General features: G+C 39.9%; 1 protein-coding gene across 4 annotated transcripts; it reads right to left on the bottom strand.

Moving 5' to 3' along the window:
• Nucleotides 1–34,399: 34,399 nt before the first annotated feature.
• Nucleotides 34,400–110,905, bottom strand: PCGF5 (polycomb group ring finger 5). 4 transcript variants are annotated; one of them, XM_049809624.1, is made up of 11 exons: nt 110,835–110,905; nt 99,547–99,662; nt 73,152–73,452; nt 60,985–61,081; nt 56,372–56,427; nt 56,198–56,257; nt 52,196–52,344; nt 50,756–50,854; nt 49,030–49,119; nt 47,031–47,090; nt 34,400–44,712 (listed from the first exon to the last, which is right to left on the bottom strand). In XM_049809624.1, the coding sequence occupies exons 3-11, from the start codon at nt 73,261–73,263 to the stop codon at nt 44,665–44,667; spliced, it is 771 nt and encodes a 256-aa protein (XP_049665581.1). In that variant the 5' UTR covers nt 73,264–73,452; nt 99,547–99,662; nt 110,835–110,905; the 3' UTR covers nt 34,400–44,664. The 4 variants fall into 4 exon arrangements, with proteins under 4 accessions (XP_049665581.1, XP_049665584.1, XP_049665583.1 ...); XM_049809627.1 differs by lacking the exon at nt 47,031–47,090; XM_049809626.1 differs by lacking the exon at nt 99,547–99,662 and having other exon boundaries at nt 110,835–110,888.
• Between the last annotated feature and the right edge of the window lie 33,274 nt (nt 110,906–144,179).

The following is a 144,179-nucleotide window of genomic DNA, read 5'->3' as shown; positions in this document are numbered from 1 at the left end:
AGTTCTGGTGTTGAAAGCAGCTGTCCACCCTTCCCCACCCTCCAGCTACCTGCTGTCATCCCACCAGTCCCCTGCCCTGGTGTTCGCAGGAGGAGCGTTTTGTGTGGTTACATGGAGAGCTGGTTGTGCTTAAACCAGGGAAAAACCAAGAAAGGTTGGTAAATCATTCATGAAAAGATGGGGAGGGTCAGCAGCAGGGCCTGGGCTCAGCGGCGGCTCAGTGCAGTGCCTGCAGGTCAGGCACCAGCTCCAAGGCTGGAACTCACCGCACTGATCTAGGTGCTGTACAGGAAAGGGGGACTGAATCAGCCCCTGCGGGAGACTCAAACACAGCACCCCTGGGATTCAGAGCCCAAATTCACTGCCGGTGCCCGGCTGATACAGCCCACAAGGGGAATGTGCATGTAGGTTATATTTTGCAAGAACCGCCCAAAAAAGGTACAGTGAATATTTTTTGCTTGTGGTGTGATTTGATACATGACATACCACAGCAACCTTCCAGGGCAAAGAATGCGATCCTAGTATGTATCTGATATAATTAAGGATGTATGACTTAAGTACCAGCTCATGGCAGCGGTCTGAAGTGATAGCATTGGACTGAGATACAACATTGTGGTTTTACTTCCCATCTAGGGAATTGCAATATGTGCTAAAAATACTGCTGGGCTCATGGAAATGCAGAGTGTTATCGCATGCAGAGGGGGAGGTGGAATGTCACTCCCAGGAGAAGTCACCACAGAAGTGGGAGAATGTAGCATTGAACATTTTAAGGTAAACATTTCTGTGTTGCCAGCAAGATAAGCTGGGACTGGATTGACATTCTTTATCCCTCTCTCCCCTCTGTCCCTTGCAGGATGAGAAATGATCTGTTTAGAAGTGAGTCATAGGTAAATAAAACATATATAGGTGAGCATACTGAAGATATTGTTTTCCTCCTTGTGTTTTGTCATGGGAAGACACATTTATTTTTTAGCTGTATTTAAAGTCGCTCGTCTCTAGGGAAACATGGGAGGGGATGCTTGACACACAAGGGCTCCTCTCCAAACCCACTCTGTGCCCTGGCTCTGCTATCCCAACTCTGGGTGGCACACAATGACTATCATTTAAGAGAGCAGCCAGAAAAGAAGAGTTGTTCTGACAACCTTTACAGAAAAAGTACCTATGACCCTGTTTGAAATTGTGGTTACAGTCAGCGGTGTCTGCTGAATTATTTAAATTGATACCTTCAGGTTCTACAATCACATAATCAGAAGAGAGGGAGCAGAGAAATTTATACACAGAGTTACTTCTGAAGGACAATAAGGTAATAAACAAAATGTTCTGGATAAATAACAAATTAACCAAAGTGATTAGATTTCAGCCTTAGAGAACTGTAGAGCCAACTCCTGCCCATTTTACCCATCTGAGTAGATTCATTAACAACAATCTGCTTCTTAGTAAATTGCTAGTTATAAAAAAAAACAATTAAACTTGTTCGTTTGCTTCTCTATTGTTATGCATTTTAATAATTCTAGTCATAACCTTTAAAACTTGTGCTTTTATACTCCCATGTTGCAAAATACTCTTCACATTACAGTTAAACCATTCAATCTCCTTCTTCTGTTTGAGTGTCACTAAAGCATCCACAGAGGAGGGAGAGGAAAAGTAAATACATCCAGAACAGGTGCACGAGCAGGATGATGCAACTGTCTGCTCACTCTGCCCACAGGAGCAATGCGGCACCTCGGGGCCATGCGTGTGGATCTAGAAAGTGGGACTGAGTGAATTCCATGCCAAAGTGTTGACAACATCTGATATGCACAAGAGGGATGCTGCGCGCACAGAACTGCACGTCTTGCTGAACATAATACCATGCAAACAGCAGTGGGGTTAGATTAGCACACAGTAATCATTTATTTGCTATAAAAACAGATATGCCTTATAATTGCATCTAAAAGGTGTGCTCCCAAAATTAACAATCCAAAACCTGTATGAAGAGAAAGGTTTTGTAACTTTAACAATTAATTTGGAAAAGTTACTCTCCATTTTCTTATACCGTAAGTACCAATTTTAGTAAAGTACCGAGTAACATCTATGAATTTTTTTTTGAAATATTTTTTATGTTGTCACATTTTTATGTTTATAATGACTCTGTGCTACAAGGCTATGCATATATTGGCTTAGAGCAGCGAATTTTCTTTACAAGAGTTGTTTGTGTATTTTTTTTCTTTTATACTATTCATGAAGTACTTAAGGTTATTCAGGAGAATAGCTAGCTAAAAAATCATGATCTTTAATATGCACGTGTACTATACTTATTCTGGGAAAACAAGTTGGCAGAATTTTGTATGAAGTTGTGGGTAACATCTCTTTCCTGAGCGACAGTACATTTAGGAAGTGGCTGGCAGTTTTTTATTCTTCCCATGAGAAGTGACACTCCAGAAGACTCCCTTTGTGCCTGTTCTTCTCAGGAGCTTTACAGAGAGGCTGACTGGCTCAGCAAAGCAACAGCTCTGGAGGGAGAGGTTTCACTTTACTACCCCTATGAAAGGAGAAAAGTGAGGTAAAATGATATTAATTTGGATTTTTATCCACACTTGGAAGAGTCATACTTGAGAAACTAGCAGAGTTGTGTACAGGCATTATTCATCCCTGTTTCTGGAGCCCATAAACCTGTTGTGCTGAATGTTGTACAGAACTGGAATAAAAAGGCAGGCCCAAAGAAAGCTGGCAATCTGTGTGTGGTACAATGGGCGATAAATGGGTGCTAATGGATGGAAATAAGGAAATAATTCTGTCACAGGCTGCTCAGTGATCTGATGAATGGGTAGGCAGGGAAGGTGAGAGGGCGTAAAAACTTCCTGTTTCTAGGAAGCAAAAGGACTGTTTCCAAATAGAAGAACTTTGCTTGGCATCTCTTTACAGTGTAGTTGGAGATTGCTCTTGACACTGATGGGTATTTAGTGAGGCGGAAGTATTTAATCTTATACTTCATGCATGTTTGATGAACTGTTGTGGAACCTTCTTGGACGGCCACAAACTTGCGATTTCTGGATGAAGGAGGGACGCCTAAACCTCAGGTGTCTGTCCTAAGGCTGAATCTGGTCCCACCAGAGTTCACCATTGTACACTGGGGTGGTGCTCTGCAGCCAGAAATCCAGCACCTCTGGCTCTGGTGTAGGCTTATCAAGAGAATAAGCCAGAGACCAGGCTGCTGCCAGTGTCCAAGGGTGATGGCAAATGCATCCCAAGCAGAAGAAAGTCTCTCCAGTCTTTGTATTGCAGCAAGGATAACGCAGTCCCAATCCAAACTGGAGCTCTGCAATATGAGTAAGAATATTAATGGTAACAGACTGCTGTGCAACTGAAAACACAGGTCAAGGACACAAGACGTCCTTGCCTCAGTAGTTTTCCATTTGCTCGTGATGCAAATGTCTCCAATGACTATCTGACTGTTCTCTTGGCTTGTTCTAGTCTTGTGGGCGAAGCATTAACTGTGATGAACTCCGGGTTCATGTGAGCTCAGCTCACGTGGTAAGTCAGACTCCCAGCCTGTGAGAGTAACTCCACCGATGGCACTTCCTTAAGTAGAGTTGTAGCGCTGTGCCCTTTATTCTCTGCTGTATAAACTTGGGCCCATTTAGTCTAGAGGAATTCTGCTTAAAATTGGTTGGCATAGTGGAGTTTCTGCTGAAAGATGGTTGAAAAGGGAGAGAAGTGAGCGATAGGAAGTGAAGCTAAATTATACGTGGTGTGAACCTTGTTTTCCTTTTCAAAGTAAAACTAAATGTATGCGATCTAATTTAAAATGACAAGATGCTTTTGAAATATATATAAAATGTTTCATTTCAGTACGAAGAAATGCTGAAAAACTTTTTTGCTACCAAGCAGACATGTGGATGACATTGGCTGGCAGCCTGTTACAGCACAAGTAGTACAAAGGGAATTTTTTTCAAACATTGCCACAGTACATGTTGTTTTTTTTCAGTTGCTACTATAAAGTCAGTCAACTGAGAAGAATTTCTCATGTTTTGGGTGGTAATAAATCTTCCAGAACAGTGCTAACCAACACCTCGGGCAGTTTTGCTGGTTCATATTACTCTATATCCCACAATACAAATTGCTGAAATGGGAGAAGGGGCTTAGGTACACATTTCAAACATTTCCTTCCTAGTTTTGGTCAGCATCATATGACTACATGGGAGAAATAGCAAGGGATTCATCAATAATATAAGCAGTAAGCTACATCTCAGGTTTTAAGTTAAAAAAGAAAACAAAACCAAAACAACTCTTCCTTCCCTGCTCCCCCTCCTTATTCCCATCTAACTGTTCAACAGACTTTGTGAGAAGTCTTGGAACAATTTCCCTTTTCAACACTTCTAATTTAAATGACTTACTAGAAATGAATATTTCATGGCATATCAGGACTCTGTTCTTCAAAGCTTCGTCTCTTTAGTGCTAATTATTTCAACAAGACCTATACTAAAGGCAAATCCTGTCACTTCTCTATATCGTCTGCATTAACACTATAAAACTAGCTTCATATGACAGTTAAAGTTCTTGTTTCTGGTATTTCCTCATTTTCACTTTTAGTGTCTCCCACATAATGAAGTGACACAGTTTGAAGTGACACAGGGTTTGGAAACCCTGCAGTTAACCAGATATGGCCTCATTAGTGAAAAAAAACCCAAGACTGCTAAAATTTAATCCTTACTTCCCTTTCTCTTCAAGCCAAAGCCACCTTCAATTTCTATACTGGAAATTCCCATAGCAGTATCCATAGACAAAGTAAAGTTTAACCCTCCAGGTTGGTTTGAAATAGTATGTATTGCCACAGCAAGGAAGGAAGGCCTGCTTGGACACCTGCATGTTTGGAGTTAAGAAACGTAGAGAGTTTCCACTAGACCTCACTTCTCTTGTTGTAGTGAAAAAACCCCAAACCAATCAACTTTTCACCTGTATTCCTTTCACAATCTGATGGGTCCAGAGGTAATAAAATAACCCCCCAAACCCAACACTTTTTTCATTTGATCAAATGGAAAGACATGCAGTACAAAGCTGGAAATCTTTTCCATATACCTTGGCCAAGGTCAAGACAATCCTGTGTACAACCTGTTGCTGGGGCATCAGCGTTTCAGACACACTTTCAGAGGCTCTTGCCATAGTTCCTTCATGCACTGCGGACACTGAGGAAAACACGTGTAGGGCAAAGTCCAGGCTCTTCATCTCACCCTTTGAAGTTCTCTCTTGTTCCTTTACTCATACTCAACCTTCAGCAGCACATCTCTCATTAGCTGCAATTAGGAAGTCTTTGTCCTGGCTTCTGCCTGACTCTTGAAGTCTAGCTGAGCATCCAGGTGGACCCTCACATTGAGACAAAAGCTGCTGGGAATGGCCTACAAGAGAACAGCACGGGGGCTCACGGTGGCATTCTGACTGCCACTTGCTGGTATAATCCTCCAGGTGAGAGCATTAAGGGCTGATGGCTGCTGCATCACCAGAGCAGCATAAAGTAAAGCCAGTGCAGCCAAAGAGCAGTGAACGGTATGAGCAACAGTGGCAATAATTTCTCCAGACTACAATTTGTGACACTGAGCAGCCCAAACCTGGGGAAACACCTCAAAGGAGGAAAGAGCCGGAGTTTCAGACTTCCACTTTCATCCTCCAACCTCTGAGCTGAATGACTGTCCTGGTTTCAGGTGGGATGGAGTTAATTTTCTTTCTAGTAGCTGGTATAGTGTTATGTTTTGCATTTAGTATGAGAATAATGCTGATAACACACTGATGTTTTTAGTGGTTGCTAAGTAGTATTTAGACTAAAACTCAAGGGTTGTTCAGCTTCTCATGCCCAGCCAGCAAGAAGGCTGGAGGGGCACAAGAATTTGGGAGGGGACACAGCCAGGGCAGCTGACCCAAACTGGCCAAAGGGGTATTCCATACCATGTGATGTCATGTCCAGTATATAAGCTGGGGGGAGTTGCCCTGGGGGCCTGATTGCTGCTCAGATCTGGGCAACGGTCAGTAAGTGAGGAGCAATTGCATTGTGCATCACTTGCTTTGTATATGCCAATTCTTTTATTATTACTATTATTATTATTGTCCTTTTATTATTATCATTATTATTCTCTTCCTTTCTGTTCTATTAAACTGTCTTTATCTCAACCCATGAGTTTTACTTTTTCCCCCAATTCTGTCCCCCATCCCACTGGGGGGGGCAGATGGAGTGAGGGAGCAGCTGTGTGGTGCTTAGTTGCTGGCTGGGGTTAAACCACGACAATGACCTAGATCAATATTGACTTTCTAAAATTGGTATTCAGAAGAACCACACTTCAGCTTTTCCCTCAATATCTACATATGGCCTTTACTCATCCACACTAAGTTTTCTGACGGAGAACTAGAAGGCTTTGCATACCCTTACCTGTTCCCACAGCCAGTCTCCCAGGTGCCTGGCATCCTTAGTCACAGTAATCAAACATGAAACTGACAATTCAATTCCAGTTTTATGAAGTGCAGATTTCTGTAAGGGTGGACTTATCACAAAACAACCTGTTATTTATTATCAGGCTCTATAGCTTTTGTCAAGTTTATTAGTTTTAGATGTGGATCTTAACTAACTCCCATTCCTTGACTATTATAAGAGTGACTTTGGCCTCTTAAACACTTAATAAACATGATGAAACAGTAAACTAGCTGGAATGAAAAGAAATGTTGTGGGATTAGCTCTGCATATGAACTGAGCTCTTACTGCATTATTTAGCAAACACAAGGATAAATGCTTGTAAGGTGGTTCTTTTGAAATAGCAAAACAAGTAGGATGATCTGGGGAGACATGATGAGAGTAGGATTAAGTCTTATAAAGAAAAAATCCCTCATGACATTGTAGCTGAAAAAAACCAAGGAGTAATATTTTCCATTTGTCCATACAAGCTATTGCAACCATTTCTGCAGCAAAGCTGAAATGGTATGTGCAGATAGCCATTGGGGTGCAAACTTAATGTTTGTATGTATGAAGCATCCTGGCATGAACAGATGATCTTCAAATGCAAACGATTGCTTCCCTATTTTGCATCACAAAACATTTGCAGTAGTCCTACAGCATTTGACAGCACTGTTTATGATCAAGGGCCAGATTGTAAAATCTGTGTTAACAGCTATTTAGCTTTTACCCTAGCCCTTCCCAAATTTTCCTCTGTTTTATCCCACTTCTGTTGGCCTTGTGACCATATAAACTATATGAACAATTGTGCTTCTGTCAGACTAGTCACCCTGTTGGAACTGCCAGAATCTGGCTCATAAATTGCAGTTCGACAGCTGCTGCCAGACATAACAAGGACATCCACTGATGTCAGTGAAGCTATTTGTGAAACAAGGCGCTGCTCAAAGGGAATAAGGGTATCTCACAGTTAATCTGCTTGCTAGGAATGTGGAAGTTAGGGGAGCAACAACAGGCAGAAATACTAAAAAGTCTTTCTGTATGGTTAAATACTTATTTTGGGATTGTGAAATACAGGAAAATAGGGAACATAAATATATTAATTCAATAAAGGCTATATCAGTGAAAACGATTCTTCACATGAAGGCTGAAGCACAACAATGAAAAAGTATATATACACCAGCAGAAAATCCATCACTATGTACCTCCTTCTGTTAATACAATCATAGTTTAGGCTAAGCCCATCGTAAAACTTAAATGAACTGGAAAAGAGAACATTCTGTTTTGCAATTGTTAAAAACAATTGAATATGATGTTAAATTCACCATTGGTTTTGGCAGCAAGTCCTTGCTCCTTCAAACTCCTATGTACGCACTTTCTACTCTTTTGTAACAGGGACTTTTAAAAGTCATTAATTTGGCTTAGTTTGCATGGGAATGATGCAATCTGGACAATGTGGAGAGCAGTGTTTGAAACACATCATTTCAAGGTTGTGCTGGGTGACAGCAGCACTTCGATCTGTCAAACGCATGAAATGTGTGCTCGCTTTGGGAAAGACTGGAAAAAATGAGGAAAATAAGGCGATATTGGTCACTCAGGTGCAGCTACAAAGTCTTACCTAGCATGTGGCCAAGTTTTTGGGCAGGCAAAGAGTATACCAGTGTTGTACATCAACAGAAACCCCAGGATAGGTCTGGTACTGGACAGAAATAATTCTCACTTCACCTGCAGTGCTTAGCAAACAGATTTGTTTCACTAAGTTTTCTTTAATCAGATTCTGAACTAAAATAATTCTAGCTTCAGTGAAACTGAAATAAGGAATATTCTAAAAGCATGAATAACTGATAAGACATGAATAAAATTACTTCCATGTGCATGTGATTATTATAAATGTGACTTCTCTTTTAAACAAAGAGTACTGTAAACAAATACACGATCCAGTTTATTAACTGAAATTGGCTGGATTACAGTTTGAAAATAAGACACACATGTTGGCAATTGCTATACTTCACTATAGTTAGGCCTTTAAAAAGCATACTTCATGTGTTTTTTTCCTGTAGAAATTGTAGCCTTTTTAGCTTCCCTTACTATAAGATTTTGAGAAGTATCTTTCCAAGATGTATAAACAAGCCTGACTTTTGAATCTGTATTCAGACACGAGAGGGCAGATCCAGACTCTGTCAGTTTTGTGGGCTAGTGTAGAAGTTAGAAAAGTCTTCCAGCCAGACGGGGGTACTGCAGAGGGTGACTAGGTATAAATGTTTCAGTGGTTAGCGTGCTTGCCTATAGCCCGTGCTGCTCAGGATACAAGACCAGGAGATGCATGACCTGGTTCAACTAGAAGAGCTGTGTCAGCGGTCTGTTTTATTAGGGCTATTTTATCTTGCAGGATGGTTGTTCTCATCTCCTGCCCTGTAAAATGGTGACGAAACAGACCTTCCCCGCTTCCCATAGATGTTATTAGGGGAACTTAAACTGCCAGGTACTAGTTGCCAAAGAAAGGTAGATGATTGGTTTTTTTGTTGTGGGTTTTGTAGGTTTTTTTAGTAGCTTTGAGAGAAAAAGCTTCTCTGCTTGGTATAAATAAAGAGAGAAACCTTCTGAACAGCAACCTGGCATGCAAGGCACTCGTGGGATGCCTGGGTCAAGTCCTTGTTCCCTGTCAGGCAGAGCCCCTGTTTCACCCTGGGTCTGCTGCCTTGCTGGTGCATAAGCCTTAAGCACTAGGCTGCTGGCCATTCCGTAGCAAGTCTCGCTCGGAGTGAGAGCCTTCTCTTTCTGACACGCAGTGAAAACGTAATTTTAAAAGTTAACACATCTTGAGAGAGCTCTGTGCTGGTTAGAGCAGAGGGGGCAAGTTAGATCCCATGGAAAGGAACAGCGATACGGATCTGAAGCAGAGCACCATATTCAGCCTAAACAAATTATTTTTGTTGCACAGTTTGGACAGATGGCTAGCAAAAACAGCCAGAGGCAATGCAACGATAATATTCATGTGATGTCCCTCTTCCCCATATTAAGGAAATGCATGTTAATCCTGGCATTAATCCAATACTGGGCTATGAAATTAGAAGGACATAGGCAGCAAGTAGGAACATGTCTGCAGAGATCATTAAAGATGATTATTCACTCTCACAATACAAGGACTTTGTGGAGCAGATGTAGAAAAAACAGGAGGAAACCCAGGCCCTGAATCTCTGCTTCAAGCCTGATTTCCAACATACCCAAGCAATGATGACAAAGTGTTTTGCAGCTATTACTGGAGCAATAATTTTCAGTGCTGTGAGTCCCATCCTGGCACAGCTAATATGCAGGCTGGAGAAAGACAGGCCTTACCTCTCTGTTCCTGTCACGCAGCCTAGAAAACCAATGAAGTATCACAATAGATATGAACAACAGCACAAATGAACCTCCTTATCTAACTGACTCCAGTACTGGTGGCTCACAAGTTGAATGAGTTAGGAAGACATGAAGTTAAAATGTCAAGTTTAAAAGCTAAAGGAACTAACTCTGGCCTCAGCTAAGATTCTTAACGCAGCAGCTCCAGAAGTAGATGTGTGCCACAGTTCAAGCGGTATTTACTTCAACCAAAATTTACCACATTTACAGTATGAAGGATTCCCCCAGTGAAGGAGCTATGTCAGTCTTGTCCCTCCTTCCGGCACAGCAGAGACAAAGATGGCCAGGTGATGGGTTAGCTTAGTATACTGCACTTCAGGCTTCAACAGGGGTGTAGCAAGACATCACTTTCCAAGCAAAGCCCGGGATAAAATTACATCAGATGCCATACCAGTCTTCAGCTGCCCTGAGCAGGCCAGTAAACATAGGAAAACTTTTTCCCCTGTCTTATGTTACAGCTTTCCCCGAGAAAACCTCAGATTGTTTTGGGGTTTGGTGCTGATTCTAATGTCACTTTTTTTTGCAACATGAAATAATTTGTCATTTGCAAAAGGAACAGAGTTAAAATTGAGAACTTAATAAATCTTACCAGAAAAAAATCTGTTCGAATTACACGAGACAGAAATATGTTCTGAAAACTCTCTAAAGGGTCTTAAAAATGCAGCAGGGGGAGAGAGATGCCATCCACTTAGTTCTCTAGTCCTACCTACCATCATGTCTACACTAAATAGCAAAATGCTCAGTTTAGGAGGGGTCAGAAAACATGGGGGGAAAATTGAGTGAAGGACCCGGCACAGCCGGTATTCTCACCTCTCCCTGTGTTTCATTTCATTCTACAAAGCCAAAGATTGTTTTCTTGTCTTTATAAAATGAAAGGAAGCCCTGCCCTCTTTTGTTAGAAAGCGTTGATCTTTTTATACCAGCTATCTGCTCAGACAAGCAGAAAATTTCAGATAAATCCTTATAACAGGCGCTTTTTTTACTGTAAGGCCAAATAAATGGTTGAGGTATTTATTTCTTGGAAGAATAATAGATGAGTTTCTGCTCTGCCTCTGCGTTTGTGGCCGTTAATCAGTGACAGCAATTAAAAATTATTGCCTTGTAAATTGTTTCCATTACCAGCCTAGCTCATGTGTTGGATGGAGGCAAAGGTGAGCAGGGCCGTGGCGGTCAGTGGATTTCTCAGGTTGGCAGCCAACACTAGCACTATTGCTGTTATGCCTTTCTTCCTGTGACGGACGTGCCCTGGAGCAGAGCTCCATCAGCCTTTGCAGCACGAGTGGTGGCATGCAGCTCATATCACAGCAGCTCCAAAGGGCTGACATGATTGTCTCTACTTTCACGTGTCCCCATCTTTAATGCATGTTAGGCTAAGCCACAAGCCGGCTAATGGATTTATCAACCACTTGCAGAGGATTAGATGGACACCACTTGACTAAGGTTTCACAGCAAGCCCGGACAGCTCATGGTGGTGGTGGCTCTAGCCTGTGGGGAGCTGAACGGCAGGGTCCCATGGCCCCAGCAAAGATCAGACTGCATTTATGCACCCAGCCTTTACAAAACAGCCATCAGTTACTGTTCAGACACAGGGGACTTACTTAGATGGGTTTTGGCAGCTGGATCCAGTGCCTGTATGCATTACAGTCTGGATGGGATCTGGGGAACCAAACTGTTACAAGTCAGCGATGGAGACCTGGGGAACTGCTCCCGAGATAGAGACCCTCCATCACAGCAAACCCCATGCCAAGAATTGCAGCAATGCAAGGAGAGAAACATTCATCTTACTACCTACAAGGTGTTAGTTCTGTGGGTCATACAGTAAGAGAGGTATTATTAATAGCGAGTTTGGCCCTTGTTCTCGGACATAAAATTTGCAAAGCTATGAAGCCAGGTGTCCAATACTGTAGAAATCACTTCAGAGATGAATACCACCAAAACAGTTTTTAACTAGCCATTCTGAAGGTGTTTCCAAATTTGAAAGCCTTTGTTTAGGGAAATCTGCTAAGTTGCCAGGTGACAATAAGGTTACCTAAAATAGAATTTACAGAATTTGGATGCTTAGTACAAAAATGAACAGAGAGGATCACAAATCTATCTTATGTTAAATACCTCACTTTATTATTCAGGGACCCTTAGATTTTAATTTTCATATTTTCTAATGCTTGACTTCCTTTGCAGTAGGAATTATACTACTGTCAGTTGGTCAACTCTAGCAGCCATTACTTTCATTAAAATGAATGGAAGCAAGATTAGATGCAAACCTATTTACAGCAAAGGCAACCAACCAACCAATGAAAAAACCCAAACCCTGTAACTTATAAAACACTTTCTCTGATGCAGCTTGTGCACAGCTCCATAAGAACCATGAGGGAATATATTAAATCCTTTGCAAGGCTGAAGAAGGCAAGTACCAGGTGGAAGACACTTTATAGTGGATCTACTCTGACTCTAAGTCATTCAAACTTCAGCAACTGTTTGAGATGTGTTCAGGTTCTCTGACTATACTCTGTTCTTTTCAGACCAAACATGGACATTCCCAAACTGAAACAGTTTTCCAACGAACACTGCAGAGGATTCAAAAAGAAAAATGTCCTTTCTTCCTTACACAGTTAAGGGAAAACTCACAATGAGGAACAGAAACCCAACACTCTGCTTTATGCAGAAATTCCAAGAAAAGAGGAGTGGTGGACCAAGTATAATGAACAGCCAAGGAATGGTCTTTAAGAAGGATGAAATGTTAGACTGTTTTCAAGCTTATCTTAAGCAGATATCATTGTAAAAAGAGCTATAAGGAACTTTTGTTAGTGTTAGAAATTTAACTGGAAGTAGAATTCTGTCACAGTAATGAAGCTGCTATTGCAAGTATTTTACAGTGGAGAAATAAGCTTTTAGTAGCCCATAAAAACATACATATTTAAAGAAATGGTGCATTACCCAGGTCAGCATTATGTTTCACCTCTGATTTCCCTTTTTTCCCACACCCTCTGCACAGTTCCTTCTTGCTGAAGGCTACAATCCTTGAGAGAGGAGGTAGTGAGGCTCTGCACAAGTGTAATAGTCTAAACCTGTCTTTTTTCTGCAGATTGAGACTTAAGAATTTAATGATTTACAAGACAACACCTCTGCTTGAGGCGTCCTTTCAGCTTTTATTAATTAAAAGTACATGTCTTTCATACAAAGTGGAATCTCCGTGAGGTGGGAGGCACTGCATTCTTGAGTATATTTAACAGAGAACAACATAATCGATGCAATTTAGGGCTCTTCTATACTGCTCATCTCTTTGGCGGCATAAATTTAGAAAGTGTTAAAAGGTCTAATGCCTATAAAACTTAAGCATGTTACAGCAAGCCAAAAAAAAAAAAAAAAAAGGAGATTATGCATTATCTCAGGAATCTGTCTAAGGAAGTTATGGGTGTAACTAACTGCAGCGCTCTTTGGCTTTGGTGAAATTCTAGAGCAGGAAGTATTGTGGGACATCCCTGGGGGAACTTACAGAAACAGAAGCTACAAAGTGAGGGAAACATCTAGATAAGAGAATTGATATAAATCCTTAGGAGAAATGATTCTTCTATTGGACTGAGAGTCTAGAAGAGGAATATCTTCTTTCTGGAATTAACAGTTTATTGCAGAAAAAGAAATGAAGTGCTATAGCAATGATGGGCTCCCCCAGAGCAGTTACTGGGACCTCTCACTCGGAGAAGCAGCGAGAGGAATTTTTTTTTATTCTGCCATTTTGTTAGTTATGGCTGTAACAGCAATTTAGGCAACAGAAAGAATTTCTAAACTACTTGGGGAAGTTGTCAGTGGTTTGTGATTGACTATCAATTTGTGATTGACTAGTATTTTGTGATTCATACAAAATGAGTGGGACTCAACACAGTAGGACTCCAAATCTTGCCCTCCTCACCACTGACCCCAGAGCTGCTCCTAAGGTGGTGCTGTGAAAGCCTGCACTTACTACTGGAAAGAGCCAGCACTGGCAAACATGGTTTCAGAAAATGTTCAAAGTAGTCATGGGGCCTTGTGTCTGACTTCTTTTTCTGAAAGCAGAAGTTACCTGGCTAAGTCTATTCTGGAACAATAGAGTCAGTTGTTTTCTGAGTATTCAGAAAGTCCTTCTTTGTTTGCAAATTTAGACCAGAGAACAAGAAAAAGTAATTTGTCAGCTTCAGCAAAACTATATATTTGAAGCTGGAGGCAAATATCAGGATCCTTCTTGCTTGAACGTTATGGGCCAGACTACATCAAGTGGTGGAAATCAGAGTAAAGTTCAACAATGCTATTTTGCTATTTCCCAGTAACTGAACATCTGACGCTGGGCTGAGCTGCCTCATGGTCAGACTCCAGCACTTGCACCCAGGCAAGGCTTCTGCTCCGCAGACATGCAAAAGGGCACGAGTGACTAGCTGCCCTGCAGACAGACATTTTAAGTGTAGCTTCATCATCTGCAAGCGGAGACCAACACCTTCAAGTGCATAAAGCACCAGGCTCTGCTCAATTTTGCAAAAAGTCATGTTTATCATGTTAAGTTTCTCTAGGGACGAGGGAGACTAGAATTAGTCTCCTTGAAGCTGTTTCTTCTGCTTCTGCAGCTTTTTCAAGTATAGAATTTGTTGGTGTAAAAAACCAGACATGTGCCTAATGCCAAAATTCCAGCACCCCATGTTTTATATCCATGTTCACTTCACAGCGCCATTCAAGCCCCAGAGCTGACTGGTCCAAGTAGTCTTAATAATAATTCCTTAATAATATTACAGCAGCTCCTCAGGAAGTTCCCACATGAAAAATCCACTGCTGGCAGATTGAGGAGGGAAGAGGTTCAGGTAGAAATTCTCCCTCCTGCATACACATCTTTAGGATTTTATGGGGACCTAAACATGTGAAGAATATAGCTTTCACCCACAGATGGCGATGAACACAATCTACGCCTTCCCAAAGATAGAAAACTACATATTTAGACTCAAAGCAATGCCAACATACAGCTTAAGGAAAGGGGCTCTAGCTTATGTCAAAACAGTATTATCAATTTGGCATGAAAGAAGTGAGAGTCATTGTAACATCTAACCATTCATCAGGCTCCTGTGCAACCCAGGAAAGCGCAGACTCTGAGAATAAAACTGCCTCATCCTAATAAGGCAGAGCTGTCTGCTAGCGACATAGTCTGGATGCCTTCTATATGAACTAATGCAAACCATCGGGAGAGCTGCTTCTGTGCGGCTGAGGAGCCATATCATCTTTCCATCAATAACAAACTATGATCATCTTTGCAGGATTATTCATGCCCAGTTGCACGCAAATGCTTTGCTCGTATGCGTGCTGCATGAAAATCTCATGTTACAAGAAAAGCCACTTACTGATGTCCTGGCTTACCCTCTGCATCTCCTTCAGTAAGAATGTGCAGTGAAAAAAAACCCCCAGTCATTGTGCCTGAATAGTAAACATTTCTTCTGCACAGAGAATATAAAATTATAGCAAATATTTTATTTATTTTTGACTCTGTAATAAAATGATACTGCTTTTTATTTGACTTGTCAGGACCCTTCTTTGTTTAGATTTAACTTGATATGACTGAATCCTTTAGAAATAATAGATGTGCTTTGGAACAGAAGACAACAGCTTAGAAGAAGGGCATCTATCCAAACACCCATGCTTCTGCCTATTGCTGAGTGGAGGTGGCAGGGTGTCTGCAGACATAGGAGCTGCTGCTCACTTATTTTGAAGAAATGTCTTTATTTCTTGATATATTTATAACATTCATATCCCCTACTTTAATGCGTTTCAGGGAGAGCCAGATCTCCCTACTGACGTCAAGAGAAGCAGCTGAAAACAGGCCAATAACAATTTTTGGGTTTTAAAGCAGGCTTTGTGGCTGTGCAGGAAGGAGGAGATTTCTTGTTACAAGCACAAATAAGAAAAAAAGTCATTTACAAAGAAGAAAGTAAGTAAATCATGTCAAAATTATTCATGTTTTGCTGTAGCTCCTATATTTTGTTGCCAAAAAATGATCCTTCCTGCAGCAAGATTTCCATCTGAATTATTAGGAGATTTGCTTGATTAAGGGCTGCAAGATGTGGCTTTTGTGCCAAAACTTCATTTTGGTCTATCGGCATTGTGGGTTTTTCTCACTCTATCAGACATACCCAGTATATTAAAATGAAAATGAGCACTCAGCTACATCTACTACATCTTACTGTTTTCTCTCAATAATTATAAACATCTATCCAAAACTCGGTGACATTTTGTACTTTTGCAAAGAAGCTATATTAAAGCAAGCGGTGACATTTTCCTACCACCTGCAACAATCAAGTATGGCTCTACTGGCCTCCTAATCCCCCTCCATACCCTCCTCCCAGATTTCCTCCTGGAACAGGGTATTAGTGTCTTGAAAGAGAGCAAGGAATTGTGGTGAGGGTAGGACAACATGCTGTGGTGCTCTCGAGTGAATAAACAGTGCAACTGAAAAGATTTTCTTTAAACGGAGGTGTTTATCTCTGAGCAGAAGAAAGCATGAGCTTATTCAATTCACATTTTTATGAGGTGGTCTGATTTTTGTTTATCATCATTGGGGCTTCCTAAAGTTTGGTTACAATTGATTCTCAGCGTGGAGGAGATGCTCTCATTTGCTCATCAATTATTCAGGAAATGAAGGTAGCCCAACATTCACACGCAGAAAGGAGCCTCCACCACAAACCTGCCAGTTACTGTAAGCAGCTCCTTTGACAGCAAACTTCTGCAAATGCACAAGATACACAAGAGATACATCAGACCAAGCATAAATACACCTCTATAGTTAATAAAGCAGAAAAGAAGTTGAAATTTTGAAAGGTACTTTCAAAAACCCTTCTAATGAATGTATATACACAGAGCCAAGGAAAATTATGATGGATCTCTTTGACATGCCATCTCCTACAGATATGCCTTTTCTCTACCAACAAACCACACCTGTCAAACTCTACCTGCAACAGGAAAGAAGCTGGGTTTGACTAGGGGCCTGCAATTTACTTACAAGGCCTCCTATTTCACTCGTAATTCTTTAATAGTTTCAAGTTGGTAGTCACATGGTTTCAACAGTGGGCAACTTCCCTGCATGAGTTATGGTTTCTGGTTCAAATTTCCACATTTGAGTAGATGGAAAGACCTAGTTATTTGAACTTACAGATCTTGGAACAGTCCATCTCCGTTGGAGCAACAGAGAGGAGGATTGCAGTACACTCAGCAAAGAAACCAAAAGGTGAGCAAGCACAGGCCACTGGTGTGGCAGAGTGCCACCGAAGCATTGTCAAGGTGCCCTGCCAAGTCCTTGTAGGTATAGTCTGTGTAGAAACCCATCTGAAATTTTTCACAAAACAGTTTCCACATGACTGACATCTACAGGTCAAAACAAAAAGTTCATTATTTCACCTCTCTGTCCCAAGCAGACAGGACAAGAACAAATGCTGACACGTAAGTGTTTCACACAAGACAGAAATTGTCATTTGTGGCCACCTCTGCATTTTTCTTCTTTGGATAAAGGATTTCATTCCTCTACACCAGAATCTGTCAGCACACAGCAAACAATAATGATGTATCTAAGTGTAGTTACTCAGCACTATGTACCTGAGCACCTACAGCTGACCAGGCTATTCATTTAGTAAGCCAAATTTGGAGCCTCATTCTGCTTACCCTGAAGAAATGCTCCATCATCATTGCACTGCTTATGCTCTTGTTCTGCCATCCACAGAAAGCCTGGTGACTCAGAAGTGCCCACTCTTGGGGGAAAGAAAGTGAAAGACACTGGAAAAGAGAAGTGTGAGGAAAGAAACCTCCTTAAAGCCAGGAAAGGTCTTTTTCTTTTTTTTTTTTTTAAACTTATTTTGAAGTGGGCTGGCCATAGAGGAAAACTTCTTTCCTCTTCCTCCATGTTGCTTGAGTTCTCTAAGCACACTCTGAGTCCAGACTGTGACTGGGAGGGCGCTCACACATCTTTAACATCAGTTGTAATGCAGGTTTACTAGACTGAACTCCTTCATTCTGGCTGAGAAATAGTTCCGTCATTTCACTGCTTTCTTTACTCCCTTAAGTTTCTCTCTGCTCTCTCCATGTCACTGCGATGAGAGAACGGTGAGTCCAGTCCCAAGTAATCATTCCGAGTATGTATTTCAACATTGTTGTCATTAATTAACTTGTCAGATAGCAATCCAGGAGCAGTTGGATATATAGGTCCCTCAGGCGTGCTGCATATTTTATCTTTGCCGTATCACTAATTAGAACCATAGTTGTGATTAGAATGCTGAGATTCACATTTTTACACCTCGCTCTTTCCTTGCCAATCCTAACTTTCATTTCAGCCTCCTCTCTCTGGCTCCAGTGGGAAAAAAAACAGACATCAGTGGCGGGAACGCCTGCCAATGCAGCAGGAGTGAGCCAATGCTGATCCCTCTTCCAGTAACATGTCCTGGCTGAGCATGTCCAGACTTAAAAGTCATCACAGCTAAACTTACACATCCTCAAAAAGCAGTTAGTATCACTAAGTACTAAAATGAACAGCACTGTCATCAGAAGGTGCTTGAACAGACAACTTTTAGATTAATGGAGAAATTGGAAGCAGGTTTTAAACAAGCTTTTCGTTATACTGGAGGGCATTTCTTATTCTTAGTTGCACTAATACCTAACCCCTTGAAATGCTCTTCCTTTCAGAGACCTGTTAGGGTCCTTGCAATGAGGGAATTCAGACCAACAGACCTGGGGGGGGGAGGGGGGGGGGGGAAGAGAGAGACAAAAAGGGATACAAGGCAACGTCAAAAAGGACCTATTCAGGACTCAAGTACCTGATCCCAGACTCTCTTTGCTGGGTTGTCTCCTAGCACTGGAGAAAACTCTATTTTACAGACACCTACTTTTTCCACTTCACAATGCCCAGGTGCCCTGACTTGCATGACTCTATACATCCAGAACTGTCTCGGCTCAGACAATGTAGAGGAATTCAGCATCCAGCTCTGCTTCAACCTGCTCTACACCCAGAGGCTGAGCTTTAGCTCAGCCAGGTGGCAGGAGTCACTCAGTCATGGTGCACCTTCATCCTCCATGAGTCAACAAGCTCATCCCACCAGCTGAAGCCATGACACTGTTCAGGGAAGCACTCATCATGCTCAGGGCACTACAGTGCAAGCAGGGAGTTCTGGTTACTCTCTCTGCTGCCAGAAATGCTTGCATATACTACTGCTCAAGTGCCAAACACAACTCGACTTGGGGGCAGGAACCACAGCTCACAACTTCCCTCTTCCTCATGAGTGCCCTAAGCATTAGCCTACAGTCCTGCAGCTTTTTTGTTTCTTTGTATTCATGCTTTCTCTCCTTTTAATTAATTTTGGTTTGGTGGCACAGGTTCAAAAGGAGAGGGGAAGGGTGTTCTTCCAGGACATGTGGATTTGAATTTTCTCATTTGAGAAGGGAACCAAATGTAAATCCCCTGCTTTCTCTGCAAGGGCTGTAACCACCCATTGCTATGGGAAAGGTGCACATCTGACACTCCCAGCAAGCCATACCTCACTCCTTGAAGGAATGGACCTTGCAAATGTCCCCAAGGCAGAGCCAGGACCAGGCTCCTGCAGGAAGGCTTCTCCCTGAAGCTTGAAGCCCGTAGTAGGACATTTCACTCAGGTAATTAATTACCCAGGCAACTTCTCGATGAGCATAGACTTTACGTGACCCTTTGCTCAGGCTTTCTGACTGCTGATCTAAAATGTTAGGAAAAAAAAAATATCAGTGATTTTGTCTAAAACCAGGTATGATAATAATGATGCTTTCTGGATTGAGCCAATATATACAAACACTACACTGACCTTACAGTTTGGGTGAAATGGTCTTACTCCTGATTTAGTCACTTTTTTTGGCTGAAAAGTGCTTTTCCTCTGTAACTTTTTTTCAAGCAATGTTAGTATTAGGTCTGGGTTACTTAGAGCTAGTCAAACTGCAAAAATGTTGTCTCAGGGCATGATCTTTCTGAAAAAATGCCAACAGATATTCACAAGCTGGGCTTAGATCACATGCTGCTTTTTGTAGGCTACTGCGAAGGTATCAAATGATGACCACTTCAGGCATCTATATCAAAGGCCTAGGAACTGGAAAGACTGTGAGGCCTGCCAGTCCTTTAAGCCCTACTGTCTTGTGTGCAAAAGATCAAAAGCAACTGAAATAACAGTTATCATGTTACATCATGTTGATTCAGTACACAAATATACACGTTTTCACTTCAGCTTTTCCTCTGCTTTGAGGTAAGTGCAATTAAAAAAAAAAAAATCTGAAATTAAATTGATTATGTCCAAAAGCCAAGCCTGTTATGTTTTACTACTTTTCAGTTAATTTACACTGGGATTTTTAGAAGTTCAACACACCACCACTGTCCTATAAGAATACTTCATAGTATGGCAAGATACGTGGCCTTATTTTTCTTCTTGGCCCAAAGTGAATAATTCAGCATTGCTTGTTTCATAGTCTGAGTCATAAATGTTGAAACTGATTACACAGAGGCATTGGAGTAGTCTCTCGTTTTGCTTGCTTAAAGATCCACTGAAATTCATTGAGACATTTACAATTCCCATGAAACTCGGGCTTCTAACTCGGAGCTTTTTATTTTTTCCCCACCCACTGTCAGGATAGCAACTCTGAGGATGCAATACATGTTCAGAAATTGCAAGGATGCTGAAAAGCCCAGCTATTGTCTGAGAAGGGAATATGTGATGAATGTGGCTTAAGCTGGCTTTCTTCTAGCAGTGAACAGGTATTACAAGTACACAGGCATATGCCAATTCTCAGTACTGTGTAGCCACAGTGGCAGTCCCTGTTCCTCTGTATTTAATGAAGTTTCTGTGTGCTGAATTTCTCTAACACCCCTTCTGGTAGCAGAAGAATGCAGTTAGATCCTCCCAAAACTTTCTGCTTCAGGATATGCACCACCCCCTCCCCTTAGCTCACTTCTCTGTCATCTGCTCCGCAGTGTCCTCAGTCCCACATTTTAATGGCTTACCGCCAAATTAATCTATTTGTCAATAATTGCACTTGTTTAAAAAAAATAAAATATTGCTGGTCTTCCTACCAGAAGTAAGCCCAAATACACCAGAGTGCAGGATGAAAGACATTAAAGTGTTGTTTGGGTTTGGTTTTTTTTAGAGGTGGGATTTTTCATCTTGCCTGTGGAACCAGTTGTAGTCAACAAGTCATTTGTGCCCCTGTTGAAGTCCATACAGAGCTGGAGTAAATCTACTACAGGAAATGCCGTGAGCCCAGTGTTGTTTGATACTGTTCTTCATACAGGCGTAACCTCTACACCAAATCCAATGCCAAAGCAGATTAACGTTTGCCATTTTGGAACAGAGATCAGAACTGATACTTGTCTGACTTCCCTAATACGCCCCCAGTGGAGGAGCTAGCTAATATACAGCTAGTATCTAACAGAAAGGGTACAGCTCAAGGTAGCGTGGCTAGCATAAAAAGGGCACTGGTGACACCTACTTCAAATTCTGAATACGTTGCCGGTGGAAAAAATTCAGTGGAAGACTTTAGGAATTTCTAAACCTGTGTTATGTTACATACAGTAGTGCAGATCTGCATCCATCTGTAAGTACTGTGTAAACTTTTTATGCAATGCTTAATCATTTTCTCTTCTGCAAGCTGATGGGTACTGAAATGGGGGCGCTGGGGCTGATCTAAGGAGCTGATGGAAGAACCTCAGCAGCCCACTCATTAGACCTCCTACATGACGACCAGGACTGGGCAGGATTTTCTGCACAGCATGTTCCTCTTCCCCAACTTCACAAGGCGAATTAGAGTACATCCAATTAAGACATAGAGGAAGCTTCAGCTAGACGGAAATAACCTAATTGGTATTTCACTGGGACACGAGGGTGATACATCCATCTTTATTAAAGCTAACAGAACAAGGATAACAGTGGTCTGCAGTCTGGGGCCAGAACACAACCTTACTGTAAATAGAGGTTTGAGTATTATTCTTAGAAGGACCATCTTTTAGAGAGTTGCCAGAACCCTCACTGCCCAGAGCTAATACCCCCTGACACATAGGGAGTCATACTTTTTAAAAAGTTTTGTCTTCGTGACAACACCATCCCACGCACAGCCCGTTATAGTTTGCTGTGTTGCAGCTTGCTTTGTGCACACATCACACCTTGCACTCCTCCCTTTGTTGGTCATATTTGCAGCACTATATTTCAATACTGCTCTGATCAGCTGATTTCCTGTAATAACCTTTGTAATTCACATCTTTGAAAAATTATACAGCAAAATCACTCCAGAGATAAGAGTTTTCAGGTGGGCTGGAAAACAGTCCTTGTCACAGATGAGACTCAGGAGTTTTTCATTTGCTTTAATGCAGTATGCTTTTTTCCTGGCATCAGCGGGGAAAGAAAACAACGTTGGTATCAGACGATGATAAATCAAAGTAATTTAAAAAGACTGTATTCCACTGGCTCCCGATTGCACAACAGTTTCATGGAGAGGAGCACGGGTATGAGGCAAAGCAGCGCCTTCCAAGATTGAAGAGGAGGGCACGTGCCGTCACCAGGGTCCCTCCTGGCGCTGCGTACTTGCTCTGCAAAGCCCGAGACACACGGAGGGCTTGCTGTGCGGGCTGCGTGCCTTTTCAGAAGAGGAGTATTACTGATGTCGGAGATGTCTATACCGCCCAGTAAGGTGGGGAGGGATTTGCAGTGATAACAAGTAACACCGTTGTAAACCTTTTATACCCCCCCAGCCCAAGGCCTCAAAGCATTTCCCAGCGGTTGGTGTAGCCTCAGGGGTTCCCCGGGACGCAGCAGTCCTGAGCGCAGCAGTCCCCACAGTGGTCCCAAAGTGGCTGCTCAATCCCACAGCATCTGATTGCGAACACCTCCCTGGTGCTGAGCTGTTTCGGTTTTAGCTCTGGCAGGGAACGTTTCTGTTGCATCAGCACAGAGCTATTCCGTTCCACAGGCAGCCTCCCCGTCTAACGCACGAGTTTTTAAAGCTTACTTCATAATACCAGATTTCATATTGTTTCATCTACCATTTTCCACCCCAGGGCGAAGGACAAAAGCAACGATGTACGCAGCTTTGCATTTCTGATCAGATCGCTGCCAGTCTCCTCTCCCCTCTCCCAAGGTTTCTAAATAACACGCATTACTACTTCCCTAGCAGACACTCCAAGCCCACATTGACACAAAGCCAGGCGAGGCTGTGACATCTCTTCAGGAACACAGGAGAAAATGAGACCCAAGACACCCACAAAAGTGGTAGAAGGTAGAAACTATTTCAGTCTGCTCCTGGGTTTAAAGAGCCAGCTGCCAGGACAAAAGACTATGGAAAATGTCCTCTACAAAGACTCACAGTAAATGAGAAAGGTCAGTGGTGACAAAGCTGCTAAAGAGATGGTAACTGTAGCTAATTAGATGGGCTGCTGCCTAACTGTCTGAAACCCAAGGATTTGTCTGCGAGATATTTTATTTTAACTTTTTGGGGCCTCGCCAGCCTTGTGTATTAATGCTGATGTAGTTCATACAACACAAAAATGTTTCTTTTCCCTTTCTTTTATTATTCATGTCTTAAACACATCATTGTGTTCTCCATTAGGTCTTTTCTCCAGAAAAAGTAGGTGAAGCTATGTAAAGGATAGAGCTGCAAAATCTTACATACCCAGCGTAAGCGGATGCTTGTGAACTTAAAAATATTTTGCAGGTGGACAATTTTTTCAATGCAAATTTTTTTTATTAGGAAAACATTTTAGCATTTGAAATGGCCAGTTGCAATATTTTCCTAATTGATTTTTCAGTTCAAAATTAAACAAAATTCCTGTTAGGGTCATTTTAGCTTGGCATCTCCAAGTCAGCAACTCTCCCCCCTTCTTAGCATGTCTCTGTTCTTTCCCTGCTGGAGATAAGCTGGGGGATTTGCATGCTATTTTCTCACTGGCTCATTTTCCAAATATGGCCATTTAACAAGTAGTATTTCTGCAGGCAGCCATCCCCTTCAGATCCTTCATAAAGGAAATTAGTCAATCAATAAAGTTAACTTTTGCTCCCCCCTGAAGCAGCCACCCACCCCAGCAGATGTTCAGAAACAGACTAAAAGCCAGAAACCTACTCAGATCCAAACATCTCTTGCCAATGTTCTCCTGCAGCTAAGGTTGAAATGGATACTTTATCTATACTAGGAAGAGAGCAAGACCATGTTCTGCTGCTTTAATTAGCTAACTGAAAGATTAATAAAGAGCAGTGATGAGCTCTGGTCCATTCCCACTTAGCTTACAGTCAACCCACTTCCACTATAAATACTGTTTTCATGTTGAAACAAATTCAAAGGGGACATTACCCCTAACTAGGTGTCCCCTGTGTACAGCACAAACCGGTGCGGTTCTGAAACTGGCCCAGTAGGACAGAGAAACTAGTCTCACTGCCTTGTTCCATCCCAGGAGGAGGTCCACACTGGAAAGGGAGCAAAGGCTTACCTGGAGATCCTGTGGAAATCCTGTAGCTGCGTTACTTCAGGTAACGTATGGATGCCACTGGGGACACCCTCAAAACTTCTTGAGTAGGGTGTGGTTTTGCAAACCTGCAGCCTGTGGCAAGCAACGCACAACAGCATTAATCACAGGAGGAAAATATACAACAATCTTTTTACATCTCTTCTGTTTGCAATAAGAAAAATGAGGTTCGATATTGCATATACCACAAAAAGGATCTTGGGATCTAATCTAATCTGCTTTACATAAACATGGTGTTCATGGAGCAAGTCCAGACTTAAACTGAGAAAGCTTAGAATTAGGTTCTCCTCCAGATGGGTCTTACCTTGTCCAGATGCTTGCCACATGCAATCTCCCTGATCCTAATGTGTTGGCAAAGGCAACACAGAAGCTGGCCCCAGTTTGAATTTCCTTGGGTGTCACACTTGGGTAGAAGGGGCATTGGCACCCTTAAGCAGGATTTAGTGAGTGCATTAACTGGCCTTAGATAAAGTTTGGAAGAAGACAGAAAAAGGAAGGTTTAAATTTAATGTTCAAGAAAAAAAAGAAAAACTACAGTTGATCTCAAGCACAATATCAAGAAAGGTTGTTAACAACTGAAGCAGATCTCCACGGAGGCAGGAGGCACAGGGAAAAAAAAAGAAGAAAAAACACTTAGTTATGGAGAAGGGGATTTCATGGGTGAAATGAACATCATGAAATGACTTGGAAATGTAATGCCAATGCAGAACATCCATCCTTGCAGTACATAGAGCGTAATGTAAGAGAGGTGTGAAGGAACTGGGACCATTGATTGTAAGCCTATGATATGCAGCTAAAACCAAGGGAAAAACACTGTGAATAATGATAGCAGGAAACAGAATGAAAGGAGAAACTTATCCATCTACCTACTATCTATTTACCAGGATAAAAACAAAATAACGTGTTCTTAACCAAGTACAGCTAACCAGGGCACTTGTGGACTAGATCTGCTCACACGCCTAGAACAGCTCTCCTGTCTCTGCAACACCAGAAGTCTTACTGCCCTAGGCACTGCAGGGAACTATTTATGTTACAGGTGTCACCATTTAAGAGACAAAATTAGCCCATCTCCAAGGGGTTTATCTCCTGGGCGTCTTCTGAGCTGAAAGGCAGAGGGGAGCAAATCAACTTGCCCTGTGAGTCAGGGCAGAGGCCGGCTGGGGGATGCTGCGGCTGCCCTGGGAAACCCCCTGTGGGTTCGTGCCACCTCACGCCGGTGGGACGGGAATTTTCCAGAGTAGGGCCTACCCAGGGAGGATGACCCGTGCTTTGGTGTTGTTGAGGGCTAAGAGAGCTTTGAATTCAGACATTAGCAACTGCACATACACGTGACTGCTGGTTTAGCAGCAATTTCCATCCTGCTGACACACCCACTCAGGGGAGCGGGTTGCAAAGAAATTAACCATTGTAATATCAGGTAGAGCTGCTGCTATTAAAAGGACAAAGATGTTTTAATGACAAACAGAGGGAAGTCTTCTGAGAGAGCTGATAAGTCAGCACCTGATTTGACTGATAGGAGATCCAACCTGAAAGGATGGAAACTGGTAACACAATGCAGCTGGCTTCTTGGATGGGACTTCTGGTGCTAAGAGCAAACAGAATAGTCACCTTTGCTGGTAAAATCAACAGCAAAAGCTCACGGCTTCCCAAGACTATTGGCTGCTTGAACTGAATTGGTAACAAAAGATGGTGAGCAAAATCCTTCAGCGATTTAAATAAATATCTGTGACATATATCACGTATAATGAACTTAAAACATAGAGGTCCAGCACATTATTACCAACGGCTCCTGAATATAAATAACTCTTTCTTCTGCTAATTGCAGGGCAGGAGAGTATCAGGTCAATTTACCTTAGTTTTTCTTCTATTTTCTAACATAAATGCTATCAGAAGAGCCCAGCTCCAGCTGCATTACCTGTTGAAAATAATAGATCCTGAAGGTTAAGGATGTTTTTAGAAATCTTTACCACATAAGAGAGCTAGAGCTGCAAACTGGTGTTTGGTGTGTCATCCTGCCTGGCTACGAAGTCACTCTATTTAATTAATACCAGGCTCCTAAAGGTCAGGGCTGATGACAGACTGCATGCAGAGGGAGTTTCCAAATCTTAAGATAACTCTCTACACCTCCTCCCCAGCTATCACAGCTGATCTACAGCAGCTGTCTCCTGCATTTAAGCTCAGTTTTTGCCTAACCAGTGTAAAGGTATTACTTACAGTTCAAAATCCTGACTTGGACATATCTGAACTCAGGGAGCAGCTGTTCTGGACTGATCATTAACAGCAGTAAATTCTATGCTAACAGCTTAGGGCTCAACTATTGTCTTTGTACTGGAAAAAGGCCAGATATTAATGAACACAGAGAACATCTATAAAAACATTAACAAGCTCTTTTTTTTTTTTTTTTTCCAAATTCTGCTTTCCTTGGCTTCTACTTTGATGTACAATTCAGTGAGTTATTTTTTAAATTTTGTGTAGTTTTTTCTATTTAATAAGACGCTTTACAATCACAGACCCCTCTTGCTTTGCTGCTGTCACATTTGCAGTCTCTCCATGCCACTGAAGGTGTCTCAGTGCTAAGTGAGGAGCTTTGCTTTCTGGTCTTCCAGTATTAGGTTTTACCATTAAATTTACAAAAAAAAAAAAAAAAAAAAAAAAAAAAGCCGGGGGCTTTTGGGAAACTGTCAAAAAGTAGTTTTTTCTTAGAATGCAAAGCACAAACTTTCCATATGCATTCCACACTTGACAAAAGTACTGGGTGTGGGTGAAAGCTAAACAAGCCTTGATCCACATGATTCTGGAGAGCCAGAGAGGAACTTTTGCTCCCATTCTTTGGGACAGATGCTTCTGTTATCCCTATGTCCTGCTCTGGAACCTAGGCCTTCCATACATTCATATTGCTCTGCTGATAGCAATCAGCTCTGTGCTGTGTTGCTGCTCCTCGTTGTTACTCAGAATCCCTTCAGCATCTGGGTATTGTGGGCTTGCTCATGTATTTGTGGAAGTCAGGGAAAATCTTCTTGCTGCTTCTCGTTATGAATTTTGTAGAATCACAACTGGAGCATCTAAAGTGCTGCTTGGAACAGATCTATGACATTCTGAGCACTCTCAATGCAACCTTCACGGGTCATCACTCACCAAAGCTGGATTTCTCCTCCTTTTCAAAATATTACTGATGCATGAAGAGATACAGATTCAGTTCAGCTTCAGCTCCTCAAATTAGAAATGCTTATGTGCCTTGTGGTCTGTTGCATTAGAGGTGCTTGCACCTGTAGGCTTTTAGAGATGTGTATAATTGATCCTGTGCTGAAGTGGAAGAAAACACATTTGACTCCCAGTAAATGGAAACAATGGTCAGCCTCTCTGTGGACTACATTTAGATAAGTCCTCTTAGCAGCAGGCTACAACCCACTATGCTTTCGCTCTTGGGACATGGTATCTTTTCTTAGAAGCTATTAATAGTATGAAGCACTATCTAGCGCTTCTTTCTCACAGAAATGTTTTATTTATATTCACAACCGTGCATTCGTTACCACATTATTTTCCACCACTACCACTCCTAAACAAATATTCTTATTCCAGTGGTTGCTTGTGGGCAAACAAAAGCAGACCAGACAATATAGCTGCTTCACAACAGGTGGCTTTCCTTTCCCATGACCTGTGCTCCCAAAGTATTTAGCAACCAGAAACCTGTGAATCCACAGGCTGGGTCTTGCACCGGGTTTCACAGCCTCAGTCTCAGGCCGATGGCCACACCAAGAAGCCTCATATCTTCTGCCACAGCTGGGACACTTTTTTTCTGCCTGTAATTCTATGGTAAGGCTGTAGGATGCCCTTCTACTGTTTTCCAAGTTCTTTAATAGCTCTTAATGTTGGACTGCAAACTGTAGCTGGAACTAAGTCTGAGCTACCTAGTAGTAAAATGTGAGGACCTTTAGGAAACATAGTCATACCTGCTGGTCACCTCTTTTAACTTGAGGCATGGCTTGGCAGCAGTTAAGAAGATAAGTGATATTAAAAATGTGTTTATTGGTGAAACGTAATACACTTTGAAATGCATTTTTTTATATATACCCCATGGGCAAACATCTTGTATACAGTGAAGCATGGTGTAAAGGTAGCCTGGCTAGCAATGAACTGAGCTTGTACCTGGGCTCAAACCTCACAGCCACTGCCTATCTGCTGCCAGATTCCACACTCATTGTGCAGAGCTGCTAATAGCTTGAACAGAGCTGCACCAATGCAGCTACAGTACTTGTACTCAACTGGTTGCCTCATTGCTGCTCTGTAGGGTGGCTGCCTGGTGTTCCCTTCTGTTGGCACGCTGAGCAATTTCCTCCACATGGCGCTATCTGCGATGCTACATCTTTGGAAATTCTTGGCCGCACCTGCTGTTGTGCAATTGAGAGAGCTGAGAACTACGAGAGCTGAAGACTGAATTTCTTACAGGCTATTCAATTTTGGTTTTAGGCAGTCTCCTCCTGTGACTAGCAGTAAATGACACCAGAATAAAGAAAATTAGTACACAGCCCTCTTCCTTGGAAAGACAAGTAGTCTCTCCTACCACATCCATCCCCGGCTCAAAATCGAGCAGATATTATGAGGATGTGGTGGGTTGACCCTGGCTGAATGCCAGGTGCCCACCAAAGCCGTTCTATCAGTCCCTCTCCTCAGCTGGACAAGGGAGAGAAATATGACAAAGGGCTCATGGGTCGAGATAAGGACAGGAGAGGTCACTCACCAATTACCGTCATGGGCAAAACAGACTCAGCTTGGGGAAAATTAACTCAATTTATTACCAATCAACCAGAGTAGGGTAATGAGAAATAAACCCAAATCTCAGAACACCTTCCCTCCACCCCTCCCTTCTTTCCAGGAACAACTTTACTCCCAGATTCTCTACCTAACCCCCAGAAGCGCAGGGGGATGGGGAATGGGGTTTACGGTCAGTTCATCACATGTTGTCTCTGCTGCTTCCTCCTCCTCAGGAGCAGGACTCCTCACACTCTTCCCCTGCTCCAGCGTGGGGTCCCACCCACGGGAGACAGTCCTCCACGAACTTCTCCAACGTGGATCCTTCCCACGGGCTGCAGTTCTTCACTAACTGCTCCAGCACAGGTCCCTTCCACGGTGTGCCGTCCTTCAGGAGCACACTGCTCCAGCGCGGGTCTCCCACGGGGTCACAAGTCCTGCCAGAAAACCTGCTCCAATGTGGGCTCCTCTCCACAGATCCGCAGGTCCTGCCAGGAGACTGCTCCAGCGCGGGGTTCCCGCGGGGTCACAGCCTCCTTCGGGAACCCACCTGCTCTGGCATGGGGTCCTCCACGGGCTGCAGGTGCAGATCTGCTCCCCCGTGGACCTCCCTGGACTGCAGGGGGACAGCCTGCCTCACCAGGGTCTTCCCCACGGGCTGCTGGGGAATCTCTGCTCTGGCGCCTGGAGCATCTCCTCCGCCTCCTTCTTCACTGACCTTGGTGTCTGCAGGCTTGTTTCTTTTAAATGTTCTCACTCCTCTCTCCGGCTGTCATTTCCATCTGTCCCAACTTTTTTTCCTTCTTAAAAATGTTATCACAGAGGTGCTACCACTATTGCTGATGGGCTTGGGCTTGGGCTTGGCTGGCGGCGGGTCCGTCTTAATGCCGGCTGGTATGGGCTCTCTCTCGAACACAGGGGAAGCTTCCAGCAGCTTCTCACAAAAGCCACCCCTGTGACCCCCCCCCATTACCAAAACCTTGCCACACAAAACCACTACGGAGGAACTTAAAAAAATTTAGCTTCTCTTCAGCTTCTTTAACCAGTGATTATTGTAGTTTCCCCATGTTGGGAAATGAGCCTATATTAAGGCTCATAATCATAAAGCATTTTACTCCATGTTTCCTGATGAAAGAATTTTTTTTGCTCCTGAGAATTTGCTTGCCATAGAATAGGTCTTGGCCAGGACCTACAGGCAGAAAAAAGTGTTTCGAGGCTGAATGCAGATAGTAAGCAGCTCACCACGTGCAGTCACTGAAAGGGTTTTTCTGGGCAGTTTTCTCCAAAGTCAGGGTACAGACCTGAATAGATTTAGGTGTGAATTCTGATTTCACATTACTGTTATGTTGAAAATGTATCTTGCAGTTGCAGCTGAATTACTTTCTTGTGCTAAGTTGCTCTATTCTACTTTCACCTATGGCCACGTTGCCAAGGCAAAGTCACTCCTGCATGTATATGTTTTAAATACATAACCTACAAAGCACTTGGGATTCCTTTGACATGGTCGGCATCTATTTTCCAGGTGATTTTCTTATTTTAGATAAAATCAGTAAAACAAATGGAGAACATGCTACCAGTTCATATTTCCACAACAGCATCATTAAAAGTCTATGTACACATGTTGCAAATTACACACATGAATACTCTTTAAGCACACGCCTTTTTATAGGATCAAGCATCTACACAACATGTCTTTGGTTTCATGCTGTTATCATGCTGCAGCATAATTCCTTGTGATTTTCATACCAAGTATAGAAAATTAAATTATAGCAGCCTTTGGTTGAAAACAAGAACAGTGCAGATTTTATTCTTCACAGTATAACTTGTCTAAGTAAGCTATAGCATTATTTATTTATTTATTTATTTATTCTTGTATTAACACAAATTTCCACTAGCCTGTCACAGTGACTAAACATTTTTGATTTTATATGTCTGTGAATAAATAAAAAAAAGTCAAATTAGATGGGTAATGCTCTGAACACGTACATTCATCCTCTCAAAGTATTAGCCAGAGAGCTCTTCAAAATAGCAATTATTCAAAAATTGAAAAACAATTTACATATTGCTTACCTCAAGCAGAGTAGCAATGTTCTTTCATTTATTTATAAGGTACTCTGGAAGCACCTTTTCACTCTAAGAAGAGAGATTCTGGCAATCAGCAGGACATGAAAAGAGGGGTAGGTTGACTGCTGCAAGTTACAGACCTGTTTACCAGTACAGATCCATGCCTTTTTTTCCCTCTTGTTCCAGGGATTTTTATTACCAGAGAACAACAATCTGAGCTAAACATTTGCAGAAAGAGAAAGGGTCTAGAAGAAGTCCATGAAATTGCTGTTTAACATTATAATGCAATCAACACTGGAGATGAAGAAAGAATACATCTAGAAGTGCAGGTGCTATTCTGGATGCTGTTTGCTTCCAAGGGGTACCCATTGGGAGTACATCCCTTTCCCTTTCCTTTTTAATGGATTCAAATGCATTCCAGAACTTAGAGAAAATGAAAAAATGAATGCTGTCCAGATAGCCAATTCTGGATGCTGTTCCATAGAAAATCTGTGGAACTATTTAATATGTGCAGAATAAAAATCTAAGATCACAGTGCTATATAGTAGGTTTTATGATAAATAGTAGGAAATCCATTATTTTCAGCTGCACTAGCACTTCTTAGATGTACACTAGAGTAAGTGCCATTTTTTGCAATGGTAAAATTCTTTTACGTCAAGGCTCATGATGGTCAAATTGTTCACACGAACCATATTCAAGTTATTGTGATGCATCTTGTGACTCCTGTGGAATTAGGCAAGTAGCCCCTTTATGTCACAAGTAAATAATTTATTTCTTAACATAAGTCATGCATTATCTGTCTCAGAGGAGACCATTAGATCTGCTGTTCAAAGCCATTTTTCTGCTGGGAGTTCTTAATGAGTAATAAGGTGGTTTACAAATTCAACATCATAAACCAGCAAAGCACAGGAGCAGCAGCGAACTTCCTGAACCCACTTTTTAAGGTCTTCAGAAATCTTGATGTCGGGTGCAGCCCAAGGACAAGATGAGTGCAGAGAGTAGTCTCTTTACGTCTGCATCACTTTTATAGGGAGGAGCAGGGGAATAAAACACCTTTTAGAAAGTAGCCAAGACAAAATCATACTGCTTTGAGAAAGACATGGACAGGAAAATTGCAGGAAGAATACTGGCTAGTAACAAGCTCTGCCAGTTCCACAGATGTACTAGGACATTAAAATCTGTAGAGGCTACTGGCAGCAGGACTGGAAGTCTGCAGGGGCACTGACACATACATGTTGTGCATCTGCAATCACCAAAGGAAGACATTAAATCCAAGGAATTTAAAGTGTCTCCAAAACCCGTATTAAGCACAGCTTTTCTTAAGAATAGGTTCATTATTGTAATTATTTTCCATATCTATAAATGCACTTACTGTAGTTGTTTGTGTACTGCAGGAAAGGACAGAACTTCACCTATAAATAGTTTAGAAAAGATGGACAGAGTGTTTCTGAATATAAGAATGTTTTCTCTTCCTGCGTTAGTTTAATGGGATAGATGCCAATGCTTTTATGAATTATGAATGCAGCAGTCTTCTTTCCAAATGAAGATGTTGGAAGTCTGCCACTGGAACGAGGTGCTCATATTACATACTGCCAGCAAATTTCTGTTTCTTTAATGAAAACTAGATTACTAAATCACTTTTCTTTTGAAAAACATTTCTCTTGCCTATAATGATGTTACATAGCATATTCTCCTCTAGAAAAAAAGAGAAAAAAATAATCAGGATAGAAAGCAACTTGATCCACAGTTCTAAAAGGGAAATTTGTATGCTCTGCCCCTGATGTATATAGCTGTTTGTATACCACCTACCTTCCTCCTTCAATAAAACATAATCCGGGTTTATGACTGATCAGGCATTTATTACTAGTCCTATGCGTGGTTTTTCCCTACAATGATTCTCTTTTTAGCTACCTGAAACAAAGTAATTCTTTAGATTAATCACCAATATTTTTAATGGCAATCTTCCTTGAGGAAACACTGCTCCCTACTTACGAGCAGAATTTTGCAATTAAATACAATTAAACTTCTGCTTCACAAAGAATGTAGTAGCATTGTGTAGAGGCATTATGTAAAGTTTGGGGTTTTTTTTCCACTGAGTGACGCTAAGTCTCAAGAACACTTTTAGAAGAAGGGAAAGTGTTAGTCTTTGATCTTTGACAAATCTGGAGGTCAAATATTCAACATGAAAAAGGTTCAAAGAAAGTCAGTGAGGCTGCACTGCTTCTGTTGCACAGGTTACACAGCAACCAACGGTGCCACAACTGCTCTTTGCCTGTGTGTCAGCACACTGCAATGTTACTAACAAATCCCATGGAAAATGTGTTTCATTTAATCATCTCTACGTATGGCAATATGCTATATATACCTTCACGTTTTGTGTTCACAAGCAGTTATTATCTTCTTCTGCTAACATCTGGAAGGATTTTACAAAAGGATGCAAAATGCTATTTGTCTCACATCATTTTAGTTAAATCAGCAATCCTTTTTATCATTTACAAATGCAAACCACATCTCAGATCTCATGTGGTGGTATTGCAGGTTTCACAGTAGCATCTCAGATAAAAGGTGTGAGTTTTCTTGAGTAACAGCTCTCCCTTCATTGTTTTTCTTTGCAGTAACTCAGTATATAGTATGAAGACTGTTAGTTCACACCAAGGGCTCATTTATAAGGATATCCTCTAGCTTCCAATTTGCATGCACGTTTATTTTATGTTACCTTAGAGTTAAAAAACCCTAACAACATAATAAAGGGTAATTAGAAGGAAAGTGCACAGACAAATAAATACTACTGAAACCATATTAACTCAAGAAAACATAAAAAAGGGAGAGAACAAAAAGGAAAAATTAAATCTGATATTATAAAAAGGAATGAAACTAGGTTTAAAAAAAACCTGTGGCAGAAGCTCTATGGGACTGTTAAGCAGTGAAACGTACTTTTTAAAAAAAGCCTCAGACGCACCGTCACACTGTGTAACCCACCTGGCTGTATTTTACAAATGGGGTGCCAAATCCAGTCAACTTTAGTGTTAGGCAGGCTGTGCACCCATAAAATTAATGGTAGCACTCTGTATGACATTAATGAGAACAGAATTAGGCCACATAAATAGCTTCCGATTTTTCTGTAAGGCAAAATACTACTGCATTCCATTTTCTACTCTGCATTTTTGTGGGTTGATAGCATGCTTGCATGATTAAGATATAGAGCTAGTAAATGTTTTAATTCAAATATTATTACAAACTAGAGAGAAGTCAGATAAAACCAGAGATTTTTTTATTGCACAAAATAAATTATATAGAAACAATGCAACAAAACAACTCGTATTGTAGGCTGCACAACAGATGTTACAACATGAATATATTTATTGCTTTGAGAAAGGAGCAATTCAGTGCTAGTAAGCAGATTAGTTATACTTCTTGCTCATCTAGATTTTTCATAAAATTAATCCAACTGGGCTAGAGGCATCTTGCAGCATACAGGTCAGACCAAATTGTCATTTGTTATCAGCCGTTGTAAAGGTGCTGTGAACATTGTTGACATTAGCATGAAGCACTCAATTTAACGTCACCAGTACTGAGCCATACAGGTAGTTACATAATTGGAAATATCATTACATATCAGCTATATTTATACACAAGATTCTAAAAGGTCCATTTACAGGGTTTGCATGAGCTGTTGTTCTAAAATAAATCTTGCTTACATATGTAGATGCAGCTTTGAACGCGCACGCTTCACTCTACACACCAAGAGGCAGGACCATGGGGTTTTGCCAACCCCCCCTCTAGTACCAACACTTCCCTTACCTAATTACTCACTAGTGCTAACTCAGTTAGAGGGGTCTCATTTTCTTCCAGGGCCACACTCAGCTTCTAAGGATTTTAGCACAGATTAAAAAAACCCATTCCTTTGGTAGAACGGGGTGAAATTTACAGTGCTTTTTTAAATACTTCGCAACACAACATATTTGGTTCTTCAAAAGCAACAAGACTGCAATACTGGTATTGCACTCATAGCTCAAATGGATTTAAGCTTTTAAAAAGCTACTTTGTGGACCCTGAGATGTTAACCCCCAATTAATTCATACTGAAATTAGTTCTTAACAAAAATTAATACAAACAATATTCAAACAATAAACCACATCAAAACCCAATCACTTGCAGATCTTTGTGAAGCACGCGTGTTAACGAGACAGTGCCATTACAAGTGTTCATGGCCTGAGTGAAATTTTCTCCCAATTTGACAATTATGCAAGTATTTACTCAGCTGAGTTTATATCACTGAACTTTAATGCTAGTGTACACACTCTATGTTGCAAAACTTACTTACTTATGGGAAGGTTAATACAATAAGATTAAATTTAAACAGTAGTAGCCACCTATGAAAGGAAATTCAGTGAGGAAGTGGGAACTCCGGGTCATTTCAAGTTGTAGCTACAAGGATAATTAAAGAAAGTAGTTTCACTGAGGTCAAGCTGAAGAGCTTAACTCAGCATCAGGCCCACAGAGTATACACCTGCAGAATCCCACTGAAATAAGTAAATAGATTTTACAAATAAATGTGGTTGCCACTCTTTGTTGTACTTCAATAAAATTCTTTGCTTTACTGTTTGTCTTTTTTCCTGAAACTGTGTTAATCCACTATGTTGAATCAAAATACAGTTAAGACTGAGGTTTCAAATAGCCACAAAATATTACAAGAAATGAGTTATTCTGAATTTAACAAATACTACTTGTACAAATGCTCAGAAACTTTAGTGATATAATCATGTTCTATGCATGTACCTAGCGGTACTTTCCTTTGGAGGAAAGTAAGTATTAAACTTGACTAATCTGGCATACTTTTTCATCTGGGAAAATGTTTTTTAAATACTGCACGTAAACCTTTGACACCATTTTGTAAAAATGTTTATACGTATAAACATTTATAGGTATAAACATTAGGTATAAGATACAACTGAATAACTAAACATACCCTAAAACATCCGTTAAACATCCATTAAAACAAAAACATCACAAAAAATTGTTAGTATTTTTTGGAATTATTATGAAGTAGAAATGTTATAAGGCAGGATGAAGCTAATATCAAAGATGAAAAACAGCACCACCAGGCTATGTTTTGCAATCAGATTTCTGATCAGACAGAAAATGTATTATCATAGTCAGATACAATTGATTAAGGTAAGAAATGCATTTAGCCCAGCTGTACTAACTATACAGCTTCACACAGAATAAACATTCCATAAATCAACAGAAAATGCATTTGAGCAAAAAGAATAAAAATATGTAAGTGATCCTCTAAGCAGCATTTTGTTTTCTTTTTTTTTCCAAAACATTAACATAGATAGATATTGGACTGATTAAATATCTACAAGTGCTTTTCCTTTACAAAAATACATATATTCTTAATAGTAGGATAGACTGTCATTAACAATGACCTGTGTTTTTTTCACTTCAATTTGAATGATTTATAAGCTAAATTTTACAACCACAAAAAGGTTTATTTGTAATATGATGTTATCACTTTTGACAAAAAGCTTAAAACATTTTATATTTTAAAACAAATTAGCAACATAATGTCACAATATGTTCTATGAGCTCCTAAGTACTGTGAGGGCTGTTATATTAAAAACTGGTAACTACGGATCAAATGCAAGGAAGCATTAGAACATTATTACTGCTCACCATAGGCTCCTTTCTTATCATAACTTGGATCACAGCTTATATAAGGACACTTAGGCCCCCATCCCAAAAAAAATCCATTGAGAGTAACTCTATATCATCTATTCAGTAGCCTGGAACATCTGACAATTCAGGCTTTGCATTAATTTTAAAAAACACAAAATATTTTCTTTTCGATAGTTAAGTCTGCAATAAGGGAAAAAATGATGCATTGCTTCATGTTTATTCTAAGAAGCTTGTATTTGAGGAAAAAAAATAGGATCAGTAAGTTTTTAGAATGAAATGTTTCAGTCAGCTAAATATTTAAATCGTCTTAGTACTTTCCAGGTTAGTTAATCACTATCCTGGAAAAGGAAATCAAGATATTTGGATTTCTTTGTTCTTTCTGTTTTATACTGCACAAGTAAAATAATTGACTTCTTGCTAATCAATGGTCTCATGTCAAGGATAGCACTGCCTTTTACTAAAAAAATATCTATAAAAATCTGTAAAACATACCTAATATCTTCTCATTATCCTCCAAGTTTGTCCTTTTGACCCTCCAAAATATCACTGAACTACAACTAGAAAACCCCAAAGTAGCTTGGTGAATATTTTGTGCTTTGGAAGGTTTACAGGATTGACAGCACGCTGAAGTTTTTTATTAGTTCACAGGCCAGGTATAGCAGACACATCAGTAATGCAAGCCTTTGTGCTTTTCATTGGGAACACGAGCTATGACTCAAAGAGCTACTCTAGGTCTGTTAACTCAACCTTTATGCTACTCCTGTTGTTCTTTTCCTTTTCTATTTTGTTTTGGAAACTGCTGGGTGTGCCTAACCCTTTAGCTTGGTGACACAGACAGCTACGACCAGTTAAGTTCTGCTTGACTGATTCCAGGTGTAACTCTTGACCACTGCACTCCAGAAAAGTGTCAATGCCTTATTCCAAGGCAGTTTCTGGGTGGCTTTACCTTTGGTATTAAATAGGTCCCTTAAAACTATTAGGCAATCAGATTATCCATAAAAATAGTTTATTTTAAAAACCTTTTTTTATGAACAAACTAAATATCTGACAACAAAGAGTAATTTTAAATCAATTAGTATATGGTATTTTTCAGTAAAAAGGGAGCATCTTTCATTTTACCGCATCAAAATTCATGAGAAAACAGCAACAATGTCTACTTACTTAATATAATACAAAACAGAATTTTAGGAGTAGAATAGCCTCATAAAATATGTGCCTTGCACTTTGATAATAAACATCTTTATTACAACTTCATTTGTAATACAAACCTCAGTATGTTAACTAGCAGCACAAACATTTTACTGTTGCAGCAATTTTGTATATTGTATAGCAACCTACTCTCAACTCATACTTTGCTTTCCACTCACTATCATAAGGAAAAAGGAAAATGCACAGTAACTACTTCTGTTCACCTCATCCTGCCAACTGTCACATTATTAACCTTGTCAGAAGCATTTGCTAAAAATACACATAAAAGTTACTTCAAAGAAAAGTGCGCCTAATGGTTCAGATAAACATGCAAAGTCAAACTAATGCCTCTCTTTGGTTAAAATTAATGTAAGGACAAAACCTTCCACTTGTAGACACCTTTCATTCCAGAATGTCTCCTCCATCCCAAGCCTCTGCAAGTACAAAAGGCAGCCCCAACATTTCCACTTGTCTGTAGAGCTCCTCTGTCTCGCTGCCACACTCCAGAACTGTATGGATCTAAATTGCTTACTAGAGAATGAAACAACGTCCTTACTCAACTGTAGTAGCAAGCTGCCTGAATTCAGACAAGGAATTATGGCATACACCTGGGATGGAAGAATCTGTCAGGAATTCATTAATTAATCAATCTCCTGTTCTGGCATCTGATGTTTTAATCTGATCTACAGACAGTGTAGATAGTAGTTTAAAAAAAAAATTCAACAGGTAGATCTGCTTGTGAAGAAGAATAGATTACCATTGTAAGATCATCTTTTGGAGGACATTCCTACAGAAGGATGTTTCAGCCGAGGTCTGAAGGCCAGACCACCCGTATGTGATAAAACTAGTGGTAAATGAGCAGTTGGAAGCTTTTCACATTTCATTTAGGGTGAATCAACCCCCATGTGTCTCAGAATTCATCCTGGAACACAGTCCAGTAGACTGCAATCCTTCCTCAAACAAGTGTCTTTAGCTGAACATCTTGTGGAAGCATTACCTTGTTCAAACGGGCTATAAAGGATTCAAAATTTAGAACTGTGAAAACTTTGCTGAAATCCATGAAAGCTGCCTGACAAATGAAACCTATGAGCAGATTCCTCGTGTGCCATAACTCCTCAATGTTTCTACTTGTTGGGCACGAAATGGGGTGGGGTATGGGAATGGGCAAAAGATGTGTAAAAACCTAGAGTTAATTACAGGCCAGAGGGTGCCTGAATAGACATTTAAACTGAGATAAATAATAAAATAACATAGCATGAAGTAAAACGAGACGGAAATATCCTGCATGCTATATGCATTTTTGATGGAAGCAAACAGATGCCTTCAACCTGTCTAGGTTAAGTGAAAAAACTGGACCAAGCCCTTGATTAAAGCGCCTCTGTTGACATATTTGCTGTGGATAGGCATGTAAGTCTTAACTGCCTTTGGTCTTTTCCAGGATAAAAATTAGTTTGAACAGTCCATGTAATTGACCAGTATTTTATGTAGCCCCTCTATAAACAGGGCTCAGTCTGTTTATTTTGAGACTTAAGACTGGCTTTGAGCAACTGTCTGTTCTCTAGTGTTTCTACCAGACATAGTATCTGGCTGAGCTGGATGTTATTCCTTTTGTCCCAAGTCCCCCCAAGAATATTTTTCCTGGGGAGTGAATGCCTCTTGGTGTCTTCAGTGATACGAAAATGTAAAAAAAACACAAATGGAACAATACAACTCAGTGATTGGTTCAATTAAAGGACTAAACCCTGGCCTATTGTGCTATTTTAGAAAACAGCAGAGAAGGAAAAATTGTTTACTTCTCTCACAAAGTCATGTGCAACAATTACACATGGGAGAGATGAGATGGAACTCTGGACCACTACTTTGTCTGCAGCAGAGAACAAGAGCCCAGCTTATATCTAAGGGGAATGTGATCAATCTCTTTTCTCCTGTAGATATACTGGAACTGTTTTTGATAACTGCAGAAGAGAAAAGTCAGGTCAAATTGTTGGAACCTATGGAGAAAAAAAGACCAAGATCCCGAATTCAAGGGTTCCTCATGCAGAAAATGAAATAATTTCAATATAAAAGCGATTCTTTTCATATAGTTTCTGAGATAGTTTTTTTCAATTTTAAATTATCTAACAGAACACATTTCTTTTTCTCCTTGCTTCCCATGAAAGAAATTTTCTCAATACAGCATGTTTATGAAATATTCTTGCTGAAAATATTAAGACCATAGATAAAATACAGAAGCAAATACTACCCTGCCAAATGCAAATAAAGGGCTTAAAAGGTATTCTGTATTAACAATCAGGCACTTTGCTTTATGTAACATTTTCAAAATAATACTTTTTATAAATTTGTTTTGCATAATAACTGCAAGCTAGCTGAGTATGCACAATATACTTAGAGCATTGCATACTCCTAGGACCCAAATCCCAGAAGCTTTCATGTGAACAGTACCTACTATAGTGATGAGTCACTTAATTACTGTAGCAATCTTATTTGGTATTTCACCCCAATAAAAATATGTTTATAGGACTAGGCCCTTAGCTGTGAGCAGTGTAGTAATGCATAATGGAAGATACATTTCTTCATTAATCATCCAATTCCATATTGTTTGAGATATTATAGGATCTTGTTTGTAAATTCCAGCTATACAGTTTGTTACAAGAGAGATGCAGCATACAGCTATGCTCAGCAAAAAGTTGCTTGTGACTCTCATTAATGAGTTACCCCAGAGTTAAAAGCAGATAGAAGTTTTTCACTTTTAGGGGAAAAAAAGCCCCCACCAAACATGCTAAATAAGAGACAGGAAGGTTAGGTAGTAGTATGGAATTTTTTTAGGTCTTATTCCTGCACAGCTAGGTACTGCTGATACAGAAAGCCATAGAAATCCAGTGGCAGCAACACTCATTTTATATTCCTTTTCTTTACAAACATGCAGTGGTGACACTTTGTCATGGAAATGCTCAGAAAGTGTGACTGTATACAGTCATCTGCTCTAGGATGGCATATGGTGCAGTTTTAATGGAATGCTTAAGTACTCATTTCACTTTACCCTATCTTTGGCACACAGGAATCTGTACACGCATTCTCATATTCTTAGGCTGTTCAGATATTCTTAATTGGCACAAACGAATTAAATATGCATATCTGTAGACACATGGCACATACGTACTATACAGGAGAGATATTTCCTGTGAAGAAGGCAATGCCCGTGTTATACAAGCTGCCCAGTTAAGATATGTACTTCACTGGCAGTTCGCTGCTACAAAAACTATTAAACTACAACAGCACTCGGGCACCGTGCCATTGAATCAGAAATGCATAAAGAGTAGGTAGATCATATGCATTTAATGCCATGATTCTCAGCTGGGAACATTAAATCATATCTGTCAGTATTTTCCACGCTTCAAATGAAGATTTGCCTTCTGTAATCTCGCTTTAAGTTGCATCAAGAAAATACCATGAATTAAACCAATGTCCAATTCTGAACAAGAGGATTCATGGTTCTCTGAAGTGTGAATACAGAAAGTCATTAAACAGTGTGCTGGATTTGGCTGGGGTAGAGTTAATTTTCTTCATAGTAGCTAGCACAGGGCTATGTCTTGGATTTGTGCTGACAACAGTGTTGGTAACGCAGGGATATTTCAGTTACTGCTGAGCAGCGCTTACCCAGAGCCAAGGGCTTTTCTGCTCCTCACCCCACCCCACCAGCGAGGAGGCTGGGGGGCACAAGGAGTTGGGAGGGGACACAGCTGGGACAGCTGACCCCAACTGACCAGAGGGATATTCCAGACCATATATGACACCATGCTCAGCAATATAAAGCTGGGGGAAGAAGGAATGGGGGATGTTGAGAGTGATGGCATTTGTCTCCCCAAGTAACCGTTACGCACGATGGAGCCCTGCTGTCCTGGAGATGGCTGAACACCTGCCTGCCCATTGGAAACAGTGAATGAGTTCCTTGTTTTGCTTTGCTTGCGTGCACAGCTTTTGCTTTACTTACTAAACTGTCTTTACCTCAACCCACAAGTTATCTCACTTTTACCCTTCTGATTCTCTCCCCCATCCCACCAGGGGGGAGTGAGCGAGCAGCTGTGTGGGGCTGAGCTGCCGGCTGGGGTTAAACCACAACAAACAGTCAAATCTTCTATTAGTTGCCATTCAGAAGCCAATACAAAGTAGTCCTGTTTCAGCGTTCCTGTTACATGGATGCAAACTTCTGTGTAAGATAACTTTAAATGGATTTAAAACAATGTGCCCTTTTCCTTTTAAAACAAATCTGTTCAAATTTGTCAAAACAGCAAGCACAACTGTTGAGAAAAAAATTGTCCCCTGAACCAAGCAAAAATTATGCTTAAGTGTACTACCATTAGTTTTGTGATAAACTGAAACAGGTGTTTTATGTCAAGTTAATCTACAGTGAAAATTCTGGTATAAAAACACGTGAAATATATAAAAACTGTAAGGTGTCATTTGTATGTGCATGTAAATATTTACAAATAATACCCTATTCCTACTGTACAAAATGACTGTATATACTAAAGAGAAGAATGATTTGCAATTAGAATGCATGCTGTGCTCTTTCAAGCTGCTCCATGAGAAGGACCTCCATATACGCAAAGAATCTATCTTTCCCTAGAGACTCTGCAGAGGAGAAGGGCCCTCCCTACATGGAGTATCTTCGTGTTTCTGTCAAGTAGCACATCATAGACTGGGTGGGCAAAACGACGACCGCTTCCTGCAGCCAGCATGTGCACCCCTTCCCATCTACAGTGCGGGCAAACCAGCACCTAGATCAGTCAGCACACTATGCCTGCAGACAGGAGCAGCAGCTTCCTAAACATTTTGCTTCCCCAGGTTCACTGGCATCTGCACAATATGTGCAACCTGGACCTGCAATGGCAGGTTTCCTAAACAGACTGCTACCGACAGCATCTTTATTTCTGCATGTCATACGGGCTTTGGAGTGCAATGGTAGAATTCAACCCAACTATATAAGGATTCCTCAAGTCATCAGTGTTAGAACTCCTACTAACATTAATGGGGCCAGATTTAATCCACAACATGCTTATTTCTCCTACGGAAACACACTAGTGTACATGAACGTAAATTTACAAAGGAGTTACAGCCTTGCATCTATCTTTTACACTTGATCCCAAGACAGAATTTTCACTTTGTCTTATCTAAGAATGATTAGTTCACTCTATAGTAGCTTCTGAAGAATTGATTTGGTTCCTTTTTGCTGTGTGCAAAAAGCATAAGAAAGTAAAGTTATCTACAATACTAGCAGGCATGTATTAAGTAGAAATTACATAAAGGTACTGAACTGCAAGTATCTCTAACAGAACTTGAAGTGAAAAACTCAACTGACTTTTAAGCAGAACAAAGACAATGGAAGACTACAGAAAACATATGCATTACTAGGCTCCCTGCAACATTACCAGAAACCCTAATAAACATTCTATACTAGAACCATTACGCTTGCAATACCTAAGGCAACAATCACTTTTTATCCAGTACTACCAGGTCTTAGGGAAAAAAAAAAAGACCTGAACAATTATTTTGGTCAGACTGCTTATCTTCAGTATTGCATTACCTCTAATTTTATGGAAATAGTTTTATGATGTGGCTTTAACTAATGAAAATTTCTGTAATGAATTCTAAACTCCAGATAGTCACAAGAGATATATAATGTAATTAAAGCTACGCATTACTTTTTTCTTAGCCTATTATATACCTCCAACCAATCTTAAAAGGAAATGCTTACTATGAAAGGCAGTAATTATGTAGAATTTTGCCTTGGTTGTAATCTTATAGCAAAATTTATTTGTTCCATAGACATTTACATTATTTTTAACTTCATTTTTATGGAAACTTTATTAGAAGAAATGTAATCTGACCAGAAGCCGTTTTCCAAAAATAGCTAGTATCCCAAATGCCAATCTTCAGGGAAACCATAGAAAAGTGCAATCACAAAGGCTGCGATGCTTTTAAGCAATATTAGCAGAATCTATTTAGAAGATTTAAAATTACTGTTTTGAATTACCATATTCTACATCTCTTGTTAAGGGTACTTAATCTTCATTCACTGCAAAAGGACTGTTGCACACTCATGAGTGAGCTATACCTGGACCCATGAGAAACTTATCAAGAAAAAGTTAGTGGCCCTATCACCACTTTTCTAAATATATTTTCTATACAAAATATTTTCAAGGTATAATCCTTAGTTATTTGTACAGTACTCTATGATTTAAACAACAATAGTCAGTAAAATAGTAAGTGTGTGAAACTGCAACACCACATGGAATGAGCACTCTGCCATTTTGCTAGTGTAATCAATATTGGGACCAGAAAAATTTTCTAACACGCAAGCAAAATTATCCCATAGTTTTTGAATCTTGACTGTACACTTCATGATTTTGGCTATGATTTGCAGCACACTCGTAAGATACACGAATATCTTATGCACATTTCAGTAGCAGAATGGCACTTGGCTTGCTCTAATCGAAACAACAAAGATGCAACTGACAATTTTAAGAAAGACAATGTCCTTATTTGCATGCTGAAAATCTGGTTGTGTCCCCCTAATCCAGGCACATCCATTCATTGTGCAATCTGTCGATGGGTAAACAAATAGTGCAGGATTCATCTCAGTGGGATCTGGCCCTTTGGTCTAACCGAAGTCAATTCTAGGTCGATACTGAAGTACCATAGGGTAAGACTAAAAACAAAGGCAAGAGAAAAACAACAACAAAAACAGACAAGAAAACATGAAGACATAATTCATAAAAAATACAAAGAAAATGCAATTAAAGATTGCCTTAAGAATAGCCAGAACTTATCCCTAAGACACATGTATATGACAATCAGTTTTATTTATGTGAAATAACTTTATATATTTCAACAATTAAATCCATACCTGTACTTCAAATCTATATTTAATCTCCAAGTCAGTTAGTTGTAGTTATTTGTCATTAATATAAAATTCCTGTATCTGCTTTTATATATTTCATGATTTATGTTTTACAACATAGATACTTGGAGTGCTCAAAAAATTCCACTTATTTCTCTATTGCTGTGTTTTAGAAAAAGCAATCTTGAAATTTTATACTTTCTAAACCAAAGTCTATTTACAGTTCATGTACTTTGGTTTTTATATATACACAGGTTCCATAGCAATACTAGTAGTCAGCACTAGTTAATGGGAGCCAGGCTACTCTGGTATTAAAAATTGAAAAAAAAAAAAAAAAAAAAAAAAAAAATCACATCAAATTGCTGTCAGCTGATTTTCTGAGAGATGAGGGCTAACTTCTCCCCCAAATCCAAATGCCTCAACTTCAGATCTAGTGATACATTTTTATTAGTTTTTTAATAGTTTATTCAGCAATTCAACTGCTTAGATCCCTGAATTGGACAGAAGTGTTGTAGAATGGGAAGCAAGAGTGGCTAGGTTTCCAGAAGGTGCTATGGAATACCTGGATGTTCATTGCTGGAAATGCTGTTTTACTAAATGTCTTATTTTTTCAGTCTGTCAGCATTTCATTTAAGCCTGATGTTTTCCTCTTAACTTCATTAGGATACTGGACATTTTCTATAGCATAAAACCCAGGAAAATCTTATTGTCTCAGGAGCTGTATGGGCTTAACTACCTCCCTGCCACAGGGCAGAGGAACATAGCTAATTTAAGGTTTTTTACTGTAAATTTGGAAATAAAAAGAACTATTACATAAGCTATAATTAAAACCAGAAATATTTTACTGCATCCTTCGAATGCAATACAGATGAACTTCAGTGACCAAAAAAGAAACATATCACTGCAGAGACCTACACAGGTTAATAAAATGATCACCAGAACTAAATGTGGTCATACTTGCTGGGGATTTACAAACTGGAGTGCAGAGAAATCACAACATAAATCCAGAGGTATTCCACAGTAGCAGGAGCATTTAGGAGAGAAGACAAGGAGCACCATGTGCAGTCTGCATGTGCAATTAACAAACGTATTTGTAGTATCATAAATTACTTGGTCTGTGATTTTTTTGCGTAGGATATGACTCCCATATTAATTAAATGCTATTTCACATGTTTTTCACTTTGATTATATAAAATTTCTCTAAAGGTACTCAAGTCTAATCGGAAGTGCACGCAGGCAGACAGAGCAGTCACCTCACTGAAATTGCCACGTAAACCAGTGAGGCTCAGTGTTTTTGCAAACAAAATTACAGAGCAACTGTACAAATCAAATGCATTATGCTGGAACAATTCTAATTATTGAAGTACGCATGACTGCAGTAGGTCACTCCCATCCATAGTGGGGAGTGACCCTCCCGGCCCTCTATCATTAACTTTAATTTTTTGCTCAAGCAAAAATATTATTTCAAACTTCCAAAGTAACTTTTAGATCTTAATTCAAATGAAAATTCTCAATGAGGAAACTGAAATATTGTTTCATATAGGTATGAACTAGATTGATCGATGAAATTTAGAAATCAAATTCATTTTGCAGATTCTGGAGGTTTTGATTTGTTCTATTCTAGAGATAGGGCATTGCTCCATTTCTAATTTTAAAAGATATGAAAGGAATACAGTATTAGAAATACCTAACATTTCTTTAGTCCATTAAAAAGAACACATGAATTGCCGTAAGGAATTGAAACCAACGTGGTCTCTCTTGATTCACACTCTTCAGTTTTGATCCCTTGTCAGTGACTGCCCAATGCTACTAATTAGAAGGATGAGATAGGAAGAGGTAGATAATCCTTCCAGACTGATGCAGCTATCAGCCTACAGAATGGTATCTCTCTAACAAAAAGATAAATGGCCTAATGTAAAGTAAAAGAAACCCCTAAACCTTTTGAATGGATTCTATTTATTCATTCAATAAAGCTTTCTCTGAAGGAATGAAAATGCTCAGGCCTTGCTCATAGAGTTTTAGCACTTTGTAGTGAGGAATTATAAAAACTCCACAACTTGGATAACAATTGAAGTGCTGACAGGACCTTAATGACTGTAGTATGTACAGTTGTGAGTGCCTCTTACCTGATAAAAAGTGCCATCCTGTGAGCAGACTTGCGAAGATGAGCAGTTCTGACACCGAAACTGCGAAGGAGATGATTTTCTGATCAGATAAGAGGCATCCACAGCTGGACATATACATTTACCATTTAATATTTTTTTTTTAATTTTCAAATGTAAAGCTTAAAATTAATTTACTTATTTAAAACAGGAAAGACTTCTCCAACAAATAAATGGATATTTTCCCTTTACTAGTCTACCTCTTGTAAGGTCCACAGGTGTGCCAGTAAAAGCTCCTGGTGAATAGTACCAAAGATGGAGGTAACAGATTTACTTGATCTTCATCCAAAAGAAGAGGTTGTTAATTAATTACCATCACAACTTATAACAAGACCCAACACAGCTAGGAAAACAAAATCATAGAAGCCCAGATATTACTGGATTTATTATCAACAGAATGTAATTTTTACAGGTTTTAATTTGTCATCTCTGACTTCAGGGGAGTGATTTAAAACTACACAAGGGAAAAGTTGAACACATACCTGACTATATTATGTGTATGTAAACACAACTTACAAATTTAATCAAGAGTTCTCAGCTCCTATGTTCACTTAATGTTAAAACCTGTAGTTCTGAGATTTTTGAAAAATTTTAACAAGTACAAATAATGTCTTTTTTGTCAAGATGATAGTTACTGTTGTTTCCAAACAAATGCAAGTGCCAAAAGTCCATTTGTGGGCAGGGGCTGCAGGATTAAAAGTCATGAAAGAATTCCATTATCACTAAAGTTGTTTCCTTCAACACTTCCTAATAGTACAACCAATGCTAACAAAAATATAAGATGGCAAGCCAAACAAACACCCACTGGTTTCAAGGCAGTATTGGAAAAAATACTACTTAAAGCTGCCTTATTGGTGCAATATTGGGGTTTCAGCAATCACCAAATTTCAGTGCAGTATGACTTTCAAATTTAATGAAAACTTGCCTATATACATTAAACCCTCTAATTCCTATCAAACTCTATCCCTCCCCTTTCCCCTTCAGATTAAGGTAAAACTTTAAGAGACTTGTGAATTGTTAACTCCACAGTGTGCTTAATCATCTGTCTTCTCTGTGCCCCAGTGCTCTTTATTCTGAGTACTAGGAAGCTTAAAAAAAAAAAAAAGAGTACAGAAAGTTTGGAATTTTCTACAGATCAGTACATTAACATATGTTAAGTGCTTAACCTTAGCTGCACTCCAATATAGCCTCCACTGGTAGTGATAGACAACAATTCTGCACATACTACAAAGCAATAGAGAGTGAAGGACAATCAACAGCTACACACGAACGAATGTACAAAATAAAGAGAAGAAATGGGGATATGACTTCTAACAATAAAAATTAAATAAACAAGGCAATATAATAGCTACTAAATCAAACTGAATATCAGACCTGAAAAAAATGTCTTTCTTTTAATAAGTTAAATATTGCAATTCTAAATTATACATATGCAGCAAGGAAAACCCATTTAGCTGTGTTATCTGGATATTAGTGTTATACAGCGTATCTAAAAAAAAATGGGTGTAGTATTAACAGAAACAGTAATAAAACAATTAGATTTCACCAATAATTTTTCAGTATCACTTTCAGTTTACTGACTGAATAAAACAGATTCTTAATAAAGAACCGCTGGATGCAGATTCCCAACTATTGCAAATCAAAAGGTCACTAAAAGCAAATTTGCAGAAAAAGAACAAGTGTTTGGTTTTTCAGATACTGAACTTAAAACTCAGAGCAGAATTTGCATGTAAACTTTGTATACCTGCTATTTTTAAGTTTCAGAATCTACACAATGTATGTGCTGCAGGGTTTCACTCATACGGTTTAACATAGGAAATCCAGAAAACATGCAAAATGCATTTTTAAATAAGGGTTTCTTGAAGGGCCACAGAATATATTTTGGACCAAGCTGTGAAAGCATGTGTACTCTCTCCAATAAATATATCAAAACATCCTTTATTAATAATATAACAGCATTTACGTTTTCGCCTCTTAGTCTCCATCTTGTCATATAGATGAATTCCATAGTATGATCCTTCCCCATGATTTCTCCATTGCATAGTACATCCAGCTTAAAATACAACAGAACAAACAGTAAGACAAAGGGATGCAAAATTTTAATGTCTAAATGAACTCCTATGTGAATCTCTGAGAGTTAATCCCTCAACCCCTATCATTATACAATAAATCCATCAGACATGTAACTCAAACCTGAATAAATACAACATGCTGACAATATGCTATTTTGTACACTAATATTCCACTTTATTTTTTCACTTTTGTGATTTCAATTAAGGTGTGGACAGAAGAAAGTCTGCTACACTAGGTAGGAAATCACTAGTAGACAAACACTCCCTGTATTTATCAACACTACACAGTATTGTAGTATTGTGCTATACAAGAGAAAGCCTCGTGCTGTATTTTGAAGGCCTTCTTGCTATGTCAACGCTCTTTCAAGCCCAAAGATACAAACCAGAAGTACTGTAATTCTAATTTTTAAAAAATAAATTATAACTTAAAAAGTTTAAAAGTAACCATAAATTACAAGGAAAATGCACTTCTGAGTATACAAACACGATTTTTCATTGACTGAAGGCAAAGGAAAAAGAAAAGTAATGATCTTACTGTGAAAAATGACTAGTTTAAACTGTATTGTAGCATCTTACTTCTACGCTCCACTGAAAATGTTTGACAATTCTTTCATTACTATAGTCATAATGCTTTTCTGTTTTTTAGAGGAAAAGAATGTCAAAATTTTGAAGTAAGCAGATACTATGTAACACAAGCCATTAAGGTGCCTGAGACAGATTAAATTAACATAATTAACAAAACCAAATGACATCAGAATGGCTGGTCAGCATGTCACGATACTGAGACAAACTCCTGTGTATAGCTCTGCAATAACCTAACTCAGCCCTACCTCCAACCAAAGCTGGGATGCTGCCATTTGTGCTAGAGGCAGGCTGCAGTTCATGGAGTCATTGACTCCTGCAAGAGGACTGGCTGAAGAAATAGTCTGTGCTGAGGTCAAAATTCCTGTATCCCTGGGAAGAGGGGAAGCAGAGGCAGGAGTCTCACACTTCCCAGCTCCACCCTGCATCACAACTTCTACCATGTTAGCAAATCCCCCCCAGGGAACAGTCTTGGCCAAGCTCAAATCAGTCATGCAGCAAAGACCCTCTCTCCATCAAATTCCACCTATTTACAGAGAAGGTGCAAAAAAAGTATATGCATTTTGAAAGATTCAGATGGTATTGCTCCTCATTTCTTCATAATTACTGGATAGTTTCTTACATTTAAAGAAAATGAAAATGCAGAGTAATTTGGTGTATGTCTAGTTGAGCTCTCCTTTTCCCCAGTAGCTACTAGCCCACAAACATATTAAGTGACTTTTTTACTAGCCACATGGAAAGTGAAAGCATTTGTTTTTTACATAAAAATACAAAAAACTAATGTATCTGTTCCTTCACAGGTAAGCAAGAAACTGAAGTTACTAGAATTGTATGAAGTCTTTGATTAGCAACTTTAGTCAATGTGATAAAATGATCACTTCTCATTTAAGGGCAGAAAATATAACTTGGAATATTGAACAGTACTTAGTGATTGGGCTAAAAAAATATTCCTCAAGTTCAAATGTGATTAAATTTCATAAAAACCTAACACTTTGCATGGAAATAAAAACACAAGCATCGTTCTTTCAAATGTACCTCATAAGAACTTGGAAGTTTTAATTTTAAGCTGAGAAACTTTTTGATAGTTCCCACAGTCACTCGAGTAGAACAGCGGATAAATTTCTTCATTAAACCCTAAAGCAACAGCAACAAAACAGAAAAAGCATGTTAGAAATTTTGGAGCATTTAAGCAATCTTTAGTGCAAGAACAGCTGTAATTGATATTTTTTTCAACCAGTAACTAATTTTACTGCACTCTCTTTTAATTCATAATGGCACCATAGGTTCATTTTTGTTCACTCTTTTTGCAAAATTTACAAGATGACAAATTCATTTGACCCATCTCTGGCTCTAAAGAAATTTCCAAAAGATACAGAAGGGAGGAAAGAAAAAAAACAACCAAACCAAACACCAAAACCACCAAAAGCCCCAGAAGAACTTAAATAATCTAAGTCTCTGCGTTAGTAACACTGGGGGTCAAACAGATGTTACGTTCCTTAGAACTTCTTAGAATTTCTTCAGTCCTTGAGAGAAAAAGGAAGTAAACCCATCCTCAAATAATCTAGGGAAATAGAGGGAAGCTACAAACCTGAGATGTGATCTATTATCACAGATTCTGTGATCCAGAACCTAATAGTTTTGATTCAACAGGAAAGCTGGAAACCTGGGACTCCTACATGGTGATGGAGATACAGATTTCTTACTGTATATAGCATAAACAGACAGTGATAGCACATACAAACGTTTTCTTGCTGAATCAAAACCTTTTTACTGTAAGAACTTCCAAAATCACACACGTAACATCGTGCACAGAAAATATTTAATATTTCTGAATTCTTGTCTTTGTAATTTAATAAAGCATTAAAATCTAAGTGGATTTCTAAACACTTTCTTCTAGACTCAATGCCATTAGATAATCCTCCCTTCAGGAATAGAAACCAAATATCCCTAATTCTTAAAACAGCAGTTAGCAGGTATTACTCTACACTTTTTACAGATGAAAGTGACCTGCGGAAGGCCACAGACAACACATCAGTGACAGAATCAGGTTTACAGCTCAGAAGATCTGGATCCCAGTCATTCAGTGCACAACATATCTGGAAAGCAGCTTCGTGCTGGCATGATAAGACAGCAGTCCTGAAAGTGTGAGGCAGCTCATTACAGCTAGCTTTTTAAGTACCTCTGTGGTGTGCCGTAAACTGTTGTGTACCATCAAGGCCGTAGACTACAAAACTATAGTCCATTAAAAAAAAATAAAAAAATCCACTGTCATGAGTGGATTTCTGTATGGAACTGTATTTTCTACAAAATTCCAAGATGCATCGAAATGCCTCAAACAAAAGGATTAAATAGGCATGGAAGTGGAGACAGGTCACCGCATTAAAGTTAATTGTTAATGGTTATAAAATTATTTGGTCCCTGTAAAATGCTGTTCTGCCAACAATAACAACAGCACAGACTATCTTTACTACTCACTTTGACTACATTATCTCCTGACTGCCCATTGTTGCGCAAACAGTCGAGGCAAATAGCAATCTGTGGGTCACTCCTGTGATAGTCTTTATCTTCTTCATTTTCATCACACTCCTCATCTACTTTGGGTTTATCAGCTTTTGGGCTTTCATCTGTAAAATATGAAGATCATATTATTTAAGCATAAAATAATTAGAAGTCACAGTAGCAACAATCACATTTAAAGTAATACTTCATTTTCAAGAGCATAATTTTCTTCAAATTAACTTTATACAATTTTAACTCAGTGCATTCTTAAATTGATCAATTTACAAATCTCTGAAAACAAAGTTTTACTATTGAAATTTTAATGTAATATGCAAACAACAGATTTATATGTGACAGAAAATAATTAGTCTGATGGACCACTAATGGTTATGGCTGTCTACTTCTGTTTGTGTCCAGTGATCAAAACCCTGCAACTGTGCATCCATCAAAATCACTCAACAACATAAACCGACATAAACTACTCTGTGGTGAGGCAGTTCACTGCCAAAAAATACTGCTTTTAAATAAACAGTTGAATAACTAATCCCAACACTTGTATATCAAAGTAACATGGGCAATCAATATTAACTGTCTGCTGCAATAACCCAGTGGAGGCAAGTTCCTGAAACATTATCATGAAATAAACTAAGGGAAGATAAAACTTAAATTTCATCCACTTTTGATCTAGTCTAAGTAATGTCATTGTAAAAACTTCAGGTGTCTCTCTCCAGAAGAATTTTATAACTAAATAGCTATACAGTTACTTACTCACCTTTAAAAACAAAAAATACAAGAAAAGAGGAATGGTCCCCATATTCTTTGGCAGAGTGCACTTATCCTATATAAACACATGTACCATGTTATCTCTCTTCACTGATGCTGTTACATGTTCTATTGATTCCTGGTTTAAAAATTTAACTCTTCGGAAAACGTACCACCTCCTACAGTTTTCAAAGGTTTAGCATAGTTGAACACTGGAATGCTAAGACTAGCAAGTACATCTAGATAAGGCCACAATGTATGTAAATAATAACCATACAATGAACCATAAAATGGAGTAATTTTTACAGATTTGGAATACAGTAAACAATAACTTTATTATATATGTTTGGTTTTTTTTCTGTATCCCCAGATACAGGCTGCTCTCTGTTGGAATAAAACATTACCACAAGGAAATTGAATAAGCTACATTCGTATTTCCTGAAAAACTTTCAGATCACATTTTGCTGTTTTCCTACACTTACCACAAACTTTTGAAATAATTTATAAGAGTTAAGATGGGAAGACAGAATGAAAACTTCAAGAAATATCAAGCTATGCCTAAGTTTCTAGACACAATAATTAGTTCATTTTGTTCAGTTTACATATTCAAGATGAGTTTTAAGCTATACTCATTACTTTTCTGTCTTACAATTTTGAAGTATTTTATAACTATAAAAGGTATGTCCACAAGTCCCTACTAGCTGTTGACACATTTAGTTGAATGTCCATCATACATACATTTTGTTCCTATCATCTTGCTATGGACAGAATTTACAGTATCAAACTACAGATTATTTTTTTTTCTTTTTGTAATCAAGCAGGTGCAGTCTACCTGTCACAAGCATTTGTCTGAGGAGTCTGCCTACAATTCACAGATTCTTCGGCAATGCAAACACATCACAACTTTCAACCATTATCACTGCTGAGTAATGGAGGAAGATTTAGTTATGCAGTTTGGAAAGTCTTGAAAAGCAAACGAACTACAGAAGTAGGGAAATTAGCAAATTTCCAATCATAAAATCATTCCAGAAACAGGTACACACACAAAAAACATCGCATCTTTCAAGGTGTTCTGATAGAAATTCAAATGTTCCTCCATGTAAATGGCACCAGATTGTCTACTAAAAAATCCTTGTAGATATTAGAATTAATGAAGTTTGTACAGGCAGACTCCAGAAATCAATGTGATGGTTAATTAGAGGCATGTTATTAAAGTTCAATATGATAGAATATAAAAAAGAAAAAAAAAAGAAAAAGAAAAAAGAATTTTTAATCTCACCAAAATGGACACGGTGTTCTCCAGGTCAAAAGCACCAAGCCAAGAACAGAAGACAGGAAAATCAAACCAACTACCCCACCCACCTCCACACCTCTTTCCTTAAGGTGTAAATTGGTGATTTTTTTTTTTATTTATCATCTTTCTTGCAAACCTTGGAAATTGTCTACCTCCTGTGCTTTTCTCAGATAGTTAACATAAACCTGATTGCCAGGGAGTGAGTCAATGTAAAGCTGTTTGCCCTCTGCCTTTTCCAGTTCAGACTGGAGAGGATCAATAAAGATTTTTTTCTCTTTAACACAGCATGTTTCCTATCATCATCCACCAATTCTCTCTAGTAGCCACTCTTCTAGAGGAGTCACCCATGCCTGAGATATGCTTTGTTGTTTGGGTTTCTTTTTTTTTTCTTCTGCTGTGTGAAAATTTTAAGTCCTGGGATTTTTTTACAGATCTTAGATGCTACGGTTGGGAACTGTGTTGTGACCTGTGGTACAGGACATAAAACTGAAGGACTCTTTTAAACTAGATGGACTATGTGATGGCAGGGCATGGCACTGACAACTGAAACAGTCCCTTTTACTGAAATAATTCTCACCAAATAATTTATTCTCAGGCAAGATTCTAAATGCTTATTTATGGCAGAAAGTAGTTTAAATGCTCATAATTTGTCTCAATGAGTTGCCATAACTTTCAAATCGTTTGTAGATCCAAATTTCCATAGCCCAAGGATACAGTCACCAACAGAGCTGGATACATCTGTAGCTACTTAAAAGTATATTTTGAGAGTTAGAGCATTCCTCCAATTCACAAAACAATCCAATCACTCGTTACACTTAGTAACTGATCTCCATTAGGTTTAATAGTAAATTATGGGAGGAAGGTAAGAACCAGAAGAATAAATTGGTTAAAAGTAAGTCACATTCGAAAAATTTGCAAATTATATGCAATTTTTTTCTATCTATGTATATAGCAAAGAACTATTTTCTAAACAGTCAGCAAATGTCTATATTTCATAAAAATATTTTCTAAGTATTTTTAAAACTGAATAGGTATACACTACACAGTATGTTGTAGTAAACTAATTTAATTTCATCTAAACTGTCCTGCAGTTCTTCATTTAATTATGTAATAGAGAAAAGACCCTTGTCCCTTATAATTGATGCCAAATGCAAATCAACAAAACTACTGAGAAAGGAAATGAAATGTTATGAAGTTGAAAAGAAGATATTATGAACAATTGAGTGCAGAAGAGTATTGCAAGACATTTACTTGACAGTGATCCTTTACTAAAAATAGCTATTTCTTTAGCCTAGCAGAGCTTTCAAAAAATTCTTAAAAATGCCCAAATCAAATAGGCTATGGTATCAAAACCTTGATGTCAAATTGAAAGGGCATAAAAACAGTTGGATGTAGTCCTCACTTAGCACCTAATACTGAGCTCTCAAAGTTCATGGGTCAACTACAAAAAAAAAAAAGAAAGAAAAAAAGAAAAAGCATTTTGGAATCTATATAAAACAATTGTTTGGCATGTGTGGAAAACTGTTTTACTACTTGTCATAACTAATTCTTGACAACCTCCTACTTAACAGCTGGTCAAATTCAGTAACAGAAAGTAATCTGCAAAAAACTCAAGTAGTTCTGCATCTTGCTGTATTAAGAAAATTAAGAATTCAAGTGGAAAATCGCATGAGTGTTGAAAGTGAGAGCTTAGGGGAATGCAAATAAAAATAACTGTAAAACAGTTAGTGTTTGTAAAACAACTGGTTAATAGATAAGCAGCAGCACATGAAGAGCCAGACTACATTTACATAGATTTGTTACGAGTTTCTGTAGTATCTTTGAATTCAGTAAGAACAACGTACACGCATAAGTGTTTGAAGAAACAGGGCTTAATGAGCAATGTTACTTAACATACAGATGAGAAGAAAAAAAATCATCACCTTGTCCATTTTCTTGAGGTTTGTTTTTCTTCCAAAATTCGATCTCTCGCTGCAGTTCCTCTAGTTAACATCAAAGAACAGTAATGTGAATTTTTAAATCAATACTACAGGTATATCATTAGAAATAGCCATATTCCCTCCATCAGCCCAAAGAGGTACCCAAGAGAAACTTACGTTCTCGAAGACCAGGCACCAGCTTAAATATAATTTCCTCTAAGGTGTTGTCCAGCCTTTCAAAGGGAAAAAAATACATTTCCATTAAGCAGAAACTAGCATTTTAAATATTTTTAGCCTTCAAATAACAAAAACTTTTGAATAATAAAATTAAATGAATACTTCTGGCAAATAATACATCCTGCAATAACCAGTTAATTTTAGCATGAGAGACAACACGCACCTCTCAACCACCTCTTGAATGGATTTCTTTTTAAAATAACCAAGGAATTTATTTTTTAATGTATAAAGACAAAAATGAAGCAAAAGAGAAAAACCATTATACTCTAAAATTTTCATTGTTTTAATTTGTGTTACATGCAAACAGTTGTATGACTAAAAGGAACAAACTGGAAAAGCAGTATCCAATTTTAAGGTCCAGGTCATGAGTAGTAAGCACGAAAATTATAAACTCCATTATCATATTAAGTGTTCAAGTGCTTTGTTAATAAGACTGTTACGAAAAACTGAACAGACTATTCCGTACTCATTACAACACAAACCAGTCTTTGCAGGATAAAGAAGACCACAGAGCACCCATGCTGCTCTGGCTAGACAGTTCTTGGTACCCAACATAATTCATTTAAACTATTTAAATCTCCCTTGAGTTTGACTAGCAGATGACAGTATGCAGCACAGGCATGTCCTCTGATATCCTGATATTCATGCCAGAAATAGCTATTACAGTCCCTTCCAGAGGACACAGTGCATTTACCTTTGTTGCTGAAGCTAAATATTTTTCTTCCCTTTTCTCTCAATTTTACCTACTCTCCTATCCATTTAATTTATCATCCACTTTCTAGTTCCACTTCCTCTCTCCCTGTCTCAGTTATCCTTCATTTTCCTGTCTCTCATTCTGTTTCCTTTCCCTTTCTCTCCTCTGCCCTCGACAGCTGCTCTTGCAAACAGTAACTCCCACTGTCCACAGCCTAAACAAAAACCCATGGCAAAACAAAGTACTAAGTAATACGGCCAGAGAAATTAAGTACCTTGACATTCGGTCAGAAGCTACAATACAATAATTGCCTTTGGCATATTTTTAATTGCCTTAATTCTTCATCTCAGTAATGATATATATCTCTCTTTATACATATATATTTACAAATATACATACATGTATGTGTACATGTTATTAATAATAAGCTATAGGCCTGTTATAAAACATATGACTGTTCTCTATCTTTTGTTCACTAGCAGTGGCACAATAAGAAGAAGATGGAACAATTTTATTGTTGAGAAATGCCTAAAAGCCATTTGAATAGATAACAATTATCTTCTTAAAATAAATATATGAGCATTCCAGGTTCTCTTCTTTACGGAATTTGTATTTGTAATGGAAAGTTTACAATTAGACCTATTACCTAATCATCTTTTTCTGAGACTAGTTCCCTGTGTTACCAGTCAGTTCATGGAGGCAGTCATACCATAAGAAAATTCATATTTAAGCTACCACCATGATCCATTTTTTAATTGCTTCTTCTTATAAGGACAAAAAAATCTCCAGCAGGTGAAACAGACCTCCCCTAAACCAAAGAAGCATAGAGAGTACTTTCTCACAGGTAAGAAGGAAACCAAAATCATGGGATGTCTGAGCACTTAGCTTCTGACAGGTGACAATACAGGTCTACCTTTCCAAATGGTATGTTATCTCTTCTAGCCTCTCCTATCAATATCTAATGAAACTAGACGGTACTGCTTTCTACGAAGTTGCCACAGCAGAGCACTGGGAGCTTGGGAACCTGTCTTGGAAATAGAATCCATTTCACTCTGTAAGAAAGCTCCAATCTTCATAACATATTAAGAGAAAAGAAATAAGGACTTCAAAAGAGAACAGCACTACCTTAATTCAAAATCCCACTAACCATTCCTCAGGATGGTATAATACATGCTGTTTTTTCTACATTTATTTTTGAAAATTCCCACTTAGCACTTTCTAATTTGTCTTCAATAGCCCAAAACAAATGTCACTGGTAATGCTAACATAGCAAGAAAACCAGCATACTTAGCAAATTTACAATGCTAACAGCAAGCAAGAACTGGCTTCATACTCTAGTCAATTCCTTTATTTTCTTTCAGAAACTAAACAAAAAAGAGCTATTTCATCCTTATGAAGCATAAATACTAACCAATACTTTAAAAATGCAGAAAAAAATAACACTTATCTGATCTTTAAGTATAGGGAAACTAAACTTAAACTATAGGGGAAAAAACCAGGAAATTATAAAAAGATTCTCAATTTCAGATGCTTCTTACAGTGTTCCTATTATCCATGCCTATGAGCACTCTAACAAAGATTTGTATTTCTGTGACTTGCATCAAACCCATTCCAAAATGAAACTACTTGACATAAAGTTGGTCTCAGTCAATTAATATGATACTTCCTGTTAATGCTGAAACAAGAACATTAATATTTTAGACACACCTCTTTCCACCCCCACATCTTCCAACCTCCAAACCAGAATGTATAGAAAGAAGAACCAAGCATTTATGTCAGCTTTGTATAGTTTCTTTTTTCACCTCTTCTATAATATTGAATGACTTACAAGATCAAAGCTACTCTCTCATAACTGCTAATTATCTGAAGTGAGGCAAACAAAGACTATCACTCAGGAAAACTTGCATCCAAAGCAGCACGCTACCAAGAAAAAAAGAAGCCTGCCTTCATGGTATAACCAACGCAGACCCTATTGAATAGTGAATGATGCAGAATTCTGCTAGATCAGGAAAGGGAATTCTAGAATTTAACACTCTTCCTAGATTTGCATTTTAGAGCTCAGTGTTGAGTTCCAGACTTAGGCTTATAGTTTCAACAGACTCTAAGTGCTGCCCACTAAAAGATACATTTAAAAAACTCACATAGTTATGAAGGTATTCAGAATTCGGTTTATAAAGTAGTTTATAAGGTTTATCTGAAAGATCTCAGTTTAAAAATACTATCTAGAGTGTTCAACACCATTTCTCAGAAAATGACTGCATTCTTGAGCAATGATGGGGCTAGTATCTACAGTCAGAGTATAAGACATGTATTAAGTTATGCAGGAAACATCCCAAAAAGATAATTCCATTACACTGCTCGTGCTCTTCTGCTTATTAGTTTAACAAATGTTTAAAACTGTTTCATAAAATACAACCAGCAAACTGTTAGCTATATGCAGTTTGTTGCCAAATAAACCCAATGACTCTAAAAGGAGTTTCAGGAAATAATTGCAGAGAAAATAGCTATTCCCACATTTTTGGCTTAGGCTCTCAACTTTTCTCACCCTTCTATCATTTCCTGCTTAAAGCACAGTATTCATTTACTAAACATCTACTAGATGTTTCAGAAAATGCATTTTTCAGCTCCTATGAAATGGTCCTGTCAGAATAAAAGAAATATTTCTAAAATGCTTTTGTTTTCAGCTTATTAGTAGCCTTATTCACTCTGTATAGCATCTTCTGTTATGGCTGACAGCACCTCAGACACTGACAGGAGATCAGAAAAATACTTATGGTAAATACCTACATAAACTCTTTCAGCCCTACACTTCCAAAAACCATTCAGATGATAAAGGCTTCGGCTAATAACACCTTTTAGAGTTGCTGAATTTAATCTCTCTCACCTATCCTCTTGGTATATAATGGAAGCATGAGAATTACTATGCACACACATATCAGTCAAAAATCAAAGCAAAACATGACAAATTGTAGCAAACACAATGACATTAGGAAATAATGCCATCACTAGTATATTCCAGGTGTAAATATTTATTTTAACATTGACATAAGAGTATTTCTTCGTAAGTTCTCAACAGTATTACAAACTAATAATATTGGAGGGTTGAGGGGTGAGGGAGTGTTGGGAGTGAGGGCAGACAGTGGATTCATCATTTCAGGAAAACATGAAGTTCTTCCACTTATGATGACATTTCTTGATTTCTCTGTACTATACTTATAGGATGGCTATCACCTTTGTTTCAACATAAGGTCACTAAAAGAGAATCCAGAATTTCAAGAAAATAATCGTTTAAAAAAAGATGAGTTATTGTGATATAAAACATGCAAACTCTCAAGAAAGGGTATTTTTAGTGTCAAAACTTTCTTTTGTGAGTGTCTTTTCATTAATCTGACAGCAGATTTCAATTCAGATTGGTAGATCTACACCCTGGAAAACACTCAGTTATTTGCATGATTCATTTTCTACATTGCTCTAAGAAGAAAAGAAGTTGCATGCAGTTTAGAATGCCCTAAATAATTTGAAAAAAGAAATTTTAGAATTTAATTTCATGTAAAGAATAAAAGGTATCTGGTTCATTTATTTGTTTAATACAGGTATTAAAATATTTATTTTAATTTGTACAATAAACCCAGTCTTTCTGTGTGTTTCCCTTATCTTTCCTCCTTTTATTATATCTGAAAAAACTCAATTTACAGTTTACTGAGAGATTAGAAATTGACAGAATCTATGCCCAAGAACAGTTGCTACATGTATTATACAAATAAGCAAAAAAATTAATTCCCTTTCAGGATAAAGATATTAAGATTTTTTTAATTTTTTGTTCTTCTATTTCAGCAAATGTTGTGCAATGTCATCTTACCTTAACATTTCTAGTGGATTGGTCTCATGCACTTGGTTGCCACACCTGGGGCAGTCATTGCTGTCTTCAAAGTGTTGAACAATACAAGTCTTACAAACTGGGGGGGGGGGGGGGAGGGGGAGAAAAAAAGAAAAAAACAACTTAGAGTAAGATCTAAATAATATTGCTTGAACATGACCTAATGATGCCAGCTAACTACTTCATGCATCAAAGATAAAAGACTATTATTTTAAAGCAAATAATGACAATGTATCTTATCTACTTCTTGCTCCTCAAAGCCATAGCTAGTTCTGCTCTGCCAAGACACTGAGGTCAGCAGCACAGGTTAGACAAGCGCTGCTTTAAAGTATGGAATATTTTTACTACTTAGAATTCTCCCAGCATCATCAAATGCAAACCCCATACCACGTAGCACAAGTAAAGAGCAGGTTCTGAGAAAGTGCATGCTGAGGAGCTCTAGCCCAGCAGAGACAATCATCGCTTCAGATGATTTGAAAATGATTTATGCACATTATTTTCTTTCTAGCAGTGTTGCTGGCAGCTGAAAATAGTGTTGTAAATACTTATTGTAAGAGAAAAGTTCACAGAAATTGTACACAGGTTCGAAGTGGCTATGCTTCCCTTTTGACACAGCACCTTGAAAAGCTATGACAGAACTTACAGTAAAAATTTAATACTTGAATCTTATAATGAAAAATCAGGATCATGACCATGGCAAGTATAAACAACCCCAAAACAACAGTATGAATTTAAAATCCAATAAACTGAAATTAAACTAAAGAAGGTGCTACGCTACTGTTGCTTCCAAATGATTAATTGCAGACTGTAGATTTTACTGCCATTAATAAGAAAATGGAAGCCAAGCTGATGAGAACAAATATGCCTGCTATTATTACTGCATTACAACATTCCGGATGGAGATAAACTCTATCCTCTGTTTATTATTACTTCACCTAAACTGAAATGAGAACTGCAAATTCATCAGTAAACGGACTGAAAAAATAAATGGACTGCTGCAATCGCAATATGCTTTCTGCTGAACCACTGTAATTTCTTTCATCAATTACCTAAAGAACTACGAGTACCTCTAAACAAGCCGGTAAATCCTAATTATATGACACTCTTTAAGGAATCTTGAAATTCCTTTAACAAACGTCACCTAACAAGCAAGGCCCGCATTTATCTTCGCCTTAGCATGCTCAGAAGAGTTACTACAAATCAGCTGAAGCCGACAGTGCACACACACTAAACCCCCATGTAGGTGTTTTTTCCGGCTGCTTTAAACCACCAGCTTACATTAACTTCAGAGCTTTGGCTGAAATCGCAGCGAACTTTCCCCTTTAAGTCCGACGGGCAGACTTGAGAGCTCTCCGGCCGGCTCCCGGCGCTCTCCCCAAGCTAAATGGCTGCAGCAGCGGGGGATGCAGGGCAGGCGTCCGATGCTCTGGTCACACAAGCTCAGGAAGCCCACCAGTCCGGCCAGACGAGCCCGGTAAGCGGGGCGCAGTGCTGTCCCCTGCACATGGGGACTCCAAAGCAGCCGAGAGCACGGATGCTATGAGAGCACCGTTCCGCCCTCAGGGTACGAGTTAAATTTTTGCTTAACCGCAAGTTGCGAGGTATTTAGCGCTGGCATACAGATGCAAGAACGGGTAATCACAGAACTCTGCTTGTGTCACAGATCTTTTACAATTTGTTAAAACTACTAGACTTAACTGATCTTTGCACATGCATTCCCTAACACTTCCACAGGGTAAGAAGTCTAGTACAGAGCAGCAAATGTAATGTTCTCTACCTACAACCTTTCTTCACTTTTCTATATACTTTTTGTAACTAAACTCCTAAAACCAAACATTTTGCTACTACACTTACAGAATACAAAGAATTTCACCGCGCACAAAGAGCCCTCATGCCAGCCCAACAGAGCATTTAAGAACGCACTTAAATTAAAACACAAGTCTGAATGACTGTTAAAATATATGTAGTTAAGATTTCTATAATCTCTCCTCGGTAGTATGATGGAGAATCTCCTCTAGGAGTGAAAATAACAGAAGCTATCCTTGAAATTGAAAAGATATGAAGATTCTCAGCTCAAAGTTTTTCTTAAGATGTAGTGCCTGCACATGTTCAGCCCAGGAGCAAACATCACAAGGTGGAATTCTTTAGCTGATCAGTAGCTTCTCGGCCATCCCAGCTTCCATAACTATGTGAACTATCTTTCCTTCTGTCACCCACCTGAAATACAAAGACGCACAGGGAGCAACTGAAGGCATAGTTCAGTTCCTTTACTAATCAAAACCCAGCCACATACACACAACGATAGAATAGGGAAGAGGCAGAGACAGTAAAATATATACAAAACCCACTTCTCCAAGAATATCAATCACCATTCGCTTTTCTTAAATTAATGCACTAGCTGGATAAACGTTAGAGCTTTCTGATTTCAACTAGCTATGCCAAGATTAAATAGATGTGGGATTTTTTTTCATTTCTTTGCCTACATCTATTATATGCATTTTCAACCATGTTGTTTGCTTTAGATATCACAGTTAATTTTTTTTGTGCGCTTTACCTTAAAATGGTTTAAGTTTCGTAAGAGTTTATAGATAAGAACACGATATTGCTCACCAAAAGGTGTCACGAATCTGATCCTGATTCTAAGCCCAACTTCTAGCACCTTCAAAGGTAACAGAGTGTACCCTTATTTAAGGCACACAGCCCTGGAGAGGAAGGGTGTTGTACAGTAACATGTAATAAATAAAAAGCACTCTCACCTGTAGCTAGATAACAGGGTGCATGCTTGGTCCCCTGAGGTCAGGAAGTGTCACAAGTGGGTCTCAGAGTCACAGATGAAGAAGCAGCATCACTTTCCCAAAGTTTCACTTTTTGAACAGACATAATGGTCTGTAAAACATGTACTAAGGAACAAATAGAAATCCTACAGGTACCCAGACCTGAATTACTTGCAAGCAGCCACCAATGCCATTCAAGTGCACAGACAGAATTTGATGAGCTGGCCAAACAACATAACATAATATTCTCCAAAAATGTTCTCGCTTATCTTCAAACTCTAATTACTGTACCTTTACTTTTCTGATACCACCAGTAGTCCTGAAAATTCTCCAAAAAAATGGCTCTGGCTAAATCACGAGCATACCACGTCATTTAAATTGAAAAAAAACCAACAGCCAATAACACTAATTAATACAAAATTCTGATACAGTGTTCATGAGAAAGCTAGGATGAAGTGAGCTTTTCTTTCTGAAATAGGCCATCTGAGTATCATGCCATTCATTTATCTTGCTCTTGAGATGTGAAAAATGAGCCAATCATAAAAAGGTCCTACTCTAAACACATGACAGGAAAAGCAAAACAGAAGACAATGTGGCACAAAACCATGATGGAGAAGGCTCTTTAATTGATAGTAATACCTACTGTAATCACTGTAAAAAATGAAAATGTTTCAAATAGAAGACCGCATGCAGACATAGTGGCTAAACTGCATTTAAACTTATTTATTTAAGCAACCCAGAATTTTTTAGAAAGAATACAGTCTAGTGTATTGGTTTGCATGGCAAAGTTTTGGTAGTGGGGGGATTACACAGGTGGCTACTGTGAGAAGCTGCTAGAAGCTTCCCCTGTGTCCAACAGAGCCAACATCACCCAGCTCTAAGATGGACCTGCCGCCAGTCAAGGCCAAGCCCATCAGCAATAGTGGTAGCACCTCTGTGATAAATGTGATATTTATGTTAAGAAGGAGGAAAAGTTGCTGTGCAACAGAAACAGCCGCCAGAGAGAGGAGTGAGAACATGTGAGAGAAACAACCCTGCAGACACCAAGGTCAGTGCAGAAGGAGGGGGAGGAGATGCCCCAGGCGCCGGAGCAGAGATTCCCCTGCAGCCCGTGGGGAAGACCCTGGTGAGGCAGGCTGTCCCCCTGCAGTCCAGGGGGGTCCACGGTGGAGCAGATCTCCACCTGCAGCCTGGGGACGACCCCATGCTGGAGCAGGTGGGTTCCCGAAGGAGGCTGTGACCCCGTGGAAAGCCCGTGCTGGAGCAGTCTCCTGGCAGGACCTGCGGATCTGTGGGGAGGAGCCCACATTGGAGCAGGTTTTCTGGCAGGACTTGTGACCCCGTGGGAGACCCACGCTGGAGCAGTGTGCTCCTGAAGGACTGCACACCGTGGAAGGGACCCATGCTGGAGCAGTTTGTGAAGAACTGCAGCCCGTGGGAAGGATCCACGTTGGAGAAATTCGTGGAGGACTGTCTCCCGTGGGAGGGACCCCACACTGGAGCAGGGGAAGAGTGTGAGGAGTCCTGCCCCTGAGGAGGATGGAGCGGCAGAGACAACTGTATGAGACTGAATTCTTATCCTGAACCATTTGCCTCAAAGATTGTCAGGTGTGGGAGACTGGACCATCATCTCAAGGAACTGTGAAGTGCTTATCTTGAGCCCTTTGTCTCTAAGATGGCCTGTTTAAGCAGGACACTCCTTCCGATAAGGACAATTACCAGGCCATTGAGGCATCCAGAGGAGGAACCGGGGCTGGAGCTGATAAGATACTGGTTTCGGGTGTTGATCTCGTGAAGGTCCTGTGATGGACTAAACCTGCAGCACATGACATCATTGAAATATGCCCTATAAAAACCTCATAGAGACAAGCTGGGGGGAGGCCTTTTTCACCACCAAAGAACTGAAGACTGAGGACCAACGGGACACCACTGGATCCGTGGAGGTGACCATCCTTGCAACTCCCACCACCGACTACTTCCCTGAGGACCAACGGGACACCGCTGGATCCGTGGTGATGACTATCCTAGCAATCCTATCCTGACTGCTTGCTTAATTTCTACCTTTTCTTCCATTCTATCCTATCACTACCATTTTGATACTTTTGATAATAAAACCTATTTTGACTATACAGCATTTGACCTCGTTTGTGTCTTAATCTCGCTCTTGGGATCGTATCGAAACCTCCCCCGACATTGGATTGGGACAACAACATGTGATGAATCGACTGTAACCCCCATTCCCTGTCCCCCGCTCTGCTCGGGGCAGGTAGGTAGAGAATTTGGGAGTGAAGCTGTGCCTGGGAAGAAGGGAGGGGTGGGGGGAAGGTGTTTTAAGATTTGGTTTTATTTCTCATTACCCTACTCTGATTGGATTGGTAATAAATTAAATTAGTTTTCCTCTGTTCGAGTCTGTTTTGCCCATGACGGTAACTGGTGAGTGATCTCTCCCTGTCCTTATCTTGATACACTCTCCCCTGTGTCCAGCTGAGGTGAGGGGTGATAGAGCAGCTTTGGTGGCACCTGGTGTCCAGCCAGGGTCAACTCACCACATTTAGAAAAGGAAATATTGCCAAGAATGCAAGTAGTTAACATTGTTGAAAATCATATCTTTCCCATTCATTAATGGAGGAGATGTCTTCTTCCTATTTATCAAAAAAAAAATCAGGACACTTGTTGGGCATGATTCTTCTATATTATTGAAGTAGAGAGCATCAAAGCAATCAAGTGTAGAGATATTAGGTCTGCATGAAGTAAACCAAAGGACTAAATAGGATTAACCTATTAAATCCGATGGCAAATTTAATTAAAGTCTGAAACAAGTCCTAGAATAAGCACTTGGATGACTTCAATGAGAATGAAAATAACCATATTCTGCCCGAGCTTCTTAAGGAAGCTGTGAAATATGCTACTGTCAATTGAGCTCTTCAACAGCAGCACCTGATACGTCATAATCCCGGTACCTGTATTGTGCTGAAGGTGGAGATGATACAGTACTTCTGTCATGAGAAAGTGTACAGATTACTGGTGGGTGATGGCAATACTGATGAGAACCACAAGGTTAAGAATCATCTGCTATCTCAGAAATTCCATTAGTTGAAGAACCTCATTTTAAAGACTGTGGAGGAAAAAAGGCTGAGAAGCTAGTATGATGATGAAATTGTGACGTCTAACACAGTTGTGAATAATGGCCATATGGAAATTCAGCTGAAAGTTGCTGAGGTAAGTAACATAAGGGTTTGGTTTACTGTAGACCTTTTCTGACTTGACTTCATAGAAACTGAGCTTAGGGATAACCCTTTTTTCAATGCAGAACTGCAAGTGAGATGGAGTTCCTCTTCTGCTAACTCCTATAATAAAGGAAGGTGTTGGTATATTTGAGGTTTTTTTGTAAGCCTCCTGTCCAGTGGAAACAGCAGCATCTCTATGGAGTCAGTCTGTCTAACCTGACACCAATTTTAAATGATTGATAAAGAATAAAAAAAATGAAAATATGGTATAAATGTAATTGGCATTGGTCAATATTCATTCTGGAACTGATAAGCCTAACCCCTAACCTTCTCTTATCTGGGAAAATTTTAGCAGTGGAGACTCTAAGAGGATTAGCACAAAAATTCTTCAAAAGGATTACCAGTGGCTTCGTATCAATACCAGAGTGGTTTCTTTTTTTCTGTAAGCAACTAGTACCAGCCTCCTTCAGAAAGCATTTCTCTGTGTTTTAAGAAAGCTATGTCTGAAATTCTTCGAAGAGAACTTAATTCCCTTCACTTGCTCTTGGGATCTCTGCTCCATTCACATCAGATAAGTTCTCAAAGTCTGTGATGAGATGACACTGATCTGACTGCTTTGAAAAGGACTCACTCATTTGTCTTATAAATATATTTTAAACTTGGTTTTGCTAGGCTCTTTGTTTGTTTTCCAAACCAAAGACAAATAGGGCCTATCTGAGCCATGGCTTTCATTTACACCTAGAAGAAATTTGAAATTATTACTGTTCAGAAGAACTCTATGCCACAGGGCAGATAACTAACATACTTAAAGTCAGATGACTGACTCCCCAAAACCTCCCAAAAACTAAACACTGCTAAACATAAAGCCTGCTAAAATCCACAATAACATAACTTGAAGAAATATCTATAATATAATCCAATCTATGGAAAGGAACTAAATTCTTCAGACTGAATATATTCATGTGCTCTCTTTATACCTTTTTTTGAGAGATGGCACCCTTGGAAGCCATGTGTGGTCCAAGAAAGGGACTAATGATTAACGAAGGGCTTAATATCCAGTGTAAGAGAGGTCTCCAAGTAGAATATGTACAGACAAAACATCACAAGGAACCAAGAATCTTAAGTCAGTCCTATATGGGTGTATTCCCTACTCCAACAAACATACAGATCTGGATCAGGTCTTTGTGCAGCCAGCTCAAATCACGAGGTCATCTTATACCATGGAACACCCCTTAAAATTGTAAATCAATAGCGTAGTAATCTAAAACAACTTTTGCTTTTTCTCATGTAAACCTATGATGCTATGACAATTTGCCTGTCAAAACTAAATGTGATTTACCGATAACAATGTAAAAGTATAAAATACACATAAATTCTAGCACTCAAGAATAATGAACTGATACGTGATACTCCTAGCATGAGTAGGATAGTAGGATCATCAACCAGTATTTTTAGATATGATAGGTATAATCATCCTCTGTTATTCTCAATGTAAAATACTGAACAAAAGCCTATCACTTTGAAGTTTCAGAGAACAGGATACAGGATAAGTATTGGGTGAAAAGGGTAGGGAAAAAGGGAATCTTTAAACACAATTAAATTACAGATATATTTAATTCACCCCCTATGGGGAAAAAATAATAATAACGAAAAAACCAAACAAACCCACAAACCAAAACCCTTTAATGCTTCCGGTACAGATTAACAAAATGACGTGGTTTCACTTGCTTTACTGTAGGTCACAGTGTAGCAGCAAACAGGCACAAGAAAACAGCTTAACCAAAATGTACACAGTTTGCAGAATTTTGAGGTATGTGCTACACATGACAGTGAAATGAGGACCTGAATTTCATGGTTGTACTACGACACTTCAGATGAGGCACAATAAAAGTTAAATGCACATAAGATGATTTACTAGAGCTGATAAAAGTACTTGTGTGACATATGCTAATTGTCTGGCAACCATAACTTACTACACAATGCTACATTTTCCAGTACAGAGGTATCTGGTTCATGCATTCTTTCAGATCTCTGTAATCAGCTGAAAAATACAGATAGAAGTGTCAGGACTGTGCTGTATGTCATCTTACGCAAACAAAAAAAAGTACATATCTTATGCATATCTACACACTTATTGTTCAATGAGAAGACTTGCTAGGTTATTTTTAAAATGCTAATTAACAAGGCACCTAAATAAAACTTCATATTGCATTTTTTAAACAAAATATTTTACAAGAGAAAGTTTAATTAGTTAATTGCGGGACAAATTCTTTGTCAGAACTCATCCTTTGAGGTCTTCCAAGGATCTCCTCTCTCAAAGGTAATCACTCTTTGATCCAGTGAGCAAAGGAGGGGCACAGGATACACACAGCTAGTGGAACAAAAAACCCATCTCACAGAGATGTAACAAGTCATTTGGTATGTTTAATGAAGTATTTAATTAGTATCTATTAATTAGTATTTAATTAGCTATCTTAAACCTGCCTTAGAAGCGCTTACTTTTAGGGAAAGTGTCTGCATAAAAAGAGGACAGAAAACTTTAATATACTTAACCATCCTTCTCAGAAACTATACATGTGAGACTACTCCACTGTCAATTACAATTACCAGACACAGTCAGACTGGATTCCCTGCTGTTAAAAAGTAGCGATAATTTCAGTACATGGTGATCAGGAAAGACTTTCTGGGTTGAAATCTTCTATTTCAAAATAAGACAGATCTGCTAATCTTTAAGACCTGCTACATGCCATTGTCTGCAGCTTTTGCAGGAAAAGAAGTATGAAAGTAGCTCAGCTTGATTGTCTGCAGGTGGGAAATTTTGCTGCAGTAAAGTTCTTTTGGGATGTCCTGATGAGACCGTAAGTTTTTAGCAAAATCTGAAAAACACTCTGGTTGCAAGATCATTGGTTTGATATTGAAAACTACATCACTGGTCATTTTCCTGCATGGAAGGACTTTTCTGAAAGTTTCTAGACTGCATTGGCTGACAATTTCTTAAGGCAAATACTAGAGAGACCAGCTAGGAGTAAGTACCACTTGATCTGCTGTTCATAAACGGGGAAAAACTGGCAATGAAGACAGCCGCAGATGGCAGCTTGCCCTGCAGTGACCACAGGATGATGGAGTTCAGAATCTCGAGGAAGGATACAAAGTTAAACAGCAGAGAGAGGATTCTGAACTTCAGGAGATGGGACTTCAGCTTGTTTAAGCACCTGCTAGTCAGATCTCCCAAGGAGGCTATCATTAGAAAGAAAGGTACTTAGAAGAGCTGGCTGGTTTTCTTTAAAGAAAATTTATTTAGACCTCAAGAGCTAACCAGCCCATTGCACAGGGAATTTTGTCAGAAGAACTGCTTAGTGCACAAGCTTCCTAATTAATATGCAAAAATAGAGCATATTAGAAGTGGAAACAAGGATGGGAAACAAAAGCATATAAAACCATTGCTCTGGCACTTAGGGACAAAATTAGGAAGGCTAAAGCCCAGCCATAGCTAAAACTGATGAGGGACATAAGGGGATTCTGCAAGTATGCTAGTAGCTGAAGGAAGTTCAGACAAAATGTGGGTCTGTTAATGAATGAGGGAAACAATTCAGGAATAGATTATATAGAAAATTTTGAAGTCCTCACTATCTTTTTTGCCTTGGTCTTCACAAGCAAGAGCCTGATCCCAGATCTCCATGCGTGTCGGCATGATTTGGGAAGGAGAGTTCTTAAACATCCTTGACAGCTGTGTAACAGACTAGGAAAAAAGGTCTCACTTCATAGGACAAAACCATTCTGTTGCAAGTAGCAAAAGAGAAACAAAGTACTGAATTTGCAGAATAATTAATTATTTTGCAGTAATATAAGCATTTCCTTTCCAACAGAGATAGGAAAGTTTGTACCGCTGATGCCCAACTTGCACTTATTCTTCCCAGTAAATGGTGGATTAGTCTGTCCAACATTTCCAAAAACCCCATCAGAAACATCTCTTTATTAAAAAAGCACACATTTCTCGGAGCAGAACTTTACTACTCAACATTTTTCAGCAACACAGAAGATGTGAATTAACCGCTAACTCATTTGGTTACTACTGATCACATTAGTTCCTCTACAATCGCTAGAGAACATCTAGGTCAATACATGCTTTTCATCTTGTCCAGAGTAATACATTGCACTCCCAGTATCTAATGAATGTGTGCTGCTTCTTAAACCATTAATACCTGCAGATTTTGATCATTTGTGCATGAATTACAGCAATTAGTAGTACAAGACAAATACCAAAAGACAGTTAAAATCATTGTATTTTGTGGTAGCTATTTGGATATGACTGAAGAACCATACCTGTACTTAAAAAAAAAAAAAAAAAAAAAGAATTCTAAAAGCCAAAGTGTAAAATAACTTATCAGAGTATCTTCCTGAATTCTGCAACATACAGATCACCTTTTCCTCTACAGATATAAGACTTCTTTTCATTTTCCTTTCCATCATTGTAAACTTCCTATTTTGGCAACTAAACTTCGCTTTAAAGAAACACCACCTTCTTTCCTGCAGTTCTACTTAATGACCCAAACATGTGGTAGCTTTTCTGCGAGGAAACCTGTGCAACTAGATGGCAGCTCAGTAAAATTCACGTGTGCTAATCTGGTGCCTAGGCAGTAACACAGCTGTCTCAGCGAAGAGCTCACAATCTACAAGTGAACAAAAAACCCCAGATGTTGCTAAGAAAAAAAAAGCTCCTTGTGCCATTACTGTTTTGTAATGGGAACAAAAGTAAATAAACAAAAAAATTATCCAAACAGAAATGTATCGTAATAAAACCAATTTTTTTTCTAAGTCTAAGCTAATTTCTGATGCAAGTTCTTTCCCCTCACCACAACCTTTTAAAAGTTAGTACTGCTCATCAAACTTCAAGCATAAAAAAAAATTAACTAATGCTGGAACTTTTCCATTTTCTTTAAAGGAAAGATAATTTAATAATAGCTAATATACCTCTCCCCCTCCTGTTTTATTTCAAGTTCTTATGACACTTTGCTTAACTTCTCTTGTCCTCAACTTAAAATCCTTTACTAAGTAAGCCAAAAGAGAAGAATAATACTACAAAACACTTTATAATCCTTAGCTGGTATTAGACTCGGAAAAAGTCAGTTCAACATTATCTATGCTCAAAAACTAAACTAAAAATAATATTACTATAATGGTAAACAATATTATCTTTGTACTATGAACAACATATAGGAATGATATGTTTTAATTCTCTATGTGCTTGATATACTAGGGACGTAACACCATAACACAGCGAAGGCAGTAACAACTGCAAGAACAACACTGTGCGGAAACGACAGGCCATGCTAAGCCAAGGCTTTTAAATGATATTTATTAAAGGTTTAAAAATAGGAAATCTACCAGAAAACATATAGTTCCCCTTACTCTTCTTTTAGAAGAATTCAGATTTTTATTTGGAAAGATGCCAAGTTCTCAAGAAGGTCCAAGCAAACTATCTTCTATCCAAGAATAAATGTAAAAAAAATCAAGCATGTGGAAGCAAGACGACCGAGTTTGATAGGACCAGTCATACGTTTAATATAATTCATACACACCAATGTTTTAGAAGTATTAGGGGCATAAGCCAACCTGAATAATTTTTCCTGAGTCAGTTTCATTCAAAGAGATCTACTCCCTGAATAAATATTTTGCCAACTTTCAAGTATTTCTATGCATTGTGCCATGGAACACATTACAGAGAGACGCGAGCCGGTACTGACCACACCGGCCTATCCATCATGCGCACTGCCAACAGATACATTGGCTTAACTTTCAAAAGCATAGTTATATTACCAAAATACCACACCAGACCTAACGATCTTACTTGTGATCAGCCAGGCCACAGCGATACACGTTTGGTGCTAGAGCCAGCACAATCACCGCTAGCGCTTGGGTGAAAGCAAAGGGGTATCTTTACTCCGCAAGGGGTTAAGCAGAGTCGACGTGCCCTCAGGATGGCCCAGGTGGCAGGCCAGCGTCTAGGAAACCCCACCAGAAGCCGCTCGGCATTTCGCGCGACACTTCAGAAGTAAACGAAAACCGGCACAGAGATCACATCAAACACGTAACACTTCGAGGAAGCATCGCTTGCGAAGAAGGGAATATTTTGCCAAGTACTACTTACAGGTATGGAGGCACTCGGTTACTGTAGTTGGCTTGATGAGATAGCCTTTACAGATGTAGCAGGTGATATGAGGATTGAAATCTTTCACCAAGTGCTTCCTCTGAGTAGCCATTCGTGGGGTGGGAAATGCTGGCAGAGTGCTCGGGGCCAGGGGAGCAAGTCCGAGAGGTGCGGACGGCCGCGGTTCACAAGAGCTGCGGCGCTGCTCTGTGCGGCGGGACTTCTCCAGGCATTTGCTCCTAATTCTGGAGGTCTCACGGGGACATGGCTCGCAACTCCTGCTCCTGTGCCATCTTCCTACCTGTAACACACGTGGAAAGGGAGAGAGAGGAGCGTAAGCCTGGCAGCACAGTGCCGATGCCCCGGAGGACAAGTGTCGCCGCGAACTTGGCAGGGGCACCCGCCTTATTATTTACATGACAGCAGCTGCGCGCCCGGCGCTCGGCAGCCGAGGTCCGAGGCAGCGCCCCTGCCCCTGCCCCGCCGGGCTGCGGCCGCCCGCCCGCCGGACGAGTTGCCGGGCGCCGCCGTGACAGGTGCAGGGGCCGCTGCCCAGCCCCGGCGGGGTCCGCGGCCGCCCCGCTGCCCGCCCGGCGCACACCCCCTCCGAGGGCGCGCCGCGGTCCGCAGGCCTCGGAGGGCCCCCGCGGGGAGGAGCCCTCCCCGCCGCCCCAGCCCAGCCCCGCGGGAGCCCGCCGGCAGCAGAGGGCGGCGGCGGCCGGGGCGGCTCGACGACGACGGCGACGACGACGGCGACGACGACGGCGGCGGCCGGGCTCTCTCCCCGCCCCCCCCCCCCCCCCCCCGCGCCGCTCGCCGGCCTCCGGTGTCCCGTCCCGTCCCCGTCCCCCCCCACCTGCGGCGCCTCCCGCCTCGGCCCCCCGCCGTACCTGGCGCGGCGCAGCCCAGCGGCCTCGGGCGGGCGGCCGCCCAGCGAAAGAGAAAGGGAAACGGCGTGCGCCTCCCACCGCCTTCGAGCCCTCCCTCCTTCCCCTCCCCGCCAGGCCGCCGCGGCCGGTCCCAGGGCGGGCGGGACGGGCGCGCAGGCGCTGCTCCCCGGCCGAGCCCTGCTGCGCCACGGCCCGCAGCGCCGCTCCGGGGCGGGAGCCGGCGGCAGCCCCCTAGCCGCCCCGCCAGCCCGGGCACCGGGGGCCACGGAGGCGAGGCGAGGCGAGGCGAGGCGGCGGGCAGGCGGGAGGGGAGCGGAGCGGAGCGGAGGCGCCGCCGGCCACAGGTAAGCGCCGGAGCGGCCGCAGCGCAGCCCGCGGCCCCCAGCCCGCTCCCAGCGGCACGACACTCGCCCCGCTTCGGCCCCTCCGCCGTTTCTTAAAAATAACTTCAGCCTCTGCCCGTGGAAAGGTGAAACTTAAACCCATTCTTCCATCCCTCCAGAGCAAATAGTAAACCACTGGGCTAAGTTAGGCCCAAATCCCGCAAACAGTTACACATGTGCTTCCCTCGAACCGGGACCTACTAGCCAGAGAACGATTAAGCACGAGTGAAAGCTGCCTCCGTGGTTCAACGCATCTGCGCTTCGCTCTCCTGTTCGCGGAAATGCACCACGTTACCAGGAAATTCTCCATAAAACTAAAGCTCTTCTAACGGTATTTTTCAACGGCACTATTTCTAGCAAATTTCTTCTATGCTCCTTGTAACAATAAGCACAAAATTAGAAGGAGGCGTTTCCTGCGTTAGCTGCAATACCATCACATCACCTGTGACTATGCTAGGTCTTTGCTTTTGCATTCTGCATTTGAAATAAATAATCATTTTGCGTTGGCCCTCCAAGGCAGTCTCCCTTTCATCCTTGGGTATGTGCTGCAACAGCAGAAGGCTTTAAATAGCGTATGCCTGCTCCTGCCGTCCATTCCTACTTCTGGAATATTTACCCTCCAGTAGATCTCCATTTACATCAATTCAGTTGCCAGGCTGAGTCAGGTGCGTTAAAAACTGTTACAATTAAAGTTACAGTGCAGTGGTGAATGCATCATAAACCTGACATAGAGTGATTCAACAGAATGTGCATAATTTTTCCTGATAAAATGTTCATCTTGCATGAGATTATTTCCCCGCAATGTGAACAAAAGTTTATAAAGCTAAAAATCTTTCAAAGCAGCACGTGGTATAGTTTAACAAAAAGTTGTGTTTGGATGGTTTTGGCCTTCTACTGTTAACTATTGTTTGCATTATTATACCATAAAGCACTCACTGCCGAGTCAAAGGTTAGAGAATGCTAAACTCCAACAGAGGAAGTAGACAACATAGAATATATATACCTCATGGGAATATTTTAATTAGTAGCCACATTCTGTCAGGTTAGCAGAAGTTGACATTTTTCAGAATGAGCTGGAGAGTGGCCCTGCTTGAATGTAGACTAAGCATGATACAGTGTTATCAAACTTATATACATGCATTTTAAGCAAACGACTGCTGATGCTCTCCTGGCTGTTTCAAAATGACTGCCTCTGGTAAGATTTGTTTTAAAAACAAACTGGATTCTAAGTGAGATTTGAAGCCATAGTTTATCAAGTGTCTCTCTTGGGGCGGGGGGGGGGGGGGGGGGGGGCGGGGGACGGGACACGACCGAAACATTTTCTAAACAAATTTATCAGCTAGGCTGTGTGTACACAACAATGGATACACAATGTTCTATTCAAGCACATTAAAAACACAGAGTTACACAATTTATTATACTGTGTAGCCCATACAGTAAGAATTGCGCAGCAGCTGTGATACTTCCAAACATACACAACTGGTATAGATTCCCACAAACCATACTGAAGTCCCTCTTTTAAGGACTAACAGTCTCATGCCAGGTAAGTGACAGTGCACGTGACAAATTCTTGCCTCATCTCTCCACAACATAGGAGCTTTGTTGTGCTGGTACCAAGCTGTATTTATGAGATACTGAGTGCCCTTAACTGTCACTGAACACAACGAAAGTTGAGGCATTCAGCACCTTTCAAGACTACAACATACAGAACAAATGAGAAGCAGTGCAGAAGCAGCTCTCATTTCATTATTAGAGGAAAGTAGTATAATAAAGATCCTTAAATACTTAATCCTACTTTATATCATGAGGAAGCAAATTAAATTAAGAAATGCTTATGAATTAATTATAATTTCAAAGGTAGCTAACTCCTAGCATTGCATACAACAGGTTTATTTAAAAATATAGGGCCATATAAGCGATGTGAGCATTTTGATCTACTTATAGCAGTTAAAAGGTAACAGAGGAATAGTGTTTGAATCAAACAAGGTGGTCATTTTCATATTATGAGAGAAACAGAATTAACAAAATAAACTGAACTAGTCAGAGTAAATATATATCATGTATTAGCAACAGCAAATGTGGTATTACAGAGAGGGTGATTATAGCCCTCAACTCATTAATGAAAATACAGCTGCTCTCATTTTTCCATGTTTGTTAAACTTCTAACTTTCCTATCAACTGACTTGTACTCAGCAGTTCTCAGTATCCTCTAACACAGTACTGTTTTGTTTTTTTTTTTAAACTAAGTCTTTTTTTACATATATGAGCTTGTCAAACGCATAGAAAATAAAGACTGGTTTCTAAGCATTATCAAAGTAAAGGAGTAGTTTGCTGAAATCCCTGAACAACTACTGGATCATCCTAATGTGAAATAGAGTAATTATTTACATTTAATACAAATAAAATGTATCTTTTTAAAGAAACAGCCAGGACACTTAAGAACTTGAGAACTCGAAGCATTTCATTAATTGTACTTATTAATGCAGCTCCAACATTTTTAAAAGATACCAATGCTTGATGTTAGTTTGCAAGTAAATTCCAGAGAGGAAATAAATATTGGTCAATACAGCCAAGTTCTCAGTAACATTTGAAATGAGTGAATAATTCTAATTCTGCAAGTAGATCCACATGAGTACAACCTTACATCCCTATAGAGCTACACTGGAGTCTGTTTCTAGGCAAGTCTCCAATTACCCTCCAGTTATCCTAAGAGTTACTTGTATTTTGTAGATGGAAGAATTACTGGGACACATCTGGCCTGGGAAAATAATGGAAAAGAAAAAAAAAAAATCCCTACTTAATTCTTAAGAGACATTGTGGAGCAATTTGAATGATATTTAAAGGGAAGCCATGGCATTCACATTCACCTTCACTGAATACTGAGTCTCTAGACATCTGATGGAAATGCTATTTTATGACTTTTAAAATCTTGAAAACTTCGCAGACTTGCTTATGTTGGAAGACTCCTCCTGAGATCATCTGGTCCAACCCCTCTGCTCAAGCAGGGTCAGCCAGAGCAGGTTGTCCAGGACTGTGTCCCACTGGGCTTTGAATATCTCCACAGATGGAGGCTGCACCATCTCTCTGGGCAATCTGTTCCAGTTTTGACCACCCTCATAGCAAAAAAAACTTTTCTTGTGATCAGATGGGATTTCATGTGTTTCAATTTGTGCCCATTACCTCTTGTCCTGTCAGTGGGTACTGCTGAGACCAGTTTGACTTCCTCATCTTCATTCCCTCCCACCAAGTATTTATACATGCTGATAAGATCCCCCTGAGCCTTGTTTTCTCCCAGCTGAGCAGTCCCTGCACTCTCAGCCTCTGCTCATATGAACGATACTCCAGTCTCTTAATCACGTATGTGGCCCTGTGCTGGAGTCGCTTCACATCTTTCTTGTACTGAGAAGCCCAGAAGTGGATACAGCGCTGTCCAGATGTCACCTTATCAGTGCTGAATAGAGAGGAAGATCATCTCCCTCAAACTGCTGGCAACTTACTTAAAATTACTGCATATTTACTCAGGTATGAAAAACACCAAATATAACCACTTTTGGATCTTTTATTTCCAGTGCTAAATTCCCTATCCACTAGAACAGTACCATACACTACCCCACTAACTAGGTTGGAGGGAGCTTTGGACACCATCTGGTCCAATGCCCCTGCTCAAAGCAGGTCTAACATTAAAGTTAAATCAGATTGCTCAGGGCTTTATCCAAATAAAGTTTGAATATATCCAAGGATGGCAATTCTACAGCCTCTCTGAGCAACCTGTCTCAACCCTTGGCAATCCTTATTGTGGAATTTTTTTCCTTGGGTCCAGTTGGAATTTTCCTTGCTGCATCTTGTGTACTTTTCCATATATATGAATAATTTACTAGCAGCAAGTAAACTTAACTCTTACTGTCATTATCACTGTCTTTGCCATGATCTTGGGATCATGTGTCTTATTTCTTTGCTTTTTAGGCAAAGAGTAGTAACATTGTTTATCATATAAAGAATATTACTATGCTCAGTACGAAGACTGTCTTTGATTTGATAGGAAACAATAGGAATTAGGCTATTCTTATCCCCATCTCTTATTTGTGAAAAAGAGCAATGAGGTTTTGCGTTTTTACTGTGAGGGTTTTTCTTCATCCCTACTGAGCTCTATATAAGATGCTGTACATTAGCACATAATAGCACTTCTGGGATATATATAGCATTTCTTTCTTTATGCTTACTCTTCTTTTATAGTCTAAAGTAAAGTAGCAAAGCAGGTTGCAAAATGCTAACATCTGTATTATTATGCCATTGAAAATAAGTAAACAAGGCACATGCATTCAAGATACATTTCAAGAGTAAGGTAAAATTGTGTCTCAAAGTGTTCCAACTTTGCTGAACTAATTTCAAGCAAATTTTAAAAAGTAAGAGAAATCATAAAGTAAGTTCCTATAGGTTTTATAGTAATTGGCTGCTAGTAAAGGAGAGGGAATCAATTTAGTGACTACCAGGGGAAAGATGAGCAGATCTGTATTGTTAAACATGTCCTTGGCACACTTAAATACCGATCAGCCATAGCACACTGTCTCTTTCCAGCTAGAGAAACAGAGAAAACAAGTAAGGAACAAGGCCATAGCAGTGGGAGTGGGAGATTGCCACTGGAAGGAAAAAAAAAAAAAAATCACAACTGTGAAATAAAATTGACTAGAAGTTGTCACTAGCATGAAGGAGACAGGTTAACTTTAGCCACTTGTATGCAGTGGTTGAAGTGAAAAAAATACCTGGTTTTGAACATATTATTAGCTGACCATTAAACATACTGAGGGAAGATCTTGTGACCAGCCTGACATACCTGCCTGTGAATAACAGATTTAAGATCTGTGGTTACAGTCTTCAGGGGTACTGCAAATTTATAAACACCAATCTATCAGAGCAGAATTTAAACTATTCAGCTGAAAGCAGCTGTAGCTTTAAGTGTGATGGGCATATATTTAAAAAGTATTTTCCTTGTGTTGCCTTGATTATTTTGTCACTATTTTGTATTTTTCTTTTGAAGAATAATTTTAAGAGGCATGATGGTATGCATCAGACACAAACAGCTCCAGAAACTTCCCAGAGAAAGTGGGACAAACTTCTAAAATATTAGTGACCAGATTTTATATTCAGTTATTCTAGTGTCCAACTGTGAGAACTGTGATCAGCTTTTGTTGGTTTTGGGTTATTTTTAAGCACAATAAAGGTACAGTATAAGCTGCCATGTAGTGAAGCTGGCTCCTCATGTGAGAATGACCTAACTGACATTATTTTGGCTTCAAAGGCAAAAATTCTTCATTATGGTATAGAGCCTTGCATTATGCCACAACAATTTTTTTTCTTCATATGTAATTGATTTTTGGTGACATAGTGAAGAGGGGTTTGCCTTTGAACCATCAGAGATTGCTCACTGGAAGTGATGCAACAGCAGGAATTATACAAGATGTGTAATCAAGAGGCTTCTGTGCCTCCATTTGCCCGTGTGCTTGGTTTCAAAACAATGATCTCTGGTAGAAGCTACTACAGATACTACTACTACTACTGCTATCTGTAGTAGTTCAAATACTGGTGGTATCCTCAACCTCTTCTGGTTTTGCCTTATGGCACACTGTAGTTTCCATGCACTTTGGTCTCCTGTACTACATCACCTTTAGTTTTTTATAGGGTATTGAAAAAAATGTTTTGTGTGGTTCGTGGTATGTTCTGTAGGCTGAAATGAAGTAGGCATTATTTCACAGTTGCCTGTAATTGTGGGGAACCACAGAGAATGACCAAAGTAGTCTTTTACAGTCCTATGTTTTATATAAAATCATAGCAATTCTGTATAAGTACTTAGAACAAATAACAGTCATACATTTTTGTACCAGCTTAAAGAAGATGCATAATTTGAAACAACCCACCTTGGTTCTAAATCAGCTGCTCTCCATGCACCACAAAGATCTTGCATCTTCAGAATTACTTCTCTGGTCTCTAGCCAGTTATTTTACTTCCAGTGCATAGTTTGTTAGACTTTCTCTGAACTCATGAAAATGATGCCTGTGTTGCCATTTCTGTTATTGTATAATCTCTAACACTTCTTAACTACGTTACCTGTATTGCTATCTGATTATATGCTGCTGCCAGTTCAGTTTCCTTTCACTCTGTTCTCTACGATAGTATCACCTGCTAATTCTGTGGCTTTTCCAGAGACAATCTACTCGGGAATTAATGCTATTTCAAGTCTCCCTGCTACTGCACAATGAAAGAAAATAAATCAATCAATGACAATCAGAGCCATATTATCAGAAAAAATTCCAGTGGTGTAACATGCACAGGCCAGCCTGAATATAGCTGTTGTCTGCATGGGCAAGACTGTGTCTCTTCCATAGATTTCCAGGATCTGTTGGTCATGGGGCAAACACTTTGCCAACTCTATATATGTATCCTGCCAGAGGAAAAGTACCTCTATACCAGTATAATCATAGGTTTCAAGTTTTCTAATTGGGTCTTGATGACTATGCTTTTCCATAAAACATCCTAATGGCTATTTGCTATAATTCAATTACTTTTTAAAAAAAACACCCTTGTTTCTGTCAGCATTATATTGCTTCTTCCATTCTATACTGCATTATATATATTTTATATATAAATATGTATTTTTATATATTTTTTCACTCTTTTTTCCCCTGAAAATATCAAAGCCACTTACATCAACATATACAGCTCAGCTAAACAATAATGTGAAGTGTTCAAATAGTTTTATAAGAGTGTCATCTTTCAGTCTCTAGGAAATAGAAAACAAACTGTAAGAACCCTCCAGTGACTCCTGCTAAAATTGTTACTAGCAGATTTTGTTTCTTACAGTTGAAAACTGGCAGAAATGCAAATCAAATTGTATCACACATGTCAAACAGCTTCACAATTATGCAATCAACTTGCACTGCAAATTCAAAACAAGACTTGCTACTAGATCTTAAGTCAAAACAAATTTAAAACTCCAATAAGCTCAACAAAAGCAATCCTCAAGAAATCTACTCATGCTATTATGATGGCAGAACCAGCAAACAAAGAGGCTTGAAAGGAAATAGAAAAGTAGCAACCAAATTGCCTCATCTTTTACAAGACAAATTAATGACATTCACAATGTCTTAGGGAGTTAACTACCCTACTACAATTGATTTTTAACAGGAGTTCTGTTTCCATCTCTCTCAAGAATAAAACCTTTAACTTAATAACACAATGTTAGATGGACTCCATTTCATTTGAACTGCATGGGAAGACTCATTCACAGGAACCATCACTTTGCCAATTAAAACAGTAGGCTTCATTGGAGGAACTTAATATCGTTACTTGTGAATTTCATTTTTAACTTGTAAAATAAATAGAGAATGTTCTTTCTGGATAAATTAAGAGAAAATAGGAGGCAGACCAAGATACTCCAACCTTAGTTTTACATCCTTATATGATCTTTTTGGACAGCAATTTAGCATATATAGGGAGTCAAACTCTGTGCAGCAACATGTTCCATGTGATCCAGTCTATCCAATCATATGACCATAGTCACAGCTGAATTTGGCCTACTGAGTTAGATAAAAGACATTATCTCCACCTTTCCCTAAGAATAAGCAAAACCAGAATTTCTTTATGTATTTTGGACATTTATAACAGTTCACATTAACAAATGAGAGTCACTCCAGTTAACATTTTACTGAAAGCATTATCTTGAAATATTAATAATTTTTATCCAATATACTTATGGAAAAAGATTAAGCAAAACTGATACTTTTAATTGATTCTTCCTTTGAATAATACGCCAGTTTTAGGGAGAGACAAGCTCAGGATTCTAGCCAGAAGCTATTCTCAAGTGAACAATCACTCCTCAGCCCATAACTTGGCATCATATGCCAGTTCTGCAGTCACATTAGCTTAGGAAGTTGACAGTGCTGGTTTCCCAAGTTTAGTCCCATGACTGCAGTAAATCAGGAAAGTTTGCATAAGTGGTGCCTGTGTCTGACATTATCATCACTGAGTTTTCTAAAGAAAAGATGTATAAAACAATTCTCAAGTATGCAAAAAAATGTTTGAATTTTTTTTTGGAATTACAAAATCATGGCCTTCAGACTCTGCCTGCATGTAAACAGCATATTCTGGGTTGATGTGCATTTAATCAGATTGAGCACAAAATCAACCATAAGCTGTGACACTATGTTTACCACCCCTGCATCTTGAGCTTCCTTTCCGTAATGCTTCGAAGTCTGGGTCCAGCACAGTGCTACTGAGATCACGTGGCTTTTATCTGAGTAGGCTATGGCAATTTGGACTTTCTTTTTAGGCTCTGGACAGAGCATGGCTGAGTCCCTCCCAGAATACAAAGAATATACATAGTCCTGCTTTTAAAAAGCTGTACTGTCTGCAGAAGTTCATTCTCACATTACTAACTTGTCCAGTCTCATCAACTAGACAAGATCATGAACTACTTTGCTAGAAAATTCTGTAGGAATAAAATGATGGTAAGAAATGTAGGTAATACTTCAGGAGATTACATGCTTTTGAGTTTAAGAAATCAATTCTTAAGCACACTAGTACAAGCAAAGCACTTCTAGAGATGCAGTTATTTGAATAAAACAGAATAATGTCTGCTTTGGTCCTTAAATATCTAATGGCACTTACTGAAAAGGTCTGACAAATGCTCAAATTGGACCATTCCATTAAGACTATTGCTTTATATTTAGAAAAACAGATCTTTATTTCCTCTTCAAAAAAGCTGTCATTTAGCAAGAATAACATTCTTGCTAAATTCACTACATTCTCCTGCAGGGGTATCTATACTTAAGTGGCAAGTGAACTATGTTTATATATCACATTTAGGCCCTGATTCTATAAACACTACCATTCATGCTTCACTATGCATGCCCATAGTCCATGCAAGTCCACAGTCCAGCTCATTAAAGTGGGTGACTGTTCACTTGCATCAAGCTTAGTATGTAACTCCATGCAGCAGTATACATATATGATACCTCCTTATATTTTATAAAGGTGTATAAAATCAGCAGAGAGCATGCATCATTCTTTACTATTGTTTCATACCTCGCTGCGATTTCTAATCTGTATTGCAAGAGCTCCAAATCCTATAGTCACCATCAAACACTAAGAGATTCTAAGAGATGAGATCTCAGATATAATACCTCAGCTTGAGGATGCCAGCTGCCTTTTTTTTTTTTTTTTTTTTTTTTTTTACAGTATCAACACATTTAAAAAAACCCAAACAAACCCAAAACCTTTTCACTTTCAAAAATTTTCACAATTGGTAATGAACTGAGCTGCCTGTTAAATACATTTCAAGAACGTTTTTCTAAAGTAAATGATAAACTATGCTAAAGATATCATACAATATCTGACCTTTCTATATTACTGCAACCTGTCTGCGCTTTGCTGAGGTTTTTTTAGATGTGGCTCTTTTCTTCGGCACTGTGGTTAAGTTTAAGTTCTAGAGGCTTAAAGCTAGAAGTTTTCACCTATCAATTTACATGGCAAATCTCACTCCATTCCCTAATCTAATATCCTTGGTAGGCTTTTAAGAATAAAAGGCAAAATACTCTTAAAATTATTCCCCTTTATCACAAATGCATAGATGGGAATATGAATTTTTGACAAGGTATTTGGCTTCTGAGAACTTGTTGATACATATAACACATAGCCTGCTCCTATCATCATCATGCTGTCTATTTAATAATTCAGATTTAAATACAAGACCTTAGTTGCCACAGCTCAGTAGGAATAAAATTAAGGAGATTTACATTTTCCTGCTGAGAAATCTGGAATGCTGTCTAGTGTTTTATCCTTTTGCCTTTTAAACTTGTCAGAAACACTGGTGCCATCATAACCCTCCATCAGTCAGGAACTAAAATATGTATTTCGGGGCTATGTCTTCCACTAAGCAGCAACTTACCAAAATCATGAGAGAAACCATTGTTACAAAATACATCAAAAAGAGATACCTTCAAACACATACTGCCAATTTACACTTTTATCCAATATATTTTAAATCTATTGTACAAATTTCTTCATTGCATCTGTTGGTCTCAGCATTTGTACCAGTGAAGCAATACCATTGCCCTTTTTTTCATTAAAAATATCAGTGAATACTGTAAAAATAGTGTCAAAAATGCAAGAACAGTTGAAAACCCTCAAGGTGAGCTATTGAAACTGCTTCCTATTTTTAATGGGATAATATCCAAACATAAGAAGTACATAGACCTGTTGGAGCGAGTCCAGAGGAGGGCCATGAAGATGATCAGAGGGCTGGAGCACCTTTCCTATGAAGACAGGCTGAGACAGTTGGGGTTGTTCAGCCTGGAGAAGAGAAGGCTCCAGGGAGACCTTATAGTGGCCTTCCAGTACCTAAAAGGGGCCTACGGGAAAGCTGGAGAGGTACTAGTAGTGATAGGGCATGTAATGATAGGACAAGGGGTAGTGGCTTTAAACTGAAAGAGGGTAGATGTAGGTTAGATATTAGGAAGGAATTCTTCACTGTGAGGGTGGTGAGGCACTGGAAGAGGTTGCCCAGAGAGGCTCTGTGGATGCCCCCTCCCTGGAAGTGTTCAAGGCCAGGCTGGATGGGGCTTTGAGCAACCTGGTCTAGTGGAAGGTGTCCCTTCCCCTGGCAGGGGGGTTGGAACTAGATGATCTTTAAGGTCCCTTCCAACCCAAACCATCCTATGATTCTATGATTCTGTTTTGTGTTAGTGTCCCCCATTCAATAAGGACAAACTAATGCATTTTAGTACAGAGAGACTCAATAATATTCCTGAAGACTACAATTTTTGGTACAATTAAGGTGGTGCTAACAAAACCACATAACAAAGATTGTTATAAAGAAGATAAATTGAAAGTACACAGTTTTGCTGTATAGACAGATTACAGTCACTTTTTTGATGAAGGAAAATGTAGCTCCATAGTTTGTCTGGCGTCTAGGATCACCTGTCCAAATCTTTAAAAACATAATTTTTACTTAGTAACAAAGTCAATATTATTAATTTTAGAGCAAACATCCTCACTATGAACACAACCTTTCACTGATGTTATTGTCCAAACCACTGGCACTGATGTAAATGGCAGCCAGATTAAATGGTATTTAGTGCCTAAAGAATAATAAAATTGTAAGTGCTTACAAGAGTACTGCAAGTAATTTACTTAGCACAGACAAAAGATGATGAAGATCCCTATTTCTTTGATAAGTGTCTCTTCTTCAAAGCCACAGAATACAGTAACATTAATCAGACAAGATACAAATATTGACAATAAATAGTGAAAGGTAACTGCTACTCTAGCACATGATTTTCTCCCTCTGTTTACAATTTTATCATACGAAGTGCTTGAAGAGCCACTAAGATGATTAAGGGATTGGAACATCTGTCATATGAGAAGAGGCTGAGAGAACTGAGGTTGTTTAGCCTTGCTCTGGGGGGGTCTTATCAATGTGTATAAATACCTGATGGGGGAAGTAAATAAGACAGAGCGAGAGGCTTCTCAATATTGTCTAGTGATGGGACAAGACGCAGCAGACACAAATTGAAACACGGGAAATCCCATTTAAACTCAAGGAAAAAAAAATCCACTGTAATGGTGGACAAATGCTGGAATTGTTTGCTGGATGAGGCTGTGGAATCTCCATCCTTGGCAATTTGTCTAGTTGACCCTGCTTTGAATAGAGGGGCTGGACTAGACAAACAGACAATGAGGTGGACTGAAAATTGGCGGAACTGCCAGTCTTAAAAGGTTATGATCAGCAACACAAAGTCCAGCTGGAGGTCAGTCACTACTGGAGTACCCCAAGGGTTGATAGTGGGACTGGTACTGCTTAACGTCATCGTTAATGACCTGGTGATGGGACAGAGTGCATACTCAGCAATTTTTCAGATGATGCAGAACTGAGAGGAGTAGTTAATACACCAGATGGTTGTGCCAGCACTCACAGGGATCACAAAAGGCTTGAGAAATGGGCCTACAGGACTTTTACGAAGTTCAACAAAGGGAAATGCAAAGTCTTGTATTGCAAGGAATAGTCCCTGCATGAGTACATGCTGGAGACTGATGGGGTCTCAAAAGCGTGTTTGCAGAGGAGGAGCTGGGTGTCCTGGTGGACATGAAATTAAACATGAGCCCACAATGCACCCTTGCAGTAAAGAAGGCCAACAGCCACCTGGGCTGCATTATGAAGAGTATTACCACCAGGTCAAGATAGGTGGTGCAACACATCTGGAATGCTGTGTCCAGTTGTGGATTCCCCAGCAAAAGAGACATGGGCATACGGGAGACAGTTTAATGAAGGGCCACAAAGATGACTGGAGGATTGACGTCTGTCACATGAGGACAGACTGAGACAGTTGGGAGTGTTTAACCTGCAGGAAAGAAGGCTTAAGGAAGATTTTACCATTGACTATAAATTCTTGATGGAGGATGGAGGGAGGAGTAAAGAACACTGAGCAAAAGTCTTCTCAGTGGTGCACAGTGGAAGGACAAGAAATTGAAACACATATTGAAACACAGGAAATTCCTTTTAAACATCAGGAAAAAAAGGATTTTACTGTGAGGTTGTTTATTTCTTCCCCCTCTCTCGGCTGATCTATGAACTCGGGAAGTGAGGGGCAATATAAAGAATGGAAAAGGAAAGGGAATTATTTGCAAAATGTTAGGCACCTGCTTAGAAGCCACTCTTCAGGAAAGGAATAACATAAATAGGGAAAGACAAGATCTGAGGTATGATATCAAAGGCAGGAAAGCAGCTGAATTAATACTAACCTTGAAAACTGAGCAGCTGCAGAAACAGAAAAAAGGAGAAAAAAAAAGTTGGAGAAAAGGGTTGAAATGATGCTTATGCAAGTTTCCCATCTCCCTGACATTGTGCAAATTAGGAATAGGAATATCCCCTGAAGAATGGGATGGGAACATATAGGGTGACCCTGATAATAGCTATGCAAGGCAAAATAATCCTCTGACTCCTTTAGATCCCCCTGAGTATGAGGCCACGCCCATTATAAAAAAAGAAGGAACCACTGGACCTCAGGGTAGAGCAGGAGATTGTACCCAAAAAACAACCCCATTCGATCCAATTCAGATTTGCAAGAACACTACAGCCATAACCCAGGGGAAACTGAAACAATACCTATGGTGAGTATGTCTAACTGGGAGAGAGAGAATCCTACTCAATGGTGGTGAAGGAAATGGATTCTGAGGACCTGGTGTCTTTCCAAATGCTGGACCTAAACCCCCAGACAATCCCCACTCAATAACAAGTAGAGTGGCATACTGGGCTGGCAGAATAGATATATTAGAGAGAGGAGAACCTCTGCTAATACCTATTAAATCCTTGGACGAGCTCTCTACAGCTATTACAAAAGCTGCCTGTATCCAGGTGGTGCATGAACGGGGCCCTTTTAATGTTCCCGTATCCGCAACTGTGGATCATGACATGCTAAATCAAATCTACCTACTCCCGATATAATCCAAAGTGATAATGGCTCACACTCCTAGTGTGAAAAGGTGCAAGAGTGGGCAAACCAGGAAGCAATTCAATGGGTATTTCACACCCCCTATTATACTCAATCAAATGGGATAATAAAAGAGCCAATGGTCTGTTGAAAAAGAGCCTTAAGCCACATGAGGCCCAGTGGGACACTCGATTTTAAAAAGTACTTCACCAACTGAATAATCAGTATGAGCCCACTGGGAGCCCAGTAAGCCAAGCATTCTTTGCAGAAGCTGAACCTGATTCTCCCCCTTCTCATGAGAGAAAATGTCCAACAACGTTACAGCCAGGACAACCTGTTACGGTGAATCTGCCACAAATTGGAACTGTGCCTAGGACTCTAACTAAACCTCATGGCCGGCTTGCTTGGGAAGCTACTGACAGCAGTGGTGCAAAACACAGAATCAGTGCTAGGTGGATTTATCCTGCATCATAAAAGGGGTAACCTGTTTGGCCTTCCCCACTGAAACTTCTCTTTCTTTTCTATTTCAGGAGAAAATGAATCTGTATCAATGGCAACAACAACAATGGCAATATGTCCCCAGTTTAATTTCAATTTTTCTCTTAATTGGGATAAGTGTAATCCCTTCAGTTCAGACAAGAGACCCTTGGGACCATGCCCTACTAAATTATACTGGAAGTATTGGAATAACACCAAAAGATAAAATAAACCTGAACCTTGCTACTTTGGTGATACATGAAACCAAAACATACCTAAAGGATACATGAAAATGGGAGACATTATACATAGAAGGATTTAGGATACCAATGCATTGGGTATGACCCAAAATAATGTTTCTCTAGCTCTTAGCTGCATCCAAGCCCAGTTGTGGATACAATCTACTGTGGCAGCAATTATAACGAAAGGCGATGAAGACATCTTACCCACTGAAATTCAAAAAATAATTTGGGAAAATGTAACTAAATTTGAAAGAGAATTCCAATCTTGGTGGCACCCAATCAATTTCACGTTTGACTATGCCAACAGTAAAGCCACAGTTTTTGTTTTGACAATACGCAATGCTTCGGTATACACCATATACCCAATCATTGCGCTGGGATTAAATCACCATGGAACTATACTCTATCCATTGGAACACAGAGTATGGGCCCAACAAAATAGAAACAAATGGCAGACTACTGATGTTGATGCATGCATTGTACAGGAACAACACAGATTCACTTGTGAAAGTAATACCATTAATGCTCAAGACATTTGTCTTGACACTTAACAAAAGGTTTATCATTTTGAAATACATCCTGATGAAACCCATGAAACTGTGCTTATATACGCTGGAAATGGATGTGTTTGTATGAGAACCCTTTGTGTTGCTAGGCTTACAGACAATACCACCATCATCACTCAAATACCTGTATTTGTAATTTTACCAGAACTGTGGGATGCGATTTTAACTGTTCAGCTCCTGTCACAACTTACTAATTGCTACAATCAAACTACACATCATATCAACTTACTACCTACCCCCACTGGAATACATCTTACATTGGTGAGAAAACTATTGAATCAATTGCTAAAACGAATTCAGGACAATGGACAAAACCCCCTAATTACTGTCAATCATGATGCAGAAAAGATACACCATATCCTGGAAAGAGTACAGAAAGATGGAGAACATCACTGATGGGATCCCTTGTTTGGATGGTCACAGATAGCGACGGGAACTTTAAATCAAATGTTACATCCTATAATAATTTTGCTCATTTCTGTTATATTATGGTAGTGGTTAAACATTGCTCTATATATTAGAATGTGGAGAATTGTCAGACAAATATCACTGTTACAAAAACCTCCTCACATATATAATATTGCTTACTTATATCTGTCAAACGTTTAGAATTAAGCAGACCTACAAAGAATTTCCCTTAAATTACAACTGGAACATGGCATTGCTCTGTTTGTAGGCACAGAGGCAAGACGCGACCACACCGCCACTCTGTGAGAGAGAGATGGATTGACTTTTGTCACAGGGTAGATTGGTGGTGTGTTTCTTCCCCCTCTCTGGGCTATCTATGAACTTGGGAAGTCTTGCTAGGCCTTAGCATAAGTGTAATGAGTTGGGCAGTTAAGAGTCCCTTGACCGTATCAGGAACACTTGCATGGCTAAGACAGGAAGCTGCACTGACTCTACCAAGGACTCCTGTTGCTTGATGGAGGCTGGGGATGGGAGTAGAGATAATTAGTCATTTCTTGACAACCATGGGACATATCTCAGTCCTCTCCTGACAGCCTTGGAACATTCCGTGTCTGAATCGTAAGTCATTCTCTGACAGCCTTGGAGCCTTATATGAATTGTAACTCATGTGAAATGGTACCAGTGCTACTGGAATCCCAGTAATTTGCTGAAACCACTCCATTTCATGACAGAGGTTGGTTGAACACTGGAAATTTTTGCCCAGAGAGGTTGTGGAGTCTCCATCCTTCAAGATTTTCAAAATTCAACTGGATAAGGTCCTGAGCAACCTGCTCTGGTTGACCCTGCTTTAACCAGGGATGGTAGAATAGATGACCTCCAGAGATCCTTTCCAACCTCAATGATTCTGGGATTCTGTGAAATACTAAGCAAAATTACTCAATAGGTTTGGAATATGCTCACTACATGCAGTTCTAGGCTACTTGTGAACAGAAAGTGTTAGTAATTCCAGTTGAGTCTGAGCTGTATCAGAGGTGTATGCCATGGTGAATGCTGCGGTCTTGTCTCATGGCCATGACATTGGTCCCTTGTGAGTGTGCAACATGGATACTAGGGATGCACCCAAGCATGCACTGGCTCTGTCACCTCCTTGTCTTCATTATCTTATGGGATGCACTCTGGTGAGCACCATAATGTAAACTAAACAAAAGCTACTGGGTTTTCCTAGAAAGCATCACAGATCGGTATCATTACATTACACATCAGCTCTGTGTCCATTCCCATTTGCTCCATGATGTGTCTAAAAACTTCAAATTATGAAGAAGCTACTGTACATGCTAAATAATTTAAGGACAGATTTACCATTATAGTAAGCTTGCTGGAATAGTGCATAACAGCAAAATACAGTCCTGTTAAACTGGGTTAATAGCTGCTTTGCATGTCCCAACTTCCTTCTTCTTTCCTTTCGTTCAAGTTTTTCCCTTTCTCTTGTCCCTTCTGCATTCCTCTGCTTTTACAGGTTGCTACATTTCTTAGAGGCACCAAATTTTAACTCAAAATCTGATGAGCAAATTTACCTTTTAGCTTCCAGACAAATAATTGTGTTTTCAAAATATTATAGCTTTGGGGTAGAGGTGTTACTCCATGTTACTTATGTAAAAGAAGCCTACATCCTTCTTGAAGAGGAAAACTCAACAATCTCAAACTGCAGAATATGTCCTTCCATAGTATAGAATTCTACTCAAATCAACTAAGTTTTTTATTCAGTGCACTACTTGGCTTTTGAACACCTATAGCCCAATTGTCATAGAGGAGAATGTAATTTCAGAAGTGGGTAATTCATGCTGGAAATGGGCTCTCTCTTAGAGGTGGTTCAGGATGAGGATGACGGTAACTACTTTTAGGGTCTGGGCTATGTATTACCACTATCCAGCCCTAAGGAAACCTGTGTAAATCTGTATTGACTCAAGCTTTAATTATGTTTATTTCTTGTTTTTGTTAAATCACCAAGGAAATCATACTTCTTGGGAATTCTGGGGCAACTGTCAACTAGTATTCCCCAGCAAAACAACTTTGTTGAGCAAAGAAGCCACAGAGGCATGCCTTCTGGTCTTCTGTGGGTAAAGGAAGAATCTGTGTATTATGGGGCAGGCAGGGCCAGGGGAAGATAGAGGAAGGGAAAAGCTTGCTTCTACAGGAGAATAAATCAGAAGTAAATCTAAAGGCTGACTGCAGAATTTAGTAAAGGAGTAAAACAAAAGCTGATCAAAACAAAACAATTTTTTTTTTTTTGAAAGGGAAAAGCAGATCTACTCTTTAATCTAGCTAACTCCAGTAATTATGGAAGTGAACATATAGAATGTACCTCAGTATAACCCAGCCACACAAGGGTCCAGGGTAAGCTGGGTCCCATTTACTGAAACACCTGACACTATTTTTACTGCTATTTAACAAAGCTGGCTAGATTACACTTAGTGCAAATATACCCATTCAGCTAATAGGTCTTCAGCTGCAGTGGGAACATATCTTTTCAGAGTCCATCTGATCTAAAGAGTCTTCAATCTAAACTGTCAGAAGAAAAGGATGCATTACTGAGCCTGTTTTACACAAAAATTAAAATATTACTAGTTGGTTTTCCAATAAATTTCTGATGTCAGCGACACAGAGACATGACTGCCTAGGAATTAAACTTCTGACTCTCAAATTCCAATACAATGTGTTAATCATAACATTATTCTTCACCTGAATGTTCATTTGACATGCATTTAAATCAGACATCTAATCTCTGAGGTGATTTTATTTTGAAAAAAATAGCCATGTTGAACACTTAACCTACATACTGCTATTGATACTAGCTCCTGAAAATAATCAAGATATCTGCAGTTAGTTTTACAACAGGATTGGTAAGGAACTAAAAGGTAGGTTTCAAATTTTCAGCATATGGAGGCAAGTATAACATTTTGCAAACTAAAATATTTGAAGATAAAAAGCTGGATTCTTCAGAATTTCATACCTTATATAGTATGTGTCTGTGTATTTATAGACATACAATTTTATACACTTGCAAAATGGGAGTGAAACAGAACATTGTGCATTAATTGCATTATTGCATTCAGTTTTAAGCAAGAGTAAATGACCATTTAAGATGACAAAGAATCAGACCCATCAACTCATCTTTCTTTTTCATATTAACAGACATCTCATGAATGTGAATATCACTGTTTGCACAGCCTGATCCCACACAATACCTCCATGACTTCCTGAAACAAATTATTTTTATGTGTCTATGATGTAATTAAATGTACTTTTACCTCTGCTGTGATGAAGAGGTTGTTGGTTAATACACATCTAGTATTGATAGAGTGTTTTACAGCTACACATTCATTATTAAAAAGGAAATAAAAATGCACAGTTACACTCATTTCCAAAGCAGCAGTTAATATTATCAATCACTGAAACAGAAATATTGTCTCACTTTATATTTGTAATTAACTGAAAATATTTTTGGTTGCAAACAAAATAATGTTATTACAGATTCAAGCACACACATATTATGCGCTGCAGCAAGGTTTAAAGATAACATTGAGTTCTTTGCAGCATGGTTAGAAGTGTACTTGTAAACTACTCTTATTCCACACATGCACAAGTACCACAATCTCCTTGTAACTAGGAGGGAAGATGTCAAATAAAGGATACCACCGCTGTCCACAGTGCCTTGATATCTCTGCATTGCTAGAACAAAGTGCCACTCCTTCTAACTCCTGTAAGCATTCCTATGTGAGAAAATAGCAGCATTACATTATCTGATAAAAATGTGCTGGAAGCTTGCGGATGCTATTAGGAACTGAAGTGGTCCTCTGGCCTTCTGCTCTATTACACCTCTTAGTCTTGAATCCACAAAATTTGCATTATAATCCCATGGATGTTTTGTTATCTTTGGTTAGGTTGTGATGACCACTGCACAGGCAGAAACTGCTGATATGAAAATGCCAAATTTCCATTCTTTTTTCTAGTCCCTTCCTCACACCTCCTGAACCCAGGATGGTTATATACTATAAGTACCTTCTACTCTGAAGTACTTCCATACTTTATAAGCATTTGAGTGAACTCTTCACAGTGGAGCCAGTGACTCATTTCACTAATGACATGTGAGCAGAGATGAGGAAAGAATAAGGTTTTCATGTAACATTGTTATCAGAAGAAAACTGCTCACATGAGGAATGCTAGACTGCCTACATCCCTACAGACTCCACATCAACAAAAATAACAGCAACATTTTTGCTCCATTCCCAAACCAGCACTGCTAGTAAACCTGCAAAACTCTCAGTAGATTCCAGCAAAAACTTCAGTTTCACTAGTGACTAATGCCAGATATGATCTTTCAGATCTCATTTCTCTATAAAAGGAATGCATTATGTTAGACAGGAGTAGGTGGAAACATAAGACATTTAGGCAAAACAACCAAAAGACTCCTGCACAAGAAAATAAACACTCTAGTGTGAGAAAGTTGAGCATTATGCAATGCACACAACTGTATAAATAGTCTGTTTTCTGCAGTAAAAGGAACAAAATGGACAACTTACTGACCTAAGTACAAATTTGTGTCCAAGACAAACCTATATTTTTATTTTTCAATCCATTCAAGTCTTGAGCAACTTCAGTGGGACCCGCTGCTTAAATATGTACCTTGAATATCTCTGATGGGTGGATTCCCTTCTCAGTCTGAGTTAGAAATACTCATCATCTCCTCCACCATGAGAACTATAAAAATGTGTTCAAAAGTACTAAGGATATCTATAAAAGACTGTCGTCTTCCTTCTTGACAAATATTTTGTTATTCAGATGCTATACATAGCTTTTTATAGTTTAAGTATCAAAACACTTCCTAGGTCATGCTGCTAAGTAACTGTACTGGGCCTGGCTAGGATAGAGTTAACTTTCTTCATAGCAGCTTATATGGTGCTGTGTTTCAGATTTGTTACCAAAACAATGCTGATAACACACAAATGTTCTAGCTATTGCTGAACAGTGTTTGCACAGCTTCAAGGCCTTCTCTCTCACTACCAACTGCAATGAAGATTAGGGGGTACACATAGATTGGGACAGGACACAACCAGGCAGATGACCTGAGCTAATCAAAGAGATATTCCATGCCATGTAACATCATGCTTAGCCATAAAAAGGGAAAAGAGAGGGGTTTAGGGAGGATAGCTGTCTTTTGCTTGGATGGAACTGGCTGGGCATCAGTCTGCCTGTGGGAGGTAAAGAGTGATTGCCTTTGCCTCACTTGTTTTGTTTTCTCTCCTTTCCCTCACCTTCCACTTATTCTTCACTTATTAAACAATTTTTTTTTTTAATCTCAACCCTCAAGTTTTCTTGCTTTTACTCTTCCTTTACTCTTCCCCTGTCCTATACGGGGTTGGGGAGTGAGTGAGCGAGCTGCTCATGATGCTTAGCTACCTATTGGGGTTAACCCACAAAAATAACATAATCAACAAAATTAGTAATGTCCAATGTTTCTGTTGTGTTGCCCACTGATGTGTGAGTAGGTGTTGAGGATTTATGCACACTTGTGACATGACTAAGCCTGTATTTGTGTTACAACCAGATGTATGCTGTCCCATTTCTCCATGGCCAGATACAGATGTGCATTGTATGACATGACCAACACCTCTGAGCAATGGAAAGAATGTGGGAGTGGGCTGGGTGCCAGATGAACTACTTACCCAGGCATTATCCAGCTCAGTCTGTAGTTTGCCTATAGGTCAATCAGCTAGCTATATGAGAATAATTTTGTGTATCACTATACATTGATTATGTGTTGTCAACATAAATGCTTTCAACATACTTGCCCCAAAGTAAACATAAAAAGTCTACCAAAACATGGCCATCTACTGCACATGCTTCTCTCCTTGGGGAGAGGATGTGTTAAGAGCATGTGCCTATCATTAGGCACATAGTTTAATACACTGCTGGAAGATGTTTCATTTATATGGCAATAAACACGGTGTAAGAAGCCATACAGAATAATGACATGATCTCATAGCAGATAGATATTTATATCAAGATATTGACTTTTTTTCTAGAATGGGAATATACTAGCTACAAATGATAGTATTTTGGGGTGCCATGTCACTGATACTTGTTACTTTTACTGCATTCATAGTAAAGTACCCTTTGTATTACCAAATATTCTTAATGTCCTCTAATTGAGCATGAAAATGCTGTATTACATCAAAAATAAAAAGCCACTTAGCAGTAGATTTTCATACAGAAATTTTATGGGTAAAATAGAAATCAAAATGTACGGGCTATAAGTTAGAAATTGTTGCAAGCAATTTTTCCTATTGACTTTAGGGGGATTTGAACTTGTGGTTTTTGACTCTTAAAATAAACACTGCATCACTGTCACACATATGAAAAATGCTATCCACACTGTAGTGCAGAACTAGTGTAATCTACTTGTTATAGCAAACTGAGTATCTCTTACAGGGGCTTAAAGATTATTGTACATCCGACACAAAGCTCTTTCTTGGATACCACTGGAATATAGTACAAAGGTGACTTAAAGAATGTGGTTATTAACAAGGATGTTTATCAGTTATTACAAAATATTTATTCTCTAGCAGTGGTATGAAAAAATCTGCAAAATTAAAAGAAAAAGCCTGAAAGATAGGAATCCTGACTTCTTAGGATTCTTAAGCATCTGTTAGTTCTACTTACACAACATACACCCTTGTGTTACCTTAGGGAAGCTAGGGCATACACTTCCACACAATATTTATTTTTCTCTAACCTTATTGTTTGAAAAATAAATACAAGGCATTCACACAAGTCTGGCTTTCTTCTTTCAGAAAGAACTCTTCTGGAACGCTGATCTTGGACCATTCTGCACCTTAGCTAGTTTGCTTTTATCAGTTGTTAAAACAACACATCTTTTCTACGTTTATTTTTAAAGAACATAAAAATGTAAATGGAGAAGGGTTTAACACAGAACAAATAGAGAATAGTATTTTTACAGAAAACCAAATGGGCAAGCAGATATCTAACCTAATTTGAGATCAACATATTATGCAAATACAGTACATAGCTCTCCCTTGTATCCAAGGCCTATCTTTTGCAGAGCTACAGGGCTAGCTGTTGCTTTACTTTCCATATACTTTTTGAATACTACCCACCACAAAGGAAGATAAAAGGTCACGTAAAATTCAAATGGCCAACTATTTTACAAGGGACCCTGTCATGCCTTTATAGTGTGCTGACAAACCACACTGGATATGCTCTTCTTGAATGCTCTTCTTGAAAACATGTCATCTGTCTAATAGCATCCTATTGCCTTCTCGATATATGTGTCCCTCTATTCTGCTTTTACTGAATTAGCAATCTGAATTCTGGAGAATTTTGGGTAATCACATGCAGAACATTCTCTGCCAGGGCTGTGTATAATTAAACTTCCAAATGTTAAAGACTGACTGCACAACCTTTACTGTAATACATATTAAGTCAAAAAAGACCACTGTGATCATCTAGTCTGAGCTGCATTAAAAAAAACCCACAGACCATAGGACTCACTTGTATTAATTCCCACCTGAAGTTCAACAGATTACTTTGACTAAATCATCCTTCTTAATTTTCAAGATTACCAGTGACAAGGAACCTACCACAATCATTAGTAGTTCCAATCAGTAAAAAAAAAATTAAAAAAAATTAAAAAATCCTTAATTGTAATCTGAATTAGTCTGGGTTTTATTACCTCATTTGCTAAGCTACAGTAATTTGATTTTCTTTTAATCTGCAAGACTGAACAATCTGTTTTTGAATATCAGTTACTTTATCTCAAATGTTTCCATTTAGTTTACCAAAGATAATATTAAGGGATGGCTTGATTACTGGCTGGAAGTGCCACCTTAGCTTTATTTTTACTAAGCTGTGCCTCCAGTCTTTCATGATAAAGCATGTGTCCCAAGTCCTGTATCATTCTTTTAGGTTTTCTATATACCCTTTTCAACTTTTTTGCATCCTCCTTGAAGTGCAATTGCCAGAACCAAGCTCAGTATTTCAGTAGTGATCATAGCATTAACAACCACAGAAGCAATGTAATTTGACAACTGCTTGATATTCCCCTTGCCCATTCATCCAAGACTACCTTCATTCTTTTGTCTCCCCTTGACACTGGCAGCTGATTATACCATGACCCTTCAAAACTCTTTTAGAAGTCTGTGCTTTGTGAGGGAAGAATAAGGCACTCTGTAAATAGAACCTACAAATAGTTTCTACATAGCGATTTCTCTTTTGCTATTTATCCTATTCTTCTATTTTATTATCTCAGATCTTTGAGAGATCTGGAATATGCCCGTGGAAATGTATGAGACTTCTATTTGAACTCATCTAATGCCAGGGAGCTTAATTACATTTATATGGAATATATCAATTTTAGAATTATCCTCATGGGTTTTTTTCTGCTGTTTCCCTCATGAACACCTAAACAGCACATACTTATTTCTGCAGTTTCAAGTGAGGAGAGAGTTGGTATGATATGAATGCCTAGCCCCCCTATATGCATTCTTTGGCTTCCATCTACTTTGTGATGCTTTTTTGATTCACAGTTAAGCTGTACTTCAGTCTAACATTTGAATCAAATGTCTATTGTAGGGAAATCACGATTATATTACCTTAAGAATATTGTCAGATTATATCTCCATTTCATTTCTGCTGATGCACTGGTCCTTATTCAAGGTTTTGTGTTATCTAGTTATACTACTTCTGTAATGAGTTTCTCCTCTCTCTGCTCCCCATCCTTTGTTCTGGTTACCCTGACCATAGAACTAACAAACTTCTAGCTGCAGCATTTTATATCAGCTGAAGTTAGTACTTAGCAACAGTGAGATCATAACTTGAATTTCAGTTCAGTGGGCACTAAATGCATGTTTTTACATAACAGCACCTAGGATATGGGCCTAGAAAACATACATGGCGAGCTTCCAGTCTTCTGTCTTGCACTTACAAAGAGAAAGCTTTTGAAATTGTACCAGTAAGTCCATCTACATAAGACTAAAATAATCAAGCCATTTCTCTAGGATTAGGTGACCGATTCCAGCCAGTCAACTTGTAATGCAAGTATACCTGGTTTTAGCCTGATGAGCTTTTACATAGCCAAATTCTAGAAATAATTACTAGTCAAAAAAATGCAAATTTAATGCTACAGGAGTGAAAAAAAGAGCAATTAAGGTTTTCTACATTTAAATAGGCTTTCTTGAGTTTTAAACATAATCTGATTTCAAGGGAAAGACCATTTTTTTCTTGCTTCGTGCAAATTCACAGGTCTAAATTCAGAATTTCCACAATAAGTATAAAGGATTCAAATTGTGGCCCCTTAAATTAGCAGGAATGCTTGCCTGTGCCTTCAGTGGAAATATGGAGTCAGAAACAGACCAAGGTATTTTCTAAGTGAATACTGATACACTGTTATTTAAATGCGGGGAAGATTTCAATATCTTCAATATTAAGAAAATGAATTTCCTTTTAACTTCATATTGTGGAGATGCAAGAATGCATCTCAAGAGTATTTACATATGGTTTTCCTTCTGATATTTTAAGGACGAAAAAAAATCATACTCAAAACTTTTTTAACAGTAGCAAAAAAATCTAGTACTACAAAGTTGTCCTGACTTTGTGGCTAGTTTTCATACAAACAAGTTTTCTTACACGTAAGACACTTCAGCATTTGGATGAAGCATGAAAAATATCTTAGCAGATACCATGTACAACAGAGTAGGAACTATGCTCATCTGAACCCATTTAAGCATAGTTTTTCTGGTAAGAAGTAATCTTTGCCTGGCCAGCATAGGCTCAGTAGAACTATTTTACATGCTATACTCTATACTAAGTGAGGTTTGTCTTCCAGAGCAGACAGTGACCTGAATTCTAAGGAAAATATTTAGAATTTCATACCAGAACTTGTATTCTAGATTCTTCTCCACAATCCTTCTGTGATTTTTCCAGTGTATGCAAGTTTCTTCTTATTCTGAAATTTATCTTCTACCTGGAGTTTTGATCAGTTCCTTGTGCTTGTGAGATAAGCAGGAACACACAAGGGAGAAAAAAAAAAAAAAAAAAAGAAAGAAACAATGAAAAAACAAAACCCTGAATATAAACCCTTACTAACTCAGAAACAGAAGTGTTGCAGAGAAAAGCATAAGCATAAGACCTAAACCCCATATTTTTACATAGACAGCAGCTCCAGCCCCCCAAACTGAAAATATTTAGCACCTACTTGCTCACACGAAAACAACTTTGAAAATTACTCTCAGTCGTTAAGCCCAGCAGCCTCTTGTGCAGATAACTGCAAAGCAACTCACTCCTGCGGGGACTTTCTAACTATGAAGGTACTTCACACTGGTATCCTGTAAAGACCTGATCTACTGCCTTTCCTTTAGGGAAGGAATACAGCCTGAACATCTCCTCCTGCACCTGTGCATGGTCCCCAGTACAAGTTGCTAAAGCAACTATTCTATTGTAGAGTTTTCTTTCTATGTTAGTAGCACTCAAAAAGTTCTGGAGCTCCTGCTCTATGCTCTGTTTCTGGATATACCACACTATTTAATTTTGGTACATGGTGGGACAAGAGCAGCAACTGCACAGTCAGCAGTTGGAACTCTCTGCCCTGATTAGCTATATAGCTTATATGGAATCACTGCTTTCCCGTATTTGGTATAGGTCCAGGGACTGATTCATGCAGAGCTGGTGGCTTCCAAGTGAGTGTTGCTCCTGATAACATGATGAAATGAGCAATGATGGAGTTTTTTAGCCACTGTTTAAAACCTGTGCAGCCCACAAGATACATAGAAATGAGAGATTAAAAAGAAAAGGTACTCTAGTTTAGCAGCTAAATTAACAAATGGGACACAATGTAACACTTCGTGTAACAACCCTGTCAGATATCTGACTGAATAGTCACAATCATCAATGCCAACATTTTACCACTCACTTCTAGAGCAATACCACACTAAGTTGACTGATCTAGTTTGACCTACAAAGAGCTCCTGCAGCACAAGCTCCTGAGATATCTATCAAAACAGCATGCTCAGCAATGTTTATGCTTACTGGTAGGAAAGCACAGAAATTAACGTTTAATTGTCAATCGCCACTTTCAAGGAATGTGTAGGTTTATTGCTGTGAACAATGTAAATCTCACCCACTCCAATAAGCACGATCAATAAGATCCCGCTCACTGAGGTATGAAAGAAGAGAAGGTTCTGCATTGTCCAGGTTTAAGTATTGTGGGCTGCTCTCTATTGTTCTACAGTTAACACTAGTTCTTTCCTAAACTATGCCTGTCTCTCACTGCAAATACCATATTCAGAACTCATCCATAAGACCACTGTCACAGCTTCCTAAAAAACAGGTTTTTGTTTTAATAAAGTATTTTTAATGAATCTTGTTTGTTTTAATGACAAGAAAAGCAGTGAGGTATGTCTGTGTGGTAAGCTGACTAGGAACCATATTCTGGTGTTACCATGGCACTGAGCCACAGCTAATATACTCTGTCTTGATATTACAGTAACCATAGGCAGATATCTTCTCAGTTTCTTCAAGGTCAGGCAGCAGGAGCTTACACCTGCTTAAAATCACATAGATGTGCCCCAATGCATATTTAGTTTAAGGAATAAAATAGCACCTTTGCACCTCCAAGCAGCACACCCAAGTACATTATGGAAAAAATATACCTGTATGACTAGTGCCTCTCCCTGAACCCAATTTGTCTATTACATTCCTTTGTCTAAATACACAACCTTTAGGCAAAACCAGCCTCTTATTAGTTCATATCCATGAAATGAAACTCAACAGAACTCCATATCTAGATGGGGCCTTCTGAGATTAGTATAACTTCAGTAAAAATTACAGACTCCAAAAGAGTTGAAGAAAAAAATCTATGCCTTTGCATATGTGAACTGTAACACCAGTTTTAATACTATGAATGTATATTTCCTACCAAACAACCTAGTATAAAAGGCAGTTATGATCTTTTTTTTATTTTACTCCCAGGTGTTCAATATCACACACAAGCATACCCACTCATTCCTCTAGTATTTCAATGCTCCCCAAATAGTCAAAAAAGAATCTTCTCCATAACCTATTCAACAAGACAACACCGCTAGCCATAATTTACAGATACAGAAACAAGAGACATAGAAGTCTAGGTCCAAACTGTCCCAAGTACTCTTTAGTTTCATATGCCTGATGTAAGTTTTAAGGTTCAATTTTTCAGGACACTCAGGACTCTTAACAGTAAACAGTTCAGTTTCACATGATTTTAGCTGTACTGGTGATGTCAGAACACCAGCAAATTTGGCTACATGTGTCTCACAAATGCTAAAAAATTAATAGCCATCTGTGAACCTCTGACCTATATTACCTACCCAGCATAAAGTAGTCATTTAACATTCAAGATGGGCAGAAACTAGTCCTCCAAGGTGGCATTCAACTTCCCTAAACTGAGACCATTCTTTGTCTTCCTGCATTCCTCTACACCCATTCTACACTCTACTGCAGACAACTACTGATGAATCCCCAAACCCTTTACAACTGTGCAGTGAATAAGGGGGTGCTGGGGAGAAAACCTTTTAAGAACAGAATTGAAAAGCACTACAATGGATAAATTATGGTCACACCAACAGCCTAAAATAAGAACGCTCCTAACATTTTAACCCCTTAGCCTTAAAATAGCTAAATTAGAACAATCTAATTTTAATACCTAACCACACCCATCCCCTGTTCTATTCATGCTGTTCTTCTGTCAATGTAATTAAACACACATTAGCAAGACCTCTAGGTGCCAGAATGAATTCCATGAGAACTTCTTTCATCAGAAAACTCCACCTCTTGCTTCTCAGTCCTTATCACCAAGCCAAACCTGGAAATGAGGATTCACAGATTTTCTAGAGATCAAAAATGATAGACTTACTGGAGATAGGGGCTCTACTGCATGATGACACTCCAGTTAAAGCCTTCAGTGTTCTGGTGTAATGCCCCATTTTCGTTCTGCCCATGATAGGGCACTACCTCACAATTTCTCCCTATACTAATATCCCCTTTGTTTTACAGGGGATAAACACACTTTTCCTCAAATTAGCTATTTGATTGCCATAATTACAATAAGCACAAAGCAACTATTCACAGCTCGCCCCAAATCTACAGTTAACTGAACAGCAGAGCTGATCTAATGAACCAGTTGTACCAAAAAGGGGAAGCACCACCCTGGAGCTTGTTGATCCATCTGTAAATCCATTAAACACACTAGCCCACCAGAAAACTTGTTTTTATTAGTTTCTTGCTGGGTTAGTTAAACTTAATTTGGGGGTTCAATGACTTGCCAGGGCTCAGACAGCATAAGAGATAGTAGCAGCACTTCCCTTATTCAATAGCAGTGCCTATAGATGTCTTCTGAGACCATACTCTTAGTTCAAAGTTTGCTGCTATTGTTTGAGACCTGAAGAAGGGCTTGTATGCCCAATAGCTTGTGTGGTTCTCCCTGTTGTATTAGTTGACGTAACAACAGCTATTACACCTTGAGAAGCCAGATGTTATAGACAAACTCCTCTGTTACAAGTTTGTCACTGGTTTCATCCAGCTTCACATTGAATTCACTGGAAAAGCTCCTCTGCAATTAATGGAAATTTTGAATTGTAGACTAATCCCATGTAAATTTACATTCTAAATTTTCAGCAATGAATACACAAAAGTTACACATCAATAGTAGATTTTAAACACTTGCCTGTGTAAGCCACCAACTGTCACTGAGTACATTATTTCAAATAAATCCATTTGCATTCTGTGATCACTGTCCGCACAAAACACTTGCAAATTTTGGTAAATATGTATTTGAGATGAAAACATGAACATTTACTCTATCTATGTTATATCAAAAGAGTTAAGATGGGAAGCTGAAAAACTATTGGTTTGATTAGGCAGCTCTTCAAAATCACTTTGTATGCAGGGAAATTCTACAGCCAGAATCAACCAAGAGTACTTAGTCAAAATATCATTTATATCATATAAAGGATCTTTTGTCTCTGCAGCTAGTACTGATGATTCTTCAAAAAAGTAAATAACAATTTTATAAAACCATGAAAGAAAGAAACATCTTTAACTTCATTCAATCCACACACTGGCTATTTAAGAGCTGATCTTCCATCTGAAATAAGAACTGTGTTTTCATTATGAAATTAATCAAGAGCCTGGTTTCTTACATATTCCATTCTTCTTCTTGAGGGAGGAAAGAAATATAATTGTGCTTGCCTTAATTAGTGGTGATGCTTCTCTAAGAATTACTCAAGACTTTTATCTCAAGATCAACTACTTTCTTGTGGTGGAGAGAATTTACCTGTCTGTCAGATCTGATCAGTAGTACCTGGCACTGAAATCTATCTTCAGAATATTTAGGTTTTGAATTCTATTACTTTAATGTGCTTTGCTAGTACACAAAGATTTTAATAGATGTAACACAAGGCAAAAAGTCCTCTGAAAAAATCTATCTAGGAAACTTATGTAAACAGATAATCCTGGCACATTTTACGTCCCAAATAAAAGTGATAACTTCTCTTTCAGGAACTTTGAACACGTACTGGAATAATCTAATAAACAGACTTTCCAATCCAAATTAAATTAATAAGCTAATAATATTTTACCAGTATTGTTAAAAAGAAGAACCAGAACTAGGAAGCACAATGCAAAGTCTCCTGCTGTTGAAAGGAACTCCAGTGCTTTTTTTTTTCTTCTACGTTGAGCTTCAGATTCAGGAAATTAATATCTTGTTATAGGTCATGTCATCAGTTTTACATTGTATTATTACGTCAGCAACTGCTAAGGAGACTCAGTGTTAAGTCTTGGAGAGCTGCTTTTATGAATCAAGCCCTGCTACTGATCAAGGCCGGTAAGCACTATCACTGTACTGACAAAGCTAAAATAGGAATTATGACCATACAAGTAATTTCAATCTGCAGGTAGTTCCTTTCTGCATCACCAATTCACAGACTATGAAAAATGCAGTGATTAGGAGAATGCCAAGACTGGAAATTGAGCCTGTTCCCTAACAGGAACTTTTTCATAGGTTAGGATGCTCAGTGAAAGCTACAAAACAACTAGAGCAGAATACACGTTACAGCCAATGTTCTTGTCTTATATTAGGGTTTTTTTAAAAAAGCTGTTATTTACATAAATTATCGCCATTTTAAAATGACTGAAAACAAAAAAGAAATGTCTATAGGCAGATGAAAACATAAGAATTCATCCAAGTGTGTTCTCATACATCCATCTGTATGAATACATAATACTTAGATTTCTTATATAATGGTAGAAACTCTTTTAAAAAATGTAAATGTTAATGCATATTAAAATATTCCATTTTATAGTTCTAAAGAGACATCTCAGATATTCTACTTCTGCAAATTAGTTTGTCAGCTATCGCCACTGCATAATATACATTACTGTCTCATAAAAAGTCATAAAATCATCTATATGATCGTACAGCTACTAGTTCACAGTTGTTGCAAACTAAGTCAGGTATTTTCTTGTTTTGTTTGGTAAAATGGAATTCATTAGTACTGACTGAAACTGCTACAGAACAATTATATTAGTCCTGAAAAAGTAAACCATGAGCATTAATACCTTTGAAGACCACTGCAAAGAGAAATTAATATAAATGTACCAGGTAACACTACATTGAAAATCTATATATTTCCTATACTCTGATACAATGCCAATGTGAAATCACCCTTGTAATTACACGGGGAAGATAAAATGCCTCTCTGTCATCAAGTTATAACCACAGCATTTGGTTCCTCATGGAAGAAGTCAATTGCAGCAATTTCATCTGTCTATAATCAGCACAAGCGGTCTCTAACTCCACATCTCTGCAACAGGAACCAGGATAGCTCAGGTACAAAAAGAACTGTGTGATTCCAAGTCCAAAGTCCACAGCTGAACAAACCTCTACTCAGGGTACCCCAAGGTGTTTCAGCTACACAAGAAAATCACAAATTTTTATTTATTTATTTTATAAGAAGGTCCAGAAGATACTATGAAAATTACAACCAATCTGTCCCTTACAGAAGTTCATCACATTTGAGAATTCCTGTGAGATTTTTCCTGCTGAACTATGTTAAAACAAAAGTGAATTCTTATTTTTCTTAGGGTTTAATTTTGCTCTTGGTGGTATTCATGGTCTCCCTCAATGGAGCTTCACATGAGTCACAAAAATGTGAATTTAGATTTGTTATTCTCTTTCATTTGTACTGTTGTCTATTTGGAGTCATATTTTACTTATAGTATTGGTCTTTGGACAAATGCTCTATTAAAACTGCAGAAGAATTGTTTCGGTTTTTCTTTGCACTGGGATAGAAACACAGTAAAGATTCAGGGAAAAACATCTAAAATGAAAGCTATTATTTATTACTTATTTCCATAGAGACCGGAAGCCAAATCAGCCAGGATACTGAAGTGCTGCAAATTTTACAAATATAGAATGAATGACAAAGCGTTCCCCAAGAGCTCATAATACAAAAACTAAGCTGTAACAGGTAAACTAAACAAGCGTGTGGGGTGGAGTTTGGAAGATGGGAATAATAAACTGGATGCAAGCAATTTTACAGCAATTACAAACTACAACCCTCCCTGCTGGTATCAGATTGTACTCACTGATTCAGCTGCCTGCTATCCATAAGCAGAGAGCCATAGATTTTTCTGAGGAAGCAGATAACTGCCAGAAAGTTGCCAGAAACAATGTATCTTTGTCAGAAAATAAATTTGTAACACTGCCATCAATAATATGCATGGAATGACTCATACCCATGAATCAGGAAAAAACCACAGCTTCACCATGTAGGTCCCAACACTATTTCTTGGTACATCTCCATTAGTGATTTAGTATGTAGGAAGGGTTCTTTTTGATAAGAATTTGCTTTGAGTAGAAGTGGTATGACTACAAAGTGGTTTTCCTCCTTGTGGAAGAACCAATACTGAAGCGGTGCACAAGGGGTCACCAAAGGCACCCCATCTGCAGTGTGGATACCCCATGTGGTACACACTTTTTAAAACAGCTAGTGCAAACTCAACTGCCAGTGAAGGTTCAAGGTGGGAAAGCAGTTCTTGAACCATAACAGACCACAACTACTTGAAGCCTGGTGCCTCTCTCTTTGCGATGCATCAGTCAGTAATATAACAGTATCTTAAAGAACATCCTCCCAATAACTTTTAGTCTCATCTTTAACCTCTTCTGAGAAAGTAAGTCTTCTCATCTTTTCTCATCTTTTCCTAGTTAGGTCTTTTATGAAAATAGGATTATTATGGCAAATTAGCAGGCTATTTTTTTAATTTCAGCCAAACCTCAAAACACATATAAAACCATGATAAACAAAGGAAGAAAATTATTCCATAACAGGAAAGAAATGACCGATGCACAACAGCAAATGAACAGTTTGGCCAGATGTTATGAAAACTGCTGAGACATGCATGAATTCAACTACTAATAATGGGATAAATGGTTTCAGCTTTAGGTAACTAGTCAAAATTATTTGTTTCACGTGTAAGAACTAATAGTGACAGCTGTTGAGACCATAGTGCTCAAATAGGACTATCTTTCATTCCAGAAGTATCTTACACTTGGCAGTGGGCAATTTTTATTTTATAAGCAATAATTAAGATAGAGACAGTAACACCGGTATTTCTCAAATGCAGCTAGACATACGCAGTCTTGTCATAGCATGGTGGAGCTTGCTGCCAGTGCTATACCTGCTCTGCTCATTATGGGCTTCAGTCTCAAAGTCTGTCAAGCTGTTACTTTTCATGGCACTACATTTCCTGGGAAAATGTAAAGAGAAAACCACAATAATCGGGGAAATAAGCTTCGTTGTAGGAAATAGCTAAGGCACTCTCTGTCAACATTCAAGAACAGATTAGCTGCAACTCTAATACACAAAGAGATACATCTTGGTATAATATCAACTTTGACTAACTATTTTCTTAATATTTTAAATATTGAGACTAGTAATAGAAAGTAAACTGCTTCCCAGACAACTGCAACAAATGTTTTTAACTGAGGATTTGGGGAGCAAATGACCCTCAGGCCAATGTGCACTTGGTGCAAGGTTTTCAATAGTTGAAAAAAAGGATTCTCTTTTTCAACACCAGCAGTATGTCTTTCTACAGGAGTAGTTCAAAACTTTGCATGGGACTGCTACATCTGTCTAGAAAGGGTCTTTAAAGCAAAACCTGAACAGGAAAGATTTCGCCCCCCCCCCTTTGGGATGTTAACAATTCATTTCCAGTTGAGATAGGTGGAACCACATGTGAAGGTGCTGTTGGCACAAGTCTTTCAGAGCACAGAATCTGCAAAGCAGGTGATAACTTGAACTAGTTTTTGAGCAAAGTACTATTCATTTCAAATAAACATCATAACTTCATCTCTTTTTTTCTTTTTGATAAAAGGCAGTGTAAGATTTGATGTATGTTCACAAATCTATCATGCTAAGGACAAAGCCTATGTATCCCAACATAGCAAAAGCCAAGATACAAAGCTCAGACACCACTTTTATCTGCATTGCCCTCCGCTGTTCTCAAAGTTCTGCTGTGCGTCCTACAGTAATCTGCTTATCGTTCCTAAAAAATGGAGCTGCATGGAAGCAACCTTAAACCAATGCATTTTATCTCACTTTATTTTGCACACTCTGAAGCCTTAAAAGTGAAACCTACAATTTTTCACTTCTACTTTGAAGCCTAAAGCACATATGGAGCAGGGGAAAATAGCTGGAGCAGAGTGGTGAGTCCACTTGCAGTATTATTTGCTTTACTGCTTTCAGCTGAGGTCTGGGCGCACAGAATGCCATACGCACTGCATGCTTCTATATTCTTTGCAAGGAAATTAAATAAAAAAGGATGAATGCTATTTGACTGTTGATTTAAATGCACAAATACAATAGTATTTTTTCCTGTTTAACTTGAGCACCCAATATACCTAACTTAAGAGAAGCTCTATTACAGTGTGTTCACAGTTCTGTGCGGTCGTATCTTGGATAACTTCAGAATCTTCTGATAGTAGTGTTAAAAGCTGCACAATGAACCCTGAAATACTAGTTTTCCCACACTTATCTGGTCCAATCCTGTAATTAATGCTATAAAATTGTTTTTGAAGTGCCAGTGCACTCGGTTCAAGACAAAAAAAAGTGGTAGCATGCCCTTTCTCCCCAAACCAATCCTTTCCATAACCAATTTATTCCTCCATTCCTGTTTGGACAATGACTAGAGGTACAAAACACAGGCAGCAAGCCGAAGGATACCTGATGCCAAAGGAGACAGAATGGTTTACCGGTAAGACATACAAAGATCTTCACATACTTTTATACTTGTACTTAAACCAAGTACTTGTATGTGTCAAGCACTACCTCCCTGTTGTAAACAGTGACTTCATTTCTTGACAGTGGCAGGTATGCTGAGAAAAAAAAGAGGAATTAATATTGTAAAAATTCATAGTTCTGCATCTGTATAGGGAGAGACAGACATGTCAAGAAAATGCAGAGGATGGAAATTCCACTTTGGAACCAAGTTGGGAGTTGAAAGAAAATCTATAGGTAGGATCCAGCCTCAGTCCCATTTAAAACAGCGACAGGCAAGAGGATGAGGAACAGAAGTCTACCTAGGTACAGCTCTAATGTGTTTATTAAATAAACTGGCTTAATTTGTTTTCCAAAAATGTATTTATATATTTTCACTTTAAAATAGACTAACTGTTTTTGCTTAACAAAACTAAACAAACCAAATCCCAGATTAAAAGCATCTGGGATCTGTCTCTGGCTTCAGGGTATGGACATAGTATGATACCATTTAGCAGGTTTTTGTTTAAATTTTATTTTAAATTAATACACTTTGAATAACACATTTACTTAAATCTTACCATTAACATTCCTTTTGAGAATTTGGCTAAAATAAAGGGTAGCAAGTAGATACAGAAAGAGGTAACCATTCAACCGCTGAGCCAGAAAAGCTGCAATTGAGTGTTTCAAAACTTTCACAGTTGACAAACTAGCCCCGAGAAACCTGGTGGGTTTCTGAGCACTGTCTATACTTCTCACATCCCATTGCGTATCAGAAACTGACACTAACCTTTCACTATCTACAGTAACAACTATGCTTCCTCACAGTTGCGTGTGTGTGTGTGTGTGTGTATGAGAGATGATTCACTTGCGTTTATTCCATGGAACTGATGATTCATTCAATCATCTCCAGATCACGGTTAACTAAACATGCACATAAAGGAAGCAAAAATCAAGTTCTTAAACTTTGTTATGCTCAAAGGTTTATTTATTTTTTTTTTTTTTAAAGAGAGAGAGAAAAGAAGAAATCAAACATGCGGAGAGGAACCAAAACAGGTTCTGTTTCTGCTCAAAGGCAACGTTTGGGAAACACACCCAACCCACGTGTAAAACGAGCTGCAGCCGTAATTTCACCGGCGGGCTGCGAGGTGAGCTCCACGCCCTGCCCGGGCCGGGCCGCCGGCTCCGGGCCAGGGCTGCTCCCCCCGCTCCGGTACCTGGTGCGGGGAGGGCAAGGCGGACCGGTGTCGCGTCCGTCCGCCCGCCCGCCCTCCCCCCCGCCACACGGAGGACTTGTGCCTCTCCTCCTCCGGTGACATCTTATATAATAAGCCAAGCTAATCACGACGGAAGCGAGCCAAACTGCCACGGAGCATTAGCCAGGGATAATCACCCGCAGGAGCAGACGCTTTGGACCAGAACCCGCTCCTCGCTAACGAGCCGCCCGGGCGCCTTGCTAGAAAGATCCTCGCAGGGGTGGAATCGCCTCCCGCAGCAGCCAGACGCGAAGCGCTCGTCACCCAGCCGCGCTGCGCGCCGTCCCCCTCAGGAAGCCGCCAGCATCGCGAACGGCATCAGCCTCTCCCGAGCGCGTTCCGCGGTCCCCGCCGGCAGCCAGCACCGCCGGCAGCCAGCACCGCCGCCCTGCCCGCGCCGCAGCCGGCTCCCTCCTCCGCGGCGAACTGGAGGAGAAAGTTACTCGGCGGCCCCTGCCCCTCGCCGCCCCGCTCCCCGCCGCCGCCGCCGCCGCAGCGCAGTTCAAGAGCAATGTCACGTTCAACAACTTGTTATGACACATGATCCACCCCCCCCCCGCTCGCACCCACACTCCGCCGCCCGCCCGGCGGCCCCCGCCCGGCTCGGCGGGCCCCTTACCTTCCCCCTCGAGAGGCCGCGGGCACCCGCGGGCGTGTGCGGGAGTGGGGTGCGTGTGGCAGCGCGGGCGGCGCCGGCTAGGCGGGCGGGCGGGCGGGCGGGCGGGGGGGGGGGGAGGGGAGGGCGGTTGAGGCGGTTGGGTGGCGGGAGCGCGCGCCTCGCCGGAGTTGTTGGCGGGCGGCGGGGGAGGCTGCGGGGCGGCGCGGAGAGCGGGCGGGAGCGGCGCGGAGGGGAGAGCGGGGGGCGGAGGAGTTTCCCGGGGCTTGTTTACGCATTGCCGCCCCGCTCGGTGCACGCACTTCACTCTCTGATTGGACACAAACTGGGGCACAGCCTGGCTCGGGCGCTGCCGGCTCGGGCGCTGCCGGCCCGGTAGCGCGGCGGCCCCCGGCGCCCCTCGGCCGCCGCTGGAGCCCCGGCTGGGCTGGGCTAGGCTGCGCCGCGGCGGGGCGCGCCGCCGCCCGCCCTGCCCACCGACCCGCGGGCTGCGCCAGCGCCTGCTGCCGCCGCCGCCCGCCCTTCCTCCCTGTCTCCCTCCCTCCCTCGGACGCTGCCTGGCCGCCGCCTCTGCGCACGCTCGGCGCTCTGGCGGGGGCCCGGGAGGCGCATGCGCCCCGGCGGCTGCGCATGCCCGTTGAGGCGGCGAGGCCGGCCGGCGAGCAGCCGCTGGTTCCCTGCTCTCCCCTCCCGCCGGAGGCCGGTGGCGGGCTCGTTTAGGGAAGCTCGGCTCAGCGGCCGGAGGGGCCGCAAGAGCGCTGTCCGCCCCTCTCTGACGGGGGGGGGGGGGGGGGGGAAGAGGTGACCAAGTGGAGATCCGGCGGAGGCGCCCGCCGCGGCGGCCGCCGCTCGGCTCCCCGGAGGCGTTATGTAAGCGGCGGTTTCGTCTCGCGGCCCCGCGCTTCGTCGGTGCGCCGACGTCCTTGTTGGTGCCACCGCTTCTGTCGGTGTAACGTCTGGGGAGGAGGCGCTCCCCCTCGGGGCCGCGTTTCCCTCCCAGGGAGACGGGGTTGCTCCCGCCGGCTCTTGCCCGAGGAGCGGTCCCCGCCATGGAACGGGAGCGGCCGGCGAGCGCCGCCGCCCCTTTCCCGCCCCTTCCCGGGCAGGTGCCTCCCCGTCCTGGGGGCTCAGTTCGTGACAGGAGCGCAACGTTACCGCTCAGTGAGGAAACCGAGCCCTTCTTCTCATGCTCTAAGCAAGCGCATCGGAACAGGAGAGCTTCAAAGTTTGGGTGGTACGTGGGCACGGCGTATCAGGTGCAGAGCGTACATCTTCGAGGAGGAAGGCTTACTGTTCTGTGAACGGCTGCTGCACAGAAATGCCGTATTGTTACTGCTTGTGTAGGCAAAAGGTCATTGCAGCAATGGGTATTTGCTCCTTAGTTTATTTCTGCTGTGCTGATTGTGACTCATGTCCTTGGTAATTTCCAGTGGAAGAAATAATTATAACCAAGGAATTGATGAGAACGTAACACGACTGCATGACATTACTCATGTATGCATTAATTCTAATTAAGCAACTCCTCACCGTTCCTTTTACTCCCAACCCACAGTCAACAATGGCTATATATGTAATAGCAAAATATATGCCATGAGAGCTCTTTGCAGTAGGAATCCCCAATGTGCAGTCTCAGTATGCACCACAGGAGTTTCCCTGACTCATTTTCAGATGAGTAAGCTTCTCAATCAAGTTTTCTTGAGATTTAATCATAAAGCACTGAACTTCCTCACGCTGGTAACAGAATCAATATTCCTTGTAACCTGTTTCATGTTGCCTCTTGCATGAAGTTTGGAATAAGGCCCCTTGCTAGAACCACTTTCCTGCAGGCCAGTAGAGCAGTTGGCCAGCAGTCAGGACTGCCGATGCTAACTTATAGCGGAGCATTCACCTGCAAGTTAGCACCTTTCACAAATTCAACTTTCATTCTTAAATGGAAAGTAGGAGAGGGGTTTTGAAGGGTTCACTTTAATCTGCCCATGATGCTTTCCAAGTAGCACTGCATTAAAAAAAAAATTATGTAGGGAAGACTTCTCTTGTGCCTACTTACTTAACATCTTTTTCCCTTTTAGCCATTTCAAGCCTTCCTGGGAGTACTTACCAGGATATCTGAGTTTAAGATGCTTTAGCATCTTCTGACCAGGTCACAGCATCGCATTTATTTAGACATCAGTGTGCACTGTCAGTAAGTGGGTATTCTGAGGCTTTGCTGGTCAGACTAGTGTTGATCTTGACTGTCAGGTCAGCTGTTGGTTATAATTGGGTTTGTGATAATCAGCCAGATTTGTGATATCAGAGCAGTGCATTCAACTAGTTTGAGTTTATACTCAATGGGGGTCACACAACGCGCAGAGTATTTCTAGACATTAAAAGAAATTTCACTGAAAATAAACTGGGCTGTCTACACTTCAAGCTCGCTGAAAACTCAGCCATATCTGAATTGGTTTACCTTATCCTTAAAAGTTTTGGGGGGTTTGTGGGAGGTTAGTAAGTAAAACTTCTGACTATAAGCTTTCATTTGCAGAAAATAAATAGAGAAAATCTGGATCATGAAAGAACAGTTCCAGAGAGAGAGACAGTAGTTCTTACTGGGGGCTTTGTTTATCTGAAAAAAGGGCAGAAAGAGAACAAATTCCTCCCTAGTCCTTCCTGTACATGAAGGTACTTGAGCACTCAGTGATTTCACTTATCCTGCATCAAAACTTCTGAGAGTTCTCCTGTTTCTGGGAGGCATGATATTACCAAATTGTGACACCTAGAGAGAGGGCTGTTGGTGAGGAACAACTGATGCCTATACTGAAGTCATGGGATAAAATGTAACAGAAGGTAAAGACATTCAAGGTATTGTTACAAGGAGAAAATGTAGCTACCAGTGATGGTCTAGACATGGCAGGACAGAGCTCAGAGCAGATTAGCTTTCTTCACTAAGATAATAAGAAAGGCATATAATAAACCCAATGCAAAACACGATTCAGTACTAAGATGGTTATCTCACCAAAAGTTCTCTAACTAAATGATGGATGTGGGTTTCCCCTCTCAAGGTTTTCTTCACAGCCAAGAGGACCACAGATTTAAATATAAGTACATACATATAGTATATAATTGTAAATTTAGATGAAAGCTTATCTTCTTACATGTTTTCTCGGCTCCTAGGGGAAATCAAATAGCAAAAGACTAATAATCAAAGCACAAGAGTTGGCACCACTTACTCTATTTGTTGCAATGTAAGACATAAAGGTATAAATCCATTAAGTGGCTGTGAAAACCTCGACTACAGATTCCAGTTTTATATCTTAGATGATACTGAACTTTTAGAGTAAACAGCTTTTACAGATTCACAGTAGACTTTACATACAGGAGAAAAGGGTTTGTCTGGTTCAAGACTCAGTTTTCTAATTATATTTCTTTCACTTCCTCTGCTGATTTTATTTCTAATAGAGTGAGGAGCCTTAAACTACTCCCTAGGGCTCTCTTCTTGATCCCAAGCTTTTTAACATGTAGGTGTTTCCTTAAGAGGAGGGCTTTTATAAGCTGTCAGTTAATTGTGATTAGAGCAACAGTCACATCTGGATGTCCTCTCCTGATTATGCACCTTTAGAGAACTGGCATGAATGTGGTTCTCAGCTGTAAAATATGCAGTTGGGAAATATTTTTTAAAAATAAAAATAAGCAAAATCAAAGTGTTTAACTTGGTTCTCAGCAGTTACTACATTTAGGGTTTTAAGTTAACTTACAAGTCATTAGTAGAGTCTGCCTGTCAAATAAGTCCACGTCATTTCCACTGAAGGACAAGCCATAACCTTTCAGTATACTTTTATCTTTCAGATCCCTGGCTCTCAATTTCTGACTTAATATACCTAAGTCTCACCAGGTGCCCTCCCTACCTCCTCAGGAATATTGCTGGGGTACATTTTTCCATTTACAAAGCTTACATAGGAATTGCAATTCATGGCTTTAAAATATCTAGCATTAATTATGCAGATTTCTTATGAGCTAGGACTTCTTGCCGGAGTGAGCGATTAATTCCTCTCTCCCTTTCATCCAGAATTTGACTAATCTATTTTGTTTAGCAGAGTACTAGGGCACACCATTGACTACTTCCATTTGGAAAGAGAGCATCACCACTCCTAACTGCCCATTTAGAACTATAATGCTATTTTAAATACTATTTTACACTATGATTTTGCATTTCAGTTTCATTTGTTGTATAAGTTACTGTGTTATATGCAATAGGGTCTCCAAGCAAGGTTATCAGTTGTTTCCTGGTCAGCTACAGGCACCCTTAGGTTTTAGTTTTACTGAGCACAGCTTAGTGGTACTCTGATTCCAGAGGATCTCATACCAACAGCGAGACTAAATTGTGAATTCTGCTGTTTGGTGGATATTTTCAGCTTGAGCATTGTTTTATTTCTATTGTATAAATACTGAAACACACTGACATATGAATAACATGGCAGAAAACAAGTGCTCTCTTGCCTTTGGACTAGACTTGAGAGAGTTTTCACTCAGTTGCAGAGGGGAAGGAAGAGGTGTAAAACACCTGCTCCACCTGGCTTCAGCTCCAGCAGGAGGAGGAGTTGCCAGATGATCTCTCTATCTTCTGTCAGCTGAAATAGCTGCCTAATTACAAAGTTGGTACAGAGCCTACCACAAGAGAATGTAAGAGTTTACTTTCTCCTCAGGACAAAGCTGTTGAGATCAGTAGGTAAACAGCATGTTTAATATAATTTATTGCTGCATTGTAAATATGTAAATAAATGACAAACATCTTCTAGCTACCAGCCAGCATCTGGTGCTAAAGACAAACATCTCCAGGGTTGGAATAGATCATAGGCACAGCTACAGCAACGCCAGGGCTAGACCCTCAACAGGTCATTCTGCACTCCTGCAAGGGCAGCAGGAGTCTCCACGGACCTGCTCTAGTGCTTTGAGGCAACTTGTATCTCGTCTCCAATCACACTGTTCCAGAAAGTTTCTCTACTTCCTTCCATTTCACTACTATTTTTTTTGTAACTCAGCCACGCTTTGTAGCTTAGTATTATTGTGAAGCATTTTAATGTCAGAGAAAGGTGTTTCCCAATAGTAGTCTGAATTTCATCATTTTATACAATATGAACTAAGGTATAATTACATTATATAAGAGGCTATTACAACATGTCATTTTGTAGGTGGGATAAAATACCTGTGAATGACTATGGGCAATCTCCTTCCAAAATGGAGAAGGGTGTAGACAGGTTGTCTCCTAGTAATGAGCTGTATTGTTTCACACTGGGGAGTTCTGCTCATAGAGAATTGTGAGAGTAGATTTTAATAGACTAAACTATTAACATTCTGTTTGAATGAGTTGGCAGGACAAGACTGATACCTGTGCTCAGTAATCACAGCAGCTGTTTCTGAGAAAGTCTCCCTCCAGTCAGTGAGGAGACAATCCCTTATCAAGAGATTCAGAGCATAATTACTGAATGGAATCAATCCTTTAGCAGCCCAGAGACCGCGCTAGACAATCACTTTTATGCTGCCAACTGGAATGAATGAAGCAAAGGAGGATGGCAGAGCAAAGTCTCCAGGAACACTTTTTCTCTTCATTTACAGATGGGGACATAACTGGTCTCCTGCACTTCCTTTCTGTAGTCTGCCATGTGCAAAACAGCTCACAAGTCAATAGAGAGAAGCAGTTGCTCAGGAGGAGGAGGTGAAGTTAGATACCTAAATTCAGATCATGTGCATACCCTACCATGTAAACATTTTTGGATTATCCTAAAAGAAAGGAAACTATTTCTTGCATTGAGCCTTTATTCTCTTTTGGTAATGTTTATTTGAGCCAATGTTAAAGTGAAAGAAACTAGGACTAGACTTTTTTTAAGATCCCTAGAAATCACTTTTTAAAATTTCTAAGTTTCTACTAAAACACCTGCAGTGGGTCTTGCTGGCAACATGAATAGTAAGATAAATTACAACCAGTCAAGTTCATGTATTACACCAATTTCTAAATTAGAATTCAAAATCCTTAAGGTCACAAGTGTTTCATCTGGTATGTTTTGTCATAGTCCTTGCTGGGATATCTGAATATGTTAATACTAAAAGGGCAAATACACTTTTGAAGTTTTATTTGCATGTCAGCTAGAAGGTAGGAATAAAGATTTTTAGAAGGTAGAGAGAAAAAAAAAGTTCTGTTTACGCAGTATTTATTTTCAGTCTAGCCTGTGGACCTTGTTGAAAACAAGCAACTTGTAAGGGGTTTATATATTTAGGGTGGAGCAGTTGAGGTCTCCAGGTAGATAACTAGAGCTGTGGATGGTGGAGCTTTACTTTACGATGGGATGCAACAGCACAAGGAGAAGAAGAAAAAAGAAAGATTTGTGTGGCAAATCCATCCCACAGATCAGAGATCTTCTTTGAATTTCTTTAAAAAGAAGCAGCTGCTAAGAGCTCCTCCCACAAGATAGAGCACAGATGGATTGAAAAGTTCCTATGAGAAGGAGCTTTTCTGATTATTAAGGCTCAACCTGTTCCCTAGTGAATACTTAGGCCGACACAGCACACAATATTGTATAAAAAACCCATCTATTTTTAGCACATACTAAAATGTCTAGTATAAAACTGTATTTTTTCTGCCCCATAGCATGAACATATTTCATATGGGTTTTTTATCCCCCTGCATGTTCCTGATGGCACCATCACTTGGAACACAGTAACATTCCTTATAAAATTCCTCCCAGACAGCAGGGATCCAGCAGTTTTTAATCCTGAATGATTTAAAAAACTATTATAAAAACATATGTGAGCAGTCCAAACAGTTACTATTGAGAGCTTAAATTGTTATTAGGCAATATATATATTTTGAAAGCGAGTCAGTGAAAGCTAACTTATCAGGCAGTAGTGTACTAGTATACTTTCTTGGCAAACATAGCAAAGATTTTCAACCAAGAGATAAGGAAGGAGAATTTGACAGACTGCTCTTTATACTTCTAATCAGAATGGTTACCAGGATATTTTGGTTTATCAAATGCATAAAAATTCTTCCACTATGTGACAATTTTCACTTGTTAAAACATGAAGAATCTATAGCTGCAAATCCATGCAGAAAAAATGCAGTGCTTTCATAATTTGATTTGTCATATTCAAAACCAGGTACTGCATAGTTCCATAACTGTATATTGAGCATTATTTATTTTTTTCTCATTTTATTTAACGAGGTGCATGATCTCTTTATTTTTGAGTTCTGCTATTTACAGATGAGTTTATAGCAAACTGAAAATGTTTTAGTCACATGTCCAATTGTTATTTCTCCTGACTTCACTCTGCTTAGGCAGAGCGCCTCTGTCTTGACAGCTGGGCTACAGCTTCATGGTAGGCAATGAAAGTTATCACAGGTGGCTTTTATTTGTTCAAGGCAGACATGTCAACACCTTGGACTGCTATATTGAATACTTCACAGAAAGCCTTAAATATCCTGTCCTTTCAATTCATTTTCAACTTTGCATATGAAAAGCCAGCCATAAGTATGGCTGCTGGGAAACATGGGAACACCCTGACCTTCCTCAAAAAACTGCATACTGGCAATTGCCTGTAAGGTAGTCAGAGAGAGACCACAGAATTGCAGAAACCCTCTGTCCATCAGAATAATGAAAAGAAGGTTTTTGCCAGAGAAGCATGCCTGAGACAGCCATCTCTCGCCTCTGGATGTTTAGTCTGTAAAGACTAGGGGAGGGAGGCCACGCAAAAGTACTTCTCCCATCGCATACCCCCTTCCTGCTGTTTTTAAATATTAATTACTTTCTTTACAAGCCAATAAGTTGTTTTCTGAGCAATAGGACTGTGGCTGCCTGTTCTCTGCTTATTTTTGCCCCATAGCCTAACTCTCTGCCTTTTCCCAGTGCTCCCAGATGCCTGTTCCCCTCCCAACCACAGCACACGCAGCATCACCTGCTGCTCTTCTGCATCCCTTACAACTCTCCACCTTGGAGCTAAGCATGTGTCAGGGACTAGCTGCCATTAATTGGGGTGGCGTTGATCTGCATTGTTCTCCTCTGACCAATTGCTGGTTTTCATGAAGCTTCCAAGAGCTTCATGTTCTCAAAGTCTCTCTATCTGTCAATCATAGCTGGAACTTTTCAGTAAATTCAAACATCGCCGAGGAAGGGAAGCCTGCAGATAAGACCTACAGTCCCACAGTTTGTCTGTTTCCTTCAAACACCCAGCTGAACTCCAGTTAGGTCTAGCCCTCAGAAGTTCTATTACTACTAACTGAACAATTGCCTATAATGCTGATTAAAAGCCCAAACTATGTTTTCAGTAACCTTATGATAAAGATATTGGTGTTTTTAATTTAAATTCAAAGTTTTGAGAAAGAGCTTTAAGCAACCAAATTTACAGACGTCCTTAGTGATAAATCAATGGAAGCAGGTGGACATCTAAACTTAAACATTGAATCTATTTTCACACAGCCAAAACTGTAAACAGGAAGAATCTACAAGATGAATTGGTGAAACTGAAAAACTTTACACCCCCAAATTTTATGTAATGGAAATTTCAAGATCTCATCTAAATTCCTGCCAAATTCAGGATCCATATGCACTGCTGTGGAGTTAATTTGAATTTTGAATTTAAGGTGTTACTTCTTCACTAGTATATGGCATATTCGATAAAGACAGATTCATAGTTGCAGGGATGAAATGAGAAAGAGCAGCAGAGCGTGAGGAAACAAAGCCTGGGAAAAGAAGAGCAGTAGAGAGAAAGAAGATGCATGTCAGGTGCCTGTATAATTTAAGTTCTCAGCTGCACTGGCAGCTCCTCTGCCCATTGGAGAGCTAACTGCAGGTACAGTGGCAGGGGCAGGCTTTTTCACACTGTTAGGGGATGTCATTCACAAACTCTGGAGAGAGGAGTAAAGAAAAATCAATGCCACTTTTTCCATCTGGTTGCCCAAAAGATCACGTGAATGAAATATGCCGATGATGCTAAACAGCTCACCAGGCTGGATGACTGTAATTACTGCAATTTCCTTCTTCCTCCCTCTGTGTTTAGCTTATATTTTCTCTGCTACATTCTGTCCAGCCCCACATATCCTTAGTTACTGATAGAATTCACTAAATTTAAACATACTAATTAAGTGGATTATAGAGAATCATGTAGACCAACCAGAGGGAGTCTTCATAATTGCTTAGATGTAGACATTGGTGGAAAAGTAAATAAAAACATGGATGCACAAACCAGCTGGTGAACTGCACAGTGAGAAAGGGATAGGTTCTGTCTACCTAGGATGATATCCTCATTTACAGTCTTATATCCCTATCACGATGCTGTAATTCAAGGAGGCATTTTGGAAAGGCAAGAAGAAAGGGCACCAGTTAAGTATAAATCCAGGTTTTAGAGGCGGCTTTCTTCTTTTAAAACACTATGTTATGTCTATGTACTTTCCTAAAATAGAAAGGAAGTTACCAAATACCTTTGAAACCTATTTTAAAAGCCCTCATACATTAAAGCAGAGATAGGAAAAATGTGGTTCCTGACCAATTTTATTTACTTCTTGGAACTAAATAAAATAATTTTCAAAATTCTGTTCCCACCACACAAAATAAGCTGGTCAGACCTGTTTTAGTAACTGAAGTACAGGTAACGCTTCATCAACTGTATCTAAGTATATGCAGAAATACTCACAATAAAATCAGATTTTTTTTAAACAAAGATGGATATTTTTGAGTGTTGATATTTTCAAATAGTTTTACTAATATTTTAAGATTTGCTTTGACGGATGGAGATGAGTAAATTTAATTTTGCTATGACTGCAGCACTTTGGACTTCAGGTCTCAAAAGCCCAGACATAACTAGTTGGACTCTCATTCAAAGTTAAAATACTGTATGATACAACCAAATTTTAGTTTCTATTTGAGATGAATTCTTTCAGTTGTCAAGTACCAGGCTCAAAAATGAGTCACAGTAGTTGGTGAAATAAATAATGAAATAGGATGGCTGTCTAAAGGAGAGCACACCTTGACCAGTGGTCATCTTTGGTGTAATCTGAATGCTCATCATTTGATGTTTCAGTATCTCCAAAGCCTCAAAAATCTGAGTAAGTCTGGCCTGAGGCCCCTCTGTCATTTTTTTAATCTGGAACTGAAGTTCTTAAACCATTAGATGCAGCTCCGCTTCTCTCTGCCTGGATGAGCCCCTCCGTTGTGTACAGACACCTCCAGTGTGGCCCTCTGCACCACGCTGAGGGACTAGGAGAACCTGGAAGACTTCAAATGCAAAACAGACCTTCCTTCTTATAAAAAAAGTAGTACTAATGTTCTATTTATTATCACTTTGACTCAGGAGGTTGTTTGGACTGCAAAGCCACTTAAGAGTGACAACTGGAGCTAGGTGTGTCCTTGCTGCAGTATCATAGCTGCCTCACTCAGCGAGGTGAAGAAAGAGGCATACTGATGTGACAGGTTACACTTATGCTGGCATTAGCTATGCTAAGCCTGTCTGGTAGATAGAAGACTGCTGTCTCCACAACAGATTTTAGGCACATTTCATCAGCCCAGGTTTAATCCCTCCTGACAGCATGCTTACTTTAATGCCATCTTTCTTCTCAGAGAATTTCATCCATCTTTCCTCAACACAGCTTTCACCACAGAGTTCCTAGGTCAGTAGGCCTAAGGGTGTGAAGGGTGCTGGATGGTTAGCAAGACAGGTCAGATTCCTTTATCCAACAGTTTTGATGCAAGTCCCACATGATATTCAACTAAAGGAGTGGCTTCATGACTAGTGTGGTTAGGTGATGCAGTTCATACATGCTTTATGCTTAGCCAGACTTTTGAGGCTGATATTAACTCTTGGTAGCCATTACTGATGATTTGTCTTCTGAGAACATCCATCCACTATCAAGCTTTTCCCAGTTGCAAGAGACACCCCAAATGAGGATTTTTATTTTTTTTTTCCCTATTAGCAGTATAGTCCACACAGCTAACAGCTCAGAGGGTTTTTTTTGTTGTTCTTGGTTTTTTTTAATGGCTTATATAATAGCTGTGGCAATTTCAGTAAGTGCCGGCATCTTGTCTCCTTCTCCCACAGTCCCCAAATAAGCATCAGTGCAGCACACACTGCTGATAGCCCACAATTCTCCTTTTCAATCCCTGTAGCAGCTCCTGATTTGTTCATCTTTAGTCTCTGCAGGGAAGGTACCTTGGCTGCCTTGCATTCATTCTTCATTCAGCAAAATGTGGAACAAATGTTCAGTGACAGCCTGTTGCACACCAGTTTAATAGTGCATACAACAGAAATGCTACTGAAAGCAGCTTTTGGAAATTCAGCATTTTGTATTTAAAGCTATTCAGCTTTACAGTAATGTGATGGTTCGTTCTGCAGCTAGATCTCCAGAGATGTGTGGCTTTATGTAAAACAGTATTACTGTCTTTTTAAGACACTTTTGGATTTCCAATAGAGTCCTTTGTAAACTCCCAAGAAAGAAGTTTGTTCCAGATATTGCAACAGGAGGGGTTAATAGTGCAAATATTCCACTAACCTCAATAGAGTACTTTGCGCTCTATGTTCTCCAAGAAATCACTAAGAGATTTTTGAAGATGCAAAAAACCACAGCAATTTAAATCAATAATAATGATACATTTCTCTGGTGGATATGTATTTCTACCTAATGGAAAATCTTAAATGCTGTTTAAGCACTTCATTACCAGACCATGTATCTTCTGACCACTAGTGAAGATGTGTTGCTGCATTAAGCAAAGAGGCGTTTGTATTAGAGGGGAAAACCGCAATCATTTTTTCAAACTTCACAGGCAGATACGGAGAGGTGTTGTCCCAAATTTCCTTCTGTCTTCCCAGCCTCTCCCTCTGCTCTTCGTTCACTTCCTCTTTTAGGACTCTAAACAGCCCCATTTTTTTCAAACTTCTCTGTCTCCAACACAGGTCTTACTTCCCTGTCAGTTACTTTGCTCCTATATTTCTGTTGTTCTGCCATACCTTGGAGGGGTTATACGTTCTCCTTCCGTAGCACCTGTAGTGGCTGAATGGAGGGAATCCCTTCATCTCTTCATGTGTGACTGGTGAGTCGTTCAGTGTGCTATGAAGAGGAGTAGAAGTACCTTTCCTGTGAGGATCTTTGGTGTCCCCACATCTGAGTTTCTGCCCTGGCTGCTGTAAGGGGACTGTGGGATACCCCATATGGCCACATGCTGTGCCTACTACATGAAAGGCTTCCATTTTTTTCCTGGGGCTGAAGATGGCAGTGCAAACCTATTCCTATCCCTTTCTCTTAAAAGGCCTTCATAGATTTTGTTTTTGTATCTGCCACAGGATAGCTGCTTTCTCAGCAGACTGTGCTAAGGCTGCAGAATGCAGGCCCCTCTCCCTGCTTAAAGAGCATCCCTGGTATTGCAGGAGAACCTATCAGGTCCTTCCAGTGGTTCTCCCTCCTGCTGCACTAATATTCCCATTGGCAGCCAGCTGTTCTGAGCCCAGTCAGGAGACACTCTTGTAAACAGAAGGTAAGGGCTACAGAAGGCAAGAGCATCCTTTTACACACAGTACTTAGTTTTATAAGAGCATTTGGGGGTCAGGCATCATTCCTTGCCTGTATTCAATTCCTGTAAGTTTTTAAGCATCTTTGAAGACAGGTCTTAGCAGAGCCTTCCTCTTCAAGTTGTACATTAAACATAAGAAATGACATTTGAAGAAATACTTTTGTGTATGGCTTATTCTTAGAAGATTAGAGACTAACCAATCAGATGCAAATCTATTTCCCAACAGCATATGTCATCTTAATATAGACAACTTTCCAGGCAGGGTGGTTTCCCTAATAGCAAAAATTAGAAAGCTGTCCTCATGGAGGGAGGAGGAAATAATACAACACTGATGAAGTAATCCTATTGCAACACAGCCAAGAAGCCTTCAGACTGTAACTTGCCATTGAATCCTGATTGCCACCTGCAGCTGGAAGCAAAGCTAGTAGTGCACCTCTGAAAAGTAGCCAACTTCAGTGGTTTACCTCCATTTACCTCTGAAACACTGGCAATGTGGGAGGGACCCAAGTTGTGATATCTCCAGTCCTTTGTGAACATTAAGTAACTATACACAGAACAAAAACCAGTCTCAGCTCAATTTTCCTCCATGCCCAGAGATTTAAGTGAAGCAAGAGGTAGATGACAGATCTTTAAAGAGTCACCACTTGCTAAAGAAAACCAGAAGAACCCAGGTGACCACTAGCTGAATGTGCTTACCTTTCATCAGTACTGTAACTGGGAGGCGAGCAACACAAGAGGGAAATGTTTTCTGTGTGCAAGCTTTCTTACAGCAGTAGGCAAGAACAGCAGTTTTGTTACAGGTATAAATTATTATAAGTATAAAACTGAACATGATCTCAGTTTTCCCTTTTAAGATTTTCCTGCAACAAGGAAGTAATAGTAGAAACACTGATTTTGTATATAGAAAATAATAGGAAAACTTACAATTATCAGCTCTATAACACTTTAAGATATTAAACAATGATTTATAAGAAATATCCTCTTTTCTTTGACTTGATTTATGTCATGGAAATACTTTAATATCTCAGCAAAATAAAACCCAGTAGCTCAACATAAAATAACTGGTGGATCACTGTGGTTAATTTTCTTCAGAACTCTTGAAGTGCTGAACAACAGAATGAGAATTCAAACAGCAATAACGTGGAAAAGGATGATTTCACTCACAGTTTCGTTTCTGCAAAAATGAAGCAACAAATTACCACCATCAAGACAAAACTGATGCACAGAATGCAGCAAGGAGCCCATATTTCTACCTTTGTTCATCCAAGAACAACAAGGGAAGGTTTGCAAAGTGCATTCTGGTCTGTCAAAAGCACTCACTTAAAAATGTTTGAGTCACCACAATGCCTGTGACCTGAAACGCCTACCACTCTTTTTTGTGTTGATGAAACTTCATTAGAGGTGAAAAAGCTGCATGCCATTGCAAGGGAGGGGAGAAGGAGGCACTAACAGGCCACTTTCCAAACAGATTTCCCAGAAACAGAGCAATTAATAAAGGGCCCTAGAAATGCTTTTTGTGCACTTCTGTTTGTTATGTCACGAAGTGTCAACTGGAAGCTTAATGAATCATAAAATGCAGCATTTTTATGATTATTTCTTCATGCTTAATCCAGATATGTCTAAATATACAGGGTATTAATAACGCACAAGCAGCATTTGGATCTAGCTTCCCCTTGACCAAGGTCACATACACAAAAGAAACAGTTCTGTGAACAGAGGAGCTAAGGGAGCCTGGTTTGCTGTGGATTTTATTTGGGAGATGAGCTCACTGGTAGCAAACTGGGTGTGAAGTTTTTCCTGGATTTGGGATACTTATAATATAGCTCCTCTTGTGTGGAATCTTTTGCATCTTCTAAGACTCAAGTCCTCAGGAGAGGGGCTTTCCCTTGTTAGGGGCACTCTTAAAGCCTCTTTCTCCCCTCTGTAACAGGCTCTTGATTTTCATGAATTTATAAGAATATAAATTGCTTGGAGACTGCTGCTGCTCTCCAATTTGGTTAAAATCTGCTAGTGGGTTAAAAAGCTGCCACAGCAGGACAGACAGATGCATGACCACATCCAAATCACATGATTATATAAGCCTTGTTTCCTTAGGAAGCCAGACCAAGAATTCCCAGACCCACAGAAAGGAAATTACATAGAAAGAAGAGAGCAATTTAAACAATATATTGACAACAGCTAAAAGGCACCTCCTACTCCTATCCAAAGCAAATCTACACACATGAAATAAAGTTGAGGCAAATATTGTTCACAGATTAAAAACATCTTAATGGCTCTCATTTACCACAATAGTTTCACTTTTCCATATAGTAAACACAACTGAGCTTCAGTGAGCTACCAAAGGACATGCTTCATCATCATAATATCAGTGAGGCACTACATTGTTTTAAAGAAATGTTATCTAGTGAATGATGTTTCTTATTGTAGAAGCAAAAAGACATCAATAGGTGTCCAGTTTTTTTCAGAGAGGACTAAGTCAGGTGCAAGTACTCTGTTCAGATAAATAGGAGAATGAGGATTCAATATCTTTAAAGATTATTTTTTTTTTTTTTTAATCTTGTAAGCCATACAGTTTTCTTTTACACAGTATTTTTCACTAGAAACAGGATCAAAGTAAACTTTCAGAAAACACCTCCTTGGTTCTGCAGAAGCTCTACTTTGGAAAATTGTCTCCTTTGATTCCCTTCCTTTTCTCTCTCCATGAACTATTTTCAGTATTTCCAACAAGTTGTTAGTCATAACAACTTACCGAACCTGGAGGGTATAGGCTCTGCCATAAAGCAGAAACAAGTCATAGATGAGATTCTCTCTGGATAGCTTCATCATATGAATGACACAGGAATCATAGCACCCTGGGTATACTAATGCAACTGACTTTGACCCAACAATTTGATCATATTTTTAAACCAATTCATATTTCTGATGAAAACTCTAAATAGGCATCTCTCTTCCACAAGAGAACTATATGTTGTTCTAGGAACATTTACACAGGAGGTAGATGATAGGTTTGTATGGCACCAGGAAGGCATGTTTGCCCTAAATTAAGATCTGTAATGTTAATTATGGCATGGCAGCAACACTTGTAGTCCTCTCCCAGCTTCACACGTACCTCCTATCCTTTCTTTTGTCTTTCCTCCTAGCTGTAGTTCTTGCTCGGTTTGTGCCCCCCTTTGCTTCACCTCCTTCTCGGCCACCACCGTGGAGTGGGATGACAACTCAGACCCTGGCAGAGAGTGTTCCAACTGCCCAGCAGCTGGTGCAGATGCTCTGTCATCCCCACACTGGAACAGCAGCACTGCCTGGTGTGATCTGAGCTACTGTGTAGCTGCAGAGAGTGACACTTGGCATTTGCATATGTGCCAGGATTTTGCATAGACTGAAAAAAGCTCACTGTTGTTTCAGCTGAAGTGAGCTTAGGTGGGTGATGCTCAAGGTAAACAAGCCTTCAGCTGTGGAACGCATCCCTGCCAGCTTTTACAGCTTTTTCCACTGCAGCTGCTGACATGACTGCCTGCAGTGCATGAGCATCCTTCACCTGGGTGCAGCACTGCTTGAAGGGCTCAGTTTAGGGAGGCTGTGCTAAACACTAGTGCAGCTTAGTAAACAGGAGGTAGTGCATTTGCGAATACTGAAGTTGGTAGGCAGATTAGATTTGATGCTGAGAGAAGAGACTATCAAACCAAAGGTCAAGCGATCTGTATTGTCACTCAAAGGAGCAAATTATTCTTTCCTTGCTTCTGATTGAGCTGCAGTCTCTACTAATCTTTAGTTGTCTTAAAATTTGCTCCTTACAATATATACTGGTTAAATTCAGGTCAAGAGTTTAGTATTTTTTCTGTTTAATGGAACACTTTTTGCCTTACAAGCAATACAGACCTCCTCTAACAAAATTATTTGGAGTCTTGTTTTTTTCCTGGGGGGGTAACAGCACTATTTTTCTCACCAACTGGCCAGGTTCCTGTAAATAGTCAGTTGTGAAGTTTGTGTGGTCAGAGAAGAGCTAGTGAAATGCCAAGTTCCAGGAGTAACGCAAGTGCTCATTATAAAGGTAGCATTTCTCACAACAGTCATGCTTTGTCTTTTTAGCAGACAAGCTGTACTAGTTGCCGTGGGTTTGTTTTTCTGACTGCCTTCTCTCCCAGGGAAACAAAATCCCCAGCAAGCAGCAGTGACTGCTATAATTGCTGAGAGCAGAAAAAAATATACGTTCAGGACTGGTCTACTAATAACCTTTACCCTTCCTTGCCCCCAGCCCAGCCCATTATCTGTGTCTTGCATCAGTTAACATGGAAGCCTAAAGGTAACCAGACAATTCTGAAACCTGAGCAGCTGAAATAGTTTCAGTCCCTCCCCACCACCAAGGAGCTTGATCCATCTCTGGCAATTACACTATGGTTAAAACCCAAACTTTTTCATTCAGCTGAACATACACGTTTTTCAAAAAAACACACACTGGACTTGGAGTAACCCAGAAATAGCAAAGTATTAGTGCAGACAAGAATTTTACTGCTCTCGTATACATGGTATTTGTAACTTTCTTGTCACATTTGAATTATTATTTTCTCATCTCTAAATGGCAGCTTGCCAGATGCCTCTATCTCTTGAACAGCTTCTTTGTACACTAGATCCAATACAAGCATCGGCATGCATTAATATTTCTATTTTTGCACCAAGCACCAGCTTGTAAAATGACAAATATCATAGAACAAACCCAGAATTTAATAGAGGCTGCTGATGATCAGAATCACATTTTTCCTGGTGAGAAGTGAAAAGATTTTGATGAGATCTAAATGGAGTAAAGTTCTTTGTCATGTGCAGCTTTAGGGATTCAGATGAGCATTGATTGGAATTTCACCTTTCTTTCTTAATACGAGATATTAAATATCTCTGCTCAGGACTCATCTTCTTTTCTTGCTACAAGAGAACATGCTTTCAAGGGACTTGCTACATTCCCCACCTCCCCGCCCCCCCTCCCTTGTGGTTTTATCTCAAGTTCACATACAAATAGTTGTCTACCATTATTCTACAATGAAAGATTCAGATTTGGCACTTGGGTCTCCTTCAAGACGGGAGGATACAAATCCATGCACCTTTTAAAAAAATAAAAAAAGGCTCATTCATTTATACTTTATAGTTTGAACACTTCGTAGTGCAAAAGGCTCATTTCTAGCTCAGGATCTCAGTCTGGGAAGTTTTTGCCCACAATATTTTTCTGTTTCCATTCAGCCATAAGTCAGGATTAAAATCCTTCCTTTAGCTATTTTTCTTCCTTCATTATACAGCAGCAGAACTCACAGTATAATCTGCATCAGGTGTTCCTCCTGATTCTGCCTTCATAACAAGACCCATTTTAAGAGACGTGGAAGGTGTGGAAGAAAATACAGCTTATACTGCTTACTGTAATGGAGCTAAGAGGATGATAGGCAAGACAGACAGCAGTCATGCAAATCAAGATTTCTGCAGGAATAGATCTTATAATAAGTATTTAAGCACTGAATCCTCTATTTCATTCTAAGCAATCACTAGCAGGAGTATATCATCAAAACTGGGCAGATATGCAACTGTATTTTGGGATAGCAGAGCCTAATTTCTAATTGTAAGAAAGTAATGTTTCAACCAGTTATTTATTTTATTTTAAACCAGAGTCAGAGCAGGTAAGATGACAATAATAGTTCTTGCTGCTCTCACCAAAAGCTGAGATTGCCAGGCAGGACTGATGAGCTCTTTAATTAACAGTGGGGTAGGCTTTTTTTTGAGAAGATCCACCCAGTGAACAAACTCAAATCTAAAAAAGGCATGTCCAATTTAAAGCCCAAATGTAGCCCCTGAAGTTATACATATACAATTATATACATAAAAATTAAAATAAAAAATACATATATAAACGTATACATATAAAAGGATAGTTAAAACAGCCTTGCACTTCCCCCTGCCCTTATTTAGCTGTCCTTATCAAAAATACTATGAGGAAGCAGCTGGTATTTAGCATTATGAACAGCACAGCTTTGGAGAGCCTGCGTTTGTCTTTAGTTTGTCAATTGTTAAAGAAATTGGACATGAAGACGCACTCATTTGTGTCACTTCCCCTGCTGTTCAGGGGTAGATAACCCTGAATGACAACATAGCAAGAACCAGGCTGGATTTTACTGCCCCAAATATCTTGCTCAGATTTGGTTCTCACTCCTTCTTACCCTTCAGGCAGCCCTTGCCCATATATCAGAGTTCCTACTTTTCCTTTTGGAGGGGACTGTTCAGGGGACTGGTGTTAGGCAGGCAGTGATATGATCTGCTGCAACTCCTAAAGCAGAACTCCAAGAAAATATTTCTTACCCCAGCAAGAGCTGTAACTTCACCTTTTTTTTCAGAAGGCAAATAGCATAACTTTTGGAGATGTCCTCTGGCCAGAACATGTACCACTGCCATCTGCAGGAATATCAAGGTGTGATTCAGCTACAGTGCCAGAACTTCTGTGTAAGCGCACAGACACAGTCACACTGTTGCTTACTAACATTTCAAGTCTGGCACTTGTGACCCTGATTTCAAGGTAATACCAGAAAATGTTGTTACTAGTCCAGAGACCTGCAGTCACAGTTACACTAGCGAGAAGGGTGACCTTAATCAGTTTGTAAAAGTGTTCATAAGGCCATTTACCTCAGATAATTTCCTGCTGGGTAAGGAAGTATCCTCCCTATGTAGCAAGGGTAACTGAAGCACAGAAGTGATGTGTTGATATCACACCAGAAGTCTGCTACCAAGCAGCTTTTCTGAGTCCCAGGGTGTTGTCTTACTGCCCAGTAGGTCCATTCTCCTTTCTTTTCCATCACAGCTGGTCAGTCTGATGAGTTCGGTTTATGGTCACTTCATGACTTGAAGCTCCTACTGACTTCAATGGGAGTTAAGCCAATATCAGATGCTTTTCAACACTAACATCTGAAATGCACCTCAAAATTAAAAAATAAAATTTCAAAATAAGGCAAGTGAGAACAAAACCATATACATGTCTATTCCACATGGTTAGAAGGCTCACACAGAGAGCCTTGAAGCATACTTCAGTTATGAACTAGCTTGGTTTTGTAGTCTTTAGCTTAGTGGATGTGTCCCCTCTTCACTCAACAAGGCTGAATGCGAGTTCTGTACAGACTTTTCTGCTAACTTCAGGATTTTAGTTGCTTTCATAGAATCTGAAAATGGAAGAGAAGGAACCCTAACTCTCACCTTTAAATTTTTTGGGGGAACCAGAAAGTGCTGAACTTGCTGATCAGTATTGTTTAAGAAGCTTTTCACTGTTGTCATGATGAATAGGAAACAAACTTTCACTGAGACTTAAAGTAGTGGAAGTAAAGCTCTAATTAATTTCAAGAGAGCATAGACAGTCAAGTCAGATAATTCTTCTTCAGGTTCAAAAGAGAAGAGACTCAAAAAGGCTTTGACTCATCTGTCATTTATGCTGCCCTAATATACATGGACTACAGAACTCCTTCTGAGAGCAAACTCAGACTAAAGAGGAATTCTCAAAGCTCATTATACGGTACTTGCAAATGAGTCAAAGTGCTAAGTCTTTGATTTCTGGAGTTGCCAAACACTGGCTCAAATCCCGACCCCCTAGCACACAGCCTACATAACTAGGACATACACTGAGGAAATCAACAGGAGAGAGGGTTTTTTTCTCCTCCTTAAGAGTTCAGGGGAACAACAGAGCCACTTTGCACTTAACCATTCGGTAACTGCATCTCTAACAACTCTCCCACGTCTTTTCTCCACAGCAATGGTAAGCATGGTTATGTATCTGCAGTGTCCTACCCTTTTCTTTCCCTAGCCCTGAGAAGACTGTATTAGTTACCCTCCAGGATACATAGCATGGGTCTCCCTGTGCAATAAACCCAGTCCCTGAATGGCTCTGCCTGGGTGTTCAGAGAGATAGTCAGATTTGGGAAGCTGCACAGCATATTGCATCTATCTGAAAAGATTAACATTCCATTATCTTATTTTTGTCTCTGAGTTAAAGAGCCCCAAGCCCTCAGCTCCCTGCTGCAACACTATGGATCAGCCCAATCCCTACACAACTGGTATATTGGATTTGCATGGCAAAGTTTTGGTAGTGGGGGGGGTTACAGGGGTGGCTTCTGTGAGAAGCTGCTGGAAGCTTCCCCTATGTCCGACAGAGCCAATGCCAGCCGGGTCCAAGATGGACCCCCCTACCAGACAAGGCTGAGCCCATCAGCAATGGTGGTAGCACCTCAATGATAAATATGTGATACTTATGTTAAGAAGGAGGAAAAGTTGCTGTGCAACAGAAACAGCCGCCAGAGAGAGGAGTGAGAACATGTGAAACAACCCTGCAGACACCAAGGCCAGTGAAGAAGGAGGCGGAGGAGATGCTCCAGGCGCCAGAGCAGCAATTCCCCTGCAGCCTGTGGGGAAGACCCTGGTGAGGCAGGCTGTCCCCCTGCAGTCCAGGGAGGTCCATGGTGGAGCAGATCTCCACCTGCAGCCCAGGGAGGACCTCACGCCGGACCAGATGGGTTCCCGAAGGAGGCTGTGACCCTGTGGGAAGCCCACACTGGAGCAGGCTCCTGGCAGGACCTGCGGATCTGTGGAGAGGAGCCCACATTGGAGCAGGTTTTCTGGCAGGACTTGTGACCCTGCGGTAGACCCACGCTGCAGCAGTGTGCTCCTGAAGGACTGCATGCCGTGGAAGGGACCCATGCTGGAGCAGTTTGTGAAGAACTGCAGCCCGTGGGAAGGACCCACGTTGGAGAAGCTCATGGAGGACTGTCTCCATGCCAGAGAAGGGGAAGAGTGTGAGGAGTCCTGCCCCTGAGGAGGATGGAGCAGCAGAGACAACATGTGATGAACTGACCACAACCCCCATTCCCTGTCCCCTTGCGCTCCTTGGGGTGGGGGGTGGTTTGAGAATTTGGGAGTGAGCTTGTGCCCAGGAAGAAGGGAGGGGTGGGGGGGAAGACATTTTAACATTTGGCTTTATTTTGCATTACCCTACTCTGATTTGATTGGTAATAAATTAAATTAATTTTCCTCTGTTCAAGTCTGTTTTGCCCGTGATGGTAATTGGTGAGTGATCTCTCCCTGTCCTTACCTTGACCCACGAGCCTTTCGTTATATTTTTCCCTCCCCTGTCCAGCTGAGATGGAGAAATGACAGAGCAGCTTTGGTGGACACCGGTCATCCAGCCAGGGTCAACCCAACAACAAATGGGAAGGAGGGCAGGAGCATTTCAATAGGAGCATATTCTCTAGCCAGGCTACGGGCATGGAAAAGTGACAGAGCTATGCATCACAGGGCTGGTTAAAAGGCAGTTCTTATGCACCTTGAATTCGAGGGAGGAAAAAGCCAGCTAATATTGCCATTCTCTTCTTACTTCTGTTTAAAGGTAGGTGGAGAGGAGAAGGAGAAAAGAAACACTTTCATCTAGAAGTGCTTTTCCAAAGTGATGTCATGTGAACACGGAGGATTTAAATCCTCTGCTAACATAGACTGACATAAATCAATTGCCTTAAAGCATTGTAGCTGCATTAGATCTGGCCCAGAGCTTCTTCAGTTTTCTTTTGGTCATCAGATAATGTATCATTAGTTATTTTTGACATTACTAGGACTCCTTCATTTCATTCCCAGGAGGCAAAAACTGATACCTAGTTACATGACTGAAGAGGCATCCTCCATGTGATTTACTACTTTGTGATCACTGAACACTCAGTGTATGAGCTCTGTTTTTCTGTTAGCTTTGTCAGACTGAGCTGCCATAAAACTCAATAGCTGAGTCAAATTTTATAGTTATGCAATTAAAATCAGTAGGGAAATATTTCCACAGTCTCAACAGGAAACAGTCTAAGGTAACAGCTTTGGTGTTTTTCTTAAGATGTACCCCTCAAATCCACAGTTCTTCTATTTGGGTTTGATTATATTTTTCCCAGCTAAATAGACCCATACTGTGTGGGCTGTTTACAGATTGCTGGTAACGTTATCAAGGCTGTGTCTGATCGCTATGCTGGGAGCATACTAGATGGAATGGGGCTTATGCATCTCAAATGCCACAGAGGAATGGCAACTTAAAGCCCACGGGGGCAGAAATCATCCTTTTAGTAAACTCTGCAGTAGATTCTGTAGACACCACATGGGATATCCTTCACCAGGGGTTTCCGAGAGGGAGAGTGCGAGCACCAGCAAGCATATTGTCAGTAGGATTTAAGAACGTGTTCTCTCCTGCTTCATGGAGAAAGAATGGTCTAGATTCCTTGTGATCCTTTCTAGCTCAGTTGTGTTGGGTTTTTTTTGGTTGGTTGGTTGTTTTTTTGTTTGGTTGTTTTTGTGGTTTTTTTGTTGTTGTTGTTGTTTGTTTTTTTGTTTTTTTTTGTTTTTAATGGATAAGGCCTAATTTATGCCTTTAATACAGGTTCCTCAAAGGTAAATCACAATTCATTTTATGGCAGTTTTCTGGATTAGTAATTACATGTGGAAGAAAAACAAGTCTCATGAATTATACATAGTTATTGATTTGATTTCAAAAGCTCTTGACATTGAGGGTATAAGTAATCTAATCAGTCTTTTGTACAACAAACCTTTCCTTTCTTCTAACAAGGATAGTGCATTTTAATTATTATTGTGTTACCAAACCAGGCCACAAATTAAGTGAAACCTGATGCAGTTGGTTGGCAATGTTAACATGGTATTTCCATTTAATGTAAGCACATTAATGGTTAAGTTTGGGGAACACGTTCTGCATGCTCCTTCACAATTTCTGCCTCCTTCTTCCATAGCCAGAGCCATAAAACAAAATGCCTTTCTGCTGAGCAGGGCAGCAAGTGTCCAGGAGACCTCGCGTACTTAGAGGATGTCATTACGATCTTCTCTCCAAAGGACCTTTCTTCTGTAGTTCCCCAGAGGGAAAATAGTGGTGATGTATCAGGCTGATCTTCATAATACCAGTCATCTGTCTTTCCTGCCTGTGAAGAAGGATATAGACTACCAGACACTACTATGGTTGCGAGAAGTTGATAACATCTCACAGACTTTTGACTATAGTTCTTACACCCTTTTCTGACATAAGTAGTTCACTATAGTAGTTGGTTGCCAGGTTTTTCTCCCCTTAAATATACAGCGCAACAAAAAAACACCCTTACCTTGTCCTTACAGTTAATATTTTCAGGGCATTTCATTTTTCTTCGAGGTCATAACTTATTAACAGTCTAAAAATACTTTTCTTTTTTTTCTGCTGCCGACTGCACAGAACACATCTTGTGTCATCCTCAGACTTGGAACTCCCTTGTGTCCCACCAGGTGCAAAGCAACTTCAATTTTGTTTCCTACTGCTAAGTAGAAAGGAAAATAGATTGGTTGTCAATCATTCATAATGCAACTCTCTAATAAGAGGTGCCCAGGGACTATTATTTCATAAAACTAGAGAGCTGTGAAGTTAAGGGCTGGTCTAGCAAAAGATAAGATTTGTACTATGGGTTTGCAACTTTAAACCATGGGTTTCAAACTCTTGCTCAGAGTCTTGGATTTTAAAAGACCTTATGCAGTTTGTTGGCACAGTCCAGAGCGCTTGGGCAAACTTGCATTTCAGGTGCTTTCAATCTGAATGAGCAAAGGAGAGGGGGTCAAAGCTGAAGGAAGAAGCTATGTTTTGGGTTTGGTGGATCAGGAAGACTGTGGGGGCAGGACAGACTCCCAGGCAGAGGAGATCATAGCTTAGCATGCAACCAGATACCCTGTGAACAGGTAGCAGGTAACCTAAAGACAGAGCTGATGATGTAGTCAGAGTTTGTTACCCAGAACAGTGAAGTTATTTTCTTCGACTGTATCCACACTGCTTTGCAACAGTTCCACATGGCAGCTCAGTATTCGCCCTCCCTTTAACATTGTCGTGGTTTAACCCCAGCCGGCAGCTCAGCCCCACACAGCTGCTCACTCACTTCACACAGTGGAATGGGGGAGAGAATCACAAGAGTGAGAGTGAGAAAACTCATGGGTTGAGATAAAGACAGTTTAATAGGCAAAGCAAAGGCCACACACGCAAGCAAAGCAAACCCAGGAATTCATTCACTGCTTCCCATGGGCAGGCAGGTGTTCAGCCATCTCCAGGACAGCAGGGCTCCATCGTGCGTAACGGTTACTTGGGAAGACAAACACCATCACTCCAAATGTCTGCCCCTTCCTCCTTCTTCAAGCTTTATATTGCTGAGCATGGTGTCATACAGTCTGGGATATCCCTCTGGTCAGTTGGGTCAGCTGTCCCCGCTGTGCCCCCCCCCCAGCTTACTCACTGGTGGGGTGGTGTAAAAAGCAGAAAAAGCCCTTGACTCTGTGTAAGCACTGCTCAGCAGCAACTACAATATCCCTGTGTTACCAACACTGTTTTCAGCGCAAATCCAAAACATAGCCCCATACTAGCTACTATGATGAAAATTAACTCTGCCCCAGCCAAAACCAGCACACATTAATGGTAAGCCACTGCTGAGGGGCCTTTCATATAATAGTGAATGCATTTTAGAACTTTAAAAGAGAAATCTAAACAAACAGGAAACCCACATGCAAAGCTTTTCATTTTGGGCTTTATAGAACAGAAAATCTGTTCAAAAGTTTCCTCTTTCTGCTTTACCCATTTTTTTTAAATAAGTGCTAAAATATTCTGATGTGATAATATAATTCATATTATTCCTGACTAAAATTCTGTGTCAGCCCAAGCTGTGATTTTAACCTTCCTCTTGAATGGGCAAGACTAAAAATCAAGTCTTTTAATGAATTTATTAAGTCAAATATTCCACATCTACAATTCAACTTTGAAAGAAGTCTGTAGTTTTCTCACATTATCTTGTTTCACAGTAATTATCAGAATACAAGAAGAATTATTGAATCATTCAGTTTACAAATTTGGCAGCCACACCAATGAATGCATAAAGCCTTGTTGTTAAATAAAAGTTAGCATTGATTAAAGCAAACAACCCTTTTCACTACGAAAAACTACATATGCATGAACTCTCACACACAGATATTTCTCTGTTGTCCTAAAAGCACTGTGAGAAGAGTGCTTTAAGAAGCACATAGCAATGAGCTGGGACTGCTTTAAGGGTTGCACAGATGTACATATGCTGGGGACTAAGGCTACGCTCTTCCATGAGATACCAAACACTACTGCGCCACTGTATAAAAACTGGAAGAAACTACAACTTGGATTCCTGTGCATGAAAACTTCAAGGAACCAACACTTGACCTGAACCCTGAACAGCTTGATTCTGCTGTCCCTCAGATCCAGAACGGATGCACATTCAAACCACAAAGAAATCTGATTTATTTGACTAGCATCTCTTTGTGTAGTCATCCTAACACACCAGCAGAAAGGAGATGGTTTGAATTTCTGACCTCTCCCATCTTCCAGGGCCCCACAGACATTGGAAAGCTGGGTCTGGACCACAGTCAGTACCAATGCTGCATGCAACTATTTTTGTGTTTATTTTTCCTCATCTAACATGCAGCTCTTGTTGAGCTTTCCTACGCAACAGGATGGCTTGATCTGCTACAGCAATGGAGATGAAGGGTGCAGAGAAGGCAGGGAAATGTGCTGTCCTGCCCATAGCAGAACAGCACTGTCAGCCTTTGTTGCCCACTGGAAGTTTCAAACAGGTGTTTCTATCCCTACCATTCTGCTCCACAGAGATGGTTTTGCCAGTGTTTACAGGGAGGTCCTCATCCCCTTTTGAGTCCTTCAAGCCTCTCTTTTGCTTTAGCAGCAATACAAAGCTGACAGCTGTTTGGCACCTGGATGCCACTGCCATTGCCTCTCATGCAGTGGTTGCTGCCCACCCCCTCTCCATCACCTATCTGCATGCCTGGAGAGGCAATTCCACCTCCCTGCAGCAGGAACCAACTTTATCCTCTGGACCTGGGCAGTACCTGGTGCAACAGGACCCCAGGCAGCAACACCAGCTGCAGGAATGGCAATGACAGCCCCATCCGACGGAAATTAGAGCCTCTCATGGACCACGCTCTTAAGGTGCAGAAAAAGAGCTATCTAAATCTTTAATCAAGCAGGGGTCACTAGCGGTTGTTTGAATTCATTTTCCTTTGGACAAAGATTTCAACACCCAACCTGTTCAAAGGCCACAAGACCTACTTCTGACTGGAGTTCTGCAACTGAAGTTGGAGTTGAAGTTATAAGTACACTTCAGTAAATATTTTGTTGAAAAAATCCTCCCTTGGGAAGAGGAAATAGAGAAAGCTTTCATGAATTCAGTTCAGATTTAGCATGTAACGGGTGACCAAAGAGGAAGAAATGGGAAAGTCAAAATACTTTGACATTTAGCTGACATTTTGTTTTGAAAATTGCCAAACAGATGCTAAAAAAAGCAAACTTTCTGCTTTTGAGTCAAGTGAAACAGTTGCAGGTTAGGAGATCTCTTCCTTATTTTACTAAGAAAACAAATCCAAGAGAATTTCACTTTGAGTCAACCCAACGTTTTAATTTGATATTCCAGCTTAGCCACTGATCCAAAAGCCCCTACTTTATTTAGACAGCTCTGATTGCAACCCACTCCCTGGGCTTGTTTCTAGAAGCAGAGCTCTGAGGAGGTTTTTGTTGATGCTCAAAGGAGAATGTTTCATAGGGTCAATTATAGGAGAAACTACATCAGTTAAAGCAAAAAAACACCTCCACATATAATTTAAGACATAAATTTAAGTTATCCTTTAAGTCATCCTAGTTGTAGAACCTATTTCAGCTACACAGGCCTTCAGGAGACCAGGTACTCCTCCACTGCCAATGACGTTTGAAGACCTGAATGAGGACTAAACGTTTGAATAATCATTTATCAACAATAGAAGAGAATAACTTCCCAAGTAGGGTTGACACCTCTCACATAAAACGTTATTTTTCTGTTGGTGAGAAGAGAGGTAAATCATTGTTTCCACAACCCATATTTTACTGGCAGAAACCATGTTTATCAAGGACTTGTATGAAATCCATATCCTTGAAAGCTGTTCTTTCAGAATTAAGATGCTAATTTAATTAAACTCCAAAATTTATTGGTTTGTCTGAATTTTACCCTGCTACCTTAATGAAGTCGATTTGTACAAACCATGCACTTGTTCAAATGTGAGGTTACAAGAACAGTTTTGGAATAGCAAAAGCTGCCTAACCTTAAAAAGAAGTTCGGAGACCAAGAGAATTTATCAGGCACCATGAGAAGAAATGGTGCCATACTGTCATGCATTACTACGGCTTTTTACTCCAAAATCAATTAGGATGAGGGGTAATTAGTCTGACTTTAGAAAACAAAGACGATGCTTTTAACAGCCAATTCAGATCCTGTTCTCACCCCAACTTGTAGGACTAGCAAGGATTTGACAGTAACTCAATAATCCTATATAGATGAGACACCTATTGAATTGGTAATTTTATTGCAGCTTCTATGTCTTCTGACCCTAATCCTGTTTCAGGTTTTTGTTGCCAGCAGTAAGCAGATACACTAATTAGCACCAATAAAGAAAAATTTACCTTTGACTGTTGGTCCAACAGCAACTAAGTGCAGTAACTGTATGACAATTTTCAGACAAATAGAAAACCACCCTTGGAATGAATAAATCAACTCTTCTCATTAATTCTACCTCTTACAAAATATTTTTACTTGTGTATCTACTGCTGGATTGTGTGGAAGAATTAAAGAAATTTGGCTTTGAAAAAAAAGGACAGGAAACGCTTGCAAAGCTCAGATCTAAAAGAAGACTAGGGTGACCATTACTGAAGTTTCCTATTTAAATCTTTCGCCTCCTATAACAGAAATTCACTGCACACACACTTGTGCCCTGTAGCTCTTTTCTTGTACTCTCACTTATATCAGCTGGTGCATGGGAGAGGAAACGTGTTATTTTGAGGTGGCAGCCTTCCTGATTCCTGCTGAATTTAGCATGGGTTGAATGCATTCGCTTTCTCTCTGCATCCTTTGGCTTTGGTTTTAGGGGGTGAGGAGGAGGAAGGGGATGTCGGTTTGGCTGCTGTAAATTCATTTAAGAAGTTACCTGAAGTATTCTCCCCCTTTCACTTTTTTGCCTCAGGTTCAACTATGATATAAAAATATAGAAGACACATGACAACACAAGCTATATTTTGTATTGGATATTACCAACAGCTGAACTCCCAGCTGTCACAAGCAAGTAACACTTAGCATCAACTTTCCCAATGAAACTACTCATGATTACAATTTTACTATGTGTTTTCTAGCCAGATTCTGAAATATTTAAGAGTCACTGTTTTGGTGACCATTCGTGGCATTGAGTGTAGATGCAAGGCTAGCTGCAGAAAAACAAGAACAATGTAGACCTGAATTTACAAAGCAGTGATTTTTTAGAAGTGAAATGACTGGTCACAAAAGCCTGCTTTGCATCTTCCCTCTTGCTTCAGTTTCAGGGGGTGTCAACACAAGCTTGCAATGCCATGATATACTGTAGAATGAGTTTACAGCCATGTTATTTTTAGGGAATCGCTGTTGGGTATTAAGGGAAGTTCCCTGCTCCAGCCAGTACTGGTTGCTTTATTTAAGGGAAGGAGCTGCTGTGAGCTTCAGTTCCAGTTCTCTGCCTGTGCTACCCCACTTACACCCCCAACTGCTGTTCTCTTGTTTTATGCCCTGCAACTTGTTCATAAATTTGAGATATACCTAATTATTCTGAACTACTCAATAAGAAGTTTGCATACCTGCCACAACAGGTGCAGGGGGAAGAGTCTTGGAATGAAAATGCAGAATGAAACATGGAAGTGCCGTTGGAGGACACTAAACTTTTTTGTAAGGACAGCATAGAAAAGCAGCAACTATTTTTTTTTTGCTAGCATAAGGACCGTCTCCTTCAAATAGCTACAGATGCCGTGTATGAAGTTTTGTCTTACATGGAACTGGAAGAGAAACTCCATATCTTTACTGTCAGCATGGGCCATGACCCTGCAAACATGTAAGTACTCGTACTCCCAGAGCAGCCAGTGCAGATGAAGCTCGGTAAAACTATGGTCCTTCCATGACAAACTAGCACTCCTATGGCTCCACTTTCCTGCTTTATTTTGCCATGATGGAGTGCCTGGCACAAGTCAGCAGAGTTTTTTTTCTGGCAGCCTTTATGTTACAGCCATCATAGGTATAAGGCAGAGTAAGCTCTGCCTTCTCAGCAGCCCAGTAACTAGAATTCAGGGGATATAATGATAACACAATCCTGTTGCTTGCTTGGAGGCCAACATTGCCTGCAGGTAGCTTCATTATTATTATTATTTTGCGACCGTTTGCAATGACTGTCCTTTGTGCACTGGGAGACAATTACTTCCCTTGCTGAAGGGTAGGCCTTTTCTTCTCATCCTTTTGCACATTGCCAAACAACCACAAACACAGTAAGCAGAGATCATCAGCACAAATCCATTAGAACAAGTTTACATCTATGATTTTATGTTTTACTTGTTGTTGACTTACTGGGAGGGCTGACTGCTAAAACAACACACAGATCACCGTGATTAAATGTAGTTATTTATTTGTATTACTTTAGTACCTGAAAGCCTCAGCCAAGAATTCCTGCTGCAGTGCCCAAGGCCTTATCTGAGGGACTTACCCAGCTGTCAGCTAAGTAAGTGTTATTCCTTAGTGAAGGCAGGCATGGTTATTATGTGCAGCAGGTTCAAGCAAGAGCAAATTCAACAGTCAGGGACTATATGTGGCTGTAGACACATCGATAGATTGGTACAGCAGAGGATTGCGAGATAGCACAAGAAAAAAAAGTGTTTACAGGGAAGCAAAGGGCAGAGTCCAGGGAGTCATCAAAGCAGTGAAATTATATTTAATCATTTTGGCAAAGTGTGCATTTTAGGTGGTTTCTTAGTTTATGCTCCCTCTTCTCCACTAACACATATAGTAAGGAACGAGGTAAATGTATAGCACAGACATGGCAGGAGAAGATGTGGAAAAATATTTCATTTTCAGGACTATGTCAAACTCTTCACTTTTAGTTGTCTCTGTTTTCTTTTCCTTTTCCACTGTGATCATCTTCACTCTTGCCTGCTCATCTCTGCAAGTTTCTACAGTAACTTAAGTGGAACATCTGCTTATCACTCATCATCTTTCTGCTCATTTATTCAGGGTTCTGGTGGAAGAAGGGCTCAAAACAGAAAAAAAAGTCGTTTTGGTTTTGGTTTATGGAAGGAATACCCCCAGCTGGGAACATCTCACTTTCCTAAGGGATCACTTTGAAGTATACCACCTCAGCAGATAGCCAAGCACGCATCAATGGAATAAACTACCTTCCTCATAGTTAGCTGTACTTGCTGGAATCTTGTATCAACATTTAAACAAAGCATGAATGCCAAATGTCACATGTAAATAACATTAAATGCTTTACATTTCTTGTCTTATCTCTTTAGAAGTATTTTTAGTTGACAGAAGTACTTCCAATTGTTCATATTTTTGTATTATATGTTTATTGCAATACTTTTCCTTGGCAGGAAAGCAACTGTTGTTTGCACAGAAAGACAAACCTATTAGAAGCAATTTATCCACATGAGCATTTATCTAGGTATTCATACAGCCCCTAGCTACATGAATGTGCTCTTATACAATAGGATTTAGTAATCTGCAAACAGATTTAACAAGTGCCAACCAAGAGCTCCCTAAGCAAACCTCCACACATGATAAATCAAATATACAATTAAAAAATAGAAACTCAGTATAAGGTTAATAGAGTTTTATGGAAAAAAAGATTCCTCTGTTTTGTTATAGAAATACCCGACAAGTAAAGGAACAGAGGAAACTGCTTGATAAATGGGCATAAAATTTCTATCCTCAAATAATTCAGTGACTCAAGAACTCACCTGAGACACCTCATACCCAGGTTCACAACTTTACCATGTACTACTCTGACAAGAGCTTTGAACTCATTTCTCTTTGGCCAAGGAAAATCTCATAATCAGTAGCTATTTGCTACTCTGCTTTCGTATTCTGGTAGCGACAAGAATTTAAGGAAGAGCAAGTTTCTGTGAAAAGATGAGATGAGTCTATTTTAGGGAATCAATATTTTTGTATGGAAAGTCAATATGCCAAAAAATCCCCATCAGTTCTACTCCCAGTGACACTAAAGGACTTTGGAGCCAGGGTGTGCAGAGGGAGTCTTTGCTTTCCAGGCATCCTGCAGCAGCCCAAGGCTGGCGGTGAGCCCTGTTCTGCAGGAGGAGGTCTCTACTTCACAGAAAGCCCCCATCAGAGGGGGGGCTGAGTGGCTTTGGGGTCCAGCTTAGAGACAGTGGCAGGAACAAGCCCAGGTAAAACTTCTCAGGATGATCTAAACAGAAAAACAACATGAAAACAAGATAGGTGATAAGAATCCATCCTAGTGGATATTCAAGATCTGAGGGACTGCAAGAGAAAAAAGTACCTAGTTCTTGATTTGTAGAGAATAGACCCAGGTTGCTTGAGATTCTGTGATTTAGATTGTGGTTTGAGAGAACCAGGGTGGAGAGAAGACAACATTAAGAATCTGAATTGTAGCATAGCAAGGATTGAGAAGGGATGAATAGCTGGGTGGCTGCTATATGAAATTTAGTGTAGGCAGAGGGGAAAACGGAAAGCAATCAAAGTGAAATTGCCACACGTACAGCAGCAGAACCTAAAGCATGAGCAAGAGGCACAAGGAGGAGAATAAGCTTATGTTGGATGAACTTGGAGTTATTGGAAAACTAGAGTCTTCAGGGAAGGCTTAGCCTCAGGATTTTAAGGTGAGAGAAGAAAATGGGAAATTATTTGGAAAGGAGAGAAATTGCAGCACCTTTTCTTTTATACTAAAGAAATAAACAAGAAAAACAAGAAGTAACACTTATACATTTACATTAATGATACAGTTGTCTTAAAAAAAATAATAATCAAAACAGGATAAGAGCAGCCTGCAGATCATTTTCTGTGAAGATCTTAAGACCTGACATGACCTCTCACTCTTTGCTTTGGAATAAAGGTGGCTCCAAAGATCCTGCCTGTCTTGAACTGGGCATTTTGATAGCTCCATGCTGTTACCATAAAAATTACTTTTCACTTGACCTGAAAACAAACAGGACTGGCTTTTACTGCAACAGGAAATACTGGGATTAGTCTTGCAGTGCCTCAAAGGTTGGCAGCAAGAAGCTTTATCCTGTCTTACTCAGGGGCCAATAACTTGGGACAACTGTATAAAAGTTATTATCATCACTCTGATGAGCGTCACAATTTTAATACCACAGTTTATTCACATAATAATAGCAAGGGAGCTTTATTACAAGATCACCAACAATTACTGTTGGAGTCAAAGAGGGGGGTTCATAATCCACACAGTAGTGCACACTTGAAGCCTGATGTTGGCTGCTGTACACTCAGGAACAATTAAACTCCACTGAATTGAAAGAGTCAGGCTGTCACATCAGTACAGCAAAAGCATAAACTGAAGCTAAAGTAATGAAATTTGTCCAGGTGGATATTGACTGTTAAGCTGAGAAAACATAATCTGGAATCATGGGACTTATGTAAAACTTAAGCTAACCATTACTGTGTTCTCAGAAAGACTATAGGCATCCAGACCAAAGCAATGCCACAAGAAGGAGTGCACCATCGCAATGTGAGCTCTCAGAGCACTAAGTAATTGTGCATTACGCTTATATTTTCCATCATAACTCTGAACATCTCTTTTCCTATGGTCATTATACGGCAAGTATAAATGCACAAATTTGGTTCATTATGGGATGCCTCTGATACAAGACAAATAATTTCAAAGCATTTTCTCCTAGAATAAGTTGCCAGAATGTTTTCCACATTGCAAATCC

Source organism: Accipiter gentilis, chromosome 9 (assembly GCF_929443795.1).
Source record: "Accipiter gentilis chromosome 9, bAccGen1.1, whole genome shotgun sequence".
In the NCBI taxonomy this organism is placed as follows: Eukaryota; Metazoa; Chordata; class Aves; order Accipitriformes; family Accipitridae; genus Astur; species Astur gentilis.
Note: the sequence above shows the minus strand (reverse complement) of the source record. Positions and strands in the feature narration are given on the sequence as shown.

Bases quoted from the DNA above. Each gene is read 5' to 3' on its own strand.
- PCGF5 (XM_049809624.1), bottom strand. From the start codon at position 73,263: ATGGCTACTCAGAGGAAGCACTTGGTGAAAGATTTCAATCCTCATATC. The intron at 61,082-73,151 runs GTAAGTAGTACT...CCCCCCCCCCAG, and splicing joins AACCGAGTGCCTCCATACCT to TTTGTAAGACTTGTATTGTT. The intron at 47,091-49,029 runs GTAAATGCTGTT...TCTCCTTCGCAG, and splicing joins GGAGACTAAGAGGCGAAAAC to TTTCGGTGTCAGAACTGCTC.